The sequence below is a fragment of the Nelumbo nucifera genome, chromosome 3, assembly GCF_055504915.1.
Source record: "Nelumbo nucifera cultivar China Antique chromosome 3, China Antique-T2T, whole genome shotgun sequence".
Classification (NCBI taxonomy): Eukaryota; Viridiplantae; Streptophyta; class Magnoliopsida; order Proteales; family Nelumbonaceae; genus Nelumbo; species Nelumbo nucifera.
Window position 1 is genome coordinate 36,702,903 of NC_142651.1, and position 144,179 is coordinate 36,847,081.

General features: G+C 38.7%; 7 protein-coding genes and 1 long non-coding RNA gene across 12 annotated transcripts; 4 read left to right on the forward strand and 4 right to left on the reverse strand.

Annotated features, from left to right (window-relative positions):
* Window positions 1-3,586: 3,586 nt before the first annotated feature.
* On the reverse strand, window positions 3,587-39,876 carry SETH5 (transducin family protein / WD-40 repeat family protein). Of its 4 annotated transcripts, none has more exons than XM_010253227.3 (19): window positions 37,894-39,876; window positions 33,309-33,620; window positions 32,926-33,177; window positions 32,656-32,776; window positions 32,313-32,470; window positions 31,496-32,129; window positions 26,595-26,659; window positions 26,401-26,502; window positions 26,145-26,287; window positions 25,629-25,684; window positions 21,897-22,564; window positions 21,525-21,715; window positions 21,123-21,429; window positions 20,205-20,492; window positions 20,003-20,112; window positions 5,256-5,589; window positions 4,358-4,771; window positions 4,024-4,264; window positions 3,587-3,916 (listed from the first exon to the last, which is right to left on the reverse strand). In XM_010253227.3, exons 1-19 carry the CDS (start codon window positions 39,631-39,633, stop codon window positions 3,897-3,899), a joined length of 6,156 nt encoding a protein of 2,051 aa, XP_010251529.1. In that variant the 5' UTR covers window positions 39,634-39,876; the 3' UTR covers window positions 3,587-3,896. The 4 variants fall into 4 exon arrangements, with proteins under 4 accessions (XP_010251529.1, XP_010251520.1, XP_088758186.1 ...); XM_010253218.3 differs by having other exon boundaries at window positions 3,587-3,921; window positions 37,894-39,862; XM_088902060.1 differs by having other exon boundaries at window positions 37,935-39,847.
* A 19,003-nt stretch (window positions 39,877-58,879) lies between these two features.
* LOC104593415 (uncharacterized) lies at window positions 58,880-61,372 on the reverse strand. The gene is made up of 3 exons (XR_734567.2): window positions 61,265-61,372; window positions 61,104-61,170; window positions 58,880-61,005 (listed from the first exon to the last, which is right to left on the reverse strand). It is a non-coding gene; the product is annotated as an uncharacterized LOC104593415 (long non-coding RNA).
* A 14,392-nt stretch (window positions 61,373-75,764) lies between these two features.
* Window positions 75,765-81,663, forward strand: LOC104593419 (rab GTPase-activating protein 22-like). Of its 2 annotated transcripts, none has more exons than XM_010253257.3 (5): window positions 75,765-76,566; window positions 78,424-78,556; window positions 78,709-78,758; window positions 80,071-80,124; window positions 80,269-81,663. In XM_010253257.3, the coding sequence occupies exons 1-5, from the start codon at window positions 76,418-76,420 to the stop codon at window positions 81,512-81,514; spliced, it is 1,632 nt and encodes a 543-aa protein (XP_010251559.1). In that variant the 5' UTR covers window positions 75,765-76,417; the 3' UTR covers window positions 81,515-81,663. The 2 variants fall into 2 exon arrangements, with proteins under 2 accessions (XP_010251559.1, XP_010251550.1); XM_010253248.3 differs by having other exon boundaries at window positions 75,768-76,329.
* A 5,148-nt stretch (window positions 81,664-86,811) lies between these two features.
* On the forward strand, window positions 86,812-87,639 carry LOC104593432 (uncharacterized). Its single transcript, XM_010253266.3, has one exon. The coding sequence runs from the start codon at window positions 86,930-86,932 to the stop codon at window positions 87,413-87,415; it is 486 nt and encodes a 161-aa protein (XP_010251568.1). The 5' UTR covers window positions 86,812-86,929; the 3' UTR covers window positions 87,416-87,639.
* A 1,731-nt stretch (window positions 87,640-89,370) lies between these two features.
* Window positions 89,371-90,901, reverse strand: LOC104593440 (putative 6-phosphogluconolactonase 4, chloroplastic). Its single transcript, XM_010253277.3, has 3 exons — window positions 90,602-90,901; window positions 90,355-90,490; window positions 89,371-90,049 (listed from the first exon to the last, which is right to left on the reverse strand). The coding sequence occupies exons 1-3, from the start codon at window positions 90,775-90,777 to the stop codon at window positions 89,579-89,581; spliced, it is 783 nt and encodes a 260-aa protein (XP_010251579.1). The 5' UTR covers window positions 90,778-90,901; the 3' UTR covers window positions 89,371-89,578.
* Window positions 90,902-108,899: 17,998 nt separating this feature from the next.
* On the reverse strand, window positions 108,900-111,650 carry LOC148801122 (uncharacterized). Its single transcript, XM_088900322.1, has 3 exons — window positions 111,266-111,650; window positions 109,619-109,858; window positions 108,900-109,294 (listed from the first exon to the last, which is right to left on the reverse strand). Exons 1-3 carry the CDS (start codon window positions 111,648-111,650, stop codon window positions 108,900-108,902), a joined length of 1,020 nt encoding a protein of 339 aa, XP_088756448.1.
* A 6,663-nt stretch (window positions 111,651-118,313) lies between these two features.
* MGL (methionine gamma-lyase) lies at window positions 118,314-124,077 on the forward strand. The gene is made up of 2 exons (XM_010253290.3): window positions 118,314-119,288; window positions 123,333-124,077. The coding sequence occupies exons 1-2, from the start codon at window positions 118,523-118,525 to the stop codon at window positions 123,905-123,907; spliced, it is 1,341 nt and encodes a 446-aa protein (XP_010251592.1). The 5' UTR covers window positions 118,314-118,522; the 3' UTR covers window positions 123,908-124,077.
* Window positions 124,078-135,428: 11,351 nt separating this feature from the next.
* On the forward strand, window positions 135,429-137,435 carry LOC104593455 (cytochrome P450 78A9-like). The gene is made up of 2 exons (XM_010253303.3): window positions 135,429-136,504; window positions 136,634-137,435. The coding sequence occupies exons 1-2, from the start codon at window positions 135,545-135,547 to the stop codon at window positions 137,249-137,251; spliced, it is 1,578 nt and encodes a 525-aa protein (XP_010251605.1). The 5' UTR covers window positions 135,429-135,544; the 3' UTR covers window positions 137,252-137,435.
* Window positions 137,436-144,179: the final 6,744 nt, after the last annotated feature.

Sequence of the window (144,179 nt, forward strand, 5' to 3'; positions counted from 1 at the left end):
CCGAGCCCGGCTTTAATAAAAATCCCGAAGCCCGACCTAATAAAAGAAATTTGAATTTTTCCCTATTCAAATAGATATTATCTATTTTAATTCAGATGTTTTTTTCCCTTATTTAAATGAACAATGGGCCTACAAGTGAATCAACAACCTTCTCAAATCAAAAAATTTATTCAAATGGACATCACATAGGGTTTTTACTTAGGTTTAACTATAGGTGATGGAGGCCCCTCTCATCATATGGGCGATAGCTCATGGGAAGAATTCAAGATAAGCCAAAGAACTCAAAGAATCCAAGATAATTCAGGAATTCAAGATACATCAAGAATTCAAGAATCCAATATAATTCAAGAATTCAAGATTATCTCAAGATAATTCAAGAATTCAAGATCCATCAAGAATTCAAGACTCATCAAGAATTCAAAGAATCCAAGACTCATCAAAAATTCAAAAAATCCAAGACTCATCAAGAATTCAAGGGAGATCGGACGGGGGAGATCAAGTCAAGAAGAGTTCGATCCTATCTACAAATTTGAGATGTTTAGATCAAATCTAATTTCTTTTCCTAGTTCTTTTATAATTTCTCAATGTATTATAAATACTGTTATTTCCCAGAATTATTAATCAATTCATACTTCAGATTTTCTTGAGTTTTCTTCTTTGAGTTTTCGCCACCTTTTCTCTCTCCTAGAGAAATCGGTGTTATTCGCTAGGTGCTAGCGAACGCCCGGTGCTTGCATAGCCAGCTCCGGTTCTCATTGCTTCCACGCTGCGTCAGGTGGTATCAGAGCAAGGAGTTCACCCAGTCAGATGGCCAACCAAGACGGTAGCAGTCGCAACTCACCCCGTGACGGAGATTAGGGGTTCCCAGCTGTTTGGAGAGCAATCGAAGAGTAGCGTACAGCCACACGTAACATCGAACGACAGTTGGCAGAGGTGACTGAACAACTGCAAACCTTGTTACGGGAGGTTGTCCCACGGAACCGAGAAAATCCACAGCAGATCGAAGGAGACGACCACGATAGACCACCCGTCGCTACTGCGTCTCGATGATCAGTTCTTGACGACGACAGTGATGACGATTTCGAATTTGGTGGTGCTCTAATTCTTCTCGGCAACGACAGAAACGGTAGAAATTGGCACACAATGTAATTTCAATCCTCGTAGGAATAATGATGAATTTAAACTCAAGGTAGATATTCCTACTTTTAGTGGAGATCTTGGTATAGAGGGACTTTTGGATTTGATCACAGAAGTCGATAGGTTCTTTGATTACATGGAAATACTAGAGGAACGAAGGGTAAAATTAGTAGCTTTCCGATTAAAGGGAGGCGCATCTGTTTGGTGGGAACGGATGAGAGAGACCCAGATGAGAGAAAGAAGGGGTCATGTTCGAACCTGGAGACGCATGAAACAATTAATCAGAGGTAGATTTTACCTCCTGACTATGAACAATATATGTTTGAATCTTATCAGAGGTGTGCGCAGGGTTCTCGTAGTGTTAATGAATATACATCTGAATTTTTGAGATTAGTTGAAAGAAATCAATTATCTGAAAGTGATAACCAGTAGGCAGCCCATTATCTAAGCGGTTTAAGACCGTCTATCAGAGATAAAATTGGTGTACAGATGGTTCTTAGTGTGTAGGAAGCAAAGAACCTAGCCTTGAAAGCAGAATTGATGTTCCAAGATAAGGCACGTAGTGATAATTATCGTCGGTACAGCGGGAGCGACAACTGACTGGCAACTGTCAACAGGAACAAATCAGTCTCGACAGTTCAGCCTTCTCACCCGGCAAGTACGGATAACGCCGGTAAGGTTGTTACAGGAGGACATACTCGAGGTAACCCTTCCAACCCTCCTAAACCCAGTAATCCCTATGCAAAGCCTGCTCCTATTAAATGCTTTAAATGTAATGAGGTTGGACATAGATCCAGTGACTGTCCCAGGAGGAAGGCAGTTAATATGGTAGAAAGGGAGGAGGAAGAAGATGTGGAGGAGGAAGTATACTATGGACCTGATGGGGAAGATGAAGAGGGTCCATACGAACATGAAGAGTATACCTGTGTTGTGAGAAAATTAATGTTGTCCCAGAAAAATAAAGATACTTCTCAAAGGCACAGATTGTTTCGTACTAGATGTACTGTCAAGGGTAAATTATTTGATTTAATTATTGATAGTGGCAGTCAAGAAAATATTATTTGCAGGGATGTCATACAAAGGTTACAATTACTTCTTGAAAAACATCCAAACCCATATACAATTGGGTGGATTAAGGAAGGAGGCGGCGTACGAGTGGAAGAACGCTGCAATGTACCCTTTTCTATTGGTAAGTACAATGATGAAGTATATTGTGATATTGTAGACATGGATGCTTGCCATATTTTGTTAGGTAGGCCTTGGCAATTTGATACAGATGCAAGGCACATGGGTAGGATGAATACCTACCAACTTGAAAAAGAAGGTATACGTTACACTTTGTTACCCATGGCTGAAGAGAATATTCCTAAGGCCCCAAAAGCCAATGAGAGAAATTTTCTTACTATTACCCATCATCATGCTGAATTTATGAAAGAATGTAAAGATACCCACGAGGTACATTTGTTGAAGGGAAAAAATATGAATGAAACACTAGAGGAAAATAAAATTCCAGTGGAAATGCAGGGACTACTTGATGAGTTCCATGATGCAGTTCCAGATGAGTTACTACATGAACTCCCACCCATACGAGATATACAGCATCACATTGATTTTGTTCTTGGTACTAGAATCATAATTCCTCTTGTAAATTCTTCAAAGGTTAAGGTTTGTGGTCGATGTGTAGCTACACCAGAAGACCTTAGTTTGATGCAAGAAATTGTATTGTGTGTAAGCTTTCACATTCACAGTTCCATTTTCATTGAGGGTGATAAGTCTTCATGGAAGTTAGAAGTTCCTTCATACTTTGATTCTACTCTTTGTCCTCTTCCAACTCTTTTCAAATTGCTGAAAATTAAGTCATATCAGAAGGTAGAAGTTATCCCTTAGGATCTTGACAAGCTAATTTGTTAATTAGCTAACCAGTATGGGTAATTTAAGAAATTTGCTCTTAAGATTACGTTGTATATATTCACTTTTAAGGGTGTTCTTTTTTTGGATTTTGAGAGAGGGAAAGTTGGTCAATAGAATTTTGATTCCCATTGACCATGAATCCTATGTTCTTTTTTTCAGATTAATGTGAGGACCAGGAAAAGTTTATTTTCCTAGATATCACTTACCCGGGTAAGTGATACACATCTGTGGATAAATAATTTTACCACCAGGGGGGAAGTTTCCAACACTTGAATGGGACAAAAATGCCCCTTTTAATAATGGATTTTTATGATTAAAATGGTCATTTCCTTTTTTTTACCTGAGAAATAAAAGAACATGGATAAATACACTTACCCAGGTAAGTGTTTCTAGGAAAAACTTACCCATGTAATTGCATTTACCTGGGTAAGTAACTTACCGAAAAGCGAAGGGGGACTTAGTCTTATTTTAAAACCTCTTGTTTATAAGGTATTTGCCCATAATCTAATTTTGCATTTAATCCTGAGGTTAATAATGATTTTACAAAATTTTCCTCTATTTTCCCTTGTTATCTAGCATAAATACAGAAAATTATATCTATGACAAATATTAGCACAAAATAACAAAAAGGATGCAATAACATGGCATCCAAAATATAAATAACCGAAAACCTACAAAATATACATGTATACAGAACAAAAAAGGACCCAGAAGAGGGGCAAACACATGGTTAAACGTGGTTGTGTGGCTCTGATAGACTATCACAGGACATAGACAGTTCGCTGGATATCACGTACCACTAAATTACTTTTCATATTTACCTGTGGTTAGTCTTTAGATGATCGCTTTTACCGCTTTGTCCTCTTCTCTGCACTTATTAAAAGAAAAAAAATGAAAAAGAATTAACTTATTATCTAAGATGGCTTGAACTCAAGAACTATAGCATTTTAACTAGGGAATTCTAAGGTTACTCACCAAATATATTTGACCTCAAAGGGAACCGTAATGTTGATCCTTTCATTTTCAACTCCCTGAATTGTTTGCTTTTACTAGGTTTTTCACCTTTTGGAGGCGTACTGCTACTTTCCCCTGCAAAAATATCCATGCCTTTCTTTACCTTTTCATGATAAATTGCAGGTGGTACAAGTCTCAACTGAGGTAAGTTCTCAAGCTGCACAGATTTCTTGCCCTTCTGAAGATTATTCAAGATTTCGAACTACAACATCCAGGTTTAGAACTAATTTAGTAATTAATAGGTTCAAAGTGTCAAGAAAATAAAAACTTAAGAAATGACCAGAAACCTATTTACCCGTGAAATTTGCTGAAGCCCATAGGGCTTCTCTAGTGCCTCAGGCTCATATGGATGTTGAATAATTGTAGTCCCTCGTGCATGTTGAGTTCTTGATAAAGAACTCTTGACCAGTCCACTATCTTCATGGACCGACTTACTTCTTGATTGGCGGCTCTTCTTTTTAGGCATACAAACAGGGCATCCAACTGACGAGCCCACTTCTAATGCTTCATTTTCCTGAAATTCGCACTGGAGATGGGTTGCATGGCCACAATTGAACACTCGAATGCTTGAGGAAGAGGATTCTTTTGAAAGGACAGAATTGCACAAACAACATAATAGGCTCTGTGGAGCATAGCCATGAGAAGCTCCTTTCTTGAGCAAGCTCATAGTATAGAAGGTATCATCCTCAATCAAGGATTTAGCAGTGACCTAACATTCAAAAAAAAAGAAAAAAAACTCGGTCAGTGCTAGAGAGCAAAAGAACATTGAATTTTCTGAAGTAGTGTTGCCTGCACAAGTAGGAAAAGTCAATGGTGTGGTGACTGTTTATTTATAAGAGTCAAAGGTCCACAAAAAATAGTGTGCACATATAAATTAGAACAACAGTATTATCTAAAGTTTGAACAAGTGAGCAACAGTGGATCATCAATTTGAAGTCAATGACTCAACATATAGGTGGTAAAATTAGTTATCAGAGAGTTGTTACTAGTTAAGGTTTGACAATAGGAAAATGGCAACACACAGTGGTGGACAACCCACCTCCTCAACCACTGAACTGGCAGCCCAACATGCATATCACATTACCACTATAGGATAAAATGTGGCAATATGGTCTTAACAAACAGAACGAATATGCACACAACAGATCAGGCATGTACCAACAATTACAAAAGCAGATAGTAAGTAGAATCACCAGAATTCTTCTCTCAAAGCCATATGTTCCTAGCATTCCCAATATCGTGAGCTTAAAATCGCCGAACTCTTGGCCACCATTATCAGAGAGAAGTTTAGTCATGATTGTTGGAAGACGTACATATCCAATCATTCCCTCAACAATTTTCCTGATGAACTGAGAAATGACTCTTCGTAAAACATGAGCACCTCTATGGGAATTTGAGATCCTCCACTTATTCATGGAAGCTCCTTTATCCTCTGCTGTACCAAATGATGCTGCTAGTATGCTGACATGATTTCCTCCTTCAGAAGCTGTTTGACTATCATAGGAATCTTTCAGAGGTTCACAAAACCTGTATTAGAAACTTAAATGATTAAGACAACAAGGAAAAGTAAAACATTCAACTAGTAATAGAATGTATAAGGTGGATATTCAAATAACGAGTGACTAGAAACTACTTGATCTGAAAACAGTAAATACTAGTGCAGTTCTACACTGCATGACTTTGCACATGGAAATTCAACATCCTCAGTGTTGCCAGGATGGATATAATGATTCTTTTCTTAGTTATTGGGCTTGTTTATAGTACTTTTTTTATATTTGTTTAATGGGCTCTTATTATGTTTCGTATTTGACCAATGGGCCTCTTTATTTTTTATTCCTTTATGGCTGCTGCCCTAATAAGGGTATTTGCAATTTCATCTCTTATTATACATCAAGTATAAAACATAGTGAGAACTCAATAGAACCCCACAATCTGATTGTGTTTTCTCCTAATTCTTCCCCCTTCTTTCTCTCTCCTGCCCTTCTCCCCCTTTCTTTCTTCTACCTTCTTCTCATGTGGTCTTAGTCCAGCTGGCGACATGAGATAGAGGGGATGCTGGAAGATTCAACTTGTTTGGCTGGTTTTGGTGATTTCTTCGAAAACTAGAAATTGCCGCCCAAGTGGAAATCTTGGAGAAGTGCCGAAGAGGCCAAGAGTTAGAAAAGGCCATAGAAGACCTATTAATCACTATTCGCTACAGTTAGGATGGTTATTATGGTTTGGGTGTGATGCTCAAGGTTTTCTGGGATTCATTTACATCCACATTGAGATCGATCTGGGCAGATTCCCTTTTGAATACTTTTGGAGAGATTGATTGCTTGACCTCTTGTTTTTGGATTACAAAAGAAACCCTGTAGTAGTGAACTCGTATTGGACTGAGGGTGGTTGGTCAGTTTGGCTTGTTTGGATTTCATTTAGTCAATATTGATTGCTTTTGGAGTGGTTTGGCAGCCTTTCCAAAGATCAAGTGGTGGTTCTCTTTAAACCCAACCTTGTGAAAAGCTCCAAGGTAGGTTGTTTTCTAATTAGGTGCACCTCTTCCTTGTTGATTGATCTTACTGATTGTTTTTTGGTTGTGATACATTGTTCTGGTACATGATGGAGATATCTAGAAATGATTGGAAACAGAATACAGCATCCAGGATGGTTTTGGGTGGGAGCTGGAGATCTCCAAAATGGAGGGCTAATCACTCCAAGACTAGATGGTACCATCTGAAATGGGTTTAATTTATGAAAATTGGGATTGGGAGCATGGAAAATTAGGTTATATGATAGAAAGTTCAGTAGAACCTGACGCCAAAGATCCTAGTCACCCCCATTGGATGCAGAAACTTACATAATCATGTCATGGCTACTCAATTCAATGCAGCCACACAATAGCAGTAGGGGTGTTCGCATTAAATGTCAAACCAACCAAACCGGCCCGACCCGACCCGAGTTGGTCAGTTTTTCAAAACCACCAGTCGATTTCGGTTTGTATGAGAAAATAAACCAACTCAGTTCGGTTTCAGTTTTCATACATGAAAACCAAAACTGAACCAAACCAAACCGATACTGTATGTTTATGTAATTAATAATTAGTCCATACCCCATATAATTAATAATCAGAATGGAATAACTTTCTCTGAATTAGAACAATCATTGATTACCCAAAGAGACCTAAACCAGAAGGAAGTGCTAGCTTCGCAACAAGGGAAGTGACTCCTTCATAGCACCTTCTCTTAACATGGCGGACACAGTAGTGTCCATAGTTAGAGATCAAGAGATGCGTCAGAGCTTATATCCCATGGGAGGTGTAGACAGTATTTCAATGGGGGCAGGAACGGATCAAAGGCAACCGACAGCGTTAGAACCTGACCTTAGAGCTTTGAGTCCCCCAATCGGTACTTGAAATGTGGACGAGATCCCAGAGGAGCAGCCACTAGCAGTAGTTTCGACAAGTGAATGGCCACATACAGGTATGCATTATCAGGGCTTAGGGACATTGAGTAAAGGGGACTTGCAATTGATTCCTAGATGTTGAATTTGGGGAATTTTTAGGGTATCGATGAAGGGCTTAGCCATTGATTCCTAGTCCTTCATTGATACCCTAAAAATTCCCCAAATTCAACATCTTGGATAACACCCACAGAGAAGGGTGGAGTTAAACAAGAAAGAATGCTTCGACATCATTGTTGAAGTGGACAGATTGCAAGAGGATTCCCATTATCAAGAGAAAATAGAAGGAAAACTAAGGCCAAAATGGAATTTGATAAATTATCATTCCAAGAGGAAATTAAATGGTGGCAGATATCAAAGTGCTAATGGCTGAAGGAGGGTGGTAAAATATAAATTTTTTTATCAGTAAAGTAGAATTTATTTATTTAAAAGCAGATTACAGTTACTTTGCTACTCCGCTTCCAGAGTACACCACTTTACAAAAACTCCCATATTACATAGATAAACACCCCTGTTTGATACAGCCAGTTACAGTTTTGCCCAAAATAAAGTAGGCCTATCAACTCCCTGTTTTGCTAGAGTATGCCATTCCAAAAAACTGATAAGATACCAGTTTTTCTCACAAAATGGAAAATGCAAGGAGAAGAGAGAATTCAATCAAAAAGCTGGTCGTGGAGGGGGAAGTTGTAGAAGATGAGGCAACTTTAGAGGCGGCTGCAAAACGATTTTTCTCTGACCTGTATTAAGAGGATTGGAAGAGGAGGCCAAAGCTGGATGGACTACCATTCAGTGGTTTATCTGAGGAATAGGCAAGATTACTTGAAAGTTTGTTCACTGAACAAAAAGTATGGAAGGCTATCAATGAAATTCTATAAGAGGTTTTGGGGTTTCCTCACGGAAGACATTATGAATGTGTTCACAGAATTTCACTCTTCAGCAGCTTTCGAAAGAAAAGCCTGAATTTTACCTTCATAGCCCTAATACCAAAGAAAAAAGGAACTGAAGATTTGAGGTGTTATCATCCTATCAGTCTTATTGGGAGTGTTTACAAGATTTTATCCAAAATCTTGGCCAAAGGGGTGAAACCAGTTTTGAGCAGTATCATTTCAGACTTCCAAGGGGCTTTCATCGATGGGAGACAGCTGTCGGATGGAATCCTGGTAGCAAATAAGTTAATAGATGCCCGGATCAGAAGTGGAAGAGATGGATTGTTTTGCAAAATGGATTTGGAAAAAGCTTAAGACAATGTCAATTAGGAATTTCTGGACTACATGTTAGGGAGAACAAATTTCAGCTCCAAATGGAGGAATTGGATGAAGGTTTGTGTAACCACTCCTTTTTCTATGTTAATGAATGGTGTGCCCTGTAATCAATTCAAGAGCTCAAGGGGTTTGAGACAAGGTAACCCTTTGTCTCCCTTGTAATTCTTCTGTGTGATGGAAGCTTTAGGTCAGTTGATCTTGACAGCAGCAAGGGGTGGTTTTTTGGAGGGTTTTACAGTGGGGGAGGAAGAGCTAGAGATACCTATCTTACAGTTTGTGGATGATACTCCGTTCTTTTGTAATGCTTCTAGTGATCAATTAGAGTTCTTAATAGCAACCTTGTGGTGGTTTGAGGCAGTTTCAGGGCTGCACCTGAATGTCCATAAAAAGTGAATTGGTGGCAGTAGGAGAGGTTCAAGACTTACAAATTGGGGTGGACTGCCGGGGTTTCAAGGTGGGTAAGCTGCACATAAAATATTTGGGAATGCCTCTAGGAGCTAAATTCAATGCAAAATCTATTTGGGATCCTATAGTAGATAGGGTGGATAAGAAATCAGCTGCATGGAAGTACAAGTATTTATCAAAAGGGGGGTAAACTCACTTTAATTAAAAGTGTGCTTTCCTCAATCCCAAACTATTTACTCTCCATGTACTCAATGACAGCGGGGATGGCAGCCTTGATTGAAAAAAGAGAGAGAGAGAGAGAAGTCTTATGGAAAGGCTGGAAGAACAATAAGAATATTCATTTAGTAAGCTGGGGAAGGGGTCTGCAGGCACAAGAAAAATGGAGGTTTAGGAATCAGAAAGCTGAGAGATCAAAATATTGCTCTTCTTGGCAAGTGGTTTTGGAGGTTTGGGCAGCAGGAGAATAGCTTGTGGAGTAGGGTTGTTAAAGCAAAATATGGTCTAAGGAACGAGGGATGGGAACCAGGTGAAGCAAGTCATTCATACGGTGGCTCAGTATGGAAAGGGATAGAGAAAATCTATACCCAGTTCGGCAATGAAATCAGTTTTCAAGTGGGAAAAGGAACCAGCATCAGATTTTGGAAGTATTACTGGTGTGGAGGTAGTTTATTGAAAGACAATTTCCCAAAACTGTTCACAGTAGCAGTTGATAAGGAAGAAAAAGTAGCAGACTATTTGCAGCTTTCCAGTGGAAATTGTGCTGGGAATCCCTTATTCAGAAGAGCTTTAAATGACTGAGAAATTGAACCCTTTGCTCTGTCTGCTGCAAAACCATTATAGTACTAATTTTGATCCAATCAGAGAAGGATAAGCAGTTTTCTGTCAGTTCTTTCTATACCAAGCTGACTAGGGAAGAAGTTCAGGAGTTTCCTATGAAACTAATCTGGTGCAATCAAATCCCCTCAAAAATTGCTTTTTTCCTATGGTCAGCCTATTCAATAAGATTCTGACTAAGGGCAATCTTTTGAAGAGAGGTGTGGGAATCAATTCCTCAAATTGTGTTCATTGTAACAGAGAGGAGGAGACTGTTGACCACCTGTTTTTACATTGTAATTTCTCTTATAGCATCTGGGTGAAAGTATACAGTTTGTTTGCCTACAAGGGTTGCTGTCTGGTGTCAGTGGAAAGTTTCTTGGAAGGGTGGCACTTACAAGGTCTGAACAAAAGAGGAAAGGTTATTTGGCAAATGATTCCTGGAGCTGTGTGGTGGTCTATTTGGCAGGAGAGAAACTCCAGAATTTTCCAGAACAAGGGCAATCAAGAGGAGGATATTTGGCAAAAAATTGTGGGAAAATTGTTTCCCTGGTCATCAGCTCAGTTTAACTTAGAAAGCTCAGAATTTAATTCCCTTTTTGATTATAGTAAATCTTTTCATAAATGCCAACGGGATAGTTGCTCAGTCTTTTTGTATGGTTCTCCCTGTTACAGCCTCTAGCTGTACAAGGTTTCTTTTTTTCCTTTTCCTCTAATGAAAATCATACTTTACTTCTTGTTTATCTATCTATCTATCTATATCTATATATATACATTCATAGAAAGATGAAAGGGGAAGAGAAGAGAAGGGAAGAAGAATTGGAGAACCAAAAATCTTTGCCTGGCAGCGTCCCCAATAGCATTTATAGGTAAGTGACAGCAAACATAATAAAATATAAGAAGAATTATAAATATACCCGTGGCACTAACCAGTAATAAAACAAGAAAAATAAGAAAATATTAGCAGGTTAACCACAATTTTTTTTTACCAAGAACAATAAACTTTATTAAAGATATGAAACTATGTGAAGCTTAGGTACAAAGGGGAGGTAAAAAGACTTAACTCCCCATCAAAGAGTACAAGGAAAAAATCAAAAATTAGCCCAAAAAATTGAATCCCTATTCACCCCTTGCTTTGCTAACCCATCAGCAAAGGAATTAGCAGTCCTCTTCACCCAATTGTAATGAACCACCATATCCCTACTCAGACATTTAAATTTATTCTTCTCATTGTTATAACTCCATAAGCCACTATCTCCCCCTTTTAGCCACAAAATCACCACCTCCGAGTCACCTTCAAGGACCAAACATCTAATGTTCAGTTCCCTTGCTCTTTGGATGCCTTCCTGAGCTGTGAGGATCTCAGCCCTAAGAGAGTCTCCTTCCCCAATTGGGCCTGAAAACATAGCAATAATAGCCCCCACCTCATTCCTAAATACTCCCCCAATCCCAGAAGGCCCTGGGTTCCTTAAACAGCTGCCATCAAAATTCAGTTTTATGAACCCATAAGGAGGAGGGGACCACAAAGGACTACAGCTCCTCTTACAGAGGACAGAGGAAGCTATCTCCTTCCAAATTCCCACCAAATCAGCCACAGAATAATCTGAGAATAGTTCCATAGTTTTCAACCAATGTGCCTAACAGAATTAAATCTAATAAGTTTCCGATGGTTCTTTCCTTATCTGAAAATATTCGTGAGTTTCTTTCTTCCCATAGAGTCCAACACACTGCAGCCCTAATGCTTCTCCACATAGTCTTCCCTCTCTTCTTCGGTCATCTGAAAAAAGGAGGGAGAGAACAAGCTTTGGACACTCCCAGGGGTATCCAAACACACCCAATAAGGGAAAAGACCCACTCCCAAACTGATTTAGCAACCGAACAAGTAACCAGTTTCCCCATCATCTTTACAAAGAGTACATCTATTAGGAAGTAAACAAGAGTTGGGTCTCTTCTTCTAAAGTAGGTCATTTGTGTTAATTCTTTCCAGAAAAGTTTCCTAGCAAAAACTACCAACCCGAGGAGGAATGGGTCTCCTCCAAATTTCTTTAACCGGGAAAAACAACCTAATGGGATCAAAAGGCTGAATTAAAGTCTCAAAAAATGAGGCACAAGAGAAAACACCTGAAGAGGAGGGAACCCAAAATCTGGTGTCCTCCTTATTGGGATCCAAGAAAACATTTTCAAGGATAGCTAATAAAGACAAAAGGTAGTCCAGGTCTGCATCCCTAATTGCCCTTCTCAGACCTAGGTTCCACCCAAACCCTGAAGGAGAGTATGAGGGGCTTAAGAAGGAAGAAATGGGTTCATTTTTCAAATCAGAAAGAGCATACAAAGAGGGAAATTGGTCCATCAGAGATGAGTCCCCGACCCAAAGTTGTTCCCAAAATTTTATTTTATTACCGGAGTTAAGACCATACCTGATACAAGGGGAAAAAACTGGAAGTAGATTGTGTATGGCTGACCAAGGAGAGGCGGATGTAGTCCTTGCCAAGATTCCAAGTTCCCAACCATTGTTTTCCAACCCATGTATGCTAGCCACAATCTTTGTCCACAACTTGTCTCTTTCCAATGGAAATCTCCATAACCATTTCTACTTGCATAAATCGGATTTTTAACATTTTCATAAAAACAAAATGCTACGAATAGTATATAAGCAATCATATATATGTAAAAAAAGGAAAAATAAGAAAAAAAGGGCTTCGAACTCACCAACAAAGAGGTTTCCACCAACTAGTTGTGTTTCTTTCCCAAACACAGATCTAGGAGAAAATGGCTTAAAACCCACCACAGCAGAATCACAGCCCAAAAACGGAGAGAAATCAAGAAAAAAAAGGGGGGATTTCACTTGCATGAACCATGAAATCCTCGTTGGTTGCTCACGCATCCACCTCGGTTCACCATTGCCGCCTCTAGTTCCCAAAAATGGAGAAGACGATAGGGTCCTATCATCTTCACAATAGAGAGGGGCAATGTGGATATTTCAAATATTTTTGGGACAGTTTTGTCCCCAAAAAATGAAATAAGTATGTATTTTATAAGCACTTAAAATAAGCAGACCCAGGTCAGCTTATTTTTTAAGCATTTATTCTCAAAATAAGTACTTATTCCTGATTTTTTTTGCCAAACATGAATAAGTACTTATTTGCCACTTATTGTGTGGTCCCACCACTTTAAGTACTTATTTGAATAAGTAATTAAAATAGGTGATACCGAAAGCCACTTCTATTATTTACCTATCTTGTATACCATATTTTTAGCCATCAATTTCAATATTAACCCTTCTTTGAATCTCCTTCAACGATAAACTTGTGCACATTCATATCCTTCACTTTTTGAATTCCTTCCATCACTACCTTTCACCCTATAGGAAGCCACCAAACCAATCGGTCCTAAAAATAAAGCCACCACATGATCTAAACACATTTCTGAAAATACCACCAATACTTGAAGGACCCAAGTCTCCTCTACTACTCCCATCAAAGTTTAATTTTAGAAATCCAACAGCAGATGGTGTCCATGATCTATGATTTTGAGTTTCTTTGATGATGTTGTAGCAACTTGCTCAAGATATCATTCATTGGAATTTCCATGAACAAATCATGATTTTTTATCCAATTTGCAACTCTTATACCTTTAATCAAGACTTACTTCTCTCTTTTTAATTAAAGATACTTGCATTTCTCTCTTCCCAAATTGTCCAAATTGCAGCCCTTACACTTCTCCACATAAGTCTTCCTCTCTTCTTTGACCATGCAATGAGTTGGGATCAAAGAAGCTTACATACTGGTTGGAGAATCACCTATAACCAAATAGAGCAAGAAACCAATCCCAAATGCTTAGGTTTAAAATGTCAGTATCAATGGAAATCTTGGTCAAATATAAGAAACATGTCGAAAATGTTGGAAATGTCAAAAATATTGTATAGAATGATGTTTTATGAAAATATAAAAGAAGCATAGGCACACCTTTTTAAATTATTATCTTGTTTCAAATCATTAAACAAAGTTTAGAAACTAAAGTTATAGATAAAAATCATACGTTCTGAATTTTCCCTGTAAACCTTAAGATTCAAAGTTTCATGATAGAATAGGTTAAAGCAAAATTTAAACTCAGAGAAAATTTAAATGGTTGTAATAGATCAACCAAATAATCTATTACACAAACAAAAACTAATATTTAACTTCATGTTGAAATGAATATTGAGCTAGCTCAAAGTGGTAACCATGTAAATTAGCAGGCAATGACATTGTCATTCCACATATCTACAATATTATCGCCAACATATGTTATAATACTATATTTTGCACTCCACATAGTGTTGGTAGTGCTTACTGGGAAATATGTCAATTCCAATAAAATTCCATGCCGCTAACCATGGAAGTGGAAATGGAAATATGTCGTGGAAACTATCTCTTGTATTCAACATGGTGTTGGTAGTGTTCATTGGGGAATATGTCGGTTTCGATAAAATTTTGTGCCGCTAACCATGGAAATGGAAATATGTCCTGGAAATATTAGGGAAATTAGGAAAATTTTAAACCAAGAATGCTAGTAGAAAAAGGACAGGAGATTGGTAAAAGAAAGGAAGATTCACCATTTTACTTGCAAAGGATGCACCAATGAGGAGATAAGCAAGAATAAGGTGTTGATTTTCTCATCAAAAGTCTCCCACAGAAAAGCTCCTAGCCTAGGTGGAATCAATCTCCCCCATATCTCTTTAATAGGAAAAGGTTGCAATGAAGGCAAAGGGTTCTCTAGAGCCTTGAAGAAGGAAGCAAGGGGGACAAGGTCCAAATTCAACCATCATATTTAAGAGGAACCAAGAACATATCATTAAGAAGGTTTGATCAACCAAGCATGGTCCATTAGTCATCTCCTAAAACTTAGATCCCAGACAAATCCATTTCTTGAATTTGAAGGAATAATGAATTTTGCTACCAGGTCCCCTCTTTAGGAGGAAAGAGAAAATAAAGTAGGAAATTGATCTTTCAAAGGGGTTTGACCCAACCAAATATGTTCCCAAAATTTCATTTGATTGCCTAAGCAAACATCATAACTTAAAAGGAAGGAACTAAGGAAGAATTGCATTGATGGATTTCCAAGGGATTCTCCTTGTAGCCCTAGCGGCAACTTAGCATCCCACCTGTCCAATTAAATGTTGTGAATCACTTTCTTTTATCAATAATGGAAACTTTTATTAAAGAATTAATAGAAAAGGTATAGAAGAAGCAAGGGGAGGAGTAAAATCCCCTAACCCTCCCCAGGAAAAACAAAAAACAGAATCACAATACAGCCAAGAATATTTGATCCCTTCACACCCCTTGTTTAGCAAGAGCATCCGCAAAAGAGTTAGCACTTCTTTTAACCCACTGCAGCTGAATCTCTAGATTCTGAGATAGCCAATTTGAACTTTCTTTTTCATTGGAAAACTTCCATAATACAATTTCCTCCTTTTGCAACCAACCTATAACCACTTTTGAGTCTCCTTCAACAATTAAATTTATGATATTCAACTCTAAGTAAATGCCCTACACCAATTGGACCTGAAAACATTGCATAGCCTTCCCTTCCTCATCTCTGAATGTTCCTCCAATGCCTGAGGGTCTCAGATTACATTCACTACTTCCATCAAAGTTCAACTTAATAAAATAAGAAGCTGGTGGAAACCACAATGGACACTAATACTGACTACTTCAATTATGTCCTCGCTCCTCTCCTTTCTAGAAAATATGCATGAGTTCCTTTTTTCCCAAATTGTCCAACAGATGGCAGCTCTAACACACCTCCATATTATTCTGCCCCTCTCTCATGCCACCTAACAAAGGAAGAAGTAAACAGACCTTGTACACTTGGCAGGAATGTCCAACTACAACCAAACAAAGAGAGAAACCAATTCCAAATAACTGAACTAAAAGGGTAGGAGATTAATAAGTGGTAGTAGCTCTCACTATTAGCTTTAGAGAGGATACACCAATTGGGGGATAAGCACCAAGTTGATCTCTTTCTTTGGAGAAAATCGTGTTGCACCTTTCCAAGACAACTTCCCAACAGAGCTCCAACACTGGGAGAAATCAGTTTACCCCAAACCTCCAATATAGGAAAATCTTGTCCAACACTATCAAGGGACTGCACTAGAGCTTTGAAAAAAGATGCACAAGAAAACACACCAAAAGAATTTAAGGTCCGAATCCTACTATCCTCCCCAAGGGATCAATAATCACCCCACTCAAAATCTGAATCAAAGCCGATGCATTCTCAGCTTCCGAATCCCTGAGACCCCTTCTAAATCCAAAATCCCAATCATACCTAAAACTAGAGTCAGATGAGACCAAAAAGGTTGGAACTGCCTCCTAGTCCTTCTTAAACAAGGAAAGGGAAACAAGGAAGTAAATGTTCTTTCAAAGGCACATCTCCCACCCAAAAATGTTCTCAAAATTTTACAGAATTCCCAAAACAAATGCCATACCTGATAAAAGCAAGAAGGGAAGTAGGATGACATGAATGGATCTCCAAGAAGAAGCTCTTGTAGCCCTTGCCAAAACTCCCACATCCCACCCATCAGCCGCTTGCCCATGAATACTCAAGACTACCTTAACCCATAACTTATCTCTATCCTCTTTCTTTTTTTTTTTTTTGATCAGCAAGAAATTTGGATTTTTTTTGTCTAGGAATCCATTGTAACGATTGGTTAGTCGATTTCCTCAACTCTCCCAATGTCTGAGTCTGGTTTGAGGACTAAGATACACTCTTGCTATTGTCTGCCACCGCACCCTTCATCTCAACACTCACGTGACTACTAAAGGAGTCACTTTATGATAAAGCCTATCTTTCTCCCTAGGCAATCTCCATAATCACTTACCCAAAAGTGTCACAATTCCCTTCTCAATCTTTCCAACTCTTAACACACCTTGACCTTTATTTTTACAAACCACATCCCATTTGAATAGGTGGACCTTTTTCACATCTCTTAGGACCCATAAAAAAGTCCCTCAGTTTTTTTCAATCTCCTTGCCCACTTTTTGAGAAATCTTAAACATCAACAAAAAATAAACAGGAAGTTTAGACAAGGTGGCCTTAATCAAAGTTATTCTGCACCACCCCCCCCCCCCCCCCGCCCCAAGAATATGTACCTTCTCTTCAACACAAGTTATCTCTTAGAAAATCTCTCTAATACCGGGCTTCAAAAAGAGTGATCCCTAGGGTTCACCCCTAGTGGCAATCCAAGATATTTCATTGGCCAAGTGAAGATTGAGCACTCTATGATACTTGCATACTCCCTTAATACCCTCTCATCTAGATTGATTCCCGCAATACAACCATTGTCAAGATTAATTTTCAAGTTTGAAATCTGTTCAAAGAGTTGCACAAGTCTCAAATTCCTAATCCATTGATCTTCTCCAAAACAGAACAAAATGATATCATCTACAAATTTCAAATGCATAATCACCACTCTATCTTTCTCCACTCTTCATCCTTGTGATCAGCTTACTAATATCTGCATAATCACCCTCAATTCCCTTACCAGACTCTTTATCACTCTTAGTTCTAGTACCTTCACGATCCTTGATCACAATTCAATAAACAGCTCACTATAATGCAGAATTCCTTATGCCAAAAAATTGCCAAAGTTAAGAAACCTGCCAACCTGAAAACATAAAGTAAAGCCATCAGCTCAGCTTTCAAAGCCTCACCGCATCCTATTGGGCCCGAGTATAATGCAACAATAAACCAATATGCATCCCTTTACCCCACCAATTACCAATGCCCACTCTTCCAACTCTTCCTGTAAGGCTGTAACTAACAACATTCAATTTGAGCTGATTTGAGACAGCCACTGCTAAAGATAATTTGTAGCTATTCTTGCAGATGTAGAATTAGTTATTTGATGCAAACCCCTCACAATGACCTCAAGAGGAAAACAGCAAAGAAGGGCAAAGTTTTTTATGGGTCGGGTGATTTCTCATCACCTCTTCTGTACCTTTTTTTCTTGAATAAATTTTATTTTTTATTTATCTTCAAACAAAAAAAAGTTTTTTATCTATCAACCACTTGGACCATGACATTTTCCATTAGTGCCTCCTTTGAGTAGGATTGTTCCAAGAATATTCTTGCATTTTCTTCCTACACCCAAATTACAGCCACCTTAGAACACTTTCATAAGATTCTTCCACTTGCTTTTGGTAGTTAAATTAATGAATCTTCAAATACCCTGTCCACATTATCTGGAGGACCCACCTACATCCAAACAAAGAGAATACTCCTAAAAAGAAGGCACTTATGGGGGAGGAAAACACCAGCCTGGTCTTCTTCATAGCATACCTCAAGTATGGATCTTCAAATGAAGTATTGAACCCACTTCGCCAATTTCATGCTTACAGATGATATCTTCATCTATTCAACAGATTTATTTTATTTACCACTTAATAATAACATATCCAGTCAATCTACTTTTTGCTTTCAACACTGAGTTGACTTGAGATGCCAAAAAATAACCAAGTAAATTTGTACTTTCTTCAATTGGTAACATTTACTTTTTTATGGAAAAATGTGCAGAATTTACAATGATACTGTAAATTTGTATTATTTTATAAGTGTAAATTCGTACTTTTTTGCCTTCCCTGGCTCCCTCTATCATTGTTTACATCTTTTTTTCTGATAATTATCATTGTTAACATCTATTACAACCAATTTTCATTTGAAACCCCCACAGTACATTTCCTCCCTTCTTGCCCCTTGTTTTGCAAATGAATCATCAGCCATGCAGTTTGATGATCTAGATACCCATCCAATCAAGATAACCATCTCCTTTGCTTCATTCTTGATTTCCCTCAAGGTGTGCTGGTATTGCCAAGTTCCTTGCCAACATTTCTCGGCAAGCCCACTATTGTTCGAGAGTCATCTTTCACCTTTATGTTTCTCATATTCAACTTTTTTTTATCAGCAACACAAAAAGATCCATTAGATCATCAGAATGTGTACAACAAGTTGTGAGTAGACTTAAAGTCCACCTAAACCCCACTAATTACAATACAGACCCAAGCTTAACCCAACAAAGAAATTCATTAGTTACAAGCAAGCCCCAAAAGGACCTGAGGGATATCCAACTAGCTACAACGTAGCCCAGAACATAGATTGCCTATGGACTCCTTGCTTAGCTAGACCATCAGCTATGCTATTAGCTGACCTCCTAATCCATCTTATGTGAATTTCCATGTCTTTAGAAGCCTGCTTAAAGTGCCTGAATTCATTTCTTTAATCTCCAGATTGCTCCTTCCTCTTTTTTGAGCCAGTTTACAACGACTTTTGAGTCCCCTTCAATAATCAACCTGTCAATCCCCAACTCTTTAGTTTTCTCAACACCAAACACTGCTGCCTTCAATTCTGAATTCACCACATCACCATACTGGGTAGGGCCTGAGAACATGGCAATGAATAATGATATTTCCATTCTCCTCCCTTATTACCCCACCAATGCCCGATGGGCCAGGGTTTCCCAAACAGCTCCCATCAAAGTTTAGAGTCACTAAACCCAAAATCTAGTTTTTTACTTCTTAAACGTCTATTGAGTGATTAATTCTTAAAATTCCTTAAATAACAACTTTGGCTTAAGCTGAATATTTTTTAAATGATTTCAGAATTTCAAGTAGCTCAAATCTATACTCTGCAATCTGCATTCTCATCAGATGGCAGATTCTTTTAGAAAGGGAATTTAAAAGAGTCAATAATAACATGCAATTATCATATAAGGATCTCTATTCATAAAGAGTTCATCATATAAGTTGAAAATTTTGAAATACTCCTAAAGGATCTGGATAACCAATCAATCCAACTAGAAAACTCCGTATTGCTTGTACAAAATCGCTCATATAGAATATCAGAAGATATAATCCTAAAAAATTAACAAAATAAAAAACTGTTGTGATTCAATGATCAAATGCTTAATGAAACATGCAATTGATGCTAAATTTCTATAGAAAATTAAGCACATTAAAGGACACACAGGTGATAACTATTAAACTTACGAATCAAGTAGATGGAACCAGAGAGACTCTGACTCGTTAGGGTCCAACCGCTGGGTATTCCGTTGGCATAACCCAATAGAAGTTTGCAATATATCATGTATGGCATCTACCTGAATAACAGTGGCAATACATGAAACATGATTAGATAATCACCCATAAAGTACAACCAATCTTTCCAGTATAAAAGGTCAAGTTTATAAACCTCCTCCATCCTTAAAACAGAGTTGAGCTGTTCTATCTCAGTAGTCCCACTTAAAGGTATATCAGAAATTATTCTTTCTACAGCAGCATCTAGTATGGTAAACTTTTCATTGAGGCCAGAAAGAGTAAGTAATAATGCACTCCCAACATCACCAACTCTTTCCAGCAAGAAAGCAGCAGCATCTATAACCCCATATTCCTGGCATAGGCGTAAACAATGTTCCACCCTATAGCTTTCAAAAGTCTCCAAAAATTTGAGAACTGATTGGCGTTCATACTGGCATAAGAGCTGCACAGGACAAAATGCATGCATATGAAAAGCAGTAACGCTATACTTATAATTCACGGTTCTCAGATGCATTAAAAGATAAGAAAAAGAAACTCAGGAATACCATAGAAATTAGAGTGGCAGGAGAACCATTTGAACAATTGAATCCTATGAGATAAGATGAGTCAACATTGCAACATCACAATACTGACAAGCCACTAAGCAGATATTTACACTATTTTAATCCATTTTCCAGAAACAACAATCTGATGATAGATGCAGATACTTATGATAGATAATATAGTCCAAGAACCAAAAATAATAAGTTCAAACCACACAATTAGTAATCCAGAACAGAGTTCAATTTTTTTATCAACCAAAACAGAATGAAATATGCAGAAGACTAGTTGGAAGTCTGAGGCAAAGAAGACAAGATACACTAAGTTGTCTGCAGAACATGAGTTATTCCATTATAGATCATAACAAAAGTTGGGGTTGGGAAGACTAACAATGACAATCACGACAAACAAACCCAATTATAATAAGGAATTCAAATTCCAATTTAAAGTACCTGAAAACAAAATATAAATCCCATACATATAAGACAACTATTCAATTGTTAATCATATCCCCAACTCAGGAAATGCTAACCTCAAGATAAAGTTCAATCATTTCATCAGTCACATGGACTGGATTTTGACGTAGAAGCTTTGGGAAATCAGAAATCCTTGCCAAGTAAGCCTCATGTCCATTGGTATGGTCCTTCAACCTTTTTCCACATGAAACATCTAGGTTATCTCCTTTCTCCAAAGAAGAAAAGTTGAGTGTGCCAGCCAAATGAATCTCAATGATTGTTTTTAAATAAAGGAACAGGCTTTTTGGATGAGATCGAAGTCCAGCCAAGATTTGATGATATTCTTTATTGAAATGTTCAATGACCAAAAAGAATGCTCCTTCTCTGCAATAGGCAACAAGAAAAGTGTGATGTTATGAGTTAAGATACAAGTTATGGAATAACAATGGATAAAAAGAAATAGCACTCACAGAATTCACCTGCTCAAGTTAACCAGATCAGGAATTCGAGAGATTACTGCCGACTGAAATTGAGTCGATTCAGTATCCCTCAGCAGTCGTAACATGTCATTGATAAAAGAAAAGGCATGGATGGGTTCATCAGTATCTTTCAAATAGCTATCTAAAGCTGCAATATACTGACCTCTCCTAGCATGTATTAAACCACATACCTGTATATTGTCATATAAATCAATCTTTTAGAATGATGATGAATTATTCTCATGAAGTGACACTGAGTAAAAAACAATACAATATTGGATCTTTTACAATTCTAAGGCATTTGAAAATGATAGTGTATTAGCAAACTATGTGAAAAAATGTTAAACTAACACTTGACATGGAGAAATATACCTGGTGAAATTCTGCTTTCTCACAGAGATGTAAAACATATGATGAATCCCAGTTTGTCTCAGGCACCACTTTCAAAAGAGCAATAACATGTTTCTCTCTTCTTTTCAAGGTTTCAGTTTTCTGATGGTGAACGCTCAGTGAGAGACTACTCTCTGATGTCAAGTATTCTAAGATATGACTCAGTACACTTTTTGAAACAGTAGCCTGTTTACATGCAACAAAGTAAGCAATGAACTCGAGCAGATGAGCCATATCCTTCTTTGAAGGCCATATTTCTGGGTAACCTGTGTCATCAATGCCAGAAGATCTTTCTACTTCAGATATTTCCAAATCAAGAATATGAATAAGGGTGTCTACTGTGTTTTGGACCATTAAATCCAGACTTTCTATCTTTGGATCATTTTCTTTGACATCCTCCGAGTTAGTATCTGATCCATGGAAAGAATGGTCAGATCTAGGAACTTCTTCTTCCAAGAAAGCACAACTAATAACTTGTAAAGTTGCTTCAGTATCCAACAATAAGAGAGGATACAGATTTGGGCAAGTTCCAGTAGATGATTTTGTGCCTGCTACAACTTCTGAATTCAAGTCATTAGAATCCTCTATGAGGAATTGCATAAGTTCTGCCCTAAGTGATGGTAGGCGGGTGGGAGGAATGGAACCATGTCCTGCAAAGCATATATTTAATGCTTTAGTGCCTTATCTTTAGGAGTTTTATTGTATTCCTAGACAAGTACTGAGTTTCCAATTTATACAGAAGACAAAACCTCAAAAACATTTTAGAGTGATGCAGGTTCATTTCAACCACCAAGAAAGCACATCTGAGTATTTTCTAATCATTTGATTACAAGATTACGAGTATAAAGCCATGGAAAGCTTCTGATGTTGCAATTTCTGATATGAACTAAGTAACATGTAAAAGTCAAACATTGTGAATATATATATATATTCTATAAATTGACCTTGTGCAAGGTTAGGGAAGATCCCATGGACAAACTTAGTTTTGATATCATTTTTAAGCAATAACCACAAATCATTAAGCTTCACATGTTTGATGTAACCAGCCTTAAATATAATATAGTTAACAACTTGGTCAAGGTAATGACAATTTTGTTCCCCAATAGTAGGAGAATTTCTGTTTACATGCATAAGCATCATTCAGATGCAGTACATGAAGAATAACTACGCAACTACTAGATGACTAACATAGCCTCTAAGTGGCTATCACCTTGCATTTGTTCTCTTTGCAACAACTCTCATGGTTTGGCTAATCATCAACTCTTAATCTCCAGCACATATGCTTTGGGAATATGGCAAGTTGGCAACATTTTTCCTCTATTTGAGTGAGATGGACACTCACGAGCTGGCAGCCACAAGGTCTCAGCAAAGAAAGGGCTGTTATGTAGATGATTGCAAACATAAAGATGTTTGAGAATAGTAGCCCTTTGCTCAATTTGGGAAGAAAGAAATGTTATAACTCTTAAGGAACAAAAACAAAGATAAGGAGATTCTGATAAAATTTATTGCAAGCAAGGTGGCCCACTTGGTATGTATGAGCATGGTTTAAAATGTCCCTAAATTCCCTAAAATTCCCACAACGTATTTCCATTTGCATGGGTAGCAACACGAAATGGAATCAACGTATTCCCCAATGAACACTACTAGCACTATGTGGAGTACAGGAGATAGTTTCCACAACATATTTCCATTTAAACTTCCATAGGTAGCAAAATAAAATTTTACTGGAATCGACGTATTCCCCAATGAACACTACCAGCACTATAAAGAGTATAATAGATAGAATTATAACATAAGTTGGTGACAATATTGGAGATATGTGGAGTAACAATGTTATTGCCTGCCTAACTTACATGATACCACTTTGAGCCAGCACAACATTCATTTGTCATTTCAAACATGAAGTTAAATATTAGTTTTTTTTTATGTAATAGATTTTTTTTGGTATCTTCTGAAGGGCTACACAATGGGGGGTAGCCCATCCCCCAACCCAAGTGCAGGCGGGATTTGATCCCAAGTCTCCACTATGACCAGCAGGAGACCTTAACAACCAGCTGGCTGGCACCTTGTGTGGGTAATAGATTATTTGGTTGATCTATTACAACCATTTACATTTTTTATGAGCTTAAATGTTGCTTTAACTCATTCTATCATGAAATCTTGAATCTTAAGGTTTAAAGGACAACCCTCCAAACATATTCCTTTCTCTATAACCTTAGCTTCTTAGCTTTGTTTAATGATTTGGAACAGGATAATAATTTAAAAAGGCACGCCCATGCATCTTATATCATTTCATAAAACATCATTTATATTTTTGCATATTTTACAATGTTTCTACCATGCCTATAATTTTACAATATTTCCAACGATATTTCTGACATTTCCAACATGTTTCCTACATTTGGACGACCGACATTTCCACCGCACTGACATTTTAAACCTTGATCAGAAGTTTGGGGAAGCTTGGAATTTGGGGTATTGGATACTAGAGAGATTTGAGGGACCAAGTTAGGAATTGATTGTCATGTGATAGTGAATAGGATTGGGTGGTGTTATGCACTTATACTAAAGAGAGCATCATGCAGTTTGGGGGGCCTGTAGGAAGTTAAACATTTCAGGTGTTGTGGGAAAAAGGAGTTGAGTTTATGTGTTCGGCAAGGTGGAGTAAAAATTGAGTGGTGATTTTTTTATTGGGGAGAGGTTTTTGAGTAGTGATATGATAGCTGCTAGGAAATGCTATCTTATTACCCATCTCCGTGTAATACTCTTTAATACTTTAATAAAACTTTATCTTTATTATCAAAAACAAAAAAAAAAAGCCACTAGGAGCCTCAGGATTTGGAAGAGCTGATAAAAACAAGGAAACATTCGGCCTAGTTCTATTCAAGGCCATTATGACTTCTCATGTGAAGAACAGCAGCTCATTACATCTTCATGTAAAGAACCCTTTATGACTTCTCAAAAATAATCTTGAAAACAAGGGATCAGAACTTGGACTCTGAAACCCTAAAACTGGCTTTTCCTTGAAAATGAGTCAATTTACAAGATGTACCAAAAAATACCTATTTTACAACCCATGCTTCTGGTAAAAGAAGACAATGCTGCCTCATAGGAGGAATTCTACATAATAACGAGTCAAATCACCATTTGTAAAGCATCAGTAATCGGGATGGAAGAATGTTGAGCAGCTCAGAACACAATACTCAATTCAGAACCAATTCAAGGTCAAAGAATCATTCTTGGAGAAATTCTAAAAGAGGTGGTGGAGGTAACCCCAGATGCAGTATGCACATTGTGGAAAATCAGATCCATGATTGAAAATATAAGGTTAATTGCTTTTCAGGCTCCAATTATTGCACATATATCAGGAGGTGAGCAATGTTGTGGTCAATTTTCTTTTTAATGAAAACACCATAACCACCCAAATGGAATAACTTGGACAAGCACCACCCTTTAAAGTCTGACAAAGATTAATGTATTTTAATAGGTGTTACCCTTGTTTTTAGGATGAGAAAAACAATACAGTTAAAGTAAAGGAACTGAACATCCACTTATCCACATTATTGAATAAGAACCTCTAGGAGCATATTGCCAAGATTTCCTTCTGAAAAATTGGAAAGATGAAAATAAATAAAGTATTATTTCCCATTTTCATATGCAAATAAAGCAGAACTTTACTTCCACAAACTTTACTAATTATAATCCCTTGCATACCTGGAGGAAAAGCAAGACCCGAAAAGCAATACTTCAGATAAACAAGAATTCGGTACCTGCTTACAAATTCAAAAACAAAAAAAAAAACACTTTAAGGAGTGCAATAGAAAATCAACATTATGAAAAATGAAATTAAAATAAGTATGAAAAGTAGAAATAACAAGTCCATTTATTGTAGTTACGGTAAAATCTTGCTATCCAAGTGATATATAAAATCAATGCAGCCCCTAAATAAATTTCCATGATACCCATTTTTTAGTTATTTACAGCAATGAAAGTGTTTGAAAAAGGTCAAGAAGAAAAAAAAGGTTCAACAAAAAAGAGAAAAAAATGGAACACCATCAAACAAAAAAAAACCAATTACCTGTTTCAGATTCAAGCACCATGCATCAAGAAGAAATATTGACATGATAAAAGCATAAGATTTAAGAGGAGAAAAATAGGGGAAAATAATATAGTGCTCAATGCCAAAATCTACTGTTTCTTGTAGATATGCAACAGATTTAAGCTGCATACCCAATAGCAACTGCATCATCCCCTTGGCTATTTCGCAGAACCTGCAAGAGCTCCTCCAAAGGTGCCTTGAAATCATCTAAACCTCGATTGAAAAGATATATTAAGGCACCGTATAATCCATGCTCCTGGCATAACCTAACTACCTACAAGATAAAACAAATAGATGAGAAGGAAAAAAAAAACACCAGAGAAGAGGGCCAAGCAATCAATTGTCACTCAACATCCTACTTCCTAAAACAGAGGAAAGAAAGAGCACTTGATTGAAGTCCAAGGAAGAAATGTCCATATGAAGAACACATTGTTCAACTCGTTGCAACCATCCTTTTTCACTGTAGTGCTCTACCAATGCTTGCATAATCTACAAAATAAATTAAAACACAAAAGAGTATAAGAGATTATTGTATTCCAATTTACCTGCCATCAAGGCAACTAACTAACCATAAGCTATACCTCAGGAGGTAGACACCCAAGCATATCCTTCAATATATATGGCTCCAAGAGCTCCAAAAATGTACCTAGTGCCATTGAAAGGTCATAAGCAGACAAAAAATTAAGTATTTTAGAACCATAGGCAATTATGTAATATGATCTAGATGATATAGTTGTATCTAATACATTAGCTGTTCCAACATAAAGTATGCTTAAAATATGAGTATATATGAAACATTAATACATATAAAAAAACATTAAAAGATTGCAAAATTCTCTTGCTGAACTCTACAGGAATAAGTTTACAATGGATAGGCTCGACCCTAATTTATTTACAATGGACAAGCTCCACCCCCCCCCCCCAAGTGTATTCTTCAGTTCTGCCTAATGTGATAGTACGCCCCAACTATCATTTATGTTAAGAGAACTTCATTTTGAGAGATTGCATACATGATCAATCCACTTAGGATTTTTATAAAAGTGGTCCAACCCACAAATAGGGATTCTAACTCTCATGGAAGAATCCATCACATTGCTTTCATTGACACAGTTTGTCCTTCCTTAAGCCACACCCCTACTTTAACTTCTTTTTCTAATTGAAACCCTTAGTCATCCCCATCATTACTCCCTCTTGACTGTTTGAACCCTCCCCCCACCCTCTTCTTGCAAACAAATTCCAAGTTTTTTTGGCAATTCTCACTATTCATCACCAGAGATTTCTGCATTTATCAGAAATTTTGACCCAGGAAACCTTTCTAGGTCAAATTGCATAGCCCTATTGACTATAGTATAATTTTGTCCATCTTCCCTGTGCTTATCCATGTTAGAGCAGTTCAAATGACACATAGTTGAATCGGATGTGTAACTTCACCTGTCCAAAAAAGAACAAATTATATTAACTCAAAATAGTGTGAAAGGAGGTTATGTCCCTCACAAACAAGAGAAATACAAATAGAAGCAAGGAGAAAAGGAGAAAATACAACAAGATAAGATACAAGCAATATACAATATAAACATGGTCCCATCACCCCATATCTCTAAATCCCCCCTCAAACTAATGTCGGGAAATAAGCATTAGTTTGTCATTGAGAAATTGATGGCGAGCATGTGTCAGAGCTTTCATAATGAAATCAACCAATTGAAGACCAAAAGACGCATGAGGAAGGATAATATGGCCTACAAGGTAAAGATCCCTAATGAAGTGGCAATCAACCTCAATACGTTTTGTTCTTTCATATAATACTGGGTTTAAGGCAATCTTGATTGCACCGTATTATCTGCTTAGAAAGGGATAGGAGAAGAATAAGAAAGACTAATGTCATTCAAGAAAGCACGGAGCCACACCAATTCACTACAAGTTAAGGGCATTGTGCGGTACTTTGCCTCAATAGATTATTTAGAGACAATTTGTTGTTTCTTACACTTTCATGATATTAAGGAATGTCCAAGAAAAACACACCACCCCGTAGTAGAGCATCTAGTGTCAGAGCACCTAGCCCAATCAACATCAACATAGGCCTTAAAAGTGAATGGGAAGGATGAAGAAAAGAAGAGGTCAGGGTCCCTTGAATATAACGGATAATCCAATGAATTGCTAACATATGAGGCTTCCACAGGGTAGAAACAAACTAACTAACAATTTGAACTGCATATGAAATGTTCGGTTGAGTCATTGTAAGGTATATCAGACTACCAACCAGATGTCGTTAAGAGGTAGCATCAGCAAGGAGCTTGCTATATTCCTTAGAGAGCTTATGATTAAGTTCAAGAGGTGTATCAACTTGTTTAGCATCCATCAAAGAGGTTGGTTTCACTAAATCAAGAGCATATTGTTGATTGACAAAGTGTAGGTACATAGTGGTCACTAAGACCATCAGAGTACAGAGGGTGTCAAACCAACACTATACGGATGCCTACGATGAATCCATAACCCATTGCACGTTTGCAATGAGTTCATACTCAAAATAGGTCACGATGAACTTCGGCTAAAGTGAATCCGCGATGAACCTTAGACAAACATAAACCTACGATAAAGTCGATCACACATGCATCTTTAAATTACGTGTGTGGGTTTAATAAAAGCGCGCCCACCGAACAACGACGTCACTCGCACCACGTCAGTATAAAAGGGCCACAAAAGAAATAGCGTACATAGAGGATCTTAAGGGAAAGGAAACCCTATCTTCAAAGGATCTCACTAGACACGTGGTGAAACCCCAATAATGCTCCCTTAATAGTCAAACATAAAGGAAAGATCTCCTTTCCTAACAGGAAAGGTCTCCTTTTAAGTCATTCTCCTTATATAGCCTTGGCTTTTTCTCTATAAAAGGGGAGAGCAATTCTTCCCTAGAGAGACAACACAATACAACTTTGACCTAGGGTTTCTCACAAGGAGGCAACCCCCTTCTCTCCTCTTTTCTCCTCTCTTCCCCACGTCCTCTCTCTTCCCCGTCGCCTCCTCCAGACTTTCGGAGACTTGATCGTCTGCCAACGAGAACACTATCCTACCTACACAAAGTGCCCATGATTAGAATGAGACACTTCTAAGCCCAAGAAGTAAGATACATGACCAAGATCTTTCATCTTGAATGAGTAACTAAGAGTTTGTTTCAAGGAATAAATACCACTAGCATCATCTCCAATAACAAAATATCATCCATATATACGAACAATAGAGTGATGCCACAAGAACTTCTCAGGGAGAACAAAGAATAGTATGCAAAACCCAAAGTAAACTCAACATCAATAACGGTGGACATGGATCTAAATTTCTCAAACCAAACCTTAGGTGCTTATTTGAGGCCCTAAAAAGGCTTCTTCAATCAGCAAACCAACTCAAGTGCAGCATTATACTCAAGAGGTGGCATCATATAAAATGCCTCCTTCAAATCCCCAAGCAAAAAGGCATTTTTTACATTCTTCTGATGAATAAGCCACTTCTTAATAGCAGAGATAGCAAGGATTATACACACAATGGTCACTTTTTGCTACAAGAGCAAAAGTCTCTTCGTAGTCAGTGCCATATTCTTACTTATAACCTAGTGCAACTAGGCAATCTTTATATCAAGCAAGGCTCCCATCTGACTTCAATTTTATTGAGTACACCCAACAACTGCTAATAACAAAAGCATTTTGTAAAGGATGAACCTAGTCCCATGTATCATTTTCCAGTAATGCTTGAACTTCAACATCCATAGCTTGTTGGTAAGTCTCGGGAATTTCTGTAGAAGACAACACAGCATAAAAAGACTTGTGGCTAGATGGGAAGCCATAGCGGTCAGGTGGGCATCAAACACGAGTAGAAAGACATAAAGGTGGATCTAAGGTAGGAAATGGATCAGGAGTAGAAGAGAGTGGAGTTCTTACTAAATCAATAGGAGACATAGATCCAATAACTAGAAGTGAAGAGGGCAGAGGTGTAGGGGCTAGAGCAATTTGATGTCCCTTCATGTAGACCTAGAATGGTCGTGTAGAAGGAACAAATGAAGACGAAGATCCACTGGACCTGCAAAATCAAAAGACTACAAAGACAAACCAGAAGAAGTAGATATTTTGCCATGTGAGAAAAGAAAGAGATATTTTCCAAAAAGACTATGTCCCAAGAGATAAGCACATGATGAAGCTAGGGATTGCAACAAAGAAAACCCTTCTGATCAAAGTTATATCCCACAAAAGCATACATTACCACCTAAGGAGTAAGCTTTGTATGCTCATGAGGTAAGTTAACAAAACAAACACATACAAACACATGGAGCATAGAAAAATCAGGAGAACGATGAAACAAGCATCCATATGGTGAAGAATTGTGTAATATAGACGAAGGAAACAAATTTAAGAAACACAACAGTGTTGGCTGCCTCCGCCCAAAAGGAATTAGGTGTTGAAAGTCAGAAAGAACGGTCCTCACCACACTCAAAATATGCCCCTTCTGTTCTTCCACCTAGTTCTGTTGTGGGGTACCAAGGCAAGATCTCCTAGATTTAATTCCCTGTTCTTTCAAAAAAGTCTGAAAATCACCTGAATTTCCATCATAACACGCCCCCTAAATCTGAACGTAGGACTCTGAGGCATTAAACTGGGTCATCACCATAACAAGTGTCACAAACATCAATCTAGAATATCGATATGTCAATATGTCCCTAAGCCTCTAGAGCAAGGTTATAGAAATTAAACTTTGATGGGTGCAGCAGCTTAGGCAACCCAAGGATGTGAGGTATCAGAAGTGTGGCTAAATAGGAGTACAACTCAGGTTGGCCCGAGTTAGCATTTTACATTGCTTTAGGCTCAGGCATCAAGCCGGGCCCATTCAAATTTTGAAAAAAGCCCAACTCGAGCCCACCCAAGTTGCACCTATAGTTAAAGATGATGGAATAAGCATATTACATAGCTTGCTTCTCAGACTTTGTTGGTAATGAAAACTGAGAGCAGAGTTTCCAGTATTACTACAAGGGCTAAAGTTAGCTGCAATTAAGGTTGAATTGATATATCTACAAGTAGAAGGGGTGTCAAGTAGTGGTAACTGGATTACATCAGGGGAAGAAACATCAGAACATCACAGGCACTAAGGTTTCTGGTTAGAAAACAAAAAAGCCTTGACTACAAATCTGAACTGCTTGTTCAAATAGGTTCCCAGAACACTTGTCCAAAAAAAAGTTCCAAGATCTGTTAATTCCCAAGCAGATTCATTAGCTAGATCTGGGATTACAAGGGACAATCTTGTATGCGGTACACCAGATCTGGGAGGAGGTTTGTAAAGTTCTATTATAGCTATATGCTCTTCTCTTTGTACCCTGCAATTTACTTGTTGAGGTTGCAGGGATAACTCTTTTCATAATGAGTTTCACATTTGCATTGCTGATTAAAAAAATATTTTATCACATCCTAGATGCATAGCATCCTGCATGTATTATCATGAAAAATACCTCCATGTTTAACAGCCATAAATTTGGAGAAGATGTCATCAAAAAGAATGTCGATCCTTTTTATATGAACACAAAACTCTACTGCAACACCACCAACACGTGCAAATTGTTCTTCCATCTCTGAGTGTACAGAGCTTCTTATACTCTTTGGGTCATTCACTTGTTCTACCTTTTCAATTTGGTTGCAGAATGCCACTGAAATATAAGAAAATACTTCATCTACGTATGATAACAGCAACTCCACCAGATAGGGCATTATGGTCTCCTGTATGGCATCCAAGGTTCTGGGAAGATCAATGACACCATGTGCATGGCCATCATAGAGCCTCATTGCCATGTCTAGTGCACCCATCCAGTCACCTGCCCTTCGAAGAACCTGAATGCGTTCCTTCCATGGAAGAAGACGAGAAACCACTAGATGCATAGGCCCAAGCATGTATATGCTAGCTCCTCTTGCAGCAACACAATTGTGATACGCCTTCTCAGGGTTACCAAAAACATTAGTGAAGTATGTATGATATGTAATGATGTCAACTCCTCCAGAACCATCTACAGCAAAACTTGTTCGATGCAATTCAGTTCCTTCCTTAGCAAACAAACACAGCTGTCCTCTCAGTGTCAGAACTACCAACATCTGCAAGAAATACGAGACCTTCAAAATCCTGTAAATCTAAGAGCAGGTAAAAGAAAGCATTCCCATGCATGCATTAACCACACAAGGTCAGAAAACAAAAAAAGAAAAAAGATAAGGAAATAAAACTATATTGCAAAATGTGTAATAACGGATATAAAGAAAAGACAAATACAGATATCATACCTGATCATCCAACCACTGCACACCAATTGCTACACTGTCAAGTGTCCATTCCTTGTATATTTTCAATTCTGATTTAACCAACTTTGCTACTTGAATCTTCCTATCCCATGCAATTGCAAGCAACGAAACTTTCTCAAATGTCTCCCCAGGAAAACTTTCTGTTACAAAACCATATTTAAAAATGTATATAAAAAAACTTGTTTGAAAATCCAATTAATTTTCAAGCTTTGCTTGGAAATGCAGGCACCAAGTCCAGATAAAGTTTTGAAAGGTCAGCACCCAGCACAGAACTTTTTTTACATGTTTCTAATAAATTAAGACTGATAAATGAATTATGTCTTACCAGTGGAGGAACCCTGGGGTTGTGTCATACATTTCCATGCAGTATAAGGCATAGAACCTTCCCGAACTCCATCTGGCTTAGAAAGTTGGGCATAGACCTCCAAAGTTGGACTCAGCCTTGCCTACAAGAAAGATATGCATCTTCAACATGTTGCAAGCATGAAGTCAACACAGTAGCAAGGACAAGTTGACAAGTGATTATCAAAAAAGGATGAGTTGCTAAGTTAAATGGGCATTTGGATTTAGTATACTTTATCTCAGGAATCCATACCACCAGAGCAGTTTGATGGGTGACAAATATGACCACACCTTCATCAACCAAAGAAGACCCTTCACTTAAGATTTTCCAACCAGCTTCTCCCCCAACTACACCTCCTACGACACCCCCCATCATGCTACCAATACCACTGGCAGAAGTCGTAGCATTTCCTTGTGCAGATATTGGATTACCCTCATGGGATTCATAAAGCAGAAGAGGAGACGCAGTAAGTACAGTACCTGTTCTTTGCCCATCAAGAAGGCACTGTTCAAACAATAGGCAGAAAGTTCATTATACAGTGAAGAAGAACAATTTTGACAAATAAATGTGTGAAATTTAGAAAGAATGAAGTTCAAGGTCTACAAACAGCAACTTCCCAGGAAAAGACAACAAACCTGTGTTTTGATGGTGATCTTATTAAACAAGGGAAACACTGAGAAAGCATGTAAAAGAACAAGACCTTTGCAATCACCAGTAACTGCTTTAAACTGACGTGTAACTTGAGAATCTTGCCCTAGAAATAGTGTATGTACAACTGGTGCTGTATGTCCCCCTGTGATTACTTTTGCTACTGCTTCCCTCTGAACATCCCAAACAGTTATATGACCATCACCATATCCTGCCAATAGCAGGTCCCCTTGCTGATTGAAGCACATAGAAGTTACAGGGGAATGAGATTTTTCACCATGAGCACCAAGTATGGACATCTGGAACATATGAAACATATCTTAATAGGTCTGAGCTATTTTGATTGAAAGTAGAAACAGAATTGCAACATGTGGTCCTAATTAAAAAAAGAAAAAAGGTCCTAAAACTGAAATATTAACAAAGATTCTAGTAAATTAAAATTCAACTTAAAAATAAAATACATGCCAAGTCTAAAAAAGAGGTCCTAATGGAGTCAGCACCACAAGGTTTCTCTGGGAGCTAGAACATTCATAAGCTTTAACTCAGCACCAAACACATCAATAAAGAAAATTTACCCAATCTATTGAGGGTCTTGGGAGGGTGAACCGGATAAAAACCTAATACTCAGCATTTTCTTGCATAAAGTGGCAGTTCACATACTAAAACCTATTTTCTCATGCTTGTCAGCCCAAGATTCTACCTTTGCAGCAAAATGTGTATTTTCCTAAAGGATGGAACTAAAAAAAGAAATACTTGCTAGAATAAGTCTTCTAAGTCCTAAAAACATCCAGATAGCCAACAAGCCTGAAGAACCAATCAAAAGATTTCACTCCAAAGAGAACTGAATCAGATTGAATCTTTTATTTTTTTTTGAAGAAAGATAAAGTATAACATATTCATTTGAACAAAAGGTTCACCATACAAAGAGTATATGTACACGTATAAGCCAAAAAAGGACCTCAAAAGAAATTCACCCTCAAAAAAAAAAACATCCAAAGTGTCATCCTTGAAAGTGTTATGAATAGACAACCAATCTCAGAGAAGTCCAACAGCCCGGTTGATGACTTCTGCTTCTGATGAAGTTTTTTGCTCCTAAATTCTGCAATTTCTCTTGAGCCAGATTGCCCATAAAATTGCCAAGGTGATGGCAGACCAACTGACTTTCCCTTTCTTTGTCATGCCAACAACCTGCCATTCATCTAACAAACTGCTTTGAGAAAATGGTTCGAATTTACAGTTCAAGAAAAGATGATTTGACATCTCAGCCTCTCGGTTGCAAAGGGAACACAGCATGTCTGAAATGTCGAAACCCTTCTTCCGAAGCAATTCTTTGTACAGCCACTGAATTTACAATGGCTATCATGTTTCAAGAATTGCATGGACACCCATATAGACCTAGAGAAGGGTATATAGTTGGCTTACCTTTTATCAACCTTTGATCCCAAATTAGGTGGGCAAGGCAAATATAAAATATTTAAATGAGAAACTATAGATGTCAACAAGGATCAAAAAATTGCAATGTATCGGGGTGTATCGACCGATACGTATCGTATCGGAGGCTTCCCGATACGCCCCTACAGGGGGTGTTTCGGGGTTTGGTCTAGTTCAGGGGGTAAATCAGCCCCTCTGAACCAGTTTCAAAGAAATAATAAAAATAAATAAATAAAATGCAAGCAAAGATACAGGCCAATACACCCCTACCGGCATATCGGCTTGTATCGATATTTTGAACCTTGGATGTCAACAGAATGGGGGTAAGATAATAATGATTTGATTTGCCTTAGGAAAGGATAGAAGTAATGTGACCAATCATCTGAACCTTAAGTAGCACCAGATGAAGCACTAAGATGCTTTGCACAAGAGTGGAAATGGATAAGCAGGACAGAAAAGGACTCGTGCATCCTTTGTTTCCATACTCTGTTGTTAAGCTTTGAAAAAAGATTGTGAAATGCAAGAAGTAGCAAATTTTATTCCACCTTTTCCATTAGTTCAATGGATAATGGAATGATTAATCCCCAGTCATACCATTATCTTTTTTTTATAAATAACATGGAATTTCATTAAGATTTAAAAGGAATTATAATATACATACAAGCAGAGGGAGGTAACATATCTTAACTCCCCTGCAACCATCAAAGCAAAATTACAAGATTAGAAATGAGCCCACAATAAAAAATCCCTAGTCACCCCTTGCTTTGCTAGCCCATCCGCAAAGGAGTTAGCAGATCTCTTCACCCAATTGAATTTTATCTCCATATCTTTTGCCAACCATTTAAGCTTTTTCCTTTCATTGTTGTGATTCCACATTGCAGTCTTGTCTTCCTTTAGCCATCTTACCACGACCTCTGAGTCCCCTTCAATTATCAGCCTCCTAATGTTCAGGTCTTTTGCTCTTTGAACTCCCTCCAATGCCATAAAAATCTCAGCCCTAATGAAGTTACCCCCTCTAATAGGGCCAAAGTAAATAGCTCAAATAATCCCTTCCTCATTCCTGAAAACTCCCCCAATACCCAACAAACCTGGGTTCCCAAGGCTGCTGCCATCAAAATTCAGTTTTAGCCTTTTAGGAAGCCCGAATGGGGAGGTATCCAAGAGGGACTTGTATCCCTTTTAATCTGGGCAGAACTTGCTATCTCTTTCCAACTCCTCAACAGGTCATCCATGGTGAAGTCCATGAATAAATCCAGAGATTTCAGCCAACGTACCACCCTAATATGGATCAACTCTATTAGGTTCTCAATGTTTCTCTCCTTTTCTGAAAAAAAAAATCTTGAGTTTCTTTCTTCCCATAATGTCCAACACACCGCAGCCCTCAGACACCTCCACATGATCCTACCTCTTTTCATTGGCCAGATTAAAAAGGAAGGAGAAAACAAGCTTTGTACATTCATAGGAGGGTTCCAGCTACACCCAAAAAGTGAGAAAACCCATTCCCATATAGTTTTAGCATAGTGGCAAGATCCCTAGTCATACCATTATCCACTTGATCATAGAATCTGGCATTTTTCCACTTACACCTGGCAATCTAAACAGATCCTACGAGACAACTTCAGGGAAAAAAGAGAGGAGGATGGGCTAGACCATCAAATTCCAGATGAATAGAAAACACTTGTAATCATGACTTAAATGGTCACATACTGAACAAATTTTATTCCACCTTTTCCACTAGTTCAATGAATAATGGAATGATTACTCCCTAGTCATACCATTATCCACTGGATCATACGATCATTGCCATTTTTCCACTTATACCTGGCAATCTAAACAGATCCTATGAGATAACTTCAGGGAAAAAAGAGAGAAGGATGGGCTAGATCATCAAATTCCAGATGAATAAAAACACTTGTAATAATGACTTAAATGGTCATATACTAAAAAATAGTACAAAACACAAGAATGCAAGGGTATTGTTTTGAAGAACAAGATGAACTGGAAGATGAGATTTTGATATTTGAAATTGGATGAAATCTTGCAATAATAAAGACATGATTAAAAAGAGAAACAAAAATTTTGCAGAAATGGGAATTGGATAAACTTAACTGTTACTAGAGGGTAATAAAATCAATCCAAGGACAACAAACCATAAAACATAGGTTTCTTTTTCTTCTTCTGATCAATAATGAGAACTTTTATTAAAGATCAATAACGAAAATTTCAATATTTTACCCACAAGAGATTGGGAGAAAGGCTACCCAGTCTTCAGGGAAGAAAAAAAAAAACCCATTTGTCCTATCCACTGCTAAATTATTAGTGCTTAAATCATTTCCTACTACTTATACCCATGTCCTTTCTAGACTACCTCTACCTCTGCTAGCCCCTTCCACTTGTAACAAATCGCTTCTTCTAATTGGAGTTGTTGGTGGTCTTCTATGTGTGTTACATCATGATCAAACCATCTTAGTCTACTCTCTCTCATTTTATCACCTTTTGGAGCTACTCCTAGGTTCCTACGGATGACTTCATTCCTAATCTTACCCTTTCTAGTTTTTCCATTCCTCCATCTTACCATTTGTGCTTCTGCCACATTCATTTTCTAGAAATGTTGTTTCTTGACTGCCCAACACTCTACTCCATACAACACAGCCAGACATGTTGTTTCACCTATCACACAAAAGTCCAGATGCATCCCTCCATTTTGCCCAATCTGCTCTAATTCTTTGGGTGGCATTCTCCTCAATCTCTCCCTTATTATGAATTGTTAAACCAAGGCACCGGAAATTATCACATTGAGTTATCTCTTGGTCTCCAAATGCCACCTACAATATAACCCATCTATCTAATGGCATTTTCAGAATCCCCCTGGTAGGTTTTAAAGATTTAGGGGTATGTCAGAAAGGCTGTTGAGGAAGTGGTTAGTATGAACTGATTTGATGGCCTATGGTTTAAAAGAACGTGTACCCTGAATCGTTCAGGTCCATGTTTTGACAATATCAATGAAAAACTACACCTGAAGCTGTAAGATCCCCGTTACTAGAATAAGGATCATAACAACATAATAGTAGGAGAAAATTGCTCAAGGAGTAGCCACAAGATGCAAAGAAGGAAAAATAAATGACAAAACTAAGAAGTAACCTTATAATCCATATTATCAGCACTATGAGCAGAATATTTACTGGGAACGACAATAATAACTCCTTTAGACATGCCCACGGCAATGAAGTTGGCATGAACGGCTAGAACTTGTGGAGAACCATGGTCACGCCTGAATGCCTGAGACGAAATGGCTCGTGTAATTGCATTGTCAGGATCAATATGCAAATAACCAACTGCAGGTGGGCCCCTTCGAATACCTTCTAGCCTCATTGGCTGGGCAGCAGCTCCCTCTTCCCAATGCAAACCAGAAGAAGCATGCTTTTTCTCAAGTTCCTCAGCTAGTTCTAGTGGCTTCTTAGAGGGCCGCAATTTCTTTGCTGTTTTTTTACTTACCCTCTTGCTCTCCAATTGAAGAAATTTATCTTCAACAAGCTCAGTAATGCCACTTCTTGAACTGGTATCATCACCCACAAAACTGACTTCTCCATCTTTGGTATCGGATGACACACTCTTCTCTGAATCGTGTATTCCCAGTCCCTGAACTACTAAATCATCTTGCAGTCTTTTAGCTTTCTCGTATCTAGGGGAAGAAGGAATATCCTTTTCAAGAGAAATAGAATCTGAAACATTAGAACTCAGATCCTCCTTGTGAGCATTCTCGTTTGTAGAAAAAGAAGGATGGTTCTCTTTTTTAATATTAGTTGAATTTGAAATTTCAGATTTCTCATCCGTATCGAGAACCTCAGCAGTCCCAATAGGTGAAGTGGCCTGTGGTTCAACAATGCTTGTGGAAGTGGAAGAATTGAGATTCGATAAATTTTCCTGGGAAAGTAATCCAGTTCCATCTGATTCCGAAGCTTGCGCCCGTTCAATTTGCATATCTTTAAGACAGGAAACTTCATTACTCTCATGTGAATTTTCTGTAACTTCATCTCCTCCACAGAATTCCAGCACTATTGATTCTGCACTGGAAGATGGAAATTTTCTCACTTTTTCATCTTCCTCGCTTAATTTCCTACCTACCAGAATAATTCCAGATCCAAAACCATCGCAAGCACCGCCTGAATGAGACGGCTCGTCAACATGGGCATTTCCATCTAAAAAAGTGTTCAACTCACCAACTGAATTATCTAATTCTTCAGTATGAAGAAGTTTCCGCTGAATACTACTGCTCGCTCTTCTCGACTTGATCGCAGCTGCATGAGGAGTGGGGATAGAACGTGAAGCGGCCGCAGCAGCAGCCAGGGCAGCTCCAGGCTTAGGGTTTGCTTTAACTCCACCGAACAGGGGAGAAAAGGGGCGGGAAGCACTCCGACCCAAGGAGAACGTATTACCAGAAGGTTCATCAGATCTTATTCGTCTAAGAGAACTCGTATTCGAATCAATAGATTTCTCCTCCAACTGTGCAGAGTTTAGGGCTTCTCGGGATTTTAGGGTTTCGTCAACTATCGAAATTCGGGAAACTGAAAGGGATTCATGACTGCATACCGAAGCGTCATCGTCATGAATCTGACTCTCCTCTTTCGGAAATGAACTTAAATTGTTTCCAGATGTTGGGATATTGGAAAAGCGTCCGCGACGAAACGCGGCACTGTCGAACAAGGTTGACGAAGAAGAAGATGATGAATCAGAGTCGTTTAGGATTTCATCGACGGTGCGATGGGGGACACCACTGAGGTCGTCGTCATCGCTGCTGCTATGTATCTGCAGAAACGAATCTAGATCGAGATCGCCAGAAGGTCTACTCAGCATCTCCGTCATCATCAAATCTTCATCCATTCACATTCCATCTCCGAGTGAAGAACGGAAAGACTGAATTCTTTTCTCCGGCCCTGCTGGACCAGATGTGCGCAGTGCGCTCCTAATGATACGTAATTACATATGGCACGCACACCCCACGCTCAGTGTCAACGGAAGAGTACAAGACAGCAGTGAGCAAATTCCTAGTTTCGGTCCTACATCCCCGCCCCCACTACAGTGGCGGGGTGAGTTCGGGCCTTCGGGGTGAGATGGAGAATTCCTAAATTCTTTAATTTATAAATATTTTATAAATAGGATTATAGGAATTTAAGGATATTTTAAGAATTGGATTACGATAATTTGGAGTTTTTTATAAATGAAATTATGATATATTAGAATTATAAGAATATGAGCAAATTTTAGAAATATTTTAAAGATCAATATTAAATCTATGGATATTTTATTAATTTATCATCGGGTTTAGGAAATTATATGCAAACCCTATTTAAGAATCGAGAAAATTTGCCTATCTGGGACCAGCAAGGTAGGGCCTAGTTTTATAGGGAAAATTGTCATTCCTACAATCCTAATAATTTTCTATAACTAATTAATTAATAATAAATTACAATATTTTGTGATAATTTCCAAAAAAATAATTAAAATTGCTATTGATTAGTAGTAATATATAGTAAATTAATTATTTACAATAAGAATTAATTAATGTAAATTATTTACTTTTTAAGCCTAAATTATTTACTATTAATCATAGAAAATGTAATTATAGTAAATTAATGTAATTATGATAAATTATATTATTTTTAATTAAAAGTAAATCACTTGTTGTTAATAATGTAACATGGGTATGATTGAAATCAACCAAGTGGTCTAGATAGGTGTGGATAGACTGTTTCTTAAATTATTTAATGAAATAATAATCATGGATTGTTATTTAAATAATTATGAATCAATTTCTTATATATTAATTTCCTAATTTTTTGATAATTATCTAGTTGAATAATAATGGATTATTATGTAAATAGTTTTGGAGGATTTTTTTCATAGATTAATTTCTTAATTTTAATTAGTTATTTAAAAAATAATTATGGATTATTAGTTAAAGAGTTTCCCTAAATTATTTGCTAATTTTTAACTACAATTATTGATTTTATAGACATTAGTAAATTACACTAATTAGTAATATCTTTTATCAATCAATTATTTATGTAAAAATTTGAAATTTTATTAAATTACAATGATTAATGTAAACTACTATAAACATTGAAATTTTGAACATTTATTAATACCAAAAAATTATTAAATAATGGATTGTTTATTAATTTTTGGTAGAATATTAAATTATTTAAGATTTGTTAAATAATGGATTATTTCTGAAATAATTATTTCATAATTTTTGGTAAAGTACTTTCCAGATTTTTTTAATAATTTTCATAACTAATGGATTATTTAGCAATAGATTATTATTTAACAATAATGCAAGATGCCATGAATATATAGGAAACATCGAATTCCCCACTCTTTATTTTGCTTGAAATCACATCTATAGATATAAATATTGTTTGATTTGAAAAACCAAATCTTAATAAATTATGACTATTTTTATGGGAAAGTGGAGAAAATATAGGGAAATTATAGATAGTAGTGAATGGGAGAATAAAACATATATTGAGCTAATTAAGAAGAGAAGTTGGGTTGTTATAGAAAACGAGAGATGCGAGTTGTGGAGGAGAGAGAGAACCCAATGGAAAGTGAGAGGAATGAAGAGAGAGAGCGTTGAGGTGGCAAATTAAGCAAAAGTTGAAGAATAGAAATACATAGAAGTATATAGTTGTTTTATATTTTAACTTTTTAATAACCAATACAATCAAAACTCGACTCGAGTTGATTGGTTTTCTAGTATTAGTCTACCAATTTTTCAACTCAACCAAGTTTGGTTAATTTCGATTTGGCCATTTGTAAACCAAACAAAACTAAACCGACCTAACCAAAAATAAAAATTAATATTTTATATTTAAAATATAATTTTTTAATACAAGAAAGTTGGAAAATTCCCATATTTCTTAGTCTAAAATATTTTTTATCATAAATTTAAAATTTTTAATTTATTTTTTAATAATAGCACTACAGTTTATTAAATTTAAATTTAACTTTTTAAGTTTAAATCTTTTGAACAAGCAAAAATAGACCCAAACTGATACAACCCGAGCTAGCGGGTTTTTACTAATGGCCAACTGGTTTTGAGTGACAAATTCCTGACCTAAATAGGTCAATTTGGTTGGCCAAACAACCTGCAACCGAACTGAACCAACAACCCTTGAAAACTCTTAATTTCAGCTAAACTAATAGTATAATCTCTAATAAATAACAATAGTTTAATCTCCAATAATTATTGAAAATTTATAGCAAAAGTACACAATTATTGAAAATTATGAAATCTATTATAATTATTTTTCTACTTTTAATAATTTTTTAAATTTATTACATGATTTAGTTATTTTAAGTATTTAAAATTAAGTAATGTTAATACTTCATTATTTAAATATCTAAATAATATGTAAAATATTCAAAAAAATTATTATTTGAATTTTAATTATTTTAATGTTATTATGTAATATTAAGTATTTTGTTATACAATTATTTAGCTATTTTTTATGTTTTGTTATTTAAGATATTTAATTATTGAAATATTAAAATAATGTTTTAACTTTAATGTTAATTTTTTATTATTTGAATAACATTTAAATTTAATAATTTATAAAATTATAATTTATATTGTTACTACATAACTTCATGGTGAATTTTGTAAACATATAGAATTATTAATAATATGAATATTATTAAATCTATTATAATTATTTTTTGACTTTTGAATAAATATTTTAAAGTTAGTATATAATTTTGTTATAATATTTAAATAATTCTGAATAATTTTAATTAAAACTTTTTTTAGTATAGATGTAGATAAAAAGTGGGGGAGAGGAATTAGAAATAGTTTAGGAGGAAATCTCTCTAATAAATTAGAGATTAAGAGATAAATAGGAATTAAAGACAATTTAGGAGAAAGTGGGGAGAAGTGCCAATTGGCTAAACATTGGAAAAGCAAGCATGGACGTGGACTAGCAAGTATATGTATATATAAATATATAACATGATGGTAAGTGGCTTGTCAAAGGTAAATTATTATATAGGAAAAAATTTTGTGAAAGGTAATTTTTTTAATTAAAAGTGTATTGGAAAAAATATATATTTAAAATAAATAAAAAATATATGGATAATAATATATTTAATTTAATAAAATGAAAAAATAAATAAATAATCATCGCCGTCATGCAATAGAGTGAAAGAGGGAGAGATGACATTTGTCATTGTATTTTTGTTTTATATAGTGGAATAATTGTAAATAGTTAAATAATAATTAATTTAATAAATAAATAAATAACTTTAGGAAAATAAATAAGATAAATAGACAATCAAGTGATAGAGTAAATATATATAAATATATACATTATTCTATATCTTACTTTCCTGGCAATAATAATTTGTTAGATTATTAAATTATTAACTAATTAAATAGTTTAGTAAAATAAGTAAATAAATAAATAAAACTTTATGTATTATCGACACATGATTGGAAAAAGCTATCTCAAATTATTTAATTAATTAATATAGTGTTGTTAATGGGTCAAGTTGAACTATAGGTCTTCCGAGCCCATGAACAGGCTTAGACCGATTTGTGGCCTGGCCTAGCCTAAGACTTTGCCCGTGGACCAGCCTGGCCCGTTGCACAGTATGAACCTGTACAGACATGGAATAAAATAAAAATTTAAGATATTTTTTTTAAATTATATTAAAATTCTCATTATTTTTTTTTTTTATTTTTAAAAAATGGCTTAGCCTGGTTTCGTAGCCCAACATGTTCTAAGACTTAGCCTACGACATGGCATAGGCCCGCATGGGCTTGAGCAGCATATTATATACAATAATTATATAATATATAATTTTATTATTGCATATATAAACAATTGTATACATCAAAATTCATATAAAATAAAATTTTAAGATATTTTTTAATGTATTTATCTATTTTTAAAATTTATCTTAACTTTTTCATTATTTTTTCAAAAAAAAAAAACATGGATTGGCTCGATTTGTGGCCTGGCATAGCCTAAGACTTGGCCCGTAAGCAAGCCCAGCCTGTGGCACAAGACAGGCCTATGCAAGGTCGGGGCGAGGGTTACGCCAGGGTGACCCCCTAAACTATCCCAAGGGAGGGAAGTATGACATGGCCCAACACGACCTGATTGTAAATACAATGAGAGATAGAGACAATTTTTAACAAATATGACAAACGTAGAAGTGTAGTGGCATAATTGTAAAAACCTAAATAATCTACCAATTAGAAACTCTACTTTCCCAAAAAAATCTTCCAAATCTCTCTCTCTCTCTCTCTCTCTCACATGTTAATATAATATCCTAAAATTTCCCCTAAACAACCTCCCAAACTTTCTTCTAGGTTATCTCTAATTCTCATTTATCTTCTCCCCCACTTTTTATCTACTTCTATCTAAAGCAAGTTGTAATTAAAAAAATATAAGAATTATTTAATATTCTAATAAAATTATATAATAACATTAAAATATTTATTAAAACGACAAAAATAATTATAATCAATTTAATAATATTCATATTATCAATTTTTATACGTTTTTACTAAATTCATCACAAAATTATGTACAAACAATATAAATTATGATTTGCTTGGATTATTCAATCTAAATGTTATTCAAATAATAAAAATATAACATTAAAAATGAAATAATATTTAAATATTTCAACAACAAAATATTAAAATTAATATTTTAAATCATTAATAATATATTTTAAATAGTTACTAAATTAATTTCACTTATAATAAGTAGATTAAGATTTTAAATATTTAGTTAAACAAATAAATACTTTGAATAACGAAATATTTAATATAACTATATTTTAAATAGTTAAAATAACAAAATTATGTATTAACAGTAGTATAATTTTATGGATTATTAAATTTAACAAGGAATTAATATTTTAAATTTTAAATAATATTATCATTTCAATAAATAAATAAATAATATTGTAAATAACTAATTTCATTTATACCAATTAATAATTCTAGAAAATAACTTTCAAAAAAATTATAGTTTATTAATATAAAATTTAAAAACTTAATCTTTATTTATTATATATTTATCTATACTAAATTAATATTTATTGTATTTCAATAATTATTTATTGTTTTTGGGATAAATATATTTTCAATAATTATGTATAAATCTATTTTTGTTTTTTTATTTAATAGAATTTTTCAAAAATAATTGGAGTTTAAACTATTGTTATTTAGCTTTTCAATTTTAATTTATTGTGTATTTTCACTATAAATTTTTAATAATTATTGGATATTAAACTATTGTTCACAAGTCAGTTCAGTTCAATTGTAGGTTGTTTGGCCAACCAAATCGGCATGGTCAAGTTGGGGGTTGGTCACTCAAGTTATATTCGTTTAGTTCAGTTTGGTCAGTCATTTCAAAATATTTAAACATAAAAATTTAAATTTAAAAATTAAGTTTAGATTTTAACAAAATTACAATAGCATTATTAAAAAATAAATTTATGATATAAACTATTTTAGCCCAAGAAATATTGAACATTTCCCACTTTCCCATATTAAAAAATATATTTAAAATAATATATATATATGGTTGGGGTGTTCGATTTTAATCAGTTTACAAATGGCCAAAGCAAAATTGATCCAACCTAATCGGGTTGAGAAATTGTTGAACCAAAGCCGACTATAAATACTAGAAATCGGGTTGGTTAGTTTCACTAGTTTGATTCGGAATGGCAACAGGGCGGGGTGGGGACGAGGAGTCTCTCCCCATCCCCATAAAAAATTCCCGTCACCATCCCCGCTAACGGGGACAAAGTTATCCCCTTCACTGCGGGGATCCCCCTCCCCATGATTCTTTATAATGTCAACTATTTTGTTTTTGTTTTTGTTTTTATTTTATTTAAAAAAATAAAATTAAAATAATTAAAATTTACAATTCTCTTAGAAAATATTCAAACATATTCGATCATATTTTTTAAAATATTAACATATAGATGTATGTGTACATATATACATATATAAATATATGCATATATATACATATATATTAGTGGGGATCCCATGAGACAGGGATTGGGGTCCACTAGAGAATGCTCTCTTCGTCCCTGCAATGTCCCCACTAGTTATTACCTATAATATATGGCTCAAAACACTTGTAGTGCCTTTATTAACTTCAGGCTGCATTTGGAAGAGGTGTAAAACGTCATCAGTGTATTTTTACACTGAACCTTAAATATATATGACCGTTGTATTTTTAAATGTGATGAGGTTTTACATCTATCATCGACATAAAACTACACTCCATCCAAATACACGCAAAACTGAACCGGAGTGTAGTTTTACGTTGATAATGATTAGACTTTTTTACCAAACGCGTACAAACACGAACCGATGTAAATTTTACATTGGTTTTGATTTACATCGCATCTAAATACAGCCTTAGTAATCTGCATACAATGTTGAATTTTGAAAGTTTTGATTTATTTAGACATATATTATATCTCTGCCCAGGTTCTATTATGTTTTCATATTTGAAAGTCACTTTAAAATAATTCAAAAATGTTCTTTTGGCAATAATATGATGAACATACATGCCATGTGCGCTTCCACTTATCTATATATATATATAGCAAGACGATCCACGCTAGCATGCCTCTCCTTGCTCCAAACCCCCTTTCTAATTTTTTTTTTAATTCAACATAATTGCCCATTAAACCAATAAGGAAACAACATAAGCTAAATTATCTATAACAACCAATAAATAAAGAAACAAGGATTTGATGTTATAATGTTTAGCCAAGTGGCACCGCAATCCCCCACTTTCTCATAAATTATCTCTAAGTCCTATTTATATTCTCTCCCACTTTGCCAAGTGGCACCATTATCCCCCACTTTCTCCCAAATTATTTGTAATTCCTATTTATCCTCTCCCCCATTTTTTATCCATATCTATTTAAAGAAAGTTTGAATTAACAAATTTAAAGTCTATTTGAATATCATAATTAAATTATATAATAACTTTAAAATATTTATTTAAAATAAAATAAATAATTATAATAGATTTAAGAATATTCACATTATTAGTAATTTTCATTTTTACAAAAGTCATCACAAAATTATGTACTAACAAAATAAAATATAATTTTACAAAAATGTTATTCAAATGATACAAATTTAACATTATTTTAATATTTTAATAACAAAATATATTAAATAACAACATATTAAAAATAACTAAATAATTATATAACAAAATATTAGCATTACATGATAACTATAAAATAAATAAAATTCAAATAACAAAAAAATAAATATATAAATAACTAAGTATTTTAAACAACAAAATATTTAACATAACTAGATTTTAAATAACTACAATAAGGAAATTATTTAACAAATTAAAAAAAAACATATTAAAAGTAGAAAAATAATTATAATATATTTAATAAATAAATAAATAATATTTAAATACTATATTATAAATTAATAACAACATTATGTAATAATAGTATAAACTATAATTTTATAGATTACTAAATTTAATAAATAATTAATATTCTAATATTTAAATAATGATATTATTTAAACAACAAAATAAATTGTAAACTAATTTCACTTATATCAATTAATAATTATAGAAAATAAATTTCAAAAAATTAATATTTATTATTAATAAATTTAAAATCTGAATTTATATTTATTTTATATTTATATATATTAAAATTAATATTTATTGTATTTTCAATAATTATTTATTGTTTTTTGTGATAAACATTTTCTATAATTATTTATAAATCTATTTTGGTTATGTTATTTAACATAAAATTTTCAATAATTGTTGGAGATTTAACTACAACTATTTAACTTTTTAAATTTAATTTATTGTAGTTTTGTTATAAATCTATTTTTAGTAATTATAAATTTCAGTTATAATTTATTAATTAATATTTATTGAAGATTAAACTATTATTTGAGATTACACTATTTATTGACTAGTTTAATATAATTTTAGTATTTATTGTATTTTTATAATTAGTGTACTTTTATTAGTTTTGTATTGTATTTTCATTATAAATTTATCTCCAATAATTGTGTATTTTCGCTATAGATTTTCAATAATTATTAGAGATTAAACTATTGTTATTTATTAGAGATTATACCATTAGCTTAGCTGAAATTAGAAGTATTAACTAATTGGTTTGGTTTGGTTGTAGGCTATTTGGCTAACCAAATTGACTTCATCACTAACCATTAGTGAAAACCGACCAACTTGGATCATAATGGTTTTGGTCAATTTTTAGTTTGGTTGGTTGTTCAAAAGATTTAAACTTAAAAATTAAATTTAAAATTTAAATAATTATAGTGGCATTTTTAAAATAAATTTATGATATAAAATATTTTAAACTTAAAAACATATATATGTTAGTTCGGTTTTGGTCGATTTACAAATGGCCAAAATGAAAATTATCCAACCTGGTCGAATTGGGAAATTATTGAACCAAAGCCGATAAAAAATATTAGAAATCAACCAACTCAAGTTGAATTGGGTCAGATTGGTCAGTTTATTCAGTTTCATGAACAACCCTAGCTAAAGTTAATTATTATTATTATTTTTGTATTGTAAAAAATTATTAAAAGTAGTATATGAAATGTAAATATTTATTAATTATTTTAAAAGTTAAAATATAAAATAATTGTATACTCTTATGCGTTTCTATTATTTCGCTTTCACTTAAGAAAGCCCATGCATCACACGGATCCCCACTATATCTACCTATACATGTATCTATCTGTCTATCTATATAGCAAGTCAGTCCATGTCACCTTGCTTCTCCTTGTTCAATTACCCCAACCCCCCATTCTCCTTGACATTCTCTCCTCTATCTTCATTCATCTCCCTTCTGTTTGAGTTATCTCCCCCCCCCAACTTACTTATCTCACTTTCTATAAAAACATAACCTCTCTCCTTAATTAGCTCAATACATGTTTTATCCTCTCATTTACTTCTATCTCTAATTCCCCTATATTCTCTCTACTTTCCCATAGGGCCACAATTTATTAAGATTTGGTTTTCCAATTCAAACAATAACATTTATACCTACATACATGGTTTAAAGCAAAGAGAGGGGAATAACGGGAATTCGATGTTTTCTTATATATTCATGGCATCTTCAACTATATATTAAACAATTTAATAACCTACCAAAAATTAATAAACAATCCATTATTTAATAATTTTTTTATATTAATAAATGTTTGAAATTTCAACGTTTAGCGTAATTTACATTAACCATTGTAATTTAATAAAAATTCATTAAATTTTTACAATAGTAATTTATTGATAAAAGATATTACTAATTAGCATAACTTAAAAGTTTCTGTAAAATCAATAATTATAGTTAACAGTTATCAAATAATTTAGGGGAACCCTACAACTAATAACCCATAATTATTTTTTAAATAAATAATGAAAAAAACAATAAATTAATCTATTAAAAAATATTCTCCAAAACTATTTAAATAATATCAATTATTATTATTCAACAAATAATTATTAACACATTTTGGAAAATTAAATTAGGAAACTAATATATCAGAAATTGTTCCATAATTATTTAAATAACAAGCCATTATCATTATTATTTCAATAGATAATTATTAAATAATTTAGGAAAATTATTAAGTCTATCCACACCAATCTAGACCTCTACTTAGATTTTGTTGTACATTAATTAACAACAAATGGTTTACTTTTAATTAAAAATATATAATTTACCATAATTACATTAATTTGTTATAATTACATTTACGTTGATTAATAGTAATCAATTTAGGCTTAAAACATAAATAATTTACATTAATTTATTGTTATTGTAAATAATTAATGTACTATATTATTTTACTAGTCAATAGCAATTTCAATAATGTTTTTGGAAAGTATCATAAAATATTGTAATCAATTTTTATTTAATTTATTGTTAGTTAATTAGTTATAAAAATTTATTAGAATTATAGGGATGACAATTTTTCTTGCCCCTCCCTGAATGGGGTAAGTTTTTTTAAATCTTAAATGGGAACAGGGTGAGGGATAGGGAAAATATTTGTGCCCAAAATTAGGGATGGCGTTTGCATATAATTCCCCAAACCCGATGGTAAATTAGTAAAATATTTGTAGATTTAATATTGAATTTTACAATATCTCTAAAATTTTCTCATGTTTTTATAATCCTAGGATCCCATAATTTCATTTATAAAGTACCCCTAAATTGTCATAATCCAATTCCTAAAATACCCCAAATTCCCATAATCCTATTTTTAAAATATCCATAAGTTAGATTTTTTTAGGTGATTGCCTCAAAGTAAGAAAAATTTGGGGATTCCCTATCCCGAATGGGGAACGAGTGCCTCGCCCCACCACTGGGGTCAAGGTAGGAATGGAGTAGAGAGCCTTGACTTATGGGGAGTAAGGGACAAGGAGAGATGCCCCATCCCGTGAAACGCATTGGCTTCCGCTAGCGTTAGAGCTTGCCGTCAGCAGTCCTCTCCTTGCTCCATTACCTAAACCGAGCAATTTTAGAGGGGGTGCAAGATTCCCTCTAGAAGCATTAGGAGTTGCCACATAACATGTCTTATCTCCTTTTTTCCTCTCATTTTTATTAGGAAACTATCATCCACTTTCTCCTAAATTATCTCTATCTCTCCCTAATTCCTATTTATCTCCAAAATTATCTCTAATTCCTATTTAATCTTTCCCCCACTTTTCATATATATATCTAAATAAAGTTTCAATTAAAACATTTAACAATTATTTAAATGTTATTGATGGTGCGCAATCCGGGCACTCCTAACTGGCTGCTGACTGGCTCCTTGTTGGCGACGGACGGCACCTGAGAATATGAAAAAGAAGGATTCTCGGGGATATACCCGGTGAGAATACTCCGATGCTTAAGTCAGAACGCTGGGGAAGGAAAAAGAAGAGTGCGAAAGCTAAGAGTATAGGTCGCGCTTTTTCACTGTGCTCGAGAGATTAGCTCGCGAGTAAATATATATTTAGTCTTCAAGTACGAGGGTGCGGAAATATTCAAAAGTCTCAAAAAGGTCCTCTTTCCCTTCTGCCTCAAGGGCTTTTATAGGGGCATTCTTGTCAGATTGCGTAACCGCCACTGGGCCCATGCCACAGTTGTTACCTATCAGGGCTGCGCAGGTGGCCGTTGCAATGTACTCCTTGCTCGGATGGGTGACACGTCTCCAAAGGGCAGGCATGCCTCTGCCTGCTGAGAGACGTGGGTACAGACTGTCGAAAGGATAGGGAATGCGCCGTCGGTCAAGGGACGTGGCGTAGTCTAATTGGTACGGTCTGTTAGATAAAAGCTTATTGAGAAACGCTTGCGCTGCTCACTTGCGAGCTAAGGAATACTTCAGGGTTACCCTTATTAGAATTGGTCTCTGGAATGACTTATCTGCTTAGGGGCTTGAGCGAGCTGGTTTCCTTAGCTTGCGAGCTAAAGTAGCCTCGGAATATCCCCTTCGGGGTAGCTCGGGGAACCTGAAGCTCGTGTTGTAGCGAGCTGCTTTATAGGCTCGTTACTTTGCCGTTACTAGGCTACGATGCTGAGTTGTTTGCTCGTATTGAGTCAGGTCCACGTGTCATCGTTTCGTAGGTCGGGCCAAATCGTCCTCCATCAGTTATAATGTAATTATGCTAATAACTTTAAAATATTTATTAAAAACACAAAAAATAACTATAATTGGTTTAATAATATTCATATTATTAATAATTTTATATTTTTATGAAATTCATAGTGAAATTATGTAATAACAATATAAATTATTATTTTGTAGCTTATTCAATTTAATAAATAAATAATATTTTAAAATTGTATTTAAATAACAAAATATTAAAAATAACTAAATAATTGTGCAAACTTACATAATAACTTTAAGGAAATAAAATTTAAATAACAAAAATGTTAAAAATTTTATATATTATTTAAATATTTAAAATAATGAAATATTTAAGATAACTAAATTTAAAATAGTTAAAATAACGAAATTATGTAATAAATTTTAAAAAAATTTCTTAAGAGTAGAATAATAATTATAATAGATTTCATGACTTTTGAATTAATAATAATTTTATATTTTACAAAATTATGTAATAATAGTTTAAATTATAATTTCATGGAATATTAATTTCAATAAATAACTAAAGTTTTAAAATTATAAATAATGGTATTGTTTAAATAATTAAATAATATTAATAACTAAATCATATCTTATATATTGTTTCAAAAACAAAAAATAGAATAAATAACAAAATTTTGTTATAACTTTAAAAAAATTATCAAAAGCACAAAAGTAATTATAGCTAACGGGCCCCATGCAGTGCACGAGATGTGGCACCCCTTCCTTCCCCATAGTCAAGACACTCTGCCCCATCCTTGTCCTGTCCTTGGTGGCGGGGCAGGTTGGAGGTGAGGCACCCATTCCCCGTTGGGGATGGGGAATCCCCAAAATTTCCCACCCTGAGGCAACAACTTAAAAATAATATACTTTGTGGATATTTTACAAATAGGATTATGGGAGTTGTGGTATTTTGGGAATTGGATTATGACAATGTAGGGGTATTTTAAAAATGGAATTGTGGGGTCCTAAGATTATAAGAATATGAGGACATATTTTAAAAGTTAATATTAAATCTATTGATATTTTACTAATTTACCATCGGGTATGGGGAATTATATGCGAACCCCTTCCCTGATCTGGAGCAAAAATATTTTCCCCATCCCTACCCTATCTCTTTTCCATCCATATTTAATATTTGATAAAACTTGCCCTGTTTGGGAAGGATATTATTTATGTATTATTAATAACTAAATCATATCTTATATCATTTCAAAAAACAAAAATAGATTAAATAACAAAAATATGTTACAACATAAAAAAATGAACAAAAGCACAAAAGTAATTATAACTAGCGAAGCCCCATGCGATGCATGAAATATGGTACTCCTCCTTGCCCTTTCCCCCTTCGTAGTCAAGACACTCTTCCCATTCAAGGCGAGGCACCCATTCCTTGTCAGGGATGGGGAATCCCCAAAATTTCCCCACTAGAGGCAACCACCTAAAAATAATCTAATTTTGGGTATTTTACAAATAGGATTATGGGAATTTTGGGTATTTTAGAAATTAGATTATGACAATTTGGGGGTATTTTTATAAATGAAATTGTGTGACCCTAGGATTATAAGAATATGAGGAAAAACTTAGAGACATTTTAAAAGTCAATATTAAATCTACTAAAATTTTACTAATTTACCATCGGGTTTGGGCAATTATATGCAAATTCCATCCATGATTTGGAGCAAAAATATTTTCCCCATCCCCACCCTGTCTATTCCCCATCCCTATTTAAGATTTGAGAAAACTTGCCCCGTTCGAGGTGGGGCAAGGTGTTGTTTATGTTTTATATACTATTTTTTAATAATTATATTTATGTTTTATATACTATTTTAAATAAATTTTAAATGTTTTCAATATAAAAAAATTGAATACTAAATCATATTTTAAAAATTATTTAAAAAATAGAAAAATATTAAATAACAAAATTATGTAATAACTTTAATAAAAATATAAGATATAAATAATGAAAAAAATAAATATTATTGTAATAGTGGAAGTAGATTAAATAACTTAGAGGTATTAAATATTTTTATTAGTTATTTATTGTATTTTCTTTATAAATATTTTTCAGCAATTGTGTATTTTCACTATAAATTTCCAATAATTATTGGAGATTAAATTATTGTTATTTGTTAAAGATTAGACTATTAATTTAGCTAAATTAGGAGTCTTCTTGTGGCAATTCAGTTTGGTCGGATATTGTTTGTCTAGCCAAATTGATCTGGTTAGGTTAGGGAGTTGGTTATTCGAAACTGACCAACCATTTGTGAAAACTAACAATTGGTTAAATAATAAATGCTCAAATTTTTAATGTTTAGCGTAATTTAATTACATTAATCATTGTAATTTAATAAATTTTCATTACATTTTTACAACAATTATTATTCATACAAGATATTACTAATTAGCATAATTCACTAATTTCTATAAAGTAATAATTATAGATAACAATTATCAAATAATTCAGTGGACTCTTTAACTAATAATCCATAATTTTTTAAATAAATAATAATTAAAAAAATTAGGAAATTAATCTACAAAAATATTCTCCAAAACTATTTAAATAATAGTCCATTATTATTATTCAACTAAATAATTATTAAAAATTTAGGAAAATTTAATTAGGAAATTAATCTATCATAAATTGTTCCATATTTATTTAAATAACAATCTGTTATTATTATTATTTTAATAAAAAATTATGAAATAATTTATGAAAATTATTAAATCTATCCACACCGGTTTAGACCACTTGGTTGACTTCAACCATACTTGGTTTTACATTAATTAACAACAAATGATCTACATTAATTAAAATTAATGTAATTTGCCATAATTACATGAATTTACTATAATTATATCACTTTGATTAACAATAAATAATTTATGTTAATTTATTGTTTTTATAACAACAATTTCAATATTTTTTTTGAAATTATCATAAAACATTATAATTTATTGTTAGTTAATTAGTTGTAGAAATTTATTAGAATTGTAGGGATGAAAATTTTCCCTATAATACCAGGGCCCACCCTGAATGGGGCATGTTTTCTTGAATTCTAAATAGGGATGGGGAAGAGACAAGGTGGGTACAGGGAAGGGGTGGGATTTGCATATAATTAATAATTCCCCAAACCTGATGGTAAATTAGTAAAATATTAATAGATTTAATATTGATTTTTAAAATATCTTTAAATTTTTCTCATTTTCTTATAATCCTAGGATCCCACAATTGCTTTTATAAGATAGTCCCAAATTGTCAAAACCCAATTACTAAAATACCCCAAAATTCTCATAATCTTATTTGCAAAATATTCACAAATTATATTATTTTTAGGTGGTTGCCTTAGGTGGGGAAAATTTGGGGATTCCCCATCCTTGATAGGGAATGAGTGTCTTGCTTCAAACCCGCCCCACCATTGGGGACGGGGCAGGGATGGGGTAGAGTGTCTTGACTACAGGGGCAAGGGACAGAGAGGAGTGCCCCATCCCATGCATCGCACGGGACCCACTAGTATATATATTACGGAAAAGTACGGACAGGCCCATTGCAGACCTATAAACATTCAAAATGTCAAATACCCCCACTCTATACACCAATGCACGCCTGTGAATTGGCATCAATTCTGAGCTGGAACCTACCCCAACTATACATTGGGCCTAAAAATTCTGACCCTGGGTTGAACCATCATTCTAAACAAGGAAGTCTAAAAATTTTCTCATTTTTTCTCATTTTTGAATTTTTTTAATTCTGACCTTGGGTTGAGTTTTTTTAATTCATCTCTCTCTCTCTCTCCCTCTCTCTCTCTCTCTCATTACAATAACCTAAATAATCTAATATCCTAAAATCTCTCTTAAACAACCTCCCCCACTTTCTCCTAAGTTATCTATAATTTAGTAGAGAGTTTCTCTTCTAAATTATCTCTAATTCTTATTTACCTTCTCCCCCACTTTTCATCTACATCTATCTAAGGAAAGTTTGAATTAAAAAAAATAAGAATTATTTAAATATTCTAACAAAATTATATAAAATACTTTAAAATATTTATTAAAAAGACAAAAATAATTATTATCAATTTAATAATATTTATATTGTTAATAATTATATATTTTTACAAAATTCATCACAAAATTATGTACAAATAATATAAATTATGATTTTTCTGGATTATTCAATCTAAATGTTATTCAAAATAATAAAAATCTAACATTAAAATGAAATATTATTTAAATGTTTCAATAACTAAATATCTTAAATAACAAAATATTAAAATTAATATTTTAAATCGATTAATAATATATTTTAATTAGTCACTGAATTACTTTCAATTATAATAAATATGTTAAGATTTTAAATATTTAGTTAAATGACTAAATATTTTAAATAGCGAAATATTTAACATAACTATATTTTAAATAGTTAAAATAATGAATTATGTATTAATAGTACTATACTTTTATGGATTATTAAATTTAACAAGTAGTTAATATTTTAAAATTTAAATAATTATATTAGTTCAATAAATAAATAATATTGTAAATAGCTAATTTCATTTATACCGATTAATAATTCTAGAAATTAACATTCAAAAAATTATTGTTTATTAATAGTAATTTTAAAAACTTTATCTTTATTTATTATATATTTATCTATATTGAAATTAATATTTATTGTATTTCAGTAATTATTTATTGATTTTTGTGATAAATGTATTTTTAGTAAGTGTATAAATCTATTTTTGTTTATTATTTAATAGAGAATTTTTAATAATTATTGGACCATAAACTACTATTACTTAGCTTTTTAAATTTAATTTATTTTATATTTTTGCTATAAAATTTTAATTATTATTGGAGATTAAACTATTGTTCATGGGTTGGTTTGGTTTAGTTGTAAGTTGTTTGGCCATCCAAATGGACTTGGTCAGGTTGGGGGGTTGGTCACTCAGGTTATATCGGTTTATGTCAATTTTCGGTGTAGTCAGTCAGTTCAAAAGGTTTAAATTTAAAATTAAGTTTAAATTAAAAAATTACAATGACACTATTAAAAAATAAGTTTAAAACTTCAATTTCTGATATAAATTATTTTAGCCTAATAAATATTGAAAAATTTCCACTTTCCTATATCAAAAAATATATTTAAAATATAAAATATTAGTATATATCTATGGTCAGGTCATTCGATTTTAATCAATTTACAAATGGCCAAAGTGAAACTGGTCCAACCTAGTCAGGTTGGGAAATTATTGAACCAAAGCCGACTGGAAATACTAAAAATCGGGTTGGTCAGTATCATCAGTTTGATTCGGAATGGCAATGGGGCAGGACGGGGATGAGGAGCCTCTCTCCATCCTTGTCCCCGCGAAAATCCCCATCCACGTCCCCGTCCCCATCCCTACTAACGAGGACAAAGTTATCCTCATCCTGATCTCCACAAGGGATCCCCTCTCCCTGTGATTCTTTATAATGTCAACCATTATGTTTTTGTTTTTTTATTAAAATAATTAAAATTTACAATCCTATTAGAAAAGATTCAAACATATTCAACCATATTTTTAAAAGTATTAACATATAGACATATGTGTATATATATACATATATATTAGCAGGGATCTCATGGGGCAAGGAGTGTTGTCCTCGTCTCCACACCGTCCCTGCCAACGGGGATAAAAATTTTCCCATCTCAATCTCCACAAGGGAAAAATCATCCCCGTCTCCGCCCCATTCGGAGCAGATTGCCATGGGGATATGGGAAAATGGAAAAAGTTGCCATCCCTAAGTTTGATAAATATCCTTATCTAAAATTAAGTATTATTATTTTTATATTATAAAAAATTATTAAAATAGTATATAAAGTATAAATGATTATTAATTATTATATAAAACAATTGTATATTCTTACATGTTTCTATTGTTTATATTTAACTTAACAAATTTGATGCATCACACAGGTCCCGCTCGTATTCTTAAAAAAAAAAGGAATAATATGAAGGTGTCTATGGGTCGAAACCTTTTGCTCGTGCTGCTATGCATCAAAAAGTTAAGAATCACTTCTCCCTTTGAAAAGTCATGCACTAAATCATGAAGATCAATGCTCGAAACGAAGATCATAAGATCTAAAGGAATATCTTTGACAATGTTGTTCAAAAACTATTTGTGAATATATAGCTGGCATATGTAAAATGTTTGTATATGGTTAGTTTGATACTTTGATATATGCAAAGGCGGATGTACTTTGTATATATTTAGTACGGAGAAGTACGGACATGCCTATTGAAGATTTTTGAATTTTAATGCAGATCTATAAACATTTTAAAATGTCAAATACCCTATTCTATACATCAATACCCACCTATGAATTAGCATCAATTTCAAATTGATATTTACTCCAACTGTACTTTGGGTTTAAGAATTCTGACCCTTGGCTGAACCTTCATTCTCCTTATTTAGAATTATTTTCTTTTTTATAAAACAAGATAGGGTTACACGAGACGGGGGATAACACATCTCTCAATGATATAGTGAGAGCTCGTTGATCAAGTTGTCACAAATTATAGAGTAAAGTTTAGTAGCCCAATAGAGTTATGTTCCTTAACTTTCAAGATTTCTCTCCTTACTAAATCTTTACTTCTTTACACTATTTTCAAAATCGGATCAGATCAGATGGTTAGACCGGAAAAACCGAAAATCGGTCATCTGACCAATTTCATTTTAATCTAAAACTGCTTTTTCCCTCAAAATCGTTGATTTTGGTCAGTAAACTGCTGACCGGTTCGATCATCGATTCGTTTTTAAAAACCATGCTTATTTAATGTAGGGATTTAAAGTATTAGGAGACAAAACATTGTTTCATATGAAAGACGAAAAATCTCTGTAAGAGAGACACGGGTGAAGGCAAGTTAGGAGAACTTAAGTACTTTGTTTGGAATCCAATATGTTAAAAATCTCCATTGCTTAGCATTCTGTCTGGAAAATACCAGAGTACAAGTCTGATTAATTAGAGTATAATGAAAAGATAAAAAACACTATGCAAAGAACCTGACTGTAAATCTCAACAAACAACTTGGTTAAAAGAAGAAATGGTCATTAATAGACTTTGTAATGTGTGCCATACTGTGCTGGCATGACACGGATTGAAGGTGGCTCAGATGCCATCTATGCCATGCCGGGCCCCGGGCCTTGGTGGTCCGTTCTTAGACAGCCCGGTCCCCTTTTTAGCTAAGCTAAGCCTGGAACGGCCCATGGTCTGGTTCCCAGCCGAGCCAGGCCAAGCCATGGTGGGGCAGGCCCAAGCCAAGCTTCTTTTTTTTTTCTTTTATAATTTTCCCAAACTAGTAAAAATTAGAAAAAAAAAACAAAAGAACAAATAATATATGAAAATTAACATGGATAATAGATAATTTGAAAAAAAAAATGTGAAATTTTTATTTCGTTTCAAATTTAATGTGTACAAAAAAATAAAGATTACATTAAAAAATAATACAATGGAGTTGAATTAATAAAATGATAAAATTGAAGATAAAAATTACAGTGAGATTGGATTATTGGAAAATATTACAAATAATTCTTAAATAAAATTAAAAATATTACAAATAATTCTCAAACCCGGGCCATGCCAAGCCGGCCCGCATGTTGTGTTATATTGTGCCTATGGATCATGATTTGGAAGCATGGTCCCCTCCGTAGTGTAGGCCTAGTACAACTTGGATTCTAGCCCTAGCATGACACAGAATTGTAGCGACCGTGCTTTGGTTGGCCCTTGTCTGCTAGGCCGTGCTGGCCTGTCACTAGCCCGACCCACATTACAATTTTAGTCATTAAGAGAAGAAAAAGCATTCACAAATATGGAGGAATTGGAAACATGGTAAATGCTTTTAATGAAGAGAAGAAGGGTTCAAAACAATGAACCCAGATTTACTACCCACTCTCTACCTGCCATGAATTGCAGAGACACATCTCTCGATTCATGATAGAGATGTATGACTGCAATTTGCGGCAGGTAGAGAGGGAGTGGATAGGAAATCCCGTTTGATATTATAATGTTCATTCCCAAATAACCAATCCTTCCATAGTTTTAACTCCTTTATTTTCTTTCCTACATAAGCACTGTTTTTTTATCCCACTACCATATTGTTTTGGAGTTCAAATCTGTGTCCCACCGCCTCTCCCCCCACAAACGCTCCACACACCGAGCGTCCGCCACCTGTCCATTCGCATTCCTGCGTGCGAGGCTAATGGGATAACTGTTAGGCCCAAAACTAGCCCAAAAGCCTCATTTCTACATTCCCGCCCCCTCAACCGATCCGTCTGCTTGAATTGGCTGTCCCCTGAACCCCATTCTTCTCCCCTCCACCCGAGCTCTCCTTCTCCGGCACCGACGACCGCTCTGGTGAGTTCACCTTGACCAAGTATTCTCCAACACTCATATTTTGTTTTTTCATTTCAAATCAGCTAAACCTCTGTCCTCTGATATTTTGTTTTCTCATTTCAGATTAGAGAAACCACCGGCCATCTACAACGACCACCGGCGATCATCCGACCATTTCACTGTCATAGGTACTCTCCATCTCTCATATCATCACTCTTTCACACACTTTTCTTATTTTTTCTGATATTTTGTTTTTTTTTTTATATATTTCAAATCAGAGAAAACACTGACAACAATGCTTTTTTCTCTAGCACCGGCGATCATCCGACCATTTCACTATCACCGGCGATCTTCCAATGAAGTAACAAATAACAAAATATTCTTCTGATAATTTTAGTCTGATGAGGATTTTTCACAATATTACTAGAACTCAAGAGGATGCTTGTTACTAAAAAAGTCGATTACTAGAGGCAATGACATTCATTATCAGAAAAGTCGATTCAAATAGGGATGCTTGTTACCCATATGGCCAGATACAAAGATGAGGCACATGGATCAAATGTTCATGCATGTTAATAAAATACACAGTTCCATCCACTACAGGACAGAAATCTGCAGATATCTAAATGAGATAGCTTGTTATAAACTACAAAGGATCTCCATTTTTTGAAGGATGGTTAGAGAATCCAACCAAAAAAACCTCAAACAACACAAAAAAAAAGAAGATAAAAAGATTGGCTTTTATAAATGAGCAGATACAACACACTGTAAGCAACAATACTAGAGTGAAAGCAATAAGAGAAGGATTTCATTCAATGAAAAAAGAAGCTAAATCCCAGCTCAGCCTTCGAATCGGAATAAAAGAACGGAAAAAAGGAGAAAAATAAAACCTCCATTTCCTTCTTCCGCGTTCAAATACAGAATAAAACCTAAATTGAGGAGGTTTAAAACAAATTCCACGCAATAGAGTGACGATTGAAAGATGACAAATGCCGTCCATTCTAAACAAAAAGATAACCAATGTTAATCCTTCTTTTGCGTTTCTTGCCAATAACCATGTTGAAAGTTGAAACACAATGATTGTTTTCTTGTCCACAGATGACTGGGTGAATCCAATATAGGTAAGACTTAAGAGAAAGAATGGTCGGATGATCACCCGGTGCCAGAGAAAAAGCACTGTTGCTGGTGTTTTCTATGATTTGAAATAAAAAAAAAAAACAAAATATCAGAAAAAAATAAGAAAAAATAAGAAAAATGTGTGAAAGAGTGATGATGTGAGAGATGGAGTACCTGTGATAGTGAAATGGCCGGATGATCGCTGGTGGTCGTTGTAGATGGCTGGTGTTTTTTTTTTTATCTAAAATGAGAAACAAAATATCAGATAACAGGGTTTAGCTGATTTTAAATGAAAAAACAAAATAGCAAAACAAAATATCGGTGTTGGAGAATACCTGGTCAAGGTGAACTCACTGGAGCGGTCGCCGGTGCCGAAAAAGGAGAGCTCGAGTGGAAGGGAGAAGATTGGGGTCATGGGACGGTTAGTTCAAACACGAATGATCGGCTGAGGGGGGCGGCAAAAAAGAAATGAGGATTTTGGGGCTAACGGGACAAGCTAATGGCCGTACCATTAGCCCTGCACGCGGGAATGCCCACGTGCGAATGGACAGTTGGTGAACGCTCGGTATGTGGGGTTTTTGTGGGGCGAGAGGCGATGGGGTGCAGATTTGAACTCCTATGTTTAGGGTTTGGTTTCAACTAGCCTCTACCAGTCCCGTCCCAATAAAATTTTATTTATTTGTTTGTTTTATTAAATTATGTCTCCCTCTCCCTCTTTCTCTCCCCCAACCCTGTATTTAGAGTTGTCAATGGGACGTGATAGACTTTACCAATCCCGTCCCAATAAACATCTATTTATTTATTAAATTATTTCTCCAACTCTCTCTCCTGAACCCAATATTTAGGGATGTCAACGGGTCTGGTCTAGTTCAGGATAGTCAGTACCATCTCATCCCAATAAACTTTTATGTATTAATTTATTTATTTTATTAAATGAAATAAATTAGTGTCTATAATTTTTTATTTATTTAATTTACTAAATTATTTATTTATTTATTTAGAAATAAATTCCTAAGCCCAATATTTAGGGTTGTCAATGGGTTAGATTTGGTTCAAGATAGCCTTTACCATTCCACCCTAAATAATTTTTATTTATTCATTTATCTATTTTATTAAAAATAAATAAAGTATTATCTATAAACTTTTATTTATTTAATTTACTAAATTGTTTATTTATTCTTAATTCTCTCTCTCACTCTCTCTTTCTCTCCTGCAACCCTATATTTAAGGTTATTAACAGGTCGAATTGGGTTCGGGATAGCTTGTATCATTCCCATCCCAATAATAAATAAAGTTTATTTATTTGTTTTACTAAATTAAATAAATCAGCTACCACATGTTATTCTTCAGATCCATAATTGATATAGTAGTTTTCAACTAGAAACTCAAAAATATATATGGTTTTTCTACTTCATGCTTCCTAAAATGTCTAATTGCATATTCATTACTATACCACTATTACGGTGCCATTTATTGATTATTTTATGATTTTCTCAAAAACTTTCTATTGTTATTATTGATTTTTATTTGTACATAATAAAAATGAAAATCAAGAGAACATTGTCTCATAATTTATATGTGGCAAGCTTGGTAGTTACTTAATGTTGAGAATTTCTAATATAATGTTTTGCTATAATTTCCCCAAGAAAGAGGGTGATGGTGGACATTTGTTAGGAATGCCAATAGGGAGGGGAGTTGATGGGAAGCCACTCCCTATTCACGTCCTTGCAAAAATCCGTATCCCCGTTTTGTGATTGCTAGCAAGGACAAGGTTATCCCATCCCACGGAGATCCTCACTCTCCATGCTTTTTCTATGACGTCAATCATTTGGTATTTTGTTTTTTGTTTTTCATTTCACATAAAAATCTTAAAATAAAAAGTTAAAATTTGCAGTATCCCATTAAAAAAGATCTAAATATATTCAACCACATTTTCAAAAATATTAATATACATACATACATATATAAGCAGGGATCCCCCCGAAGCGAGAATTGGGGGCCTGTGGGTATTCTCTCCACCCTCGCCAACGGGATGAAAATTTCATTATCCTTGTCCCTATGAGGGGAAAATCATCCCCTTACCCTCCCCATTTTTGGGTGGGACACCACAAGGATTGAGGAAATGGAGAAAATTGCCACTCCTAATAATCGTTACTATATTGTTAATTTCCTAAAAAACAACGCTTTTATTTTTTTCATTTTATATAATAGTTCCCTTTTTGTATACGAATATCTTTTTGTTAAGCAAGGTTGGGGTTATAGTGCTGTCATTACAGATTTTTTATCAATCATTGTGTGCATAATCTTGTTGTACGTGTTTTGTTTTCTTAATATAATTCTTACCTTATCTTATCTTTAAAAAAAAAAAAAAAAAAAAACTCATGGAACCAACCACTAAGGGGTTCAAGAGGGGTCCGTTTAGCTTTAAAGACTCATCCTAACAAGAAATTTGAATGTGGAGTAAATCAAAATTTGAAAATATTTTTTTGAAGAAAATAGAAAAATTATTGATATGCTAAAGTAAGTTCAAAAGGACAAACTATCTAATATGCGACTTGATCTAGAACAAAAAAGAGAGAAAACTCTACAAAAAAGGAAGGTGGAGGATTAATTGGTTACAATGTCGTGATAAAAATACAAAATGTTTTCAATTTTCATATAACTTCACCAAAATAATCTCGTCTCCTAAACTATCTCCTCCACTTTCTCCAAAATTATCTCTAATTCTTATTTATCTCTAAAATTATCTTCAATTCCAATTTATCCTCTCATACGTTTTATCTAAACTAGTAAGAAAAAACTATTTACAATTCATGGAGAGTATTTGAATAGTTCTAAGTGGGCAGTTTCTTAACTATTCTAAGTGGACAGTTTCTTAACTGTTATAAGTGAGCAGTTTTTAGAGTGAGAGTAAATGACATATATGCCCTTTTTTATGCTCGTTGTGTGTTGCTTAGATAAGAGGTAAAAATGTCTAATGAAAAGTCTAGAAAATGGGCTATTTTCTCTTTTATTAGTAGTATAGATTTTGGATTAAAAAATTTAAGAATTATTTAAATATTCTAACAAAATTATATAATATCTTTGAAATATTTATTAAAAACACAAAAAATAATTTTATATTTTTACAAAGTATATCATGAAATTATGTACTAATAATTTAAATTATGTTTTTCCGGATTATCAATTTAAATGTTTTTCAAATATTTAATAATATGCAATAGCTTTAAATAAATAAAATAAAAATAACAAAAAAAATATTTAAATAACTAAATATTTATCATAACTAGATTTTAAATAGTTAAAACAACGAAATTATGTAATAAATTTAAAAAAATTTCTTCAAAGTATAAAAATAGTTATAACATAATATTGAAATTAATAATAATTTAATATATTACAAAAACAATAATGAAATTATGTAATAATAGTATACATTATGATTTTATGGATAATTAAATTCAATAAATAATTAAAAAATTAAATATTTTACATATTGTTTAAGTTTTTAAATAACTAAATATTTTAAATAAAAAAATATTTAACATAACTAGATATTAAATAGTTAAAATAAAGAAATTATATGTAATAAATTAAAAAAAATCTGAAAAGTATAAAAATAATTATAACATAATATTGAAATTAATAATAATTTAATATTTTTACATAATACTGTAAAAAAATAATTTCACTTATATCAAGTAATAATTTGAGAAAATAACTTTCAAAAAAATAATATTTGTTAATAGTAATTTTAAACTCTTAATCTGTATTTATTATATAATTATATATACTAAAATTAATATTTATTGTATTTCAGTAATTATTTATTATTTTTTGTGATGTGTATTTTCAATGATTATGTATAAATTTATTTTATTTTGTTATTTAACAGAAAACTTTCAATAATTATTGGATATTAAACTACTATTATTGAGATTTTTAAATTTAATTTGTTGTACTTATTGTATTTTTTCTATAACTTATTGATTAATATTTATTAGAGATTAAACTATTATTTGAGATTATACTATTTATTGACTAAGTTAATATATTTTTAGTACTTATTGTATTTTTTTCATTATCAATATATTTTCAATAGTTGTGTATTTTCGCTATAAATTTTCAATAATTATTGGAGATTAAACTATTGTTATTTATCAGATATGAGACTATTAATTTAGTTGAAATTATGAGTTTTTGTGAATTGTTTCGATTCGGTTGTGGGCTATTTGGCCAACTAAATTGACCTGGTCAGGTTGGGGAGTTGGTAAGCTAAAACCGACTGACCTTTTATGAAAATCGACCCACTCAAGTTGTATTGATTGGGTCAATTATTTGGTTTGGTCAATTGATTCAAACAAATTTTAATTTAATTTTAAAAATTATAGTGCAATTATTATAAAATAAATTAAAAAATTATATTTATGATATAAAAACATTTTAAACTAAGAAATATGGGAAACTTCCCACATTTTCATATTAAAAATTATATTTAAAATATAAAATATTAATATATATCCATGGTTAAGTCATTCAATTTTGGTTGGTCTACGGATGGCCAAAGTGAAATTGATCCAATTTGGTCGAATTGGAAAATTTTTGAACCAAATCCGATCTAAAATTATAGAAAACCGACCAACTCGGGTCGAGTTGATTGGGTTGGTTGATTTCATCAGTTTGATGAATAAACCTACCTGAAATTAATTATTGTTATTTTTGTATTATAAAAAAATTTATTAAAAGTAGTATATAAAATATGAATAATTATTAATTATTTAAAAATGATATTTTTATTTTTATTTTCTTTTGATTAAATTTATTTAAATGAACATTAGGGTCAACACTGTCATTTTCCATTGCCATCTAATGGAAGATTGATTAAATCCATTGCAAATTATAAGTGGTGTTTTATTAAAATGTTAACTATAGGGTAGATTTTAGTAAACCTATAAAACTATAAGGGGTATTTTAGTAAATGACCCTTTATACTATTTAGCTTCCGCTTAATAAATCCCGTGCATCACACAGGTCCCTACTAGTAAGAAAATATAAAAACAAGATACTCAGTAAAAAATGGCCACAATGAGTGGGTATCATATCCAAAGCGGATCAAAGAAGAATTCACTCAAGCATTTCAAGAAAGATTTGAAGTAGGCAATACATAAATAATTAATGAATTCTTATAAGCATTGAATCCAATCATTACATTGCAAGAAGATGAGAAACTAGGGGTAGAAGTACAAGAAGATGAAAATATTGAAGCTATAAAATAGATTAGGGATTTTAAAGCCCTCGACCTTAATGGTCTAAATGTGAATTTCTATAAAAATAATTGGGAAGGTGTCTAAGAAATTGTTATAGAGGCAATAAATGCCTTATTCCATTATGTAAAAAATGACCAAAAAGTTGAACCAAACATTTATATCGCTTATCAAAAAAAAAATTGAGAAAACTGAGCTCTTTAGGCCCATTTATATCACTTATCCTACAATTCCATTTATAAAATACCCCCAAATTGTCATAATCCAATTTCTAAAATACCATAAATTCCCAAAATCCTATTTATATCCACAAATTATATTATTTTTAGGTGATTGCCTCGAGGTGGGGAAAATTTGGGGATTCCCCATCTCTGACAGGGAATGGGTACCTCACCTCCAACCTTCCTCGTCACTGGGGACAGGGTAGGGATGGAGTAGAGTGTCTTAACTATGGGGGCGAAGGACATGGAGGGGTGCCACATCCCGGGCATCGGATGGGGCCTCGCTACTTATAATTACTTTTGTACTTTTGATAAGTTTTTGAAGTTATAATATAATTTGTTATTTTATCTATTTTTTTTTGTTTTTGAAACAATATATAATATATGATTTAGTTATTGATTAAGAATTAATATTTTAATTTTCATTACTTTATATTTTATTGTATTAATACCCATGATTTAATTAATTATTTTAATATTTGAATACTAATTATTATTAAATTATTAAATTTCTTTTCATTGATTAATTATGCTATTAATTATTTATTTTAATTAAATGATTAATAATAAAGTATTTATTTATTAATTTTTATTGTTAATTATTCATTAATTAATAATATTTGTATGATTTAATATTCTATTATTAATATTTTATTTTATTAACACTTATGACTTAATAATTTTAATATTTTGTTATAAGATATTAATTAATTATTGGATCATTTTAATTGATGAATAGTTTATTAATGATATTTTAATTAAAATTATAATATTAATATATTATTCAATAATTAATAGTTTGTTAATGGGTCATGAATCTTATATTAACTCTTAGAACTAGAAGAAAGTGTTTTTTAATTAAACTAGTTCATCCTTCTCTTTTCACTTGTTTCTCATTAAAGTATCCCAATAATTGGGATCAATAAACCCACATTTTTTTCTCATCCCATCCCATCACATTCCACAAGCTAAACATTAGAAAAGGAGGATATTAAAGAATATTTCATAATGACCCTTTTGCTGGTATTGCAGTAATTTTCAGAGATTCCTCGGTTTATGGGCACAATCAAGGAGCAGTGCGTATGCACTAGTGCCCTCAATGCGTAATGCCCGAGAATATGCTCACATCGTTTGATCCTCACAAGAATGGGCTATTCAGAAGGATATCGGATTCATCTGCCACTACAATGGGACTGGGCTATTCAGAAGTGATGATGCGCAATCCGACCGGTCTTAGTTGTCAACGACCTTGCCTCTGAACTGAGTAGCAGGGAACCTGAAACGAGGGAGATGAGGAAGCTCCGGGGGGAACCCGGTGTAAAGGCTCCGAAGCTCAAGTTAGAATCCTTCAAAGGCAAGATAAAACCAGATAGCGCAAAGTTTGCATACCTCATCTTTGGGGGGGTGGAGAGCCTTTTATAACCACCTCGCGCACTCACTCCTAGACTTCTGTCAGGTCGGGAATGATTACTTCCGTGCTTCTGCCAGTTCGGGCGTCATTGCCACCGCCACTGCTCTTTTTGTCAGAGCCGTCTCTGTAACTGGAGATGGCGGTGGCAGGTGGCCATTGAAGTGCGGCCGTCAAGCGTCAAATACCAAGTCAGTCAGGTGCGCCGCCCCTGGATACGGACTCCTTCGGTGTCAGGTACGGTGTGATTCGTCCAATTCAATGCTCTGGAGGCGAAGTGCTTGGAGCGGTGTGCGAGGCGAAGTCTTGAGTTCGGATAGGGGGGTGTCCCGAACTGTCATGAGACGGGCCAGTTCGGGTCACTTCTTTGTGTGACTCGGGGCCAAAGGGAGAGTTCGGGCTCCTCGTAGGGAGTTCGAGCTCTTAGTAGGGAGGTCGGGCTCCTTTTAGGGAGTTTGGGCCCCTTGTAGGGAGTTCGGGCTTCTCTTAGGGAGTTGGTCTCCTCGAGGGGAGTTCGGACCGCTGGTCTCTTCCCTCTGGTGCTTGTACCCTAGGTATGCTGCTTTAAGTGCCGAGCTACTTGTTTTTTGCCACGTGGCGTGATTTGCGAGGTCGGGCCAAATCTTCCTTCATCAATTGCCCCCCACTCCCTATGCTAAGGGTCTTGCCCTGGCGCGGGGAGTTCACAAGGTGTCAGGTAGATTTGCCCTACACTTTGAATCTTGGTTCTGACGGCGCGAGGTGTGTTGTCAGGGTTCCTTGGGTTTCTTCGAGTGTCCATTAGGCAGGAAGCGTGCCGACCTGCCTAAACGCTGATAGATGTGGCGGCATGCGCTTTATTTCGAAATTTCAAAAAGGCGTGCCACTTGGGGGGCGTGATAGCGGGCGTCTTTTCAAATTTGAAAAAGACGTGCCACTGTCGCTTTTACTGAGGAGACGTGCGTTGGCGTTCCGTCAGTTTCGAAAAGATGTGCGCCGACGCTCTATCAGTTTCAGAAAGACGTGCGCCAATCACGTCTCGGTCTCGGGGGACGTGCGATCAGTGCGGCTGTAGGCCGTCGGATTGGCTTTGATCTAAGCCGTCGCCTTTCGGTCACTGTGAGTATAAATAGCAGGGGGGACCCCAGTTGTTGTCACTTCTGTATTTCTCTCGAGCTCGTGTCCGAGTTTCAGCTCGCATCCAGTTCGCGTCCAGGTTTTTTCAGTTCACATTCAAGGTCTTCCGCTCGTCCGAGCCCCTGTGGTATACAACCTTTGTCCGGGTGAGTATTTTCCTGGATCCCATCTCACTCCCCGATGTCTAGCTTGGATGGCTCGGATAGTCCTTTTAGCGGGTTTGATGCAGGTTCTACGAACCGAGTTGCATCCCCCGATAGCCCTAGCGAGCCGGAGGTAGAGCTCGAGGAACAGTTCGAGCTCGTAGGCCGAGGCGCTTCGGGTAGTTTGGCATCCACCTCTTGTCGGGGTCGGATGTTAAACAAGTTTGGTCCTTCGACCATGACGCCCAAGGGGCTCCAATCCCTCATTACCTACTATAACTTGCCCGGGGAGTACGCTTATTTCATACCTTCGGGTAGCTTTCCTTGGGAACACGGTCCTGATGAGATCGTGATATTCCACGAGCAGCTCGCTGCGGAGCTGCGATTGCCTTTCCATCCCCTCCTTGTTGAAGTCTTGAACCACTTCGGCGTGACGGTCGGCCAGCTTCACCCGAATTCCATTCGAAATTTGGTGGGGACAATCTCCTTATTTTACAAAGAGAGCTTTTCGTTGGACTTGGAGATTTTTTCTTCAATCTTGATGCTTAAGAAGCAAGCGGGTCCCCTCCCCGGGCGTAGGCAGGCTTACTACCTGTCTCCTCGCCCGGGCTTTAAGCTTTTACATGAGCTCCCTAACAAGGTCCCAGCGTGGAAGCGGGACTATTTCGGGGTGCGAAGTGTGCTGGGGTGGCCGTTTCAGACCGGGTGGGGGATGGCCGCTCCTGACTTCGGGGTCACGCTTGACAAAGAGACGGCGAAGGGCCTCCGGCAATGGGCGCGGCTTGGGCTGAAGTGTCAACAGTATCTGACGGAGGCCAAGCTCATTGCGGCCGACCTGAGTTCGGGTAGGTTCTTCACTTAGAGATTCTTATCTTGCTGTCTTTCTTGCTTTTTACTGATGGCGAACTTCTTTTCGCAGGTGTGATGGATTCTCAAGGGACCCGGGGTGGGAACTTGTTTCAAGGCATGAAGAAGAGAAAGCCGATTGCCAAGCGAACTCGCGCCGAGATGCCCCGGGATGCGGAGCCCAAGGTGCCGGACTATCAGCTAGAAGATCTGCCCAGGGAGCCCGAGATGGTCCCTCCAATGCAGGAACCGGCAGGGGGCCCTTATGCTGAGACTACCTACACAGGGGCTCCTACATACTCCGATGCTTCTGCTTACTTCGGGTCTGCTCATACGCGAGCTGGGCCCTCGGGCTCGGGGGCCCCGGGGGATTTCAGGAGTGTGTTGTCGCCGACCCATGCTCTTCAAAAGAGTAAGGAGGCTATTTTCCCCGAGGAGGTCGCAGCGTGGACTGATCTCCCTCTACATCAAGTGGCCTGTCGTGCCGTTACCCATGCCATGGTGGTAAGTGTTCTCCCTTTTTTAGAGCTCTTTGGCTTTCGTTTTGTTGGTTCTTTTGATCACTCGATCCCTTTTGGTAGGTGAATTCTTCTATTCACGCCTTGGCGGCTCAGGTGGAGAGGAGCTCGAGGCAGGCGTGAGCTGCCGAAGAGGCTCGTCGCGTTGCCAAGGAGGCTGCTCGTGCTGCCGAAGAGACTGCTCGTTTTTCATGGATCAGGCAGGCAAGGTCTCAGAGAGATGCCGAGGCCATGGGAGTGGTGGTGAAGCATATGGCAGACTTGAGGCTGGATCTGCAGCATTAGGTCGAGTACCTTCAGGAGGACATCAGGGAGAGGACGCATATCTTTTCTCAAGGTATCGAAGATGCCAAGAAGAAGGCTGTCAATGAGTACATTGCTTCGCCGGGCTTTGATGATCTGATGGTGGATTCATACAGGAGGGATTTTAAACTAAGCCGGTGGATGATTCGGAATACGTACCCCGAGCTCGATATTAGCGCCATATCCACTTCGTGCATAACTCAGGAGATGGCCAATGCTGCTGACGGTGAGCTAGACTCCGAGGGCGAGGCGGGGCCTTTGGGTATTGTTGAAGTGCCTTCTGATAATGAAGAAATAGCTCCGGGCTTGTAATTTTTTTTTATGTACTACCTTACTTTTGAAATGGAATGACTTTTGCTTAAGTGTTGGTTGTTCTTTCTCCCGAACTGAGCATATTTGCCGAACTAATCATACGTCCGATTTGTTTCCTGTCCGGGCTATCGCACTTGCGCGGCCTGTTTTGGTGGTGATTTTATCCACTTTGCTTGGCGGTCTATAGGTAGTATTGCCTTAGGTTGACAATGTTCCATGCTCGGGGTACTTGCTTTCCCTCTAAGGTTTCGAGCTCGTATGCCCCCCCGAGTGCTTTCTTTACTCTGTAGGGTCCTTCCCAATTTGGTCCGAGTTTTCCTACGTCGGGTTCGGGTACCATGATCTTACGGAGAACCAGGTCGCCGACGCGGAAGCTCCTCTTCTTTACTCTGACGTTATAGTACCGAGCTATCTTTTGCTGGTAGGCCGCAGTTCGGATGTGCGCGAGGTCTCTCACCTCGTCCAGTAGGTCGAGGTTGGTGCATAACTCGTCTCCGTTTGTCTGCTCGTCGTATGCTTCTAGTCGCAGCATAGGTACTTCGATTTCCGCCGGGATTACCGCTTCGGTGCCGTAGGTGAGGTTAAAGGGGGTCTCTCCTGTGGCAGTTTTTTCCGTGGTTCGGTGAGCCCATAGAACACTTGGTAGCTCGTCCGCCCACAACCCTTTAGCTCAGTCTAGTCGTGCTTTCAGTCCGTGGAGGATGGCTCTGTTCATTACTTCTGTTTGACCGTTTGCCTGCGGGTGTGCGACCGATGTGAAGTTCTGACTAATTCCCATACTTTGGCATCATTCTTGGAACTTGATATCCTCGAACTGTTTGCCGTTGTCGGAGATCAGTTTCCGGGGTAGCCCGAAGCGACATACTATGTTCTTCCAAAAGAAGTTCTGTATGTTTCGGGCTGTAACTGTTGCTAGAGGTTCAGTTTCTATCCACTTTGTGAAGTAATCTATTGCCACCACTAGGAACTTTCTCCCACCTGTTGCTGGTGGGAATGGCCCCAGAAGGTTGATGCCCCATTGTGCAAAGGACCATGGACTGGTGAGGTACTTGAGGTGGGCAGCAGGCTGATGGTGGATATTGGCATGCTTCTGACACTTGTCGCATTTTCTGACGAGCTCGATGGCCTCTGCCTTCATCATTGGCTAGTAGTATCCTTGTCGAAGTGCCTTTTGAGCGAGGGCTCTGCCCCCCAGGTGTCTGCCGCACAAGCCTTCATGAGTGTCGCGTAGTACGAGCTCAGCTTCGGCAGGTCGCAAGCATCGTAGGTAGGGGAGCATGTAGGATCGTCGGTACAACCGTTCGTCTATTATGATATATTTGGCTGCCTGGCGTTGCACCCTCTTGGCTGCATTGCGGTCCGCAGGGAGGGTTCCATCTAGCAGGAAGCTCGCGAGTGGGTCAATCCAGCTCGGCTCTGCTTTAAAGACGGGAGCGACCTCTTCTGCCCCATCGATAATGCTGGGCCGAGGTAAGTCCTCTATGTACACGGTTCTCATGGCGTTGTAACTCGTGCTGCTAGCCGGGACAAAGCGTCGGCCTCAGTGTTCTCTGACCTTGGGATTTGCCTGATGAAGTGTGACTGGAAGTTGAGTAGAGCCTCCTTTACTTTTGCCAAGTATGCAATCATAGTGAGCTCGTGTGCTTCGTACTCACCTGTAACTTGGTTGACCACGAGCTGGGAATCGCTGGAGATAACTACGTGCTTTGCTCCGACCTTCTGTGTTAGGTTCAGCCCGGCTATCAGTGTCTCGTACTCCGCCTCGTTGTTGGATGCTGCGAACTCAAAGCGTAGTGCGTATTCCAATTTTGTTCCGCTCGGGCCGTGTAGCACTATTCCAGCCCCGCTGCCCTGCTGGTTCGAGGAGCCATCTAAGTGAAGGATCCAGGGCTCCTCATCCCAGTTCGTGTTTGGTCTAACCAGGAGAGATGCTACACTGGCTACTACTTCGCGGGGTTCAGACTCTATTGGCTCGGGAGCGCCGAGCTCGCCCGAACTGGGGATCTCGGGCTCGACCGGCTCAGGGGCTTCGAGGCTAAACGTGCACTCGGTGATAAAATCTGCCAAGGCTTGGGCCTTAATAGCAGTTCTTGACTTGTACTGGAGGTCGTACTCGCTGAGTTCGATGGCCCATTTCGTCAGTCGACCGGAAACCTCGGGTTTGAGTAAAACTTGCCTCAGAGGTTTGTTAGTTAGGACGATGACGATGTGAGCTTGGAAGTACGGCGGAGTTTCCGAGCTGCTATCACCAGTGCGTATGCTAGCTTTTCTATTTGCGGGTACCTTGTCTCTGCTCCCTGCAAAATTTTACTAACATAATAGATGGGTCGCTGGACCCGGTCTGCTTCTTTTATTAGTACTGAACTGACCACCTCGTCGCTTGCCGAGAGGTACAGTTCTAAGACCTCGCCCTCCTCGGGTCGGGCTAAGGTTGGCACACTAGCGAGGTAACCTTTTAGCTCGTCAAACGCGAGCTGGCAGTCTTGGGTCCACTCGAACCCTTTGCCTTTGATTGCTTTGAAGAAAGGTAGGCAGCGGTCTGCTGATTTGGACATGAAGCGGCTTAGAGCGGCTATGCGGCCGTTTAGCCTCTGAACTTCTTTTACTTTCCGGGGTGGTCTCATATCTAGGATGACTTTTATCTTGTCCGGGTTGGCCTCAATACCGTGTCGATTGACAATGTACCCTAGGAATTTGCCCGAGGTGACGCCGAAGACACATTTGTTAGGGTTCAATTTCATGCTAAATTGACGCACGATTTGGAAGACAAAATCTAAGTCTTGTATTAATTCCTATGAAAACTGTCTTGACGACCATGTCGTCTACATAACATTCTATCTTCGTGCCAATCAGGGGCCGAAATAGCCTATTTACAAGTCTTTGGAAGGTCGCCCCGATATTTTTTAATTCGAAGGGCATGACCTTGTAGCAGTACAGGCCGAACTCGGTTATGAAGCTAGTTTTTTCCTCATCGGACTGGTCCATCCGGATTTGGTTGTAGCCCGAGTAGGCGTCCAGGAAGCTTAGCAACTCGTGTCCCTAGGTCGCGTCCACTAGGCGATCAATTCTGGGGAGGGGGAAGCAATCTTTCGGGCAAGCTCGGTTCAGGTCGGTGTAGTCGACGCATATGCGCCACTTGCCGTTCGCCTTTGTTATCAGCACTGGGTTGGCCACCCAGCTCGGGTAATGGACTTCCCTTATGAAGTCTGCTGCGAGGAGCTTCTCGACCTCCTCGCCGACCGCTCTCCAGCGCTCTGGGGCTAAGTTGCGTTTCTTCTGTCTAACGGGTCTGACTATAGGGTCAATATTAAGTTTGTGAGTTATCAGGCCGGGGCTAATACCGGGCATGTCGGCCGCGGACCAGGCAAAAATATCTAAATTTTGAAGTAAAAAACTAACCAGTTCGGTTCGTAGGGGTTCCTCGACAGAAGCACCGATCTGTAGTGTGCGAGCTGGGTTCATAGCCGAAGTCGGGACTGCGACCGTTTCCTCTGTGGGCGAAGCTCGTTCCTCGCCTTGCTCCGCAGACCGCTCCAGTTCAAGGTCGTCGGCCACCTTGGTTTTTCCCTTCAGGGCGGCAACATAACACTCTGTGGCCGTTGAAGTGCGGCCGTCAAGCGTCAGATCCCAAGTCAGTCAGGTGTGTCGCCCCTGGATACGGACTCCTTCGGTGTCAGGTACAGTGTGGTTCGTCCAGTTCAATGCTCTGGAGGCGAAGTGCTTGGAGCGGTGTGCGAGGCGAAGTCTTGAGTTCGGATAGGGGGGGTGTCCCGAACTGTCATGAGACGGGCCAGTTCGGGTCACTGCTTTGTGTGACTCGGGGCCAAAGGGAGAGTTCGGGCTCCTCGTAGGGAGTTTGAGCTCTTAGTAGGGAGGTCGGGCTCCTTTTAGGGAGTTCGGGCCCCTTGTAGGGAGTTCGGACTCCTCTTAGGGAGTTGGTCTCTCGAGGGGAGTTCGGTCTCCTCGAGGGGAGTTTGGACCGCTGGTCTTTTCCCTTTGGTGCTTGTACCCTAAGTATGCTGCTTTAAGTGTCGAGTTACTTGTTTTTTGCCATGTGGCATGATTTGCGAGATTGGGCCAAATCTTCCTTCATCAAGAAGGATATGGGATTTGATCCTCACAAGAATATGCTCACATAGTTTGTAACCTTACATTAGAAATATGTTTCCATGAAAAAAAAAATATACAAATATTTCCAATGGGCCGGAGTTTGTTGGTGGGAATTGGGATGATGGGATCAGACGCCATTGGCGCTGTTCAAGCTGTGTCCATGGAAACTGAGATCCCGTTTAGCCCTATTAGCAACATAGTTGTTGATTGTGAGTCCCTGATTAGGAATTTGCAGGAGTGTCAATTCAGGTATATCCTCAAGGAGAAGAATCACTTGGCCCACAATGTAGTTCGTCTGGCCCAAGATGAGCCTTTAAACCATGCTCTACCCACCTGGTTGTGGGCCGTTCTTGATTCGGATTTTGCATTATGCAATGGCTTACGCACCTTTGGGGCCCCTTTTACATGAATAAAGCTTTAATTTCCATACCAAAAAAAAGGAATGGCATCTCTGAAATTATCTCTGAAGCAAAGGGTAGTTTTCACCAGAAGAAACTAGGACTTCTTTTATATTACAGTATTTGGAATGCATGTGCAAGAGAGAGAAATATCTTTTGGGATGGTTGGTTGTGTTGACACGAGGCCGAAGGTAAGTATCGCCATTGTATGTGCAAGAGAGAGAAATATCGTTTTTTTATTTGATAAAATCAGAGAGAGAGAGAGAGAGAGATGTGGGTAGAAGTCCTGCTCCCCATGGTTTGCAACTTTCCATGACTTCCATCTTAACTCATAAGAGATGAGTTAAGAGAAAGATCTAATTAACTTTTATTGATTAATAATCAACTAATTTTCTACTATTATTTACTTAGGAACTTGAGAGTTTGAGGCAGAGAGAAGAAAGAGAGGGGGGACGACGGAGGAGGGAAAAAGAAAGTAAGAGCAGTTGATTTCAGTTGGTGATGGTGGAGTGGCGATCGCTACTAGGCGTGGTAAAGAGTATTATAGCAGTGGTGCTATCGATGTTCTGGTTGAACTCCGGTGGTAATGGTCGAAGAGGAATATTCTTGGTGGGTGGTAGTAGCAACGGAGGTATCGTCGGTGCTGCTTCTGGTGGCGAAGGCTTCTGGGACTTGGCGGCGCCCTTTCATGTCGGAATAGCGATCGCAGTGACGGCCATGGCTGGCGTCGCCTTGGCCGCCACCCTCGTCTACTCCCGTAGGTAAAATCAACAACAACAACAACAAAAACCCTAGAAATTATAGAGCCCCGAGAAAAAAAGAATAAAACAGAAAAAAAAGTTACCCTAAATGAGAGCCCTCCGCCGCTCTCATACATCGTCGTCGTCCAACCCCAACTCCAACTCCTCTTCCTCACCGTCGTCGTCATCATCATCGTGGATTCATTTACGATCGGTTCTTTTCGTCGTTGCGTCGTCCTCACCAGTTCCCTCCGATCGGTGAGTGTTCTTCTTGAATTTTTCTGTTTTCTGATCTTTATTTTTCATTTTTCCCACTTCAGATCCGATCTGGAAGTACTCCTAAGCGTTCTCTCCTCCGTCAATCTGATAGTGTTTTCCCTTTTTTCCTTCCGTTTCATTTCCCACTTTTCTTTCTTGAGCTTCTATAGGATTCTGATCTCACTTGCTCATTACTTGAATGAATTTGTCTAGTTTTTGATTGGATTTGAACTGTGCTTAACCTTTCTAGACTTCGAAATTAGGTGGATAACTGAATGAGTAGAGATTAATTTAAGCGTTTATTAGTAGTATTTTTTCCCTTTAATTTGTTCTCTTGTATCTGTGTGTATCTTAATTATCAAAATTTTATATTAAGGCTCAGTTTGGGAGGAGTACAAATACAAAATATGTACAATGCAAAGCCTTGTTTATTGTATCTGCAAACCTTGTTTTGCACTGTACATATTTGCACTTGTAATCTTTCCAAACTGAGCGTAATGGAATTTTCTGGTTCTGTTTTTGTTGATTGCTATGCCCTTTTATTCATTTTATCCATGTTTCTCTTTCCTCGCGGGCTGATACTACTACTGTTGTTGCTTTTGTTCGAACAAAGTAATCCATCTCTCGTTATAATGATTTATGAGATTAATGTTTGGTACCGGTAGTTTGCCGTGAAGAATTTCATCAGTAATTTCTTTTCCTCTTTATGGTCTTATAATTTCAGAACTTTAGGCTCAGTTTGGGAGGAGTACAAATACAAATACAAAATACATGTTTAGAAATACAAAATATATGTTTTTACACTGGAAATATTTGTATTGTACTCTTCCCAAAATGAGATAGAACCTTGAAAAGATACATGAGCTGAATGTTAACACAACCTCGAGGAGGATAACAAGGAAAAGATTGCTGCTGTGAGGGAGGTCCATTTCTATTTGATGTTATCTTTACACATCCCTTGATGGAACTCTGAACTTTAGTATACCAGGAAAATAAATTCCACAGCTAGTATAAATACCTCTAAGGCAGTTCCTGTTAAGTCCCAGCTATTGCCTTTTTGTGGTTTAACTGGCATACCAGAGTTCTAACTTAGAGGTCTTTGGAGTTTTTTCTGATATTTTGTTGGTACCAACTGGATGTTGCAGATGCACAATTATATGCTCATGTGACCTGTATAATTGGTTCATTGCAGATACAGAATTATATCTTGTGCAGGAGCACATTAAATAGAAGTAAAAAAAGAAAGTCAAGTGATTGTGATCTTTGAGGTTTTCCTTTAATCGCCTCGAAAGAAACATCATGTCAATCTTTCTACATTCATTGTTTGGAGATCTTTTACACCACTAGACCCTAGGTTGATTCACCATGCTGAATTAAGATCATCTAGGTGGAAACTTTTCATGGAAGGTGCGACTTCTAAACTCAAGGAGAAGGGGCATTTGATTGGACTCTACACATACATGTCATTTAATTTCTTTTAACAAGTATCTCTAATTTACCTATTTTTACCTGAGTCACAACAATCCTTAAAAACTTTCCTAAACTTTAATTCTTCGACTAGGTGCATTTAGAGTTGCTGTGACATTTACCTTTTTTTCAGATAATGTAAGACTTGTCTGTTCCTCCATGGTCAACATTTTTGTTGTTCTAATTTGGGCAATTTGGCATGTCTTATATCAACGTTGGTATTATTTGAGGTTCTACAAGGGCAACAAACCATTTCCTTAAACCATACAAGTAATTCTAAATACAAGATCATGGATCTTATTTTCTTTCTTCTTTGCTCATTTATGTGTTAGTATGCTTGATTTCTTGGTGGATTGAAAAATTAATTATGGTTTTGTCCCATCACTTCAGGGGTAGCCTTAAATCACCATGGTCTCGTAGGAGAAGAAAACATGCTCTTTCACCAAATCAATGGAAGAACCTATGTACACCAGATGGAAAACTTCGAGATGGTGTGAAATTTTTGAAAAAAGTTCGCAGTGGAGTAAGCTATACATTAACTATCACCAATATGTTTATGCTTATTTCTGACTAAAAAATGTGGTTATACTTATTTGGCACTGCATTTCTCATTTTTCTTATCTTCTGGTTGTGTTGTTGTTGTAGTAGTTCTCATATCTCATCTTTCAAATGCAGGGTATTGATCCAACCATCAGGGCGGTGGTTTGGCCATTTCTCCTTGGAGTGTAAGTATTTGCATGTATCTGGCTTCTAAAGCACAAACATAAAAGCACACACATAAAGGACCAAGTATTCTGATTGGCTCAAAAGTGAAGTGTGAACAAGTTTCTCTTGCTACCCTCTATTCATGGGGCAAATTTTAAGCATTCAAACCTTTTGTACCATGTCCAGAATGAGTTCCATTTTGCAGAGAATTGTAACATGTAACTTGGGGGAAATTTAATTACATGGTGGGTATAGGACTTACGTGGTTGGGGGGATTTAATGTGTGGCCAACCTAGAGGTTCCTCTATCAGGTGGACAATTTGTATTAGCTACATCACCATCCATGTCGCAGAAATATGGTAGGTCATTGAGTAGGAAGCTCACTGAGAAACTACATCTTGTTCTGCCACTTGGATTAATTCACTGAGCTATACAAACCATCCATCTGAATCTCCTCCAGCTCACATTAACCCTAAACCCTAGCTTTTATTAGTTTTCCCTTGGACTTTCAAGGGCAGCATGGAATTTTTTATTTTTGGGAAATGCTATTCCTACAACCATGCAGTAGTTGTAGAATTTGCCACTACTCCTATACATGATTGATGGCGGACATGTTGTTTGTCATCTACTGAATAGGTTGAATCAAAAGGACACACAGAATGGTGCTAGTCTCAAGGTTGAATTTGTAAAATAATATCCTTGGCTTGGTCCATCGATGTTTCATGTTAAAGTAGTAGCAACTGTCTACAACCACCACCTGGTTGTAGGGTTAGTATTTCCTTTAGTAGTTTATTTTAAAAATGCCTTATAAGAATGTATTATTTTGGCCATGGAAGAGGGTTTTGGGCTAAAATTTGCTCCATAGGCTCAGTTTGGAAGGAGTACAAACACAAATATGTACAGTGCAAATACATACATAATACAAGGTTTTGCACTCTACAAATTTGCATTTGTACTTCTTCCAAACTGAGCCATAAGAACAGGTCGGCAAGAGGAACATATACCATATTGCCACAAAGAATCCTTGGCATATTTACACACCTTTACTACTAGGGATAACCTAAGCATCTTCCTTGTCTAAATATACTTTGGGCCCTGAAATGGCTCCACATTTTGACCTCTTCACCCTTTATCCTTGGAATGGATTTTGGATTGAAAGCCTTAGCTATTTGTCCAGAGGGTCCCCAACAAGGATTCAGTTGGGCTGGATCTTTCCTCCATCTGGTAGGAATGGGGTTGTGTATTAATGAAGCATAAGTCCTCTTTCAATTGTAACTGGAATTACATGAAATTCTCTCCCATATTTGACCTTTAATTGCCTTTGTTCACCAGCTATGAGTTGAGTAGTTCCAAGGAAGAAAGAGAAACTGCGAGAAGTCAGAAAAGGTATTATTGCCAAGTTCATAGGAACTACTTTTGACTTTTGGCATTCTTTCTGACCCTTATCTTGAGAACCCAAACATTCATCTTCCTATCCACCTACTTAATAAATAATTTCAAGGTTCTTGCTTCCCTTTATTTGTGGCACAGGAAGCAGTATGAAAACCTACGGAGAGAATGCCGGCGAATCCTGAAACATGGTGGTGAGCCCTTTAAGTTGAAGGAAACTAAGGGAACCAACAACAATGGGGACAATGAAGGTTTCACTCAAGACTTGGATTCTCCTGGTTCAGAAGATGTAGTAAGTGCCAGAGATTCCCTTTCGACTGAGGGAGGGTCACCAGAGGATGACTCAGATCAACCTGCTAATAATGGAGTCTCTCAAGCATCCAACTCAATGGCTGAAGATGAAGATAATGGTGAAGTTATACAAGCCGATGCATCTTCAGGGAGTTCAGAGTCATCTTATTCTGACTCCTCTGTAGAAGAACCTGAAAGCTTGCAAACTTTCTCTACCATGGAAGGGAGTGAGGATAATGATCCTGATAATCTTTCCAAGGAGGATTCCTCCCCTTGCAAGATCAAAGGCCGATATGCAAAGGAAGATTTTGCAACGTGGCAGAGGATCATACGCCTTGATGCAGTTCGAGCTAATGCAGAATGGGTGCAGTATTCTCCAACCCAAGCTGCAGTGTCTGAGGACAGAGCACATCGTTCAGCCAAGGCTGTTGGGTTGAAGGATTATGAGCACTTGGAGCCCTTTAGGATATTCCATGCTGCCCGACTGGTTGCCATCCTTGAGGCTTATGCACTCTATGATATTGAGATTGGTTATTGCCAGGGAATGAGTGACTTGCTCTCTCCAATAATTGCAGTGATAGAGGAAGATTACATGGCCTTTTGGTGCTTTGTGGGGTTCATGAAGAAAGCTCGACACAATTTTAGGCTGGATGAGGTGGGAATAAGGAGGCAATTGAGCATTGTGTCCAAGATAATCAAATGCAAAGACTCCCATCTCTACAGACACCTAGAGAAGCTCCAAGCTGAGGACTGCTTCTTTGTATATAGGATGGTAGTGGTCCTGTTTAGGAGAGAGCTGACTTTTGAACAGACTGTATGCCTTTGGGAGGTGATGTGGGCTGATCAGGCAGCAATTAGGGCTGGAATCGGGAAGTCTGTATGGGGTAGGATAAGGCTGCGAGCCCCACCCACAGATGACCTGTTGCTATATGCAATTGCAGCCTGTGTACTTAAGAGGAGGAAGCTGATTATAGAGAAATACAGCAGCATGGATGAGATAATAAGAGAGTGCAATAACATATCTGGGCAACTGGATGTATGGAAGCTTCTAGATGATGCTCATGATTTGGTGGTTACCCTTCATGACAAGATATGAAGCACAGTCCATGGCTTGCTTGTTGTTCGCTAATCTTTTTCTTTTAATTTATTTTATTGCGGTGTTTGGGACCATTGCCATTTTCTCAGGTAACATTTGTATGGAATTTGTCTTGAAAAATGGAAAAGTGGGTGGTGTTTTGCACATAACTTGATGCACATTTCTTTTATTGTTTCTTTATGACAGCTGAGCGTCATTAGGTGCTATATGATGGAGAAAATGTTTTGTCATTGCAAGAAACGTCATTTTGATGTTTCTTCCAAAAAGTAGTTTCACATGTCCAAGGAAAAGTGAAAGTACAATTACTTCACTCTAAACGGTTCAACCAAACAAAAAGTCTCCATTGCTAGAAACATCTACATGGCACTGATCTGACAGTGTTTTTATAATAAAGGACAATAGTGCCAAACACCTATAGAGTGCATGGATTTTGCTTTTAGGAAATCTGGACTGATTCAGGAAAGGTGTTATGATTGGCCATATTCTTCTGTTATCATATCCTTTGGACATCATAAACATTGTCTGTCATCAGTCATATTTTAGAAAATTTCTTTTTACAAAAAATAATTAATTGCAATTTGATAGCACACATGCCAACTGACTTGGCAGAGAAAGATCCACGTCACACATTGCCATCAGCATCTACTCAAGAAAGAGGAACGCCAAAACTCACAGTTGAGCTGAACTGTAAGTTTGCCCTTGAAATTAAACATGAACTTTTAAGGGTTTAACTTTGGCTGTCCATGCTATATGCGGCCATGCCCTCCAGCATTATTGTTATTATGAATATAGAATGCTTTTTAACCTGTAAAACAAAAATCAAACTTAGTAACCATACAAGAAACTTATTGGTTGGCCATATTCAATAGCTTATGTTGTCTGAATGTTCTCTATACGTGACACCGCCCATACAGCCATTCCTCCAACATTGCCACTGTTGCATGAAATTGGTAGCGTCTATAGACTAATGTTTCACACAAGGACTCAAGGAGAGAGCCCTGTTGACAGCACAGGTTGTTTATGTTTGGTAGCACATGCTGTCCAGCTTATACAATAATAAATTTTTTTCCTCGTATGTATCACACTTTAGGCTTAGGCCACCCCTTAGAGTTCAATTTCAACAATCTAAAATGGGAGAAAGGAGCCTTGATCCTATTGCATGCTCGTAATGTTTGCTGCTGGCTGTAGCATAGATTTGGGATTGATTTTTGTCTTCATCCGGGTCGGGATTGGGAGGGTTGTGGGGTTTGGGAATGGGCTACTGCAAGTCGGGTGGGTTGCACTGGGTTTAATTTCAATTCGGACCCAATCCCAAGAATTGAGCTTGAGGCAGGAGCTCAGCCTGGCATGAGCTCGAGGTCCCCGAGCCCAGTCCTTATTGAAATTTCCGAGCTCAAATTGGTCATTCAACATTTCAATTTTCAACCCAAACTATAATTTGATATAAATGTGTGTCTAGCATTTTCCGAGCTCAAACATCTTAAAATAACATTTTTCATGTGATTTTTTCTTTGTTTTAGTTTATTTATTTTTTCATGTGGAAGGACAGAACGCAATATATATATTTTTTTTTCATAAAGGTGCAAAAATACCACTGAATATTTAGTATTACTTCGACAACTATTGGAGCTTATTATGGGAAGTTTGAAATCACGATTCATTAAGAAGGCCATTGCATTAAAATTTATCTTGACATTTGAAGCCATGTATTCATTAGTTTTACTTTTAGGAACGCTAATAAAATTAGGAATGAGGTCACTCAATGTTTAAAAGAAATGGAACCATTCTGAATTAACAGTTTTCAAACGATAATTAGAAAAAATCCCCTAAATTAAGCCCCAAAGACACATTTCCCCCCTCCGTACTGAAATCTTTATAGGTGCCGTTTTATTCCTTTGGTGTAGGATCATCATCCTTTGGACTCTGTATACGAGTCAACATAATCAGGCGGGGGGTGGTGGAACTGTGAAAGGGTGAATTCGAGCATCATACTGAACTTAACCCCTTTCCCACCCCCAACCTTTGATGAAAGGATTTGATAAACCTTACCAACTAATCCAATTGGCACCATAATCTATTTTGGGAGTTTAAACTACCTGGGGTTCATAATCATACAAATTATTAACACTGCAAAGAGCCTAAGAAGTAAGAACCTTGGCACAAGGTGCCCTTTTTTGCGTCGGGTCACATGATGTTGTTTTGCCCTCCACAAACCCAGGAAATTGATATAACGTAGATGTGAAATTTATTAGATTTTCACTTTCTTGAAAACCCACAATAACTAGTTATATTAAGCAGAAATAAACTTTTCCAATCATCAGGCCGGACATGTTTAATCTTTTTTTTTTTTTTTTGTGTGTGTTTTGCGTTTTTCTTTTCTTTCAGTAGTTATTCTAATAAGCATTTATGAGCATTTGGTGAAAAAACACTTATTTTAAACAGAGGTAGTATAAGTAATTCTAAAATGACATGACTGGCCAAATAGGTCCAAATTTTGGGCTTTTAAAATATTTATTTCAGGCTTATTTCCCAAATACAAATAAGTGCTTATTGGTTTGGTTCTCATGCAAAATAAGTACTCCCAAACCTAGCCTACCTCTTCCACATCCTCTTCCTTTTATTTCTTTCTCTTCTTTGTTGGGCCTAATCCAAAGGTCTAAACCCAATGTATTCATAGGGTTATATCTTATTCAACAAGTTCGGATCTAGTCCCAACAATCATTCAGCTGTGCATATCTCCTTTGTTCTCCAAGGCGAGATGTTCCAATTTTCAGCTGCAATGGCCGTTGGGACCAGATGCAAACTCTCATTCAACAATCAGCCTTTGTCAATATGTACAAATGACTGTTCACATTCACTCCCAAAAGGAGTGCTCTTTTGGAGTTGGGATCTCCTGCCAATAAAACACGTTTCAACACCCTACCAACTTGATTTGACACCAAACATCTCACTACAAAACTGGAGCCCACCATAAAAGTGGGACCTATCATATAAGAGATGTAAAGAGATCTAGACTCTCTTTTGACCGTGGGCTTTTCATTTACAATACCTATGGGCTTTTCATTTCCTCTTAACTCTTATCTTTTAAGAGGAATTTTACAACTTTAAGAGGAAAATGTGTGTTTGTTTTTTCTTATCTCTTATTTTTTAAAGAGGAATCTTACAATTTTTTTGTTTTCCAATGATACCCCCAAAACACAATAAAAAATTCTCATATATGAAGTTAAAATGGATATTTGACAATTTTCAAAATGTTCCTGCATTCAGAGTTCTGAGGAAAGAAAAGTTCACCAATACTAATAAACCTCTTAATATAATTATTGCACTTTCAGACATCAAATGTCAGAGCAAATGAATAAGCCTTACTTTTCAAATGGGTGAAGTCAATAACTGGTTTATTGCCCCTCATGTTATGTTTTTTTTTTTATTTTTTAATGTAAAAATTAAAAAATAGGTTTGACTACTCAATTCAACAAAGAGGATAAATGAAATAGGGAAAAACATTGAAGAGAAAACCCTAACTATTTCTTGTTTGGGCAAGGGAGAAAACCATTTACAACATAGTCCCTTTCTTATTCGATGAGAAAGAATGATGACTCGAACTGTAAGCTTTGCAAGACATGCATAACTCCAGTAAAATAAGAAGCGATGATCTGAAGAAAGGAACCGCTAAAAAGCATCTCATGAACAAAACCAGAGAATTTTCTTGAATGATTTAGAAAGTCTCCAATATTCAGGATACAAAATGCAGCAAAAGGTGATTTAATAAATCTCTTTGCAACCTTGTAACCTTGTTGACAAAACAGGCATTATAGGTGCTTCCTTTCTTGATTGGTGATATTACAATCAGTGATAAAACCTAAATATCTCCATTTTCTTTCACTCTTCTCTGTAGAAGTGCCAATCACTACAAAAAAAGCTAGCTCGAGCCATAGATATGAGATATAAAATAGGAGCATGAGATATCTATCGACTGAATGAGGTCCTATGACAATAGGGCTTGGGTTTTTTCTTCAATGGGTTTTCCATTTTTCCTCGCCATTTAACTCAAAATGGGCATTTAAACATGTTTTCTTTCATTTTTTTTATTTTTTATTTTTTACATTTGAAAAATGAGAAAAGAAGAGATAACCTACTGTTTGATGATTTAGCGTATGTGAGACATGGGTATTATGTGTGGTTGACATGTTAAAAGTTGAATGGAAGAACACCTTGTTCCACACTGGGGTGTCAATCGGACTGGATTTGGTCCAATCCAATTCAGTCTTAGAAATAGACCAGGTCCAATTCAATCCAATGAATATTTTGGATCAAAATCTAATTCGATGTTTGGACCGTTCAATCTGTTTAATTTTATTTTAATTTAGATTAATTCTAATCCAAACTTGGTCCATTGACACCAATATTCTTATTGTCTATCAATGGACTAGAGATTGGATCAATCTAACCCAATCCAATGAGTATTTTAGACTGATCCAATTCAATGTTTGATCCGTTCAATCTGTTCAAATTGTTTTAATTTAGATTAATTCTTACCCAAACCTAGTCCATTGACGCCAATATTCTTATTGTCTATCAATGGACTAGAGCAATCCCCAATCCAATATAAATTCATTATGGATGAATCATGTCCAATCCTATCCAATAAATACTTTGGGCCATTAAGTTTGAATTGGTCCAATTCAATATGTCTTGTTGGTCCACCCAATCCGTCCAAATTGATTTTAGTTTGGATGTGGATATAATTTATTCCTTTTCTCTCTCTCTATTTTTTTAATTTCTTCTGATTTTTCTTTCCTTTTCTTTTTCTCTATATTTTTCCTTTCTATTCAAATGTTGTTGTTATTATAGCGTGAACAAAAGAATCTTACCATATTTACCGTCTTTTAATTACCTTTGTTCATCATCATGATCATCATTCTCTTTACGTTTTTCCTTTTCTTTTCACAGTTCATTCAATTGCGTATATATAAATATATATCTGTGAAGGTGAAGGTGAAGGTGAAGGATATAAACGCTTCGCCATCTTGTTTAATTGGAAGGAATCCACCCTTCCACCAGGCTTATTTGAAGTGTTGAACCATGTGATGTGAGTTTGACTACTTTCAATTACTCTTAAACGCTGGACAGGGAGATCATTCTTCAATCGACTGGCCATCATTCCCTACTAAAATCTCATATAGACAGTCAAGACAGATACAGATAGATAGGTAATTAGGTAGGTAGCTGGGGATGAATCACCATATATAGATATATATTGGAAGACCCATTAATATTAATAAGCCGTTAGGTGAACAACCAGAGCCTACCTTGAGGTTCGAGCCATGTAGCTCAACTCCTCGCCACCAAGCTCCAACTTCCAAAGTCCTCTCTTCCCCCGCTTTAGTTATTTGAACCCATCATCCAAACTCTTCCATGCATCGATCAGTGGGGAACATAATCGAGATGGCCAGCGGCAAAACGAGGGAGGACGAGCGAGCAGGTGCCGAAATTGTGTATGGCTCTGAAGCCTGCTATCGCCATTCTATCGAGATGCTCCAGGAGCTGGGGTTTCCGAAGGGAGTCCTTCCCCTGCAAGATCTTGAGGAGTGTGGCAGGGTTCGTGAGACGGGTTTCGTGTGGATGAAACAGAAGGCTCCATACGAGCACTTCTTCGTGGGAACCAATACTCGGGTGAGCTATGCCACCGAAGTTACGGCTTATATAGAGAAGTTCAAGATGAAGAAGATGACTGGCATCAAGAGCAAGCAGGTGTTGCTGTGGGTTCCGATCACAGAGATGAGCATCGAAGACCCAGCAAGCAAGAAGATATATTTCAAGACATCAGTGGGGATTGGGAGATCCTTTCCTTCCACCGCGTTTATGTCAGAGGAAGAGAAGCACAAGTATCTCCAGGATTAGAAAATTTCTCCAATTAATAATCTACCAATTAAGCTCTCCTTAATTATCGCTCGCTCACTTTGATAGCTGGGTGAGCACAGATTTCTATTCTACATCTTTGTTGGCTGTTTTCTGTTTATGATGATTTTAGGCTGCTCCTGCTGTGTCTTCCTTTTTCATTTTCTTATTTAGGATCGTTTGCATCAACAACTTAAAATAAAATGATACTTTCGATTGCTGTGTCATGTTAGTATTGTCCATTGCTTACTTTTTTTTTTTTTTTTTTCTTTTTTGTTTTTACAAAAAACAAATAACACAAGATAGCACGTCCCTCAAAATCTAAGACCCCACTGTTTTTACAAAAAGAACGCCCCTTAAATCCCTACGCAGACAAAAAATATCATAATAATAACACCACCTGCAGGAACAGAGTGAGCACTATTTGCAATCCAGTCCCCTGCTTGGTTTCGCTTCTTGGTACACGTGTTTGTATCAAACTCTCTTCCATTTGCTCGTAGGCAATTCACGACAGACAATTTTCTAAGGTTCCATTGAAGAGGAATCGGGCCTTTGAAACATCTAAGGACAAAATTCGAATCCCCTTCAATAAGAATCGGGCAATTGTTGAAATTTGTGGCCAAATTGTGTGCTTCCTTTGTAATCCAAAACCTTTCTGCATCAAAATTTATTTTAATTTCACCCAAGTTGGGAGGCTCCACAAAATATTCTTCACCTTCCTCATTTCTTTTCTCAAATTCTGATAGCAACTTTTCTCAAATTCTTATAGCAACCTAAACTCATCGAAAGCCTTAAATGCTCTTATTGAAAGTCGTTTATTTCTGTTTTTCCATATTTCTACTTAAGTTGGTTTCCTTCAATGACATCATTTTCGTGCACAGCTTTTTCACCACTCCATAAGATGTGCTTAGATTGGCTTGGAACATGTTAATGAAATCTTTCAAATCATTATATTTTTTTTCTTAATGGCTAGATTGTAATAATAAAAGGACGCTTCAATATATCACAAGATTCAAAAGTATCGATATGTAATGTAAAGTATCATACAAACAATACGTATCAGTTTAATTTCAAAGTCATTTCAACCCCTCTAATATCAGTTATCTACTGTGAATTGAAAAGTGAAAACATTAAACTGAAAACATGTAAAAACAGGGAGCTTCGAATTAATCCATCGGAGCCAATCCATTAATTCTCCTATATATCTCCTAAAAACTTTATACTAAATTGTAATATCTCATCAAAGCGGAATATCTCACTTTTGAGAGTGACCAATCAAAATGACCACGTAATTTTTGATGTACAACTTGTCACAACTCACAAAGCATATGATGGTTAGGACTCCTTCCGAGCACCCAAGTGATGAACATGTAAAACTAAGACTTAAAATTTTATTTTATTGCTAAAATATAAACTGTGTATCGTCGTTAGTGGAATGCAGATGTTTGTATCCTTCATTCAAGGAGAGACAAGTTACACCAAATAATTAATGCCACCCACCAACTAAGCCTCTGATGTTTGAGAAAAAAGTCCAAGATTAGATTCCAGGAAAGAATGAATCAGTTTGCATTTGCTTTACTCGTCGATTTATGTGAATTGGTGGTTTTGTTGTTGTTGTTGTTTGCATTTGAGGAATGCAAATGCAAACAGTTTTGTTCTTCGGATGCTTCGCTTCACTTCTCTACCAGTATTGATAAGTGTGGTGGGTAAGTGGTAACTGGTAAGGAGATCTGGGTGTTCTTCTCTCGTACAGCCACTGTATATAGAGTCGAGAAAAATGGAACAAATAAATACATTGCTTCCATCCTCTGCCTTCCAAGTTCTAAAATGGTGCACTGAATCGTAATAAAACTTGAATAAGAGGTAAATCACATAAATGCCCAAACCTCCATGCGAAATTAAAGACAGCACAACCATCGGATGGACAGGGAAAGAGCGTACAGTGAACAATAAGAACAAATGGAAAGTGAGAAATCTTGTCTCTTTGAAAAAGTATGAACATAGATGGCTTAAGTAGGTACGAAGGGGCTGGGGGAAACAGATAGCTACTTAGCTAAAAGCTCTGTACACATGGGAGTCTAGTTCAATCTCTAGATGAATATGTGAGACAATTTAAGTAATGCATGTTACCAAACTTAATTTACAGTTTACACAAGTATGAAACATCTACAATTTAGAAGCTGCTTCTTTGTCCAAGAACCATGTTAACTCCCCTTCAGCTGGTGAAACAATTTGAACAGGCAACAAATCAGAACTATCCTGTTTGTTCCCCAGTGCTCTATACACGGTATCAGCTTTATCAGCTCCACACACCACAAGGGCAATGTTTGCAGACGAGTTGATTACTGGAAAAGTACAAGTTATTCTCTCTGGAGGTGGTTTAAGAGAATCCTTGATAAAGGTTACCCACTTCTGATTCTCACTGAGGAGAGGATGCCCAGGGAATAGAGACGCTACATGGCCATCCGGACCCATACCCAAAAGCATTAGATCAAATTTAGGGAAACCACTAGATGCTGCTGACTCAATTATTTTGAGTTTAACTAAATGCCTAAAACAGGTTTCATAATCATCAGCAGCACCCTCCGCATAGAGTGCATCATTGATGTTATAGACATTACCAGGAGGAATGGGGACCTGCAACATTAGAAGCATAACACTAAAAAATTAATTAATTTGGAATTACAAATAGAATCCTGAGTAAGAGCAGCAATCCCACATGAAAAGACATGACTCTTGATCTGATTCCAGCGTCATAGCTTCATAATCACTGCTCCACAACTTACTACTTGGGAAAGTCTGTAATAAGTCGTATAAAAGCAGACAAACTCATCGTTCTAATAAAAATGGCTACGACCAACCATCTCAGCAGTTTCCTTCTTTCCCTTTTTGTAGGTAGAGAAAAACATTTTTACAGTGTGAAACAGAAAATTTTCATGTACCTTTGAGAGGAAACCATCGTAGGCGAGCTTATAATTACTGTCTCTATGATCCTTGGGCACGACTCTCTCGTCCACCCAGAAAACGTACCACTTCGTCCAATCAACAGACTCAAGATAAGGAGATTCCGTTAATTTCCTGACATTTCAATAAACTACTTTTTAGCGATCAAATTGTACTGGGCTAGAGAGGAATGACGGAGCAAGAGTGAACAAAGAAATGAAAAGGCAAATACATATACACACTTACCTAAGAGAATAGATCAAGGAACCTCCGGATAAAACCACAGCAAAGGTCGCTCTCTCTCGGACGAACTTGGCTGACAAGTCAGCGGTGTATTTCGCCAGCGACACTGCCAGATCTTCCTCGCTTTCGAAGACCTGCAAGTTTCCTTTACTTTTCTCGGTGATCGCCGTCTCTGCCATGGTAGACTACAGTTTCCACCTACACCTGCTGCAATTTGTGGCCTTTAATGGTGAAAAGAGGCAGACCCAGAAATAGTAGAAGAAGGACGATGCACCCGGTGGGAGTGTAGCGGAGATAGACGAAGAAGCCGTTTGTATTGGCGCCCTTTATAGCAACCAGTGATGGAAGATCGTTTAGTTTTGGGAGAGGCTTCAGAGTTTAGACTCTAATCTTCGGTTTAAACTTGGCAAGCTGGCACAAGTCCGAAGCGCGAAATGGAGTACTCGCTACACGGCTACACGTTGCGTTGTTCATGCTGTCATGCACAACCGATGATTATCCAGACCAGACCAGACCAGGGGGTTCAGAGTTCAGACACTTCTTTACCGCCAGGATGACGTGTTGGCAGCATAGCAATTGAATTGTCGACGAGGAATTCGGCATCTAAAAACACCGAAGGAGTACAGTAGTAGTAACTAGTAAGATCTTGATTCTTGGCTTTCATCCCGTATGGATGTCTAGCGGTGATCCGTGCGATGTACGGATTATTGTTTCAAAAGTTAATTTTGTTAATGAAAAAAAAACGAATTATCAAAGTTTAACACTTATTTATATATGCATCTAAAATAATACTCAAATAAATTTTCTTTTTTCTTTAAGTAGGACATTCATTAGTTGAATTGATGAGTAAAGCTGTCAACGGGTCTAAATTAAATTAAGATGTGGAGGATTGCAATCCAATGGGAGATCACATTAAAATCGGATCATATTCGAATTTAACTCCATCCAATCCGATTAAAATCCGAATAATCCAATTATATTATAATATTTTATATAATTTCATATATAATAAAATATACAGAATATATTTTTTATAATTTAAATACAATTATATAAAATTTATATATTAAAATTAATATATAGCCCATGGGTGGTTATTGTTGATGTGAGGGGGCCTCCCAAGTTCTAATGTAGCGCATCAGTTTTAGGTTGGATTAAGTGGTAAATCCACCTCGTACTGAGTTTGATTAGGGTTATTTTCATTTGATCTCTGGGCCAGGTTGCAGCTGAGGCTGCCCTAATGACAGTGGGACGCATGCGAACTGGGGGATGTGGCTAGTTCATTGGGGTGTTAAATGGTGGATCTGTTTTGGGTTGGATTCATTCCAATCAAAATCAATTTGAACGGATTGGACAGATGAATTAAATATATTACATTTGACCAGTTCTGCCCTAATGGTCCAAGAGTATTTGTTGAAATAGATTGGACCTTGTCCATCCATAATGGATCAATGGATTTATATTGAATTGGGCCGGATTAAACCAATATTTGATCCATTGGTAAATGATAAGAATACAAATGTCAATGGAAGCTAAACTCAAATTGAACAAATAGGACAGTCCAGACAATGAATTGGACAGGTCTAAAATGGTCCAGAGCATTTATTGGATTGAACGGACCTGGCCCATCTGTAATGGATTTATATTGAATTGGATTGGGTTGGACCAAATCCGGTTCAATTGACACCCCCAATGTTTTAGCCTTCTCCAATAATAGTGATATTATTCATGGAGTGAGCGGTACTTTTTTTTTATTTCTATGGTAAAAATGATGAAAAGAATTGATAGAGAACACCAATTACAACCAGAGAAGTCCTGTTAAGTATTGGCCCATTAATACAATAATATACTTCTTCGTTGCATGCCCAGGACTAATGATCGCCTGATAGCCTTGTCCATTGTTTTCTTTTTGGGTACAAGCATTAATTTTAATGGTACCAGTAGAGAGAGGAGGTTTCAGAAATGGTTGCTTTTCAATTTTACTGAAGACGTATATACAGGGTGTTTTCCGGTCATTCTTCTGGTGACTTTCCAGATTCAGTTGCCGCGCAATTCCTTTTCCTGCGCTTCAGTTGGACGGGCATAATTTTAGGTGCAATCCATGGCATTTGCTGTACTACAGCAGGAACACAAAGTGCTATGACAAGTCTCCACTAAGCCAAAGGGCTTAAGCTTTTCCTTCAGTTACGACAGTAGGCATTCCTTTTCCTGCTGTAGTAGTGGAGACTTGTCATAGCACTTTGTTTTCTTCAAATTAAGCCCCAAGCTTAAAGACTTTACACCCGCTACTACTGTTGCCTTTGTTGGAGGTTGAATGCCTTCGTTTTGGCTGCAGAGATTTTCTTGAGCTATTTCACTCCCGATGCTCGTGGTTACAGCAAGTTTAGTTTGTCTTACAATGTTGTTTTCGTTTCCTCTTCTTGTTTGTTTGTTCTCCTTCTAATTGTAATCTGAGCATTTTATGAATGAAACTTTGCCTTCTTGCCTTAAAAAAAAATTGTTAAGTTCAGCCGATCCTTTCTCCTCAATGATACTGTACTGATGAGATGGTTGCTGGGTATACTCCCACGTAGAGATTTCAGATTTGGGGTGGGAGATCATTCTAGGCTCTAACAAGAGTCTGGATCTGCTAAGAAATATTTTGGAAACAAAAATCATCAAGGGTTCAATGGATTAGAGAGGGTGATTTAAATACAAAATTTTTTCACATGACTGCTATTAGACGCAGACATCATAAACGAAAAGTAACCAGCATTAGGGATGATTCTTGTCAATGGGTCCAGAATGCTTCAGAAATAAGACAGCTTTTTGTAGGTTATTTCTCGAATCTTTATAGGGAGCCAGTGATGACAGATGGGGGCTGTATCTCAAATCTCAAACCCATGTGTTAAGTCTATCGGTAATATTCGTGAGATTTGTTTTAGGGATGTCACAGAGGAGGAAATAAATGCAGTTTAATTTTTGGAACCTTTCTGTCAAAAAATGGGAGGCAGATACAAGCTACAGGAGAGTACAAGGATAAATCTAATAGTTGATGGGGCTGGAAAAGTGTTATTAAAGGCTTTAAGTTGATGGGCAAGGGTAGGTAATGGGAATTCAACAAAATTTTGGGAGGACCGATGGGTTAATTCCCATACCTTTTAAGTTTCCAGGACCATTAACATAGATTTGTCCTCGAGTGGTGAGTGATTGTAAAAACAATGGAGTGTGGAATCTTACTGAGTTAGTTTCCCTCTTGCCTCCTAATTAATATTCTTCATATATAGAATTAGAGCAATACCAATCAAATTTAATGGTCAAGGAGTTATTGAGGATAAATGGGTTTGGGGAGCTACCAAGGATGGACAAGTGACGGTTAAATCTGCATTTGAGTTTCTATTCACTCAAACTTATGGAACCCAAAAGTTATTTCCATATCATATCTGGAAACTCCCCCTTGTGCTTATAACATTCAACATTTCATGTGGATGGAAAAATTCCAACTGCTGTATACCTGCATCATCGAAAGATTATTCAAAGTCCTATTTATAAAATTTGTGAAAAGGAAATAATAGTTAGAGGGCATCAAGCACCTTTTCACAATAACTTAAGTATGAACATTTGGACATATTTAAATCTTGATTGTCAAATTAATCAAGACTTTTTAGGATGGATTGGACATATATCTTTTGAAAACTCTGGACCGCAGAAATCTGTCTTTTCTTTGTCATTCTCTATGGGTAATTTGGAAAGCAAGAAATGAAAAGATAATTAAGAAAAAGCAAAAACAATGTGGGCTAGTGATCAAGGGTGATTTGGCCCGATCTTGCAGTATGGGTGCACGTGGGCGTGACTTTACTCAAACAGTGACTCAGCATGACAGCGCAATGAGGGTGAGCATAACTCGGAGGAAAAGTCCCACCGAGTTTAGCTCGGCAACTCGGCGAGTAAACTACTTGCCGGGAGCCGCCATACCCGCACCTCCTCCCTGGGGTCAAGGCACTTCGGGGGGTCCCAAGTTCGGGGCACCCTGATCCCTTTAAAGACCCGAGCTCCTCCCGATGGACCTTGGGCCATTCCCAAGCAAGAACGCACCGATCCTACTCAGGACACCCCAAGGCACAGACACCTCGGGGCAGCTAGCTCGGCATAACCGGCTACAGGCGGCCTGTCACTCAAAGGACAGCCCGACTCAGGGTAATTCGCGAGAGGGTAGTTCGGTACATCACAGGAGGGCTTCCTGCTCGACCGCCGTACCCGACAAATCTGTGGACAGCAGGCTTGTCCCTCTCGCCGCGCCTGCCACATTCAGAAAGGTGTTCCGTACCTGACAGACACGTACCCTGTAGTGACGGCCCCGTGCGTGCCACCTCAGCCTTGCCTGTAACGGCTGTGGCAAACTGACAGTGGCAGTTACACATGCCCTGTCAGAAGTCAGAGGGCCTGAAGCAACGGAATTCAGTTATAAGATTCTCAAGGAACATGGTATCTTCAAATCACCTGCGTAACTTGCACTCTTAGCTTCGTTCTCCTTTTGCTTCTTGCACACAATACTAACTTAAGCATCGGAGCATTCCCGCCGGGAAACCCCCCGGGAGTTCTTCCTCTTTCCTCTCGTCTCAGGTACCTCTCAGGAGCCACGCGAGCGCCAGCTAGGAGTGACCGGATTGCGCTACATCATTTGGCGCCGTCTGTGGGAAGCGCTTCAAAAGGCCTTTCTCTCTAAACTTTCTCAGTTCTTTTCTTCCTCGAAACAATCCAACGCTCATGGCTTCCTCTAGCAACGTCGGACGAAGCATGGAAATGGATAACTCCAGGGAACAACCCCAGTTTCCTACTGTCTGTATCGGACAGTTCATCGTCCCCCTCTCAGCGGACGGAATCCCCAGCTTGAATGTGCCTCTCATAGTGGCACCTGTCGTCGCCCCACTCCCTGCTACAGTCGGAGTGACGTTCACCGAACCTTCGGTCCTGCCCCCAGCGGCCAGCTCAAACCAACTGGAGGATTTGATGCAGTGCATGCGGGCCATGCAGGCCCAAATGCAACAGTTCCAGCAACTTCAGCTCTATCAACAGCACGTACTACACCAGGTTTCCCAGTATCAGTATCAGCAGCAGTTCCCCCACCTGCCTCAACCTCAACTTCAACAGCCGCAGTTCCCGCCTCGGCACCCAGCCTCGCAGCAAGCTAAGTCTCGCCGCCAGGACGAGCGCCCCTCTGGCCAAGGAGAGGTCCCCCAAAACCTCCCAAAAAACCAGGCCTCCCCCCACAGCATACGAGAGAGACCGGCTACCCCGATCTCACCGCGGGCGGACAGGTTGGGAGGACCCCAGCTCGCCAGGTCTACGTCACCTCGGCAGTCGAAGTTTGAAACCCTACTCATTGAGAACCGGTTCGAGGTCCTGGCAATAGACTCCAAGCAGGATCCGTCTATTTGTAGCCATCACCAGCAGACCGGGATACTCCCTGCGCAGACCATTCTGGACAGCGCAGAGGTGAGCAGTACGAACGTTGAGCCCACCAAGAAGCAGAGCCGCCGCCGCCGGGCTCGCCAATCTGTCACCCGCGATTTGCCCGAGCTCATGGGCAAAGAAGAGGTAAGCTCAGCCGAAGTCAAAGCTCCCCTCCTCTCGGTTCCATCCCCCTGTCTTCCGAACTCCTGGTAGTCCCAATGCCCAAAGACTTCAAGCTCCCCTTTCTTGACAAGTATGACGGGTCGTTTGACCCAAACGATCACGTAGATGCCTTTCAGTCACAGATTCGTGCATGTGTGTGGCCTTCTCCACTACTTTTAGGGGAGCAACCTGCACGTGGTACCGGAACTTGGTACCCGGGTCGATAAGAAGTTGGGCGCAGTTCGCACAAACCTTCACGACCCACTTCGTTACTAGCAAGCGGTGTCCGCGAACTGAAGAAAGTCTCCTCAGCATAGTACAGAGAGAGAGAGAATCCATCCGAAGCTATATCAAGCGGTTCAACGATGCCTGTATGCAGATACCGCGCCTGGACCCCGCCGTACGCCTTGCAGCAGCTAAGAAGGGCGTGACACACAAAGAGTTTAAGTGGCACATGGTCGTCAACCAACCAGCGACCATAACCGAGTTCCTGAAGCTTGCGGACAGGTTCGTAGCCACTAAAGAGGAGATCAACCAAAAGGGCGAGGGCGCGCCCGAAAAAAGGAAGAGGGAAGGAGAGCTTTCCAGCCAAGGGGATAGCCGAAAGAAAAAGGACACAGCTCGGGGGGCAAAGCTGGGTCAGTTTTTCCGACATCCTGTAGCGGATCGAGCTGATTACACCCCACTGAACACGAAGCGGGCTGAAATCCTGATGGCGATCAAGGACGCTCCGTACGTGAAGTGGTCACCCCGTCTGAGGGGGAATCCCAATGAAAGAAATAAGAATCTGTATTGCAGTTTTCACAAAGATCACGGTCACAGTACCGAGAGTTGTAAAAGCCTCCTCGACGAGATAGAGGAGCTCATCCATCGCGGATATCTAAGAAACTTTGTACAGAATAATAATAATAGTAATAAAACAGGTCGGCAAGGGGAGCACGGTAAGGATGCCCTCGAGTCTAGCAGTAGGCCGGTCGAGCAACCGCAGAGACAGCCTCTAGAGGAGAGGCCAGTTCGGGGAACCATCCACATGATAGTGGGAGGTTGGATCGTTGCGGGTTGCACTTCAGCGGCAGCTCGGAAGTCGGTTCATGAGGCCACCCGGGAAGAGCAGAACCCCCCAAAGCGGCGGAGAACAGAAGAGCCAATTTTCTTCACAGAAGATGATGTGCGAGGAGTCCACTACCCCCACGATGACACGCTCGTAATAAAGCTAAGAATCAATGACTTCGAGGTTAGGCGCGTACTCGTCGACTCAGGTAGCTCAGCCGACATCCTCTTCAAAGCTGCATTTGACCAGCTCCAGTTGTAGAGAGGCAACCCGGAGCCCGTAGACACTCCTTTGGTAGGCTTCAGCGGAGAAGAAGTCCGGCCCCTTGGGAAAATAACAGTACCTGTGGAAGTCGGCACGTGGCCTTGTGTGGTCAGATTCAAGCACGACTTCCTGGTGGTCGAGACCCCCTCCCCTACAATGCCATAATAGGTCGACCGATCACCCATGTCCTACGGGCGGTGGTCTCCACTTACCATTTGGCTATGAAGTTTCCAACAGACTTCGGTGTGGGGGTAGCACGGGGCGACCAGCTTGAATCCCATAAGTGCTACATCGCCGCCCTGAAAGGAAAAACCAAGGTAGCCGACGACCTAAAGCTGGAGCGGCCTATGGAGCAAGGTGAAGAATGAGCCGCGCCCACAGAAGAAACAATCACAGTTCCGACCTCAGCAGCAGACCCAGCTCGGACGCTTCTGATCGGCGCCTCCATCCAGGAACCTCTACGATCTGAACTGGTAAGTTTCTTACTTCAAAATTTAGATATTTTTGCATGGTCCGCAGCAGAGATGCCTGGTATAGACCCCGAACTCATAACTCACAAGCTGAATACTGATCCTGTAGTTAGGCCCGTTAGACAGAAGAAACACAACCTAGCCCCGGAGTGGTGGAAAGCGGCGACGAGGAGGTTAAAAAGCTCCTTGCAGCTGACTTCATAAGAGAAGTCCACAACCCGAGCTGGGTAGCCAACCCCGTCCTGGTAAAGAAGGCCAACGACAAGTGGCGCATGTGCGTCGACTACACCGACCTAAACCGGGCTTGCCCAAAGGACTGCTTCCCGCTCCCCAGAATCAATCGCTTGGTGAACGCAACCTCTGGGCACGAGTTGCTAAGTTTCTTGGGCGCCTATTTGGGCTATAACCAAATCAAGATGGACCCGGCGGACGAAGAAAAGACTGCCTTCATCACGGAATTCGGCCTATACTGTTACAAGGTTATGCCCTTCGGGTTGAAAAACGCAGGGGCAACCTTTCAAAGGCTTGTAAATAAGTTGTTTGCGCCATTGATCGGCAGAAAAGTAGAATGCTATGTAGACGACATGGTCGTCAAAACTCAGTTCTCACATGAATTAATACAAGATTTGCACTCTATTTTTGAAATTATGCGTAAGTTTAATATGAGACTGAACCAAAACAAGTGTGTGTTTGGTGCGACCTCGGGCAAGTTCCTAGGATACATCGTTAACCAGCACGGCATCGAAGCCAAGCCGGATAAGATTAAGGCCATTATAGATATGAGACCACCCCAGAAGCTGAAGGAGGTTCAGAGGTTGAATGGCCGCATAGCCGCCCTGAGCCGCTTCATGTCTAAATCGGCGGACCGCAGTCTACCGTTCTTTAAGGCAATTAAGAGCAAAGGGTTCGAGTGGACCCAAGACTGCCAGCTCGCGTTCGACGAGCTTAAGAAATACCTCGCTAGTGTGCCGATCTTAACCCGGCCCGAGGAGGGCGATGTTTTAGAACTGTACCTCTCAGCGAGCGACGAAGTGGTTAGTTTCGTACTAATAAAAGAAGTAGATCGGGTCCAATGACCCATCTATTACGTTAGTAAAGTATTGCAGGGAGCAAAAACGAGATACTTGGAGATGGAAAAGCTAGCATACGCACTAATAATCGCAGCTCGGAAGCTCCGCCCGTACTTCCAAGCTCACACTATTATCGTCCTCACCGACAAACCTCTGAGGCAAGTGTTGCTTAAACCCGAGGTCTCTGGTCGGTTGACGAAGTGGGCCGTTGAGCTCAACGAGTATGACCTCCAGTACAAGCCGCGAACTGCCATTAAGGCCCAAGCCTTAGCAGATTTCATAGCCAAATGTACATTCAGCTCCGAAGTCCCCAGGCCGGTTGAGCACGAGGCCCCCAACTCGGATGAGCCTGAAGCTTCCAGGCTGATCGAGTCCGAACCCTGTGAAGTAGCAGCCAGTGTGGCATCTCTCTTAGCTCGGCCAATCGCGAGTTGGGATGAGGAGCCCTGGATCCTTCACGTAGATGGCTCCTCGAACCAATAGGGCAGCGGAGCCGGAATAGTTCTACATGGCCCAAGCGGCACGAAATTGGAATACGCGCTACGCTTCGGGTTCGCGACGTCTAACAATGAAGCAGAGTACGAGGCGTTGATAGCTAGACTAGCCCTAGCCAGAGAAGTAAAAGAAAAACACATTGTTATCTGCAGCGACTCACAGCTTGTGGTTAACCAAGTCACTGGCGAGTATGAAGCTCGCGAGCCAACCATGATTGCCTATTTGACCAAGGTTAGAGAGGCCCTGCTCGCCTTCCAGTCACACTTCATCAGATAGATCCGTAGGTCGGAGAACGTTGAGGCTGACGCCCTGTCCAAGTTAGCCAGTACTAGCGACATCACCATGAGAACTGTGTGCATAGAGGACCTATTTTGGCCTAGCATTCTCAGGGGGGCAGAGGAGGTCGTTCCCGTCGTTCAAGCAGAGCCGAGCTGGATTGACCCACTCGCGAGCTTCTTGCTACACGGGACCCTCCCTGCAGATCACAATGCGGCTAGAAGGGTGCAGTGCCAGCAGCCAAATACGTCATGATAGACGAGCGGTTGTACAGGAGATCCTACACTCTCCCCTATCTGCGTTGCTTGCGGCCTACCGAAGCCGAACTCATACTCCGCGACACTCATGAGGGGTTGTGTGGCGGGCGCTTGGGGGGCAGGGCCCTTGCCTAGAAAGCGCTTCGACAAGGGTATTATTGGCCAACAATGAAGGCAGACACCGTTGGACTCATTAGAAAATGTGACAAATGCCAGAGACATGCCAATATTCACCACCAACCCGCTGCCGACCTCAAGTATCTCACCAGTCCGTGGCCCTTTGCACAATGGGGGATCAATCTACTCGGGCCTTTCCCGCCAGCAATGGGTGGAAGGAAGTTCTTAGTGGTAGCAGTGGACTATTTTACCAAGTGGGTAGAAGCCGAACCCCTCGTAACAATAACAACCCGAAATGTCCAAAATTTCTTTTGGAAAAACATCGTATGCCGCTTCGGATTACCTCGGGTATTGATTTCCGACAACAGCAAACAGTTCGAAGACATCAAATTCCAAGACTGGTGCCAAGATATGGGCATCCGATAGAACTTTACTTCAGTCGCACACCCTCAAGCAAACGGTCAGACAGAAGTCACAAACAGAGCCATCCTCCGCGGATTAAAGGCACGGTTGGACCGGGCTAAAGGATTGTGGGCAGATGAACTACCCAGTGTTCTATGGGCATACCGAACCACGGAGAAGACCGCCACAGGAGAAACACCCTTCGATCTCACCTACGGCACCGAAGCAGTGATTCCCGTAGAGATCAAAGTGCCTACGCTACGATTAGAGGCATACAACGATCCGACAAACGAAGATGAGCTACGTACCAACCTCGATCTACTCAACGAAGTAAGGGACCTTGCGTACATCAGGACAACAGCCTACCAATAGAGAGTAGCTCGGTACTATAACGCCTGGGTCAAGAAGTGGAATCTCCGCGTTGGCGACCTGGTCCTTCGTAAAGTTATGGTGCCTGAGCCCGGCGCTGGCAAACTCGGGTCCAATTGGGAAGGCCCTTACCGAGTGAAACGAGTGCTCGGTGAAGGAACATATGAGCTCGAGACCCTCGAAGGAAAACAAGTAGCTCGGGCATGGAATATTGTCAACCTAAGACAATACTATCTGTAAGAATTGAGTAGGTCACGAGCCACTCCCAAAGCCTAAGGGCCAGAATATCGAGCTAATATGACCTCGGCACAACAGGAACCAGTCGCCTCTATGGCATGGACAAACTCTGAGAGTGAGCCACGAGTCACTCCTCCAGCCTAAGGGCTGAAACGCCGAGCTAATGAAGGAACCTCGGCAGCATACAAAGCTAAGTTGCCCCATCAACACGAATTAAGTACTTGCAGCACCTCAGGTACTGGCGGCTCGGGCATGAACCTTACGACAAATAGCCTGCCCTGGCATGCGAAGAGTTAAACCCGTAAGGACAACTGACAGCAACCTACCTCGGGAACAGACAGGTCGGGCATGTGCCCTACTATGTCCCTCACCCCGTCGTACACGAGGCTGCCCCTGCTAAACATTTCGTGGCCACGATGGCCGTTAAGGAACACTCACTTCGGAAGTTCAACTCGACAGGTTGACAGCTTGGGGTGAGATAACCGTTTCAACATAAATGAATTGCTTAAACTTTCGACAAAGGGAAGAAATCTCTTCATTTAAGAAAATTCGTTACATAAATTTCATTAAGGACGCCTTGATTACAAGAAAGAAAAAGGGAAAAGATTGAGTTACAAGTATAAAGAGCAAACTACTTCGGGAGCTCGTCGCCTCTATCAGAGACCCCCTCGGGGACAGTATCTGGACCAGCATGCTCTGCTTCATCTCCGGCACCCTCATCTTTGGAATCGGGGTCATCTTTTGACTGATGCACGATGTCGTCAGTAATCCGCGAAGTAGTGATGGCGCTCGTGTCCAGCTCGGGGTAGAGGTGCCTGATCAGCCACCGACTGAGCTTGAAGCCCTTACGGTAGGCCTCCGTCATCATGTCATCGAATCTGGAAGAGTTGACGTAGTCAATGACGGCCTGAGTCTTGGCCTCCTCAAGAGCACCCTCAAAGATTGCAATCTTCTCCCTTATGTCCTCCTGAAGGTACCCCACTTCATGCTCCAGCTTCCCCTTCTCCTCCTTGAGGCCTTGCACCTCGAGCTTCAAAGCGTCATGCTCAGCCTTGAGGCTGCTCACCTCGAGCCCTAAGGCCTCCTGACCAACCTTAAGGCCGTTCACATCGGCCCTCAGCTTGTCCTTGTCTCGGGCCAGCTTCCCCTTCTCTGCCATTAACACCTCGATGAAGATCTTTTGAGCTGAGGCGTCACTCTCCAAGCGGTGAACCTAACAACGAGCTACCCTCAACTTAGTATGGGCTGCGCGAGACGACTTCTCAACCTCCAGAGCCCGCCTCAGGTGCCGATTTGATTGGAGGGTCAAGGCGCGAATGGCGGTGTTCACCTGCGAAAGGGAAACCAGTCAAAAAAAAGAGAAAAAGAAAAAAAAGAAGAAGAGAGACTCACCACCATAGTATGAGTGGCAGCTCGGGCGCCGAGTTGACTAGGAGTGAGTTCGGCCCACTCGCTGACCTCCCCCGGGTATGCAGCCAGTGTACTCTTCTTTAGGCTGCACTTGGGGTTCAGAACGGTTTGGCTCCCTTGACCCTTCGAGCTAGAAGCCGTCATCTCCACATCACGAGTGGAACTCCCAGAGGTCTTGGCGACAGCCTTGGCAAGATGAGCCCCGATAGCAGTAGCGTTGGCCTTGGCAGCGCTATCACCGGTAAGTCCGGTGGGATTGACAGTAGGCTCGGCGAGCCTAACGGCAGGTCCCGTTGACACCTCGGGCCCCTTAGGCGCGACCCCTTCTTCCAAGTCAACAACAGGCACGACTACCACCTCGGGCCCCGAGGCTGAAGTCTGCGGAGGTTGGGGCTCGACTGAAGCTCACGGGGACTCAATGCGTGCCTTCTTGGCTACGCGTTTCTTCCTCTTCATTTGGCAGAAAAGCTTCTAGTTGTCTATTTTCTCCGCCTCCATGGGACCTGCAGCAAAACACGACATTAGCAACCCGAAGTGAACATATGAACAGAAAGCCGAAGTGAAGGAAAACCTAACCGGGCTCAAGCTCGCCTGGACGAGCTTCTCCTCAGAAGTGAAGTCTTTATAATTCAATCCGAGCTGAGCCTGTGACTGGAGCGCCTTCTTGGTCTTCCCGTCAAGGATGACGCCAGGGTCTTGAATGGATATCCTCCAATCGGTGGGGAAGGGCCACCCCGTACTACTCCGGACTACAAAGTAGTCCCGCTTCCAAGCTGGGACTTTGCTCAGGAGCTTGTGCATGAGTTTGAAACCCGGGCGGGGGGACAGGTAATAGGACTGCCTATGCCCGGGGAGAATGCCCGAAGCGCTCTTCTTTATAGCCAAAATTGTGCTAAGAATATCTAAATCTAAAGAGAGGGAGCGATCGAAGCAAAGAGAGATGGACCCCACCACATTCCGTATGGAGTTTGGGTGGAGTTGGTCCAAGGTGATGTTGAAGTGTATCAACACCTCAACGATCAGAGGGTGAAGAGGAAGTCGGAGCTCGGCTATCAGTTGTTCCCTGAAGATCACGATCTCGTTGGGACCGTGCTCCCATGGGAAGTTGCTGGTGGGAAGGCTATATGAGAACTCCTTAGGGAGGCGGAACCTCTGTTCATTATAGAAGGGCCGAACTGGTCTGGCTCCCGAACTCAGTGGGAGGTGGACGCTAGGTGACCCGAGCCGAGGTACCCACCTCGGGCTCGTCGATAAGGCTATCTACACTAGACGATGACATAGTGACGAAAGAGAATAAACAAATTGAAAAGGAGGGAGGAAGCTCGAGAGGACTCACCAAAGGAAACACAACCAGACTGGGAGAGCAGGACGAACTGGAAGACCCGAGCTAAGAGACCTCCGACGCGAGCTGAAACACTAACGCTGAGAGCTTTGTGGCGAAGAAAATGGCCAAGGGGCCCCCTATTTATAGCCACAACTGCAGGTTCCTCGAGGCGAAAGCGGTTTAGCACGTTTTTGACGTCCGCGAAGTCCAAATCGCGTGAGATCCGCGTGTAAACTAGACGCGACTCGAGTCTTTTCTGATCGAATCGGACACCAGACCGGCCCAGCTGGACGGAGCACGTGACAAAGTAGCATGAGAACCGACGCCAAATCCACCCGGCGTGTCATGACCTCCCCGTGCAGGGTCATCGCCGTCAGCACAGGGAGTGGGGGGCAATTGATGGAGGGTGATTTGGCCCGACCTCGCAGCACGGGTACACGTGGGCGTGACTTTGCTCAAACAGTGACTTAGCATGACAGCGCAATGAGGGTGAGCATAAACTACTCGTCGGGAGCGGCCTTACCCGCACCTCCTCCCCGGGGTCAAGGCACTTCGGGGGGTCCCACGTTCGGGGTGCCCCGACCCCTTTAAAGACCCGAGCTCCTCCCAATGGACCTCGGGCCATTCCTAGGCAAGAACACACCGATCCTTCTCAGGACACCCCGAGGCACAGACACCTCGGGGCAGCTAGCTCGGCATAACCAGCTATAGGCGGCCTGTCACTCAAAGGACAACCCGGCTCAGGGTAATTCGCGAGAGGGTAATTCGATACATCACAGGAGGGCTTCCTGCTTGACCGCCGTACCCGACAAATCTGTGGACAGCAGGCTTGTCCCTCTCGCCGTGCCTGCCACCTTCAGCAAGGTGTCCTGTACCTGACAAACACGCACCCTGCAGCGACGGCCCCGCGCGTGCCACCTTAGCCTTGCCTGTAATGGCTGTGGCAGACCGACAATGGCGGTTATACCTGCCCTGTCAGAAGTTAGAGGGCCTGAAGCAACGGAATTCAGTTATAAGGGCCTTATTCTCAAGGAACAAGGTATCTTCAAATCACCTGCATAACCTGCACTCTTAGCCTTCGTTCTGCTTTTGCTTCTTGCACACAATACTAACTTAAGCATCGGAGCGTTCCCGCTGGGAAACCCCCCGGGAGTTCTTCCTCTTTCCTCTCATCTCAGGTACCTCTCAGGAGCCACACGAGCGCCAGCTAGGAGTGACCGGATTACGCTACGTCAGCTTCCATTCAACATTATTTATTTAGATATGTTCTTTGTGGCTAACCCAATTGTCTCTAGTGTTGATAGGTGCTAGCTGGAGAAATATTAAATGGGATCCTCATCCACCGAATGCGTTCAAACTTAACTCAATTCAGTGGCTAACCCAACATTACGGGGATAGCCCATCCCCCAAACCCAAAACCCCATCCCTCCCTGGTGCAGGTGGGAATCAATCCAAGTCTCCACTACAGCAGGAATCGTTACCAACGAGCCAGTTGGCACCTTGCTTGTGCCACTTGTTCTCAACACATGAAAAAAATGATCTTATGCATATTATTTTTTGAAGATTCTCATGCCGAGGACAAGTGCGATGTGCCCAGTTTTCTTTCTTAATACCAGATTCTGTACATATTTTTTTTATTAATAATTTAAATATATCCTGTGATTTCACTAATTAAACTACTTAAATATTGATGTGTGGCTCATTGTGACACTAGCAAGTGCACTAGCCGCTCAAGTAATAGAGTAGTGAGTAGAGTATCGTTCCCACGAGGACTTATGCAGCAACTACTAGTAATAAATCAATTTACTGTTATCTGATCAGCCGAAATGTAAAACTAATGAAAATCTGAAATTCTAACTACAAAGTTATTTCTAACACATTGGACCAAACACCTTGTATGCAAGTGAGGAGACAAGCTAAAGATGCATAGAAAAATAAATTCAGCAACTAGTTTTCTAGGCAATTCGAGTAGAATAGGATTCAGCCTTGGTTTGGTGAAATCCCAAAGCAATGAACAGCTTCTCTCGAGTGCATGTTCAATCTATGCATGAGTGATGGTCCTTATATCTCTATCAAGGATCTAATCACCATGCATGCATTCAGATCTTAGCAATTCTAGGGCTTCATTTCAGCTGGATGATCATCAACTCAGCTGAATGAACACCAACCGAATTGTGCAAGTTATCTCTAACTTTGCACTCAATTCGACTCTTGATTGGCAGATCTGAAATCTTAGATTCTTTCTCAAGCACTTTAAGAATTCCAAGAAAAAGGAACAATTCGGCCAGACTGAATTAAAGCTGCCTGAATTCTTTCTCAAGTAACTCAGGTATTACAAGTTCATGATCTGAAATCACAGATCTGATTTTATAGAATAGTAGTTCGGATCTCACTATTTCATGATCTGAATTTACAGATCTGAGATTGGAAAATAGCAATTCAGACCTTGTAAATTCATAATCTGAAATTTTAGATCTGAGATTTCAGAATAGCAGTTCGGCCAACAATCCACAATTGATATTCCAAACAAGAAACTTCAAGATTGAATCTACTTTACACGAATGAACTTAGAAAACAAATTACAGAATTGAATTTGCATAATACATGCTTTTATTACAGCAAGAAAGGAAAATTTGATGGAGAAATTACATAAATCTTAACTGAATCCGATTAGCAATTTGTGCAGAAATCAAGTGAGGACGAAACCTTGATCTCCAATTGCTTTCTCCCCCTTCGAATTCAACTTCTTCTTCTCTTGAAGCTGCTTGTTCCTCCTCTCTTCTCTTCTCTTGCGCCTATCTCTCTCTCTTTTTCTCTCTTAGAACAAGAGCTCAAGGAGAGTTTGAAATCAGATGTTGGACCCCTTTTTCCCCCTCTAGAGGCCTCCTTATATAGGCTTTCAAGGAAGCTCCTACCTCTTCTTGAAGTCTGTAGAATTGGGTGTATTACACCCCTCATGAACCTTCTAGAGTGCTCCCTCATTTTCTTCAATAAACTTCTAGGAGTTTCCGCCCCTAGCTCCCTTTGGGCTGCTATTTGGGCTGCAACTTAGCTTGCTTTTGAGCACATATAGGCTGCACTCTCGGTTGTTCTTTGGGCTGAAAATGGGCTGGGCCGAAATTTCTTTCTTGCTAGGCTTCTTCCCTTGGGTTTTCCAAAGAGTTAGTTTGCACTACTTGGGCCGAATGAAACTCCCTTGCTCTCAAGGCTGGGTTGGGCTGAACTTGATAAATTTTGGGCTTTTTTTCTTGCTTTTGCCTTCTTTTTCTTGAGTTGGCTGCCCCTGAAATCTTTATTGCAATTAAGCTAAAAATAGGGCAAAATTTAATTAAACCGGCATAAAATTTCATGCAAAAACCTCATAAAATACAGATAAATTGTAGGTTCATCAAATACCCCCACACTTAAGCTTTTGCTTGTCCTCAAGCAAAGACATCAGCCATAAACTGAACATTCCCCCCTTCTGTTCTCACTATTTACCTGGTGAACTTTTTAAGATAGAAATGCATTGAGTAGTCGGGGAACTGTTGTAAGTGCTCAACTCTTATTCTTGTAAATTACCATTTAACATATATAAGATCCAAGGAAAGGAGAATACGAATTTCATCAAAGTCCAACCTTCACTCCCAATCAATATATAATTCAACTCCTTAATTGTTAAAGTTAATAATCAAATTACACTAAGTTTCACATCTGTAACTTTATCTTAATGAGAGTTCAACTTAGTATGTCCACTTGGACCTCAACTGTCACCATCATTACTTATTTCTAGGGGTGAGTGCATTTTATACTCCATCTCACACTTTTTTTTTTGGTGTGAGTGCATTTTATGCTCCATCTCACACTGGTCACATGCTTGAGGTAGATAAAAAGACTCGTGTTCTGAGTTGCTACTTTTACTATTCAACTCAAAATAGCGGAGTCATTTTGGGTTGAATCTCATGTATCAGTAATTCAGATGTGCACTAACTTCCTTGACCATTAACAATGAAATCCAGTGCTTTCAGACACATGAAGGTAGTTAGGGCTATTCATGCTGAAAGACATATTCAATTCCCATTTTCTCATGCATATATCAAATTGGGTTATTCACAAGAATAAAAACTTAACAAGTACATCAGTCTCCCTCAACTCATTGTATTCCTTCTTAAAAATCACCTAATAAATAACAATGACTTGGGGGGTTCCAGTTTACTTGGATATGTCATTGCCTGCAAATGTGTGTTGGGGTGAATGAGGTGCATGGCTTCAGCCCCCAAATTCTAGTTCTCAGGCTCACTCTCCCACACTTAAGATGAACATTGTCCTCAATGTTCGTAGTGTTAGGGAATCACACTTTCTAGAACAAACTGAAGAAAAGAAAAGGATGAACAGTGTCCTTAAAGAATTGGAATTTTGAGAAAAAGATCTTTATTTTACTAACTAATATTCTAAAAGGATAAATGACAAAGGGATGCCTTACTTGTTCATGATCAAGCAAAGAAGGTTCATTGGTTATCAATATAAACAGTGGATGGAGGGGGTACAGTACCGCCCATTAAATATGGTTTCAGGCGCTGACCATTTACTTTAAATGTGCCCTGAACCGGGTGGGTGATTTCTATAGCCCCATGGGGAAAAACCTGTGAAATGGTAAAGGGTCCGGACCACTTGGATCTCAGCTTACCTGGAAACAAGCGGAGACGGGAATTATATAACAATACCTGTTGGCCTACATAAAAGTCCCGTCTCAGCAAGTTCTTATAATGCCAGTTTTTGGTTTTTTCTTTATAAACTTTGGCATTCTCATAGGCAGCAAGTCTGAATTCATCCAATTCATTCAATTGCAACCGCCTTTTAACCCCTGTGGCCTGAATGTCAAAATTTAAGAATTTAAGAGCCCAATAGGCCTTGTGTTCTAATTCAACTGGTAAATGGCATGCTTTACCAAAGACCAATCTGTAGGGGGACATGCCAATGGGTGTCTAAAATGCAGTTCTGTATGCCCACAATGCATCATCTAATTTGATGGACCAATCTTTTCTGGCAGATGCTACGGTCTTTTCCAGAATTCTTTTGAGTTCCCTGTTAGCCAATTCCACTTGGCCACTAGTTTGAGGGTGATAAGGGGTAGCTAATTTATGTGTAATTCCATATTTCTGCATTAACCTCTCAAATTGGCTATTGCAGAAGTGAGTTCCCCTATCACTATTTATAGCTCGTGGAGTGCCAAATCGGGAGAATAGCTTCTTTAGGAAGTGTACCACCCTCCTTGAGTCATTTGTGGGTAAAGCCATGGCTTCTACCCATTTGGATACATAGTCAACTGCAACGAGGATGTACTTATTACCAAAAGAATTCGGGAAAGGTCCCATGAAATCTATACCCCAAACATCAAAGATTTCACAGATCAAAATATTGGAAAGGGGCATTTCATTCCGTCGTGAAATGTTTCCCGATCTTGGCTGCAGTGCGACTAGCTCCAAAATGACCTCCTACTTCTTTATCGTGGCAAAATTGGAGTACCGACTCCATCTCCTCCTCGGGGACACATCTCCTTAGGATCTGATCTGCACACAATTTATACAAAAAGGGTTCCTCCCACAGATAGTATTTTACATCAGAAAGGAATTTCTTTTTCTGTTTATATGAAAGGTTAGGAGGAAGGACTTGTGCAGCTAGATAATTAGCAAAATCAGCATACCAAGGATACGAGTATTCCTGTATTGAGTACAACTGTTCATCCGGAAATTTTCTCGAATGTTGCTGGTTATCTCCTCTTTTGAGCTTACCTTGTCCAACCAGGAGAGATGGTCAGCAGCCAGGTTTGTAGCACCCTTCATGTCTCTAATCTCAATGTCAAACTCTTGCAACAAAATGATCCACCTGATCAGTCTTGGTTTTGAGTTTTTCTTGGTAAGCAAGTGCCTTAATGCCGAGTGATCTGTGTAGACAACAACCTTGGACAATATCAGGTATGAACGAAACTTGTCAAGTGCAAATATTACTACTAGCAGCTCTTTTTCTGTAGTGGTGTAATTGAGTTGGGGTCCATTCAAGGTTCTGCTAGCATAGTAAATTGGCTGAAAATGTTATTTCATTCTTTGTCATAAAACAGCTCCTATAGCAGAATCACTCGCATCACACATTAATTCAAATGGGAGGGTCCAATCGGATGCTACCATGATAGGTGCATGGATCAATTTGTCTTTCAAGATGTTGAAAGCATGAAGGCATTCAATTGAAAATTAAAAGTCACTTCTCTCTGAAGCATGGTAGATAATGGCTTGGCAATTGTTGAGAAATCCTTAATAAACCTTCTATAGAATCCGACATGTCCTAAGAAACTTCTCAAAGAACGAACAGATGTTGGGGGTGACAATTTTTCAATTGCCTCCACCTTGGCCTTGTCGACTTCTATACCTCTTTGAGAGATCTTGTGGCCAAGCACTATGCCTTCTTGTACCATAAAATGACATTTCTCCCAATTCAACACAAGATGTGTTTCTTCGCATCTAGTAAGCCCTTGTTCCAAATTATTTCAACATGCATCAAACGAAGAACCAAAAACTGAAAAATCATCCATAAAGATCTCAATAAAATTTTCAACCATATCCGAAAATATAGACATCATACATCGCTGAAAGGTTGCTGGGGCATTGCACAACGCAAAGGGCATCATTCGGTATGCAAAGGTACCATATGGGCAAGTAAAAGTGGTATTTTCTTGGTCTTCTGGTGCAATTGGTATTTGGTTGTACCCTGAATATCCATCCAAGAAACAATAATACTCATGCCTAGCTAGCCTCTCTAACATTTGGTCCATAAATGGGAGAGGGAAATGGTCCTTCCGGGTGGCTTCATTTAATTTTCTATAGTCAATACACACACGCCATCCAGTGACGGTTCTAGTAGGGATGAGTTCATTTTTCTCATTTGGAACAACAGTCATACCCCCTTTTTTGGGCACAACTTGCACATGGCTTACCCAAGAACTATCGGAAATAGGATAAATGATCCCGACATCTAACAGCTTAATTATTTCAGCCTTTACCACTTCTTTCATGTTGGGGTTCAGGCGCCTTTGGGCTGAACGGAAGGCTTGCCATCCTCTTCCATCAAAATTTTGTGAGTACAGATTGATGGATTAATGCCTTTGATATCCTCTACCTTCAAAGCTATAGCATTTTTGTGTTCTCGTAGCACTCTTAATAACTTTTCTTTTTGTAAGGGATTTAGTGCTGCAGAAATTATTATGGGGAGATCTAATGGTTCTCAAGGAAAGCATACTCTAAATGGGAAGGTAATTGCTTCAATTCAAGGGTGGGGGGATCTTAGGATGATGGCTTACCTGATGGTCCAGGCAATTTGCCTAAGTTCTCTAACTTGAGAAACCCCTTTCCCTTGAATTGAGGCATATCATTTAGGTATGCTATCATGAGGTTTAATTCTTCATTTTCTCCTTTTTCAAGGTCTCCCTGCTGGAGGTAGAGTTCAAGAGGATCAACTAATCTACTTACCTGGAAGCATTCATCAATTGTCAATTCAATGACATCAATCATAAAACAAGAATCATCACTAGAGGGTGCATGTTTCATAGCATCAGACATTTTAAAAATAACCTCCTCATCTTGTATCCTAAGGCTGAGTTGTCCTTGTTGGACATCAATCATTGCTTTCCCGATAGCCAGGAAAGGTCTCCCTAAGATCAGTGGGACTTCTACATCTTCTTGCATGTCTAACACAATGAAATCAACTGGAAAAATGAATTTGTCAACTTTAACTAAAACATCTTCTATGATCCCCCTAGGATGTCTAATGGATCTATCAGCCAATTGTAATGCCACTCTAGTGGGTTGGGGTTCATTCAATCCCAATTTCTTGAAGATAGAATATGGCATTAAATTGATGCTAGCTCCTAGGTTACATAAAGCTTTTTCAATTTTTAGACTGCCTATAATACAAGGAATAGTGAAACTCCCTGGATCTTTAAGTTTCCGAGGCAATTTGTTCAAAAGGATAGCAGAACATTCCTCATTTAAAGCAACTTAGCCACATCTCCCAGTTTCCTTTTGTTTGCCAATAATTCTTTCAAAAACGTTGCATAGTGTGGCATCTGGGCTAAATTTGACCAGCCACTAAACTTAGTTCGGCCATATTTAATCTTATTTTAATCCTTCCAATAACGATGGATTCTTTGTTTTGATCAAGGATAACAAAACTATAAACTTCATTATGCAAATTTTGTTGTGAACCATCTATATAAATATAAAAGAGGTCATGCAATAACTTTGTGGATGCACTATTTTTAGAGAGCAAAGGTGTGGATTGAAAGAATAGGGCCGCGTTTGGCAAGTCTTTTCGTGCGGGCTTTGAGCTGTTTAGAAGCTCGGAAGCCTGAATTCTAGGCTTTTTCCATTTGACAATAGAAAGATATATTGGGAAAAAGCTCCCACCCATAAAAGACGCCAACAACCCGAATTTGGGCTTTTTTAGGAAGCTTCAAATGAAGCTTTTACAGTTTTTTAGCGCCCCTCGTCTTCTTTGAACGTGTGGCACGATGCACGTGCTTGGGAGGAAATGGATTATCTTTTCATAGAAAAACTATTTCAATGTATAAGTGAGACCTACCAATGGTATGTGTGGCCCACCTTGAAAAATGTATGTGTGCCCCACATACATGTCCACACATAGACCCCACATGCAATTCCACCAATGGTATGTGGGGCCCACCTTGTAAAATATATGTGGGCCCCACATACATGTCCACAAATGAACCCCACATGCATGTCCACCAATGGTATGTGAGGCCCACCTTGTAAAAAGCATGTGGGCCCTACATACATGCTCACACATGAACCCCACATGCATATCCACCAATGGTGTGTCAGGCCCACCTTGAAAAATATATGTGTGCCCCACATACATGTCCACATATGGACCCCACATGCATGTCCACCAATGGTGTGTCAGGCTCACCTTGAAAAATGTATGTATGCCCCACATACATGTCCACACACACACCCCACATGCATGTCCACCAATGGTATATGGGGCCCACCTTGAAAAATGTATGTGGGCTCTACATACATGTCCGCACACACACCCCTCATGCATGTCCACCAATGGTATGTGGGCCACACATACATGTCCACACATGGACCCCACATGCATGTCCACCAATAGTATGTGGGGCCCACCTTGAAAAATGTATGTGGGCCCCACATACATATCCACACATGGACCCCACATGCATGTCCACCAATTGTATGTCGGGCCCACATTGTAAAATGCATGTGGGCCCCACATATACACTAATGGTATGTAGGGTCCACCTTAGAAAATGTATGTGGGCCCTACGTGTTAAATGAAAGGTTCGTTGGCCCACACACAAGACATTCTAACTTTTATAGTCTTTTATGAGATTTATGAAAAATATTTCAACCAAACAGTCTTTGATTTTCCAAGATCTATTTACAAAATCTTACCCTGAATTTTAACTATTAGATTTTCTGGAAAAGACTTACCAAACAGGCACTAGGTCTGAAACATGGTCAATGGGGAAGTTCAAACTCTTGTTAATGAGATGTAACACTTGTTGCAACTAGGGTTGCTTTTGTTCAAAGACCACAACGTTCCTTTCTACCCACAAATAGTATAGAGTTCTTGTTAAGCATGACAAAAAATATTCATCTGTTGTTTTATCTTCCTTGAGCTCGTTCCACCATGTTTGGATGACATCCATCATTAATCATGTTTTCGGGCTTGGGTTGGTCCTACTTGAACCTACAACCAATTTGCTCTAGCAAATGTGGAATTAAATAGAGATGTTTTCTTCATAATTTTGGGAGTCAAAGTCTTGCACTACTCTCTTTATGAAGAGTCTAGATTTAGTTGGAATTGCTTCCCAAAAAAATTACCAAAGGAAAAGTTGAATTTTGTAGGGAGTAGCTTTGATCTTCCATAATTTGCCAATGCAGGAGCTAGATAGTAAGGCTTCTCGAAAGGTTTTATATTCGGACTTCGTTGTAAAGTCACCACTTCTTGTTCACTTCTATACCACCTTATCCTTTGACAGGGTTGGATCAATATTGATATGGTAAATACGATCTCTCTTATCCAATTCAAATACAGCATGTAGGAAGTTTCAAGAGCTGCTTCCATCCCTGTCAATATCAATATCAATATTGATAAAGTCTGCTAGAATCAAGAAGATCGCTTACTTCGTTATTGACAGTTCCATTTTGCTTGCCTTTCGAAAAAACCACCCACAAAATTTGTTAGTTGATTAATCTCTCCCCTTGTTTAGCAAGAAATGCCGCATATATCCAATCAGTTTGCTTCAATCCCCAACCACCACTAACTTTTTTGTATACTAGGAGCGGGGGGTGCTTCGAAAACATGGTTTTGTTAGCAAAAACAATACAATTTTGTGCGGTAGTTGTTTTTTATTTTTAGAAATAAAACCAACTGATAGTGTGTGATCTGACGCTTCCCGTTGGTAGACAGCTCGGATGCCGAACTGAGTAGGGGTTACCTTGTCAAGCTATAAAAAAGAGGTGATCAGAGTGTCCAGGTTGCATGACCTGGGGTGGGCACTTCGATGCTTAAGTCGGTGAACTAATAATTGTTTGTAAGAAAGCAAAAAAGCTAGTGTTTAGAGAGTTAAATTGTACGTACCTTTTTTGTGAATGGGGATCCTTTTATATACGCTACCTGTTGTGAGGCTCGTGAAGCGCATCCGAGATCTTCGGCCCATTTGGTTCGGAGGCGGTTTCACGCCCAAAGATGGACTCTGCATAAACGGGTAATGTCTATTTGGCGGGTGAAATATGGATTCTGCTGGGAGGTTGTTGTCAATTTGGCAGGTGAAATCCGATTGGGCAAGGTCGATTTCTGTTTTCCAAAAAGCTAGTGAGTCTTTTTCCTTCTTTTAGCCATGTCCTTGAGTGAGTCGAAAGGGGGGGACGGTCCTCTTATTCTGCTTGGGCCAAGGAAGGGACTTTGGCGTGAGATCAGCGAGGTTCCCATATTGGGGCCTCAACTTTTCGATTGGAGCTAGAGGCCAGCTCCCAATCCGAGATCTCCGACCCGTCTGGTTCGGAGGTGGGTCAACGCCCAAAGATGGACTCTGCGTAAGCGGGTAATGTCTATCCAGTCGCGTTCGAAGTGGGTGAGATGATAACTTGCTCTTCCAACGTGACATCGTGATCCCGAGAAATCCGAAGACAGTATCCCGCTCGTGGCGGAGGTCACTCGGCACGTTAGGTAGGTCACTAGCTAAATTCTGGTCAAGTCGATAGAAGTAGGACACTTATTTCTTATGCCGACCTGATGTTGCCATGTCATTCACAATTCGGTCTATTGAGGTGGTGGCGAGGTCGCCAGGGCGAGTATGAGGTGTCCGAGGTTTTCACAGACACCCCTAATTTTGAGGTCACGTCAATGGAGGGCGAAATTTCTCCTCATCACCAACCATGTTGTCAAACATCCATTTGGTTTATATAGAAGTTTCCAATCAATTAGACATAGGGGTTTCCTTTTGTTTTTTCTCCAAAGAAAACATTTTTGCGTTTTATTGAAAGAATTGTATCTTTTGGAAATTTAAATGATCACATGACAAACAAAAGCTTTATACACACTGTAGCTTGCTTTTGAACCCGAATTGGCTGAAGACAAAATCATACACATTGCGGTGGACTGCCTATCACGATTGAGCACGCTAGTGTTCAGTATAGATGGGCCCATTGGATAGGCAGTCCAGCCTACTATGTACAATTTTGTAGGTGTTTGGGATCGATGTTATTTTCTCAGGAAATTGTGCCACATCAACAATACAATAAAAATATGTTTTCTGAGAAAATGCTTGTTGTTTGGTTAGCCATTTTCCCGAAAGAAATTTTCAGATCATGCCGTGGAAATTGGGAAAGGTGTGGTACGAGAAATCTCCCTTTTTTGTGGCTTCCCAATTTCTACTGTTGCTACCTGAGAAAATGTTTTTTGAGAAAACAATGTGCTTTATGCAGTACTGTTTTCTGAGAAAACACTTCTTAGGAAACAACATGGATTCCAAACATTGCCTTTTCTCCAGTTCATCTAGACTGCTTTTTCCTGTTGAAGTCATCCCCCAAATAATCAAGGTTTTTAAAATCGAACCGTACAATGAACCGGTCAGGGGTCCGGTTCCTAGGTTGAATGGTCCAACCGTTCCAACACAATAGATGGCCCATTCTAACAAAAAAATAAAAAATGGCCAAAACCATTGGACGGTTTGAATGCCTGAATCACTGATTTGCTGACCAAATCAACGATTTTTAATGAAATAACAGTTCTGAGATAAAATAGAACTGATCACGACCGGTTCCTGGTTTTCTAGTCCAACCATGCGGTCCAGTCTGAATTTGAAAACCATGCAAATAATCAATGTTTGTACTTTCTAACATTTCGGGTCTGCTGATCACAATACAATACTATTGGCCACACTCATCCAGTCAGACGTATATCTATGACCACAACAGAACAGATGTTCCATATGTGCGGGTAGGTGAACGTGACGAGTAATGTATTGTGGTCAGTCCATTAAGCTCCTGTTTCCCTGTTAAGGGCCATACACATTTTTTGTTTCCCCTTCATACATACATACCTTGTGTCACTTTCTAATAAAATAGGCTTAAATTAGATGGATTGATTCAAATTAAAGGTTACCCAGACCAAATTGATATCAAAACTCAAATATTCCAAACATCTAATTGAAACCTAGACTAATTTGCATTTCAGTCCATTAAGAGTTTAATTGCTAGTTATGGAAGACAGAGGTATGTAGCCAAGCTTTGGCTCGAAATTTTGCAAGATATAAGCTGTATGGTATGGTATTGGATTTTTAGGGAAATAACTGGTGGCAATGGTTTCTTTCTAACGCCATTCTAGCCATATATGTATTACTTGTACCCATTAATTTGGCAACTTCTCTCGTTAGTTCCACCTACAATACGCTATTTAAAATTTCTTATCGGAGCGCTTATTTGAATTTTAAATTTAGTCAAAAATCCATTAATTTTTGGCAGCCTTCAGCACCAATCTCCTTAATTTGGGCTATAATAGGCAAACCACAAACTTTTCCATGAATTTCTGTGATCTTCCTCATTAATGCCATTAAATTAAATTAAGCCCCCTAAGATAAACCGCAAGGCACAAAACTAATATGATAATACTCTATTGGAAAGGATGGAATCCTGCTCACCTGGTTGCCCTGATTGATCCTTAGCATTCAATATGTTGCACACAAATATTCCTAACGAGTCTCTGTTTCCATATGAATTTGGATGCTAAGATTCAGAGGATGAGCCAAAAACAAGGTTATAACTTATAAATCGCAGATCGGCCAATCTTTTTTTTTACTGAAAGGGAAGCGTGCCTGTTGAAAATGGTAAGTGGATTGGGCTGAGATTAATGGAGCGAAATAGCCACGTGCTCCATTACAGAGTTTCACAGGCCTACCGGAATCCTTTGGTAACAAAAGAAGAGTTTAGGTTTAGGATAAGAATATAAGGTTGAACTATTCTTGATTCTTAACTCTGAATATCTGAGATCTCGGTGCATTATCAATTTATCTATCTTCTTCGAAACTTTCACAAAAAAAACATGCTGGCGGAAATGTGGAAATTGAATCCATCTATGGACCATGGCCATTCATTTAATTTGGAAATGTAACGGAATTACTAGGAGTTTGGAGTCCTCCTGATTCTTTCTATTCAACAATTCCGCCTAACATCCACGTAGACATTTATGATGATGACGACAACTTTCTACACTCTGTACATTAATTTCCCAACTACTTGGTCGTGTATAACTATAACCCATTTATCATTCAATATTCCTAACCTGACCTTCCCTACACTGACAAAGCTTTGCTGGGAAAGGAGGGGTTCGTTTGCTAACGTAACGTCTTTAATTTCCAAAATCCTTAAAAAAAAAAAAAAAGAAATTTGGCAACGTCTTTCTCCCAGCCAGCATGTGCTCTGTGCAGTGGAATAAACTTCGGATGGAAGACGACACCGGGGAAGAAGAATGGTAGTCCAATAACAGGTGAGAGAGGTCGCTTTACGCTCTATACCATATCGCTCAGCCTTCGGCTTCGTGATACGATTCATGATATTTGCTCCTCTTATCTCGCCCCGTCTTTATTCTGAGAATCTAAATCTACCGACACGTTGCACACATGCAGAATTTAAATATTTATGGTTCCATTGATCAGACCAACTGCAATTCTCTGTCTAATGCATGTTTAACACGTGTCATGCGATCGTTGCGTGTGTATACATGCTTTTCTTTTATGGTTTCATATTATATTTTCCTCCCTCTCTCCTGAATAAAATATGCCCAGGTTCAATGAATCTACTACAATACAAAACTTGAGGAGACGCCACGAGCTCTTATCCCCCAGCCATCAAAAGATTCCAAAATGGATCCTCCTTGGGAATATTTAACCCCCTAAACCCAAACCCCTCGTCATAAGTCATTAGCCATTCCCTCCCTCTCCCCTCTCTCTCTCTCTCTCTCTCTCTCTCTACATTTACAAGTTGTTCTCCTCCCTTCAGTCTCCGACAGCATGGCCGAATCGAGATGCCTAGATGTTTCCTTGATTGGCAAGAAGAGAAACGGAAAGGATGACTTCGAGAATGACGATTTCGTCGTAGCAAAGAAGTCAGTGGTGGCGTGCAACGACCCGGCGGCTTCCCTTGCTGGTGCGAGGCACGAGTTCGGCGAGCATGGTGGTGTCAATATGTCCATCGAGGCATCCGCCACGTTCACGGTTATGGAGCCGGAGACGATGCGCAGAATGTTCACTGGGGAGCTGGGCCCCGATCAAGATTTCTTCATCTACAGCCGTCACTTCAACCCTACGGTCCTGAATCTGGGCCGTCAGATGGCTGCGTTGGAGGGGACAGAGGCCGCCTACTGCACTGCCAGCGGCATGTCCGCTATCTCTACGGTGCTGATGCAGTTGTGCGGCAGTGGTGATCACGTGGTGGCGTCCCGGTGCTTGTACGGGGGGACCCACGCCCTGCTCACCCACTTTTTGCCCAGAGCATGTAACATAACGACGACATTCGTGGACGTCATAGACCTTGAGATGGTGAAGGATGCCATGGTGGAGGGGAAGACCAAAGTACTCTACGTGGAATCGATGTCGAACCCTACATTGACGGTGGCTAACGTACCGGAGCTGAGCAGGATAGCGCATGAGAAGGGGGTAAAGGTGGTGGTGGATAACACCTTCGCCCCGATGGTGGTATCTCCGGTTCGCCTCGGTGCGGATGTGGTGGTTCACAGTATTTCCAAGTATATCAGTGGTGGGGCCGACATAATTGCAGGTACGTATCCTTTTCATTCATTCATTCATTCTCTATTACTAATATGTATGGTACAGTGAAACGTACGTTCCCAAGTCCCGACCAGGAAGGACTCAAATGCAGCATCTGCCTTGGATAGGATCAAGGAAACCCAATTCAGATCCGCATCCTTTGTCCATCCATCAAACATAAACAGATCCGATCCTAATAGGATAATTGCAGAGAACAGTCTCACTCCACGATATTCATAAACCTCTTCCGTCCCATCTCGTGTCCCTTAAAATATAGATTATAGGATAAGGATGGTAGAAAGGGAATAGCTGACGTGGAGGCAGGACCATCGCACTCGACAGTGATATATGAAAATTTGTTTGCTTTCTATCATGTGTCATGTGAGTTAGATGATGGTCGTGTCCTTTACGATGATGACGGTGAGGTGATGATTCACGTCCTCGACTCACAAAGCGAACACGTGTTCATGTGTCAGTATTGTTCCACAATATGTGGACGCGTACGATGTGATGTGGTGATGATTCCTTACTTTCCACGTCATTTGGTTTTTGCGGGTGGTTGTTATTACTTATTATTCATCCCGAGACTTAAGGAAGAAAAAGAAATCGATCATTTGATAGGATGGTGCCGAGAGAGAGAGAGAGAGAGAGAGAGGTTATGTTAACCAACTCGAAACTCGGTAGCTTTTTTGTTACCGTGAGTCTGGCAGTAAAGGTGGTAGACAGGTTATGTTATCCAACTCACCAATCAAGAGTTAGAGAGAGAGAGAGAGTACAAGTGGAACTGGTATAATGCCACCAAAAAAACGATGGCTATATTATCCGTAGGCCAGATTACTTGTTTTCTTGCTTGGCCCAGTGGGTAGGTATAGATGCCACCAATATCTATAAGCCTATTGATGTGTGGTATAGATCTTGTCTTCTTTTACATGGGGCGGCCGAGTGGGTAGGTAGGAAGTGCCCCGTCCAATTCCAACAAATACCATGTCTATGAGTCTATCAAATGAACGATCCATATTTCATATTCAACGAAGGCCAGATTTACGCACATGGGTTTAGTTAATGGATATAAATTTTTTCAAGTTTCATTTTTTCGTTGCAAAAAGGACAATAGTGGGAAAATCAACTCTGATAATAATTATTAATTAATAAATTATGCAGTTACTAATTGTTTTAATTATTTTGTATTTTATTATTCATTTATAGTATAATTAATTAATAATTAATACTTTATTAGGAATTAATTTAATAGTTGGTGTTTTGTATTCCTGAGAATTTTTAATTAATTAACATTTAATATTTTAATTTTATTACTTTATATTTTATTTTATCAATGCCCAATGAATTATAAATAAAATCATTATTTAATCATTAATTAATAATTACCTATTAAATTATTTCTAATTGATAAATATTTTATTAATTATTTATTTTAATTAAGAATAACTAATTAATAATTTATTAATGATTCATAAGTCTAATATTAACTATTAAAAATATTACAACTCTACAACGAGAAATTCTTTCTCTTAATCAAGTTTTTCCATCCTTTTCCATTGCCCATTCTGTGATGTCCTGCGTATCAAATATGATAGGGAAAAATATTCAAGAATATTTAATTTTTTCCTTTTCATCTCACACACCAAAGTTCAAAATATTGATACGTCCCTAGTAGAGGCATATCAGGGATAGTTTTTTTTTTTTCAAATGTGGTTAAGACAGACCGGTTTAAGGTTTGCCCACCCCTGAGCCGGTCAAAACTCCAATACACTTTTTGTAAGAGTGTATCAAGAAGCTCATGATACGATATGTATCGATATTTTGAAACTTGCCACAAACCAAAAAATCATATCAAAACGTTTTTCTTTTTTTTGTTATTCTCATCTTTTCTTTTTTATCTTCTACAATGTAGAATTTGAGTATGCTATTAAACAATGAGTCCTTTTTTATTGGTACTTAGTTTAGTAAACAACTAGTTTTATCCTCGTCTTTATATTTAAGCCATGCTTTATTTTTATCATTAATTAGATAAAAAAGGTTTACTAATGTTTGAATTATAGTACTCATTTGTACAATAGTCCTTGTAGTCCCTTTATGTCCAGCATAAAAGACAAAGGAAAAGAGAAAAAAAAAAAAGCTGCCACTGAAAAAGGCTTGTCCAATAATACATATTTCCGCAACCAAGCATGTAGCTTTGAATGTTCTCCTTTGGGCTTTATAATTGGAATTATTTTTGGCTGTATTTGCTTGATAAAAAAATAGATAAACAAATAGTTGAAGGTAGTGTCTTTAACAAAATTTATCTAAGACAATAGCCTATAAATCTCAGATATACATATATAAGAACAACGCTGCGTACATAGCTGGCTACCGAAATTATTCCTTTAGCCTTTTTATACGTTTTTTTTTTTTTTTTTATAAATGATTTAGCCCTTTTATACATTAATAGTGATAATAAAATTAGCTTCTTTTTTCTTTTGCTGTGAGAATCTTCCCAGAATCTTACCCTCCACCCAAGAAAAAGAGAATCTTTTCAGAAATCTAAATGCTCCGTATTCTATGAAATCTACAAGATCTGTGACAGAAAAGTTTATATGCTGTAAAATAAAAAAAAACAACTGAAATTATTTTTTACATTTAACACAATATCATATTTGAGCATATAACAGCTTTCCTAAAGCGGATGACGGGCCGGGCTTAGCACTTAAGGCTATAACTCGGACATGGCCCTGGCCCTAGACACCACGCCGGAAATATAAACTCAGGCCCCGACCTATATAGACCTGTATAAATAAATATGAAAATAACAAATAGATAACAATTTATATTAAATAACATATAATATACGTATGGGATTTATGTTATACATTATAGAATATAAAATAATAGGTGCCTTTAACTATCGAGGTTCTTCGGAAGAGTGGCTGGATACTGACCTAAATTGGTTCATCTTTCTTCCAAAATTTCACTTTCAGAAATTTTGTGGAATGCTACAAAAATTAAGCATATCCGCATATCTTAAATTCTATTGCTCTCACATATTTCCTAAGTATTAAGGTCATGTTTGGGAGTGTTTAAAAATAAGTGCTTATTGGAAATAAGTGTTTATTTGTGCGGAGATCATCGATTACATCATTAAACATTTATTGGTGTTTGGGAAATAAGAATAAAATAAGTACATATTTAAAAATAAGAGATTATTTTTTAAGCCCAAATTTTCAACTTTTTTCAAATGTTCATACAATAAGTACTTCAATTTTTTTTAACATAATTGTCCCTGGTGAATTTTTAGAATACCAATTATACTCTTTTAGAAAAACAATTTTATAAAGGCACTTTTAGAAAAGTACTTTTATGAAAGTAAAATATTTTTACGAAAATACTTTTGTGAAAGCAGTTTTATGAAAGTACTTTTATGAAATTATTTTTACAGAAGTACTTTGATAGAAGGACTTTTACAGAAGTACTTTGGTAGAAGTACTTTTATTGGAGAAAAGACTACTAAACACCTGATATAAAATAAGTGCTTATTTTTTAAAATAAGCACTTGAAAAAGTTTGGTGCCAAATGCAAAATAATGCTTCTTCGAGTAAGCACTTATTTTTAACATAAACAATCCAAATATGGCCTAAGTTGCTTTTGTATACAAAGATTAATTTCTTATTTCTTTATTTTTTGTTATACTTGAGACGTGCGGATGAAATCTTACATATTTCCGCTGAACGGCTGCATTTTTTTTCAAAAGCCCGAAGGCAAATTTCATTACATGTCAATTGTCAATGAACTAGGTGGACACAATGGTCTGCATTGAGCCCATTCATTACTTGTCAATAAGTTCTAAACTTCAATTTATTCCCGAGGGCTCGCATATGGACTGAGCCACGAATTATGAGCAGCCCATGGATTTAAATTCAGTATCACAACCAGCTTATCTACATACATTTCAAGCAATTGATGTTTCGTGTTTATTCATGGTATGAATGATGAAGCCAAAACTTGCTTCCACTCTATAGTCTGATCATGTAAAATCATGATTGTGTGATTTTGTTGATAGGTGCGGTATGTGGGCCGGAAAGCCTAATAAACTCGATGATGGACCTTCATCAAGGTGCCCTAATGCTTCTGGGCCCAACAATGAATGCTAAGGTTGCATTTGAGCTGTCAGAAAGGATTCCTCATCTAGGCCTCAGAATGAAGGAGCACTGTCGTCGAGCATTAGAGTATGCTAAAAGGATGAAGAAATTGGGCCTGAAGGTTATATACCCTGGCCTCGAAGAGCATCCTCAGCATTCTCTTCTGAAGTCAATGGCAAACAGTGAATACGGGTTTGGTGGTATTTTATGCGTGGACATGGAGACGGAGGAGAAAGCCAACCGGCTGATGCACCACTTGCAGAATTATACCCAGTTCGGGTTGATGGCAGTGAGTTTGGGTTACTACGAGACTCTCATGTCATGTTCTGGTAGTAGTACCAGCAGTGAGATGAATGCTGAGGAGAAGGAGTTGGCCGGCATATCGCCTGGGTTAGTAAGGATGTCCATTGGCTATAGTGGAACTCTTGACCAGAGGTGGAGCCAATTTGAGAAGGCACTAACTAGAATGCAGCAGGAATTCAGCAATAAGAACTGATAACCAAGGTAAAAGTTTTTATGGTGAACCGGAGTAATATCTTCTATGACTGTATAGTCATATGTGTTTATGACGCTTTATTGTGTTCTTAACTAAGACAGCCTGAGGATGAATTGTTGCTTCAATATGTTCTATGTTTGTTTAAATATTATGTTGGTGCTTTACCATAATTTCTTTGCTGAATTTAAATGATTTAAAGAGAAAAAACCTACCACAACCAGAAGTTATTAACATAGAGATAACCATCTTGCGGATGATAACGATGAAGAAACTTAATCGAACCATCTCCAACTTACAAGATGACACTCCAACCATCTGTATTATCATCGAACATTTGTGTATTTACAGATGATTGTTTCATCTTCTAACGATGAGCAGGAATGAATTAATCAAGTGTGAAAGCCGAAGGAAGTTTTGGAGCAATTTGAAAGATGGTCTAGTCAATTAAGAAGTCAATTAGCAAAACTCTAGTTTTTTCTTTAGTACTAATGCGCCTAGAAGGCACCAAAGGTGTTTACAGCATGTTCTTGTCATGAAATTGGTGAACCCAAAGGATTATTTAGGGAAAGACGAGGCAATTCAAGAAGTAATAGATAAAATTAAGATGGCAATGGAGAGTTGGCGTGCTTAATTAATTGCTCTGTAAATCTGGCTGTCATAGACTTGTTACATTGGTTAGTTATATACAGACCATGGCAACATGTCAAATGAGCACAGTGATTTTTGTTTTTGTTTTTTTTTTTTTCCTTTGGGAAGATCACTGAATTGCTGGAGACATCAGCCAGGAAATTCATTTGAAAGCACGACACACAAAACGACTCTTATGGTTCGAAGTAGTTGTGGCGACTTTTAAAGGAAATGACACATCCTATTGGTGGAACCAAATACTAATTAAAGATACACGATAGTGTTAAGATAAATATTTGGTTACCATCGATAGCTGAAGGAATTCTGGAAAGCCAAACATAGCATTAAATATGGAAGCCCTCAAAGTGAGTGACTCTTTATTTACAAGGAAACTGTCGGAGATACCTTGTTGAAAATATTTTTGAATGCATTGAAGCATGGTTTTTAAAAACGAACCGGTGACCGAACCGGTAAGGGGTCTGGTTACCGGTTTGAACGGTCTGATCGTTCGATCGGAATGGCCGGCCCGTTTTGACAAAAAAAAAGATTTAAAAAATTGTAAAATGGTCAAAACCGTTCTAACGGTTAACCGGCCGATTCAGTGGTTTGCTGTACAAAATCAATGGTTTTAGGGGAAAAAAACGGTTTTAGAGTAAAATGGATGACTGATTCCCGGTTTTTCCGGTCCGACCGTCCGATCCGGTCCGATTTTGAAAACAGTGCATTGAAGTGGCCCACATCAATTATGTTCACGTAGACACTTCACTTCCTAAAGATAAAGTGGGTTGGAAGCACGTAGACACTTCACTTCCTACTCAGTCAAGTCAGCGTGTTTGGGTCCTTTGAAATGCCCATCCTTCAAGGAGTGGAATCTTAAATCTTTAGGCTGCGTTCGGTGGGGTTGCTTGTCTCTACATGGGTTTTTTTAGAAGTGCTTTTTATTTTATTTTTAGAAGCGTTTTTCTGATAAATGCTTCTAAAAAAGCACTTAAAAACTGCTTCGTAATATGCTTTTTCCGACTTTTTGTTTTTCAATGAAGAAGCGCTCATTTGAAAATATTGCATGGTTCTAAAATGGAAACATATAAAATGGCATACACACCAGTTTAAAGCCCATTAGTTGCTTGAATTAAATGAAGGAAGAAATGATTCACACCTATTAAGTGACAAAAAGCAGTACTAGATGCATTTCTTCAATAATACAACTATTGAGAAGAAGAAAATGAAAAAAAAACATATAAAATGGATTAGTCAAAAAGCCTTTGATTCAATATTATAACAAAAAAAAAAATGAAAACTAGTGGAATATTATACTTGCTTTTAGCTTGTGTTACAGACTGATAGAGTTGAGAATAGAAAGGGAAGAATGGAAAATAAGATGGGGCAAAGTGTTTTTCTCTATAGAGTATGCTTTTTCTAATGGACTTTTTTTCGGTGGAAAAGGCCCGTTAACTGCTTCTTTACCAAGTGCTTTTAGCTTCTAAAACGAAACAAGTGCCAAAAAGTGCTTATTTTAAGCCCCACCTGATGAGGGCAGATTTGGCCGTCCACTGACATTATGACACATGACATATCAGAATAGTTGGACTACATCCCAGCATCACCTAGGCGACAACTTGCCTTAGCCAAAATGGGGTCTCAGCTGGCAACCTGTCTCTGCCGCCGACTTGGAGACTTACTTTTGTTGCCAAACAGGTGACCTGTTTTGCTGCCGACTTGACAACCTGCCTTTGTCACCGACCTGGCGACCTAGCGATCTGCCTTTGTTGCTGACCTGGCAACCTACCTCTCTAGAAGCTTGCCAATTGTCTCCACACCTTTTGGGATCACGTCGCGTAACTGTAGGCCTTATCCTCATCCCACCCGAATTGGAGGGAAATGATAAGCCTTATTAACTGGTACATTATCCTCCTTCCAAAGCGAAATGTATCCCTACGTCATGGGCCGAGGATTCCGGGAGCGTTTCGCGAGACCCACGACAGCCCAACTATATAAGGGCGTCAGCCCCTGAGACCCAGGTAGATGTGCAATTTAGTTTTCGCAACTCTCCAGATACCTCACATTTAGCTATCTTAAAATCTCTGATTCGCTAACTTAAGCATCGGAGTGCCCACCCCGGGTAAAGCAACCCTGACACTCTGACACTGTTTCCTTGTACGTCGCATTAGAGCCACCTCTCCAACTTGTCACCACTCAGTTAGGCATCAGAGCCACCTCTCCAACTCGTCACCATTCAACTCGACGCCCAATCCACATTCCAGGTAGGGATTATTCAGCCAAGCATCCGATTCACCTTATAGCCGGGAGCTGCCAAAATGAGCATCATCAATAGGCGCCATCTATGGGAAACGCTACAAAAGGCTATGTTATCACCCGATTCTCCAAGCCTCAAGTAATAACATCTTCAAGCAACAACAACAACGCTCGATCAAAAGAACCCCCTAGGGGGTAGAAGCAAAATGGTTAGCCCAAACGAATTCTCGCAGTCTTGCCCAAACAGAATCTCCCTAACTGTGAGGCCACCCCCATATGTTGAGCTCTACGTGCTCTCTATGAGAGTTGACGGCCAACAGAATGTAATGCCACGCCACAGGTCGAGCCCTTTGTGGTTCTCGTGAGAGTTGATAGCCAATAAACTGTGAGGTCGCGCCGCAGATCGAGCCATCCATGCTTTACGTGGGAGTTGATGGCCATCAGGTTGTGGAGGCACCCTCGTAGGTCAGTCCTATCGAGGTGACGAGGTGTTTGTAGCCGAGGTGCTGAGTGAAAAACTAGACTGTCAAAGTTCCGACGACCTGGAGAGCTGCCTCCGAATTGGTGACCTACCTCCACCGACCTAGCAACACACGTAATCAGCCCGGACGAGCCTTGTCAGCCCTGTTCGCGTAATCAGCCAGGAGTAGCCCTTGTTGGTTGAGCCTTTCAAGGTTCCCATGTGAGTTGGCACCTTGCAGTTAGTAAAGATGCCCCTGCAGGTTGAGCTCCTTGTGGCTTATCGTAAGAGTAGACGACCAACACCTTAGAGGACTAACACATTGCAATTGTGACACCGAATTGCTATTTAAATTCCAACATTGACGCACATACCGCAAGGGGAAGCCAAATCTCGTTTTCAGCATCAAGGACCCTAAGCCGACCTTGAAATATGTTGGTAACAGGTCAAAGGACCTACGACGTAGCACGAATCTACTCCCTTCGCTAAGCTAACCTCAGCACGGGAGTGGGGGGCAATTGATGAGGGTAGATTTGGCCTTCCATTGACATTATGACACATGGCATATTAGAACAACTGGACTACATCCTAACATCACCTAGGCGAAACTTGCCTTAGCCAAAATGGGGTCCTATCTAGCGACTTGCCTCTGCCGCCGACCTGGTGACCTACTTCTGTCGTCGACCTGGCGACCTGCCTCTGTTGCTGACTTGGCGACCTGGCTCTGTCGCCAACCTGGCGATCTGCCTTTGTTGCTGACCTGGCGACCTACCTCTCTAGAAGCTTGCCAGTTGTCTATGAACCTTTCAGGATCACGCTGCGTAACTGTAGGCCTTATCCTCATCCTACCCGAATCGGAGGGAAACAGTAAACCTTATTAATTAGCACGTTATCGTCCTTCCAAAGGGGAACGGACCACTACGTCGTGGGTCGAGGATTTCGGGAGCGTTTCACGAGACCCACGGCATCCCAACTATATAAGGGCGTCAGCCCCTAGGACACAGGTAGATGCACAATTTAGTTCTCGCAGCTCTCCAGATGTCTCACATTTAGCTATCTGAAAATCTTTGATTCCCTAACTTAAGTATCGGAGTACCCACCCCGGGTAAAACAACCCGGGCACTCTAACACTATTTCCTTGTAGGTCACATCAGAGCCACCTCTCTATCTCGTCACTACTCAATTAGGCATCAGAGTCGCCTCTACAGTTTGTCACTACTCAGTTAAGCATCAGAAACACCTCTTCAACTCGTCACTATTCAATTGGGCGTGCAAGCCACCTTCTAGATAGGAACCATTAGTTAGATATCCAAGCCACATTCAATATAGGGATTATTCAGCTAGTCATCCGACTCACCTGCCAAACGGGAGCTTCCAAAATGCACATCATCACCACCAAATGCAGCTTTAATTAGACTCCATACATTGATACATGATTCAATTTTTCGAATGGATGCTTTTTGGGAAGCACTCTCAAGTCTCTACCAAATCTTGACTTCATCAGAAGGGGCCGGGCCCCATATATTTAAGTCACGAGAAAGATCTATTTCACCTCTTCTTTAATGCTCCTTCGCTTGAGCTACATGGATTTTAAGTTCAGGTGGGCAAAACCCTATACCAGATCGACAAAGTACACCTTTGAAAATAATAGATAGAGTAGGAAATACCGGTGGAAACGAATAAGAATCTGCTCCTCGAAAGGAGCGCCTAATACGAACTCCACAGTCACATCCCATCTTATATTTGGAACATCACCCCATGAATAATAAATATAAGCATTTGATACATTCCTAATATGCTAATAGGACATGCTGTGAGGGCAGAAATATGTAGAATTGTGCCTCCTAAATTTCCCCGCATGTGGCTCGTCCGTGATAACTTCTTCGGATTTGCGTGAACATGCGGACCGATCACTAAGTGGGGATGCACCCTCCAGCATGAGCGAACCTGCAAACGGAGGAGCAAGTTTAAGAGCCCGCTAGGGCGCTGCAACGCGTGAGGTTGCTCAAAGCCTAGGAGCTTGCTTAGAAAGAAACAACCCTTGATAACTGCGCTGACGTGCGGCGCTAACGCGCAGCCGGCAAGCAACGGCTGGACAGAGACACAGACACCAAGTCAAAACCGTTTTGATCGGCTTTCTACCACTCTCTTCTATTTGTGGGAAGAGAGAAACAGGGTTGTCTCGGAGAAGAGGACACTATCTTCATGAATTATTTCTTTTATATCTTTATATCTTTACAATTGCTTTTCATGGTATTATCGATGATGCAGTCTATGGTTTTCTAATTCTTAACCCAAACATCGTTTTTATTGCAGCAGTGCGTGAATCATGATGTAAGGCTAACTCCCTCAATATCCATAAGCTATATATAATATATCATTATATTGTAATTAGACCTGTTCACGGGCATGGCTACGGGTTCAATTTTATACTGTCTCAGGTTTAGGTTTTGGGCCGGATTCATTAAAATTTTGACAAAAGCCAAACTTAAGCCTAACTCATGAACAGATCTAATTGTGATGCCACAATTATAATTGATAAACTTAAGTGGGGTATTTTTCCACACTCGGGATTTCCCATTCACTTTTTCTACGCATTCTACCTGCCGTGAATTGCTGCCACATATCTCTATTACGAATAAAGAGATTTGTGACAAAGATAGAATGGGTAGAAAAAGTGAATAGGAAATCTGGGCTGACTTCTCCACGGTTCCACCAGCTCTTTTTGCTCAAATTAATTGGCTGGCAACTTGGTTTAAATCTTGAAAATTCCTTTACATTCCACGCGGTAAGAGACAATATAACGCATACAGTGGCCTATACAAGACATGCATATCCAAAGAGAAAATTGTGTTCCTGCATAGCCCACTGTATTGGCTGACGTCTTCTTTTTTGCACCCTACCAGTGAGGAACTTGGAGTTAATTTTTAAATAAAATGGGATTTATTTTTGCTTTTTAGCATAACTTCTTCTTCTGAGACCCATAACTCCACCCAAACGAAATGAAGGCAGGAATCGGTCCCCAAGTCCCTGATATTTGGGGTGTATGCCGGGGTGTAACACGTTGTATTATTGTGGGTTTGAACCATATTTTTACAAAATCCCAACACAAACCCGCCCAAAGTGCACCACTAATATGGGTATTCTCCTGAACCAACTATATATATTAAGCAATAATCTAATCTTTAAAGCCAGATTTAAAGATTAAATCCAATAAGCTTAGCCATCTAACATGAGCATTCTGCTGAACCAACTATATAAATCAATTGAGAAGATCTTACAAGATAAATAACAATTGGATGGTCCTCTTGTCTCAAGTCAACTATTCTTGTTATACAAATTAATGTAAGCTGTTAACTCAAATTTTCAAATAATTCGTGTCATTTCCTTGCATCTCCTCTAATATGCCAACGTTTGAACATTATTAATTATGCCATAATGCCAATCTTGTAAGACTCCTCTGTCCAAACTCCAAACAATGTTGCTAAAAATGAATTCAATCCAAGAAGCCAAGGACTTTTGGGTTGATCACCAATTCCTTTTTAATTGACTTATTGGCCAATAAGGTTTAGGTAAAGTTCCTTCGATTAAGAGATGTTAACCAACTATATTATTATATATCGTCACCTGTTTGGGAAAGCTAAATAGAAGTAGAATCAGATTAGAATTATTGGCCATCATATCCATTCATCGCATAGAGGTCAATATGGAAGAAAATAACAGGTATCTTCCTAAAATTTATACATTATTTTAGAGCAATCATCAATAATGCACAGCAAATGCATCTCCTCTTTCTCTCTCTCTCCCCCCTCTCTGGGTTGCTTGTATTTGTATTTGATGGGTCGAATGCAAGCAACACGTTTTTCGCAAAACAAAATCTAGGAAGATATCTGTGGATGTATTGCACCAGCAGGGAGGGCAGTTTTTCTGTATCACAGCCAGCTGTGTACTTGGCCAAAGAATCTTTTCTGTCCACCAAATGCTCTAATTAACATGTTACAATGAGGCTATTAATCAACTTGCAATAAGTTAATCAAATTTCTAAACAAGTTGCGAACAACCTAATAAAAAATTAGGCCAAGGATAATAATATATAACCACATTTAAAGCCAGGATTTGAAAGGAACGTACGGAAGGTTAATTTGATGAAAGAATGAATGCAGGGAGGGTCAGAGGGATGGAAGGAGGGAAGGGAGTAATGGGCGGGACAACTGTCCAGTCTGCCATCTCACTTATCAGGATTTTGATTTGCAAATGCTTTTGAGTGCTGTACCCTGTGTATTAATTCTATTTGTATGCATGCAACAGTAGTTAAAGGAATGCATGGATTTTTATGTTGCCATTGGGTGCTTATATACATATATCAAACTGCCATATCCACTTGTCTGGCTGCCATCTCACCACATTTTAAACAAAAAATAGGATTCCATCGACCAAGATATGATAGAGGTGGTTATGGATTATATATATACAGTGCACGGGCAACAGAACAATCATGATCGGACAATTTGCCCAATGGGAACTGATTTCAATTTGCTTAATTATATTAATTCTGTCTTAGCTAATGATCAAAACACACACAAATCTGTGTTTTTACAAAGATATAGGTGTAAATCGGACTGTGCTGTCTGTGGCTCAGTATGACCCAGCATGATTTTGAGCTAACTTAATACGTTGGATTGTGGGTTATGTCAGGCACGATATAGTCGTGATTGTATGGGCTGTGTTGGGCCTGAGGTTTCAGATTCATGGACTGATACAATATGGCACAATTGTGTGGGTTATATATATTTATATTTTTCAATTTTATTATTATATATATAAACAATATTATATACATCAAAATTCATATAAAATAAAATTTTAAAATCTTTTTTATTTTTTAATTTATAATAAAATTTTCATTGTTTTTTATGAAATTTTTAATAAAATATGACTTAGCTAGATTTGCGGCCCAACCTGACCCCCGACTTGGGTTGTTTTAGCTTCCACAAGAGTTCAGGGGAATGGGTTTTTCAGATTTATCTCTAGTTTTCATTGTCAAACATCAAAAAGACCAAATTAGTGTTTTGAGCAGCTGAAAGAGCAAATGAAACGCTTAGCACCAGAGATAAATGACAAGTGAGAGAGTGAGTGGTTGTGGGTCATACCTTTATCATTTGTTCTACCTCCCTATATACAGCCACTGGGTTCATCTACTTTAATATAGTGCTTATTCATGGAGGCACCCTCTTTGTACTACTTTAATATAAATGTTTGTACGATATATAATTCGATAAGCATAAGCTTCATCCCTAACTAGGGAACTTGAGTATTGTACCGCAGTAGTGTACCACACATTGTTGTCCATGTCTTCACCAAATTCATTATATATGCATTGCACCGTACTGCCTCTTGCACAACAAAAACAATGGGCAAATTACGCAAGCAGAATTTTACAATTTAATTTTCTGAGCACTACCTGACTGTTTAAACACACGTAAGCGATACACAACTCTTTGTTGGATAACATTATCTGACTAGGCTAGTTTTTGGCTTAGTCTTACAACCACGCTTGCTTGGTTCTTAAGATGTACGATTAACCACTCCTGTTGTACTACGATACAAACCTAATTTGGGTGGGATTCACTATGTAATTGCTCACCTAGTATTCGAGTCAATATATGCCCCAGACCCAGAGAGAAGTTAGGTTTTTTTTGTTTTTTTATTATCTAATGGGGGGTTTAGACCAATTATAGAACTCCTTTCACCTGGCAAAATTAGGTGAATCCATCTGAAATTCTCATTCATTATACTGAATAGATTTGTATTTTCTAAACTATTGAGCTTGAAATGTGGACAAACACAGGTCCACCCAGTTAGATCAAACAGGCTACCATATCATGTGAACAAAAAATTCAATCTATAAAAATTTAAGCTGTTGGGTAGGTCCCTAAATAGGATTTTATTGATGTTCTAGATTCAAACTGTCCACCGAATAGGAAGCTGTCTGGATTAATCCTCGAGGCCACATCATCCCTACACCCTGCCTTGTATTGCTGGTCTTCCCGATTAATATTAGTCATATTTTTAGAAAGCTTCCTCATGATTTAATGTATTTTTTAGAATGCCAATTAATATTAATCATTTAAAATTCATTTTGTTTAATAAAAAACACTTGCCATCATATAGATGATGTCCAGGGAGGTCCTTGACTCCAAACTAATTTGATAAAAAAATAAAAAATAAAAAAAGATAACCTAGTCATTTACGGAGCTTCACTACTGGTACTGGACTAGCAAATCGGATCCTCCCAAAACCGCCTTCAATATTTTTGCCATGTGAAAGAATGAGATGGGTAATCCAAGCTGTGCAGCAAGTAGGGGAGGGGTTTAGATTGGCCACCTGTTCAACCCACCAATCGACACCATCCACCTGTTCTATTTAACTCGTGTAACATATTCAAAGATTCAATTTTCACGAGGTCAAGATTCTTTGGATTAATTTGAAAGGAATTTTTTAACAGACAAGTATCAGATAGAATCCAATGGGTTTTTAAGATTGTTTATATACAAGTGGGCTTAGGGCATTTTCTTCCCCTCCACTAAAAAATAGGGGTTTTATTAATTCAAATATGAGAGACCCTAAAAGGGTTTTCTTGCACTCAATCCTCTTATTTGATTTGGTGTTTAGATCGACTTCTGATACCAAGTCTTGTGCGAATAAATAATATTTTGATTCCCCAAAGCTAGAACAGCCAATGGTGATTTATACAAGGAAGTGACGGACATCTCTCTCTCTCTGAAAAGACTACTTAGTCTATTAGACATGACAGAAAGGTTTAAGATCTTTTGAAAGACAGGATAATGGGTTTAAGATCTATATATAATATAGGTATAATATTCTACATAATTGGACTATTCTGTGAAGGTTGTATGAAGCACCAATCAACAAACACATCATAATTGAAAATAGCAAGAGAAATTGCTTAGAAGTAGTTGCTCTCCTTCTCCTTGCACAGGAGACCAGTGAATTATATGAGGTAGAGTGGCTTTGTATAATATTTAGTGGGCATGTGTCAGATATGAACTTGCTTTTAGGATTCAAAATTCTTGCACCTCACCTTTCCCTTCTTCCTCTAAATAAACAAAACAACCGACCGTAAGCCCGGTATTTAAGGTTAGTGTGACTTCAACTGTTTGAACAATACAAGTCCAACAACAAGGCTGATTATTACTCTATCTAAGATTGCTTAAATCACAAGCCCTCTTAGCTAATTAGATGAACTTAATTACGTTAATTATTTAATACAAAAAATAACTAATTATAAATGACATAACTGGGTTGTTCAAGTGTATGTGACTACCAATCTTTCTTTTTTTTTTTTTTCATTTTTACATAACATTATCTAATATAAATACATTATTCCTCACGCTACCCTCTCCTGCGCCGTTGAAGGCTAGACCCGTGGACCGGGACGGGAGTTGATTCTACATTTCGACTTGCCTGTCACCGTTGATGACGCTGCTTTTCATTTTTACCTCCTTCTACGACGCGTGTGTACCAAGATGTAGTAACCACCGGAAGCTTCGATGTGCGAAGCAGGAGTTGTAGGGATGGGGATCATAAACATTGCATGCATGGACACGTGGCGGCTATCGACACAAATGTCATTATGTCATCAACACTTCACTTGTTATCGTTGCATACTTACTTATATACGCCTTATTTGTAGCAGATACCATTGTCCACTAAAGGGCAGACCTGTGGCCTACTCTTTTGATAGGGTGTTTTTGTCATTTTACAACAACAATAACACAACCACCGGTCCACCGCCCTCGTATCGTATTGCATATGTTTCCCGGCTTCCCGCTTAATAAGAGTAGACCAGACCAGATCTTGACCCGGAAGATTTATTTTATTTTGGTTGGCTCTCTCAAATCTCTATCTCAATCTCAAGTCTCATCTCATCGTCTGCACCCGAAAGAGGCAACAGCCAGAAATGCATGCATGCATGGCATGGATATTATCATATCACAGTCGCAACCTTTACATTCCATCCGACAGAATCGTGCCATTTAACCGGCACGTGTAAATATCTTAGAGGCACGCACTTGCGGTCGCAAATGTGTTCTTACTTCTTACTTGTGCTAGTTAGTAGTATACATACGCACATGGCGGCGCTTCTTTTCTTTTTATATATAATATACGGTCCATAACCATTTCCTCTGTTCAACCGTTATTCCTTTCTCTTATATAAAGCCAACCCTTTCCTTTCCCTCTGGATCCAAACCAAAATTGGCCCGCCCCCGCCAGCTATGGAAACAAAAATAGAGCGCTTCTGGGTTTTTGCTCTCGCTTCAAAATGCAGTGCTTTCTCCTCCACTAATCTCCTCTCCTCTTTACTCCTCCTGGGTTTAGCTTGTTTAACAGTGGTTTTTCTTTACTGGGCTTACCCAGGTGGACCCGCCTGGGGAAGGTACTGGTGGAAGAAAGGAACCAGAGCCAAGCCAATACCAGGGCCGAGAGGATTCCCTGTGTTTGGAAGCATGAATCTTATGACTGGCCTCGCGCACCGCCGGCAGGCAGCTGCGGCGGAGCAGTGCGGAGCCAGTCGGCTCATGGCTTTCAGTCTCGGAGAGACTCGTGTCGTCGTCACTTGTAACCCCAATATAGCGAAAGAGATCTTGAACAGCTCTGTCTTTGCTGATCGTCCTGTGAAGGAGTCAGCTTACAGTCTGATGTTCAATCGAGCCATCGGATTCGCTCCTTACGGCGTTTACTGGAGAACGCTTCGAAAAATCGCTGCCACCCATCTTTTCTGCCCAAAACAAATCAACGCGTCGGAAGAGCAGAGGTTCCGAATCGCCAGTCAGATGGTATCAATGTTTGCGGGTCGTAAGGAAGAAATACGTGTTCGGGACATTCTGAAACGCGCTTCGCTGAACAACATGATGTGCTCCGTATTTGGACGCCTATACGCGCTGGAATCATCGAGTGAAGAAACAGACCAACTAAGCAAACTTGTGGAAGAAGGGTACCAACTGTTGGGGAAGCTCAATTGGTCCGACCACCTCCCTTGGCTGGCGGGATTCGATGTTCAAAGGATCCGATTCAGATGCTCCAAACTTGTTCCCCAAGTGAACCGCTTCCTCAACCGGATCCTCTCCGAGCACAGAGCTCAAACCAGAGACAGAAACAGGGATTTCGTGGACGTTTTGCTCTCTCTTCAAGGAACCGAAAAGTTATCAGACCCTGATATGGTCGCCGTTCTTTGGGTGAGCAACTCGGCAGATACTCCATACTACAGTCCTACTTCTCTCGGATTTTAATTTTTTAGTAAAATACATAAAGAGAATGATTAGTACGTGTTAGCTTTAAAAATCAATTTTGTTATTCTGCAACAGGAGATGATATTTAGAGGAACAGATACGGTAGCTGTGTTGATGGAATGGATATTGGCGAGGATGGTTCTCCATCCTGACATTCAATCGAAGGTCCACCAAGAGCTTGACGAAGTTGTCGGAAAATCACGGCCTGTTAGGGAGTCAGACATTGAAGCGATGGTGTACTTGCCGGCGGTGGTGAAGGAGGTTCTCAGGCTACACCCCCCCGGCCCACTTCTGTCATGGTCCCGGCTGGCGATCACAGACACGACAGTTGATGCTAAACACGTGCCCGCCGGAACAACAGCCATGGTGAACATGTGGGCTATCACCCGGGACCCACAGGTGTGGTCAGAGCCGTCGAAGTTTATGCCCGAGAGGTTCGTGTCTGGGGAAGCTGACGTGGAGTTCTCTATAATGGGATCGGATGTTAGACTCGCTCCATTCGGGGCGGGTAGGAGGAGCTGCCCGGGTAAAACTTTGGGGTTGACCACTGCGACGTTCTGGGTGGCATCATTGTTGCACGAGTTGGAGTGGGTAGCATCGGATCAAAATCCGATTGATCTGTCAGAGGTATTGAGGTTGTCATGCGAGATGGCAAAACCTCTGACGGTTAAAGTGCGCCCCAGGCGTACTTAAGTTGATCATCTCATCCATCCTTGCCGAAGATGTAAATTAAAATTTGTGCGTACGTTACGTAGTTTGTGTTTAACTGTTTATTGTTTGCTGCTTCTCCTTTCCCTCTCCCCTGGTTATTCTGCTTGTTCTGGTTTTAAGTCATCATGTCTCCAGTTTTTGAGAAGATTCTTCAGTTTTTGCTACAGTTGGATGGTCTTCCTAATGCATATTCACTTTGACCTAGTAAATATATAATATATATTATTTTCTAACTGCTGTAATATACAGTTAAAATTTGCAAGAAAATATTGGTGCTAGGAACGCTATTCTATTCTTAATACTGGGATGGTGAATTGGTGATGGAATTATCAAGGTTTAATTAATTATTATGTATGGCTACTTCTTATATATACTGTACGTGTGTTTGTTGGATGGAGCACAAAGATTTAAGAAGAGAGGCGCGCAAAATAATTAAAATATAAAGGAGAGGATGAGGATGGTTCATATGGTTGTTGGGGTTTAATTAGATACAAGTGTGGTGAGGCCACTTTGGTTTTGGTAGCTAGCTATCTCGCATTGACACAAACAAGGAGAAGGCTGGAGGTCCACCCACACCCACTGGGCACTGAAATTGAAATTTGGAAGACGGACCTACATACCCTGATAAATCTTGCTTGCAAATTGCAGATTTGAATGAATGAGCACCACTTAATCGTCCAAAGGAAGGTGGTCCAACCCTTAACGACCTTAGTAAAATTATTATGGTCAAAACAGCTTGGATACGGCTATACGATTTAATTATAAACAGAGCTGGTATGTTAAAGGGGTGATCACTACCTATTTATTTGAATATGTGGTACTGTGCTAGATTAAGATTGATTGAAAATAGCATATGGGTTGACAGCTTGTTATATATAACACAAAAAGTTTATATCTTGATCATAGGCTGTTTGTGAAGGCAACGAAAATAATAAGATGGAGAAGAGAACAACAACACAGATTACGAATTAAAAGTCTTTCTTCTTACGGAAACTCTGCCAATTTCTATTTTCAATCAATCGTTGCACCCTATGTTAAAGAAATGATTTTTGTCGATTCCCCAATATTCAATTATAATTGACCAAACTACCACTGCACTGCCTATATACATTCTTCATCACAAGGCTAATTACTTTTGTCATTAGAGAGATGATTTAGTGGGGCCCTCCCCACAAAATATACAATTATTATATATTTGTTGCAAGAATAAGAATATGAGCAAATGAGCAAATCATAATTGAAGTATTTTATCCTTTTTTTATAATTAAATAACTTTCTTAAATATTTTAAGAGAAAAAAGAAATTTCACATGAACGGCACAAGTTTCAATAACACCAACAACAGAAAGCCAAAATTGACAGGAGAAAGGTGTTCCCAATAGACTTGTGGGGCATGTTTTATAGAGAGTTCATGTGATTTGCCTGACATATGGACCTCTCTAAAACGTAAGTACAAAGAACACACGTGAAATCAAACTAAATAGAGAGCTCGATTGGCTCAACTTAATCTATAAACGAGACGAGATCAAATAAATGGCGATACCTCTCCCAATTTCCCCTGCACCTCGTCCCCTCTCTCACCAACTCATTGAATTGCCAGTTCAAGCAATCAATCATTGAGTTTGTACATTGATCATGGGAAGATGTTAATGAATTGGTAGAGTTTTTTCTTCCATTAGGCTTTTGTTTACCGACCACAAATTGGAGGTTAGGGATTGGAAGAGATGAATGGGATTTCTTTAAAGCAAACAAATCACCCATGCATTTAGAATATCTCCCTGCAAATTTAACAAGTACGAAAGATTTTTTCAGCCCATCTACCTCCGCCCTTCGACAGCTACCCTTCTTTAAAACACTCTTTGCTTCCAACAACTTCTCAGATTTAAATTTCAACTTCAAACCAGCCTCCTTAAGCTAGCCTCTCCCATGCTGAGACCAGACCAACATTGTCTGACTTCTCACTAGGCAGCTTAAACCTAACCCAATGACATAAAGACACATCCCATTTTCCTTGAAAGCCTAATTAATTAGCGATTCATTAGTCAAATCACACCTAGCAAGTAAGAACACCAAAGGCACCAAATTTTGAATTAGATAAAATAACAACTATGCTTGACTACTCAGCATACCTCGCCCGGATTAATTAACAAGGCGTGGGTCCATTAACAAATCTGGAGACGATCATGACCGGATCCAACTTGGGTCCATAAAATTATGCCCAATAACAAAAAATTGGATCAATTCCGGACCAAGTTAGCAGGTACCTGGTCTCACAGAAAAGTAAGCATATCAAATTTAGATTGCAGAGGAAGTAGTAAGTACCATAATTTAATAATTGGATATGACACTAACACTCAGTTTGGAAGGAGTATAAATGTAAACATATAGAGTGTAAAACCTTATGTTTTATATTATTATATATATATTTATTTATTTATACCGTATATATTTGCATTTGTATTCTTTTCAATTTGAGCGTAAGATTCCGTTTGGAAAGAGTACAAATGCAAATATATACAAAATAATACAAAATTTAAGGTTTTGCATTCTACATATTTGCATTTATATTTGCATTTGTACTCTTTCCAAAGCGAGTTTAAATGGTGAAACAGGATTCATGAAGATGATGATTTTAAAAATCATACCAAACTGGATAGTCGAATTGTTTAACTTGGTAACTGGTGGCCAAAACGGCTTCATGTCCGATTCGGTTTTTAAAACTTTGATGTAGACAACCAACAGGTGCAACCTGGTCAGAATAAGGCATAGACTATAAGATGATGAAATGAAACAAAAGCTCAGTTTGGAAAGAGTACAAATACAAATATGTACATTCCAAATACATACAAAATAATACAAAATTCAAGGTTTTGTACTCTACAAATTTGTATTTGTACCCCGTCCAAACTGAGCCAAAGGAACAAAGGAAAACCCACTTCCTTTTTAACTTTTTAGCAAATTGTATCAATCTGTTATAAAATTTGAAAATTTTCAATAGGATTTTTTCAATTTCTATAAATATAACAAATTGATGAGGGGTAATTTGGTCCTCCTAATCATTTCGCAACACATGGCCTTTGAATGACACCTCAACACTGAGTAAGCAAGTTAGCTCCGCAAATCAGTCTAGAGCACCTTGCCTAAAACAATCTCCACCTCGATCGAGCTTAATTGACAGGCTCCCTAACTTGCTACAAGCTGTCTCAGAGGTCAACTGAGTTGTAGGAATCCACAACGACCTGCGAGGAGAGCCCGCTGACTTGGACCGATAACGCGTTTCCAGCCTGAGATCTCTGGGACGCTAATACCTCAACCGTTAGACTGGCCTACTGTGTCACACGCCTTAGAGTTATTCGGGCAGAGCGTAACCTCTGCGCAAATCTCGTAACTGACATATTAATGCGCTTGACTAAGCGGAAATAGCTCCATGAGAAGGTGAGACCCGTAGTGAAGGGCTCTGACCATCAAAACCTATATAAAGCACTCATTTCTACCTGAGAAGGTATGCACAATTATACACTCACAAGCTCTCTCACTACTCTCAAAGAACTCTCAAGACATCATCAGACTTAAGCATCGGAGTGCCCTCCCCGGGTAGAGACAACACAAGCACTCTAACATTCTCTCCTGTAGAATTACATCAGCTCGACCATTTCTAGCTTGGCCCGGCATAGCTCGACCCTGACAAGGAAACTTCCAAATCAACGTTCGAGTACCTGACACGAGGGAGGAGCCAAATTGCGTAGAAATAGGAAAGAATCCCATCCAAAAAGAGAGCACTAGATACGAAAATCTAAGTTTCACTAATCAGAAAAAAGGCCTAAGGCCGTACATGTATGTAGAAAAAAAAACTTAGTGTCAATAAGTTAAGAGATAACGGGCACGCAGGCCCAAGGAAACAACTTACAGAAGTGCACAGGCTCCCAGAATCATTAGGGAAACAAAACCACCAGAGTCAAAGGCTTCTTGCTCGTCGTCTTCCTACATCTCATCGTCAGCACCACCATCCTCCTCGCCGCCCTACATCTCGTCGTCAACACCATCGTCCTCCTCGCCGTCTTCCTGCTCGTCCAGAAGTCAAAGGCTCCCCATCAACCTGTGTAGAGAGCTCATCCGGTACATTGTTTACAGAGAGAGAGGTGAAGTTGAAGGTATGATGTAGCATCTTCAAATAGCGGCGACAAAGTTTAAAGCCCTTCTTCATCGAAGGAAGGGTGTCCTCCGCTTTCTTCTTCTCATATTCAAGGGACTTCAAGAAACGGGCGATGACTGCCTCCTCAGATCGGTGGATATCTTGAGTATATTTCAATCGCCTTTCCTCCAGTTGGCGTGCTTGGGCAGAAATAGTGTCTTGAGCCTCAGACAGATCGCGTTGAGCCTCGGTCAACGCGTGCTAATTTTTCTGGTTCAACTCATACCCTCCTTCGAACTAAGTTGGACCTTCATCATTTGGGCCTGCAGTGCATTTATGCTTACCTGTAGCTCGCCCCTCTCCTTCTGAACCGAATGAACCTAGTCCAAAAAGATCTGCCCGATGGTGTTCGCCTGCCAAAAGAAAAAGAGCATAACCAGAACAGAAATTCGTAGAACCGAAAAGCAAAACTCTGCAAAGAAACAAACCTGCACAATGTGATGGGTAAATTGGGCCCCGGCTTCGACTAGGTCCAGGCTATGGAAGAACTACACATCCTCCAGGGGTAGCATTTCCCTAGCCATCCATAGAGCTATGCGAGGATCGGTTACGCGATCAAGTACAGAGATGTCGACATTGGGAACAAAGCGAGGAATGTCTAAGACATAAGGGGTGGCGTCACGTTCCTCTTGGCCAACCTGAGGTTGAAAGGTAGAAGGACCAGTTGAGTACTGATCCCTACTCATTGGCTCACTGTCTCCCTCAAGGTCGATGGTAGGAGGAGCGAAGTGTGGCGACCTCTCCTTAGCGTTGGCCGAGGTCCTCCATCAAAGAGTGGTGGTCCGCCCTTCTTTTCTTCCTTGAAGCCATGCTCGCTATATCTGAAGTAGACAAAAAGAGTTAGCCGAGCTAAGAATTAATGAAATACCAAATGCAAGTGCAGACGACTCAATGGCCAACCTACCTACACGACTCAAGCCAGCCTATATAAGCATGGGCTCGGCCAGAACACTCTGTACTTTGACTCTTTGCTGGACAAATTGTTGAACTGCGGCATGCAACTCTTCATCAAAACACTCACTGAAGCTCCGATAATCATTATGCTAGATGGTGTTCACACCCTATCCACCATCCTTAGAAAGGAAGAAAAACCTACTCTTCCACTCTTTAACTTTATTAGGAAATTTGGTCAACACCTTGTAACCAATTTACAAAGGGTGATAGAAGCAAAAAGGAACAACACATCTCTTCATATTTCACAAGCTAGAGAAGATGTCTAGGTTAAGAGGAAAGTTACAATGGTGGCATAAACTGATCAGCACCACCGAGGTCCGAATTGCATTGGGGACAAGCTGTCCCAGAGAGACACTATAGTACCACAATACCAGAAGAACGAAAGGGTGTAAAGGGAATCGAAGACCAGCGACCAGCACCTCCTCGTACACGTAGACAACATCTCGTTCTTGGTCCCAAGGATACTAACCAACACGCGACTTGATGCAGTTATACTCATTAGGGATCTGATAAGTGTGGTATAACTCCACAATTCGCTCCCCAGATAGTTCGATTAGGCCGAAAACAGCTATTGCCCGCTTGACATCACATCTCCTCCCTACTAAAGACCCGGTGCAGTATTCCCTAAAAGAGTCCTCTACTAAGGAACTCGCTTCATCATCCGACCTTTGGTTGAACGACCTACTACTAGACGGGCTGTGAGACATCAGAAGAGGCAAGATACTCACTGGAAAGGGTAAAGGAGACCCGACGACGGCTAACGAAACCTCGATGAAGCGGACAAAGAGCAGTACTTGGATAGCGACCTCTTCCAGAAAGCTCCAAAAACAGTGCAAGTGGGACCTCAGTAGGGAACCATACTTATAACCCACTAGGCAAGGGAATGAATGGCGGAGATGCATCAACAGCGAACCAACGGCAGCGACGCGCGCGAACAACTTTGAATTAAAAATTTGTGTGCCTGTGGAGTGCGCTGCTTTTTGAATTTTAAATCAGTGCGCCTGCAGTGCACGCCTCTTTTTCTAATTTCATTGCGTGTGCCTCGCTTCGTCTACAGTCAGACCAATTACCTTATCGAGAGCGACTCCCTTCATCGAGCTGATGTAGGTTTGGGGGTGGGGGGCAATTGATGAGGGGTAATTTGGTCCTCCTAATCATTTTGCGACACATGGCCTTCGAGTGACACCTCAGCATTGAGGTGTCATTTTGGTCCACCTCGGCAACTCAGCGTTGACAAGCTCCCTAACTTGTGGCTAGTTGCCTTAGAGACCAATCGAGCTGTAGGAATCCACACCGACCTGTGAGGAGAGCCCGCTGACTTGGACGGATAACGCGTTTCCAGCCCGAGATCTCCGAGATGCCAATACTTCGACCGTTAGACCGGCCTACCACGTTGCACGCCTCAAAGTTATTTGGGTAGAGCGTAACCTCCGTGCAGATCTCGTAACTGATACATTAATGCGCCTGACTAACTTGAAACGGCTCCGCGAGAAGGTGAGACCCGTTGTGATGGGCTCTGACCATCGTAACTTATATAAAGCACTCATTTCTACCTGAGAAGGTACGCACAATTATACTCTCTCAAGCTCTCTCACTACTTTCAAAGAACTCTCAAAACATCTTCTGACTAAAGCATCGGAGTGCCCTCCTTGGGTAAAAATAACCCAAGAACTCTAACATTCTCTCTTGCAGAACCACATCAACTCAGCCTGACATAGTTTGGCCCTAACAAAGAATCTTCAGAATCAACGTCCGAATACCTAAC

What these genes read in the sequence shown, in the direction of transcription:
- SETH5 (XM_010253218.3), bottom strand. Translation starts at nt 39,633, where the DNA reads ATGGATGAAGATTTGATGATGACGGAGATGCTGAGTAGACCTTCTGGC. An exon ending in AGATCACCATCAAAACACAG is followed by an intron (nt 33,178 to 33,308) that starts GTTTGTTGTCTT and finishes TTGTTTGAACAG; the next exon opens with TGCCTTCTTGATGGGCAAAG. An exon ending in TTTGAGGTCAAATATATTTG is followed by an intron (nt 3,922 to 4,023) that starts GTGAGTAACCTT and finishes TCTTTTAATAAG; the next exon opens with TGCAGAGAAGAGGACAAAGC.
- LOC104593419 (XM_010253248.3), top strand. Translation starts at nt 76,070, where the DNA reads ATGGTGGAGTGGCGATCGCTACTAGGCGTGGTAAAGAGTATTATAGCA. An exon ending in ACCCTCGTCTACTCCCGTAG is followed by an intron (nt 76,330 to 78,423) that starts GTAAAATCAACA and finishes CCATCACTTCAG; the next exon opens with GGGTAGCCTTAAATCACCAT. An exon ending in TGAAAAAAGTTCGCAGTGGA is followed by an intron (nt 78,557 to 78,708) that starts GTAAGCTATACA and finishes TTTCAAATGCAG; the next exon opens with GGTATTGATCCAACCATCAG.
- MGL (XM_010253290.3), top strand. Translation starts at nt 118,523, where the DNA reads ATGGCCGAATCGAGATGCCTAGATGTTTCCTTGATTGGCAAGAAGAGA. An exon ending in TGGGGCCGACATAATTGCAG is followed by an intron (nt 119,289 to 123,332) that starts GTACGTATCCTT and finishes TTTTGTTGATAG; the next exon opens with GTGCGGTATGTGGGCCGGAA.
- LOC104593440 (XM_010253277.3), bottom strand. Translation starts at nt 90,777, where the DNA reads ATGGCAGAGACGGCGATCACCGAGAAAAGTAAAGGAAACTTGCAGGTC. An exon ending in TCCTTGATCTATTCTCTTAG is followed by an intron (nt 90,491 to 90,601) that starts GTAAGTGTGTAT and finishes TTGAAATGTCAG; the next exon opens with GAAATTAACGGAATCTCCTT. An exon ending in ACGATGGTTTCCTCTCAAAG is followed by an intron (nt 90,050 to 90,354) that starts GTACATGAAAAT and finishes CTAATGTTGCAG; the next exon opens with GTCCCCATTCCTCCTGGTAA.
- LOC104593455 (XM_010253303.3), top strand. Translation starts at nt 135,545, where the DNA reads ATGGAAACAAAAATAGAGCGCTTCTGGGTTTTTGCTCTCGCTTCAAAA. An exon ending in ATATGGTCGCCGTTCTTTGG is followed by an intron (nt 136,505 to 136,633) that starts GTGAGCAACTCG and finishes ATTCTGCAACAG; the next exon opens with GAGATGATATTTAGAGGAAC.
- LOC104593432 (XM_010253266.3), top strand. Translation starts at nt 86,930, where the DNA reads ATGCATCGATCAGTGGGGAACATAATCGAGATGGCCAGCGGCAAAACG.
- LOC148801122 (XM_088900322.1), bottom strand. Translation starts at nt 111,650, where the DNA reads ATGCAAGAAGATGTAGAAGTCCCACTGATCTTAGGGAGACCTTTCCTG. An exon ending in CAAATTGCCTGGACCATCAG is followed by an intron (nt 109,859 to 111,265) that starts GTAAGCCATCAT and finishes TTGTCTACACAG; the next exon opens with ATCACTCGGCATTAAGGCAC. An exon ending in CAGGAATACTCGTATCCTTG is followed by an intron (nt 109,295 to 109,618) that starts GTATGCTGATTT and finishes TTTGGGGTATAG; the next exon opens with ATTTCATGGGACCTTTCCCG.